We start from the raw sequence: 144,179 nt of genomic DNA, 5'->3' as shown, positions 1-144,179 counted from the left end.
CTTGACCTTGGACTACAGGCCATGGGGTTTCTTTTGACTTCTGAGAGTGGAAAACAGCAACAATGTTTATGTTAATGTTTTATTTCTGGATAAAAAATAGACCATGCAGATGTTCCTGAGGTTTCCATATAGTGAAGACAAAAGAGCCAATTAGGCTTTTCCATTTAGAAGTTAATATGTTAAAAATGCAGGAACAGATAAGAACCATCACAAATCACCCCACACATCAGTAATCTCTAGGATCAAAGTGACTCTTGTGTTTTTATTCTGTGGCTTACCTCACTGGCCCCAGCCAGATTATGCTTCAATAACTCAAGAGAGTCTTGTCAGAGAATAATTTTTAGTTTTATGTCATGTAAGCCAAGGGAATTTTTAAGAATGAAAGCAATTTACTTCCAGAAATACTGTTTGAAATAGATTTTAAAAAAGCAAAATTTGATCATGGTATTGAAAGTTTATTATTTTTGCTAATATTTAGGAATAAGTGGAGAATTTGTATCTGGTTCAAATATGTTTGATTTGAAAAACATAATTTAATGTTTATTATTGAGTGTATTTTCCAAAGTGGCTACTGAATAATTAAATGCCAAGAAAATTAAGTCTTAAAAACATTGTGCAAGTAGTGATTTATAAAGAGCCTCACTGAAGATGGTGACTTCCTTTCCTTCTTTCTATACTTTCCTCTCATTTTTCTCTTCTCCTTTTCCCATTAAGCCATGTCTTCCTGAAAAAGTCCCCAAACTGTATAAAACTTGGCTTCTCTGTGATGAGCAGGCTATGGGAAGATGGTGGCCATTTAAGGGAGAAGGTCTAGCAGCTCAGTCATATATAGGGAGTGATAAGGGCTGACACCAGGTGATGCAATTGCATTTCTTTATCTTTCTTGCTTTCTTTTCTTCTCCTTTTTAAAAAAAAAAAAACTTTATTTGATTATCACTCCTTTCACTTGGGCTTAATCATTTAAATCACCGTTTCTTGTTCCTCTTTTAAATTTTCAAGACACCAGCCAAAAAGAATGAAAGCAAGGGAAGAAGAGTAATTGTTTGATAGTTGGGGAAAAGAGAATCCTTAGTCCTGACAAAATGTGTTTAAAAAAATTAGTATGTAACATATGCTATAGAAAATGCATATATGATATGCATATAGCTTGATGAATTTTCATAAATTGAATATAGCTGTTTAACCAAAACACAGGTCTAAGAACAGAACATTAGCAGCATTCCAGAAACCCTAAGTCCCAAGGCCCCTTCTAGTCCTCACCTTCCTCTTCAAAGTTAAGTGCTATCCCATTTTCTAAAAGTAGAGATGTATCTGTTTCCATATCATCTGGGGAGAATGCAATGGCACCCCACTCCAGTACTCTTGCCTGGAAAATCCCATGGATAGAGGAGCCTGGTAGGCTGTAGACCATGGGGTCGCTACTAGTCAGACATGACTGAGTGACTTCCCTTGCACTTTTCACTTTCATGCATTGGAGAAGGACATGGCAACCCACTCCAGTGTTCTTGCCTGGAGAATCCCAGGGACAGGGGAGCCTGGTGGGCTGCTGTCTATGGGGTCGCAGAGTGTCAGACACAACTGAAGCAACTTAGCAGCAGCAGCAGCATATCATTTGAATCGTATCATAAACAATCTTTGGGACTGTTTTTCTTTTGCTCAATATTGCATTTGTGAAGTCTTTTATTTTGTTGTGTACAGGTTCAGATCTCAAGTCTCCCGTGGCAGGATAGTATTTCATTATGTGAATATACCACAATTTATTTTTCCTTTCTATTTTTGTTGGACATTTGGGTAGTTGCCAGTTTGAGGTTATTATAAATAGTGTTTCTATACACACACAAGTGCATGTTTTGGTTTTTTTTTTTTTTGGTGACTATGTGTGTGCCTTTCTATTGGGCATATCCAGGGAGTGGAATTGCTGAGTCATATGCACACTTTTGGCTTCAGTTCTACCAAGCACTTTGGAGTTATAATGGTTTCACACTTCAGGGAAAGAATCTTGTTTTTGCTGTGCACACAAAGAATGACTTTCCTCTTCCTTTCCTCTTATAGTTCAACCTACCTGTATTCATATATGTGTTATTCTTTTACATGAAGCTTATTTGCTTTTCCTTGATTTAATAAAGTTGGATAGTCTAAGCTTACCAGAGCCTTCTTCTGAGAAGAGAGACTGAGAATGTTCTATAAAACTCTTCATTTTACTACTGGTTTGCCCTATTCACAATCATGACAGAAGATTATTTTACTTTTCTTCAGTGCTGTTTTTAGGGAGCTCTAACCATATATTAATGGCACCCCACTCCAGTGTTCTTGCCTGGAGAATCCCATGGACAGAGGAGCCTGGTAGGCTGCAGTCCATGGGGTCACTAAGAGTCAGACATGACTGAGCGACTTTACTTTCACTTTTCACTTTCCTGCATTGGAGAAGGAAATGGCAACCCACTCCAGTGTTCTTGCCTGGAGAATCCCAGGGACAGGGGAGCCTGGTGGGCTGCCGTCTATGGGGTAGCACAGAGTAGGACACGACTGAAGCAACTTAGCAGCAGCAGCAACCATATATTTAACTTCTCTAAAATCATGCATAGTTCCATTCCCTAATCATACCAAGGTTGCACTTCTTTCTACTCACCTCTTGATTTACCTAGAGACCTCACATCTGTTTTTTTAACTAAACTGAAAGAAAAATAAAAATCAATAATTTTGATAGGTGATAATTTTTCTAGTCATATACAGGAACTACAGCAAATAACTTAAGGACAGAGAGAAAAAAGACAGTCTTTCAAGGGACAGAATGAGAGACTAGGAATGCTTTACATCAGCTTTACAAACCATTTGAATCAGGAGGCCCCATTAATCCTGTTTGTTAATCTAATAATTGATCATGTTTGATAGTCTCAGGAGGGATTTCAACAAAAACAAGGTCACGGGGCAAACTGTGCTAAATTGCTGATTAGCCTTGAAACCTATCTGGGGTTTCAGAACTCCCATGACTTTTTAGGCTTCCCATTCCGTCTATTTAAATTCAAAATTTTAGACCTCTATCATCACTGAGAAGACTTCAAACACTTTTGGTTGAGTTAATGCTGGAATATTTGCCTCTTACTAAAGTTATATCCAATTCAGGTATTCATTCTCTGAGTAGTTACTGAACATCTATAACATAGCATGCTGCTTTATTTATTTAAATAAGCATGCTATTTTATTTAATCAACAATATTAAATCTGCTGATTTAATATTGCACCAACCAGATACAGTTCCTGTGTTCTTGTAGAATTTATAGCCTAGTGAATAGATAAAAATGTAGAGATGAATAAATATATAAGCATAACTTATAATCAGGGTAGGGAGAAAATAAAAGGAATAAAGTATCCAAACATAATGAAACAAGAGCGACTTCAGGGTCTATGAAAGCTAATGTGTAAACCAAGATATAAATGATAAGAAGGAACTAGCCACTTGAAGAGCTATGGGGGCAAGTGTTAGAAGGCAACAGCATAGGCTAAGGGGCCACTGCAATTGAAGAACACCATGTCAACCTTAAAGGAACATGTATTAACTCTGAATTTATTTTGAATTTATGACACAAAATTTGGATTTTCCAACTCTTTTTCAAAGGTAGCAAGGACAGTCAATTTGCTAATGGTAAATCTTAAGTAAATGTGAGAGATAACCCTAATTGCTCTATGCTAAATACTAGTTGTTTGGCAGCAGGTGTGTGGATTAGAACTGGAAAATGGAGACAGAAACAAGAAGTCCAAATGATAAGTGGCAGAAAATCATCAGATCAATGGTACACCTGGGCAACTGACAAAGGCATAGCACCAACACAGCTGAGATCCAAAGTGTCTGTCAGGAGCCAGAGGGCAGTCAAGGGGAACAAAGTCAAGTAATACTGACGTCACCATTCTAAAACATCTGTAGGACTGCTGTCAAACCAATAGGGTTTCCTGGTCCCTTGCCTCCCTGGAGGAAGCAAAATGGTAAGTTGGACTGGTTGGAGGAGGCAAGGGACCAGAAGTAGGAAGTCAGAATCTAAATATATAAGAAATGAGAGGTTCAAGAGAAGGGGGCTCAGATATTGGAGCAAGTAAGAAGGGAGGTCACATAACCAGAGAACCAGGGAGAAACCAAAAGATAACACATATGAAGCACTTGGAGGAAAGTAGGACTTTGACAACAGAAGGAAGGGATTTTTCAGTTCAGTTCAGTAGCTCAGTCATGTCCGACTCTTTGCAATCCCATGAATCGCAGCATGCCAGGCCTCCCTGTCCATCACCAACTCCCAGAGTTCACTCAGACTCACATCCATTGAGTCAGTGATGCCATCCAGCCATCTCATCCTCTGTTGTCCCCTTCTCCTCCTGCCCCCAATCCCTCCCAGCATTAGAGTCTTTTCCAATGAGTCAACTCTTCGCATGAGGTGGCCAAGGTACTGGAGCTTCAGCTTTAGCATCATTCCTTCCAAAGAAATCCCAGGGCTGATCTCCTTCAGAATGGACTGGTTGGCATCCATTTTTACCAAGGCAGAGGAAGATAGTTGCAAAACAAGGACCGGATTTTAAGAGCTCTCATCTCGGTAATTTCCTTATGTTTATACATTTTACTATAAATGTAGTTTTAAAAAAATATGTTTTGCCCAAACAATTAGAAGGAACAGCTTTAAAGCCAACACAGCCTGTGAGCCTCAAGAGGCTGTGAGACTGGGGCGCTAAGAAGTCTGTATCCCTCTTGTAGTCAAGTTAGGAGGAAATAGATCTCCAGCTATAGAAATAGCTACAGAAAGAAAAATGGGAGACAACACAGAGAGCTGCTTTGCAAACCTGGGACTGAGTGGTAGAAGGGCCTATATGAGGTTCACTGACATTTGATGATCAGACATGAGGTTGATTCCACTTGGACTCATGCTGAATCCCATGAAGCCCAGCTGGAAGTTTAGATACCCAGGAAACCAGGTTAAAGAAAGCATAATTGGGCCAGACAGATGCAATGATGGCCAACATTTCATCTTCAGATGAGGTGGCTTACTTAGACCTGAGCTACGGTAGACTCCCAAGAAGAAAATCTTCCGAACCTTGCTACTTAAGAATATGATGCATGGACTAGCAGCATCAATTTTACCTGGGATACTGTTGGAAATTCAAAATCTCAAGCTCCAGCCCAGACCTATTAAATTAGAGTCTACATTTGAAATCACATGTGATTTCTATATCATTTAAAGCTTGAAGAGCACTGGTCTAGAACATCCCTGGAGAATCCAAGAGAGCATTATAGATTACATAAAGAGAGGACAGGAGGAAGAAAGCACATCTGTGGGACTGGAGGCAGATGATTAATTACAGTTTGACCCAAAGCTGGACTGGAGAAAATTCAAGGGTGAAGAGCCAGTCAGCTCTACTGACGGGGGAATGGTGGCACCTCTTGGTGAGAGAACAGATTCCTTTTCTTGGCCAGCTAAGCAGGTAAGAGGTTTTTGGTTTTTTTAATCAGGCAGCTCTAAAGATCTTCTTAGGAGAAAGTTCCAAATGATTAGAAGATACCTAGCCATGAAGAGGCAGGGATTAAATTTGTGAGAGGCTCTAAGACAAAAAAGAAAAACACAGAGATACAGCATCCTAAGGAGGCAAATGGCAGCATTCTATCAGAGGAAGCCAGCCCAACTCACATCAAAAGTATTCCAAAGACGCAGAACAAAGAGATCTATTTGCTTTTCTTTGTTCCTCTGAACAAACAGCAGTCCTGTGGAATATTTTTATGAAGAGCAGGTACTATTTCATAGCAGCAAACTATGACAAAATCATACAGAAGTCAGAGAGCTCCAGTATGGATATCTGACTATCTCTGCTTGTCCAGCCTTATATCTTGCTATGCTTCACTTCATACTTTATACTCTTGCAAAGCTGAGGTTTGATCCCCGGGTGGGGAAGATCTGGAGGAGGGCATGGCAACCCACTCCAGTATTCTTGTCTGGAGAACCCCATGGACAGAGGAGCCTGGTGGGCTACAGTCCGTAGGGCAACTGAAGTGACTGAGCACACAATGATGAGGTGGGTTTAGATCCAGAACTTTCCATGTACCCTCCTGTGTGAAAGATGCCACATGATAGGTAAGGGCAAATGTGTGATACTTCTAAGGAATCCTAAACTATTTTAAAGGCTTTTGAAAAGGCCGGATTTTCTGCTGAGCATAGGGATAAAGTGAAGGACATAGTTTTATGACAAATTTTGTATCCTCAATTTTACCCTCAAGCAAGGATGAGTTAAGCATTTTTATAATTATTTGTTTGGATGACTATGTCTAAGAGATCATCTTTTCATCTTTGTGTCTACAGCTCTCAGCTTTGTTCCTAACACAGAGAAGATACTCAGCTCATACCACTTGTTAAAATGAATACATGAAAGAATCTCCTTGGCTCAGAGGTTCATACAAACTTCCTGTAAAGGCAGACATCAGTCTCCAATTTGGTCCAAAGCCAGCAAATAAAACATACAAAAACAAACAAACAGAACAGAGAAACAATCAGGCCAAGAGGAAGGAAGATGCAAACATTAGCCCTGTCTTCTTTTTAGTCCTAAATCTTCACCTACTTCCAGAGGTACCTATTTTAAAGATGGTAAGACTTAACAGGTCAGAAATTATCACCTCCAAAACGCTGTACCTTCCTAAATTCTCCATCATCATTGATGACACTTCATCTTCAGTTTTCCCTTACAATCTCAAATTTACTTTCTTTTCTTTGTCCCGTGTCCATCCTGGTACAAAGTTCTGTGGTTTGTTTTACTGGATGTCTTAATAAGTCTCTTTCCTATCTTATCCCATAGTTGTCATTGCTGGACAAACACTAAATCATTTCACCTTCCCTGACAGGACTTTATTCCTCTGATCTCTAGTTCTTCCTGGCACAGCTCTCAAAACAGCCTTTTTCTTTTGCTTAAGAACAACCAATTTCTTCTACTTGTCTATTGACTCAAATATAAATAGATAGATGATGTGTATGTATTAATATTTCTTAGTATCTCTGCACGGTGTGAGTCAAATTGATATTCTTACCATTCCTCCCCCACCTACTGGCTCAACTCTTAGTCATTTCCATTTTCGTTCATTTTTTAACGATCTTTCTCTTTGCCTGGGTGGCTCTCAAAATCTCTCCATCAATTCATGACCAGCATTCAATTAAAATGAGATTTAAGATTCATTGGACATCTTCTGTGGTTAAGCCTAGGACTCACTGATAATCACCTTGATTTTCATTTCCATGTACTTTCATTCATATGTATAATGTATATATGATTTTATATAATATTGCTTATTTTATCATTCAAATTACTGTATATAAAATTAAAGGACTTTATTACTTTAATCTTTCATCAGCATAAAATTGAATTATACATCAGTTCAGTTCAGTTGCTCAGTCGTGTCCGACTCTTTGCGACCCCATGAATCGCAGCACGCCAGGCCTCCCTGTCCATCACCATCTCCCGGAGTTCACTCAGACTCACGTCCATCGAGTCCGTGATGCCATCCAGCCATCTCATCCCGGGTCATCCCCTTCTCCTCCTGCCCCCAATCTCTCCCATAGATTATTACTAATGATTTTAGAGGAAATGAATTAGTTTGAAATACTGATATTGCCATTTATTTTTCTTCATGAATAAACAGATTACTTGATCCATACATCTATAGGTTCATTCATTCACTGATTAACTACTTGTTTATTGAAAATCTATTGTCCTGAACTTGAATGTGATCTGGAGATCTCAAGATGAATAAGACACTGTCACTACCCTCAATGAGCTTACAGACCAGTGAGGAGATAGAGAAGAAACTAGATAACTGCAATTATATTAGACACCTAGAATTGTCAGCTACTTTTCTAGAAATTCTTCTTGGCCCATATAGACACAAAAGTCAGTACTGCCTACCTCTCTTATCCAAAATGACAGACCCATCAGTAAGCAATTGTCTCATGTATTTTCAGTTCAGTTCAGTCACTCAGTTGTGTCCGACTCTTTGAGACCCCATGAACTGCAGCATGCCAGGCCTCCCTGTCCATCACCAACTCCCGGAGTCCACCCAAATCCATGTCCATTGAGTCGGTGATGCCATCCAGCCATCTCATCCTCTGTTGTCCCCTTCTTCTCCTGCCCCCAATCCCTCCCAGCATCAGGGTCTTTCCAATGAGTCAACTCTTCACATCAGGTGGCCAAAGTATTGGAGTTTCATCTTCAACATCAGTCCTTCCAAAGAACACCCAGGACGGATCTCCTTTAGAATGGACTGGTTGGATCTCCTTGCAGTCCAAGGGACTCTCAAGAGTCTTCTCCAACACCACAGTTCAAAAGAATCAATTCTTCGGTGCTCAGCTTTCTTCACAGTCCAACTTTCACATCTATACATGACCACTGGAAAAACCATAGCCTTGACTAGACGGACCTTTGTTGACCAAGTAATGTCTCTGCTTTTGAATATGCTATCTAAGTTGGTCATAACTTTCCTTCCAAGGAGTAAGCATCTTTTAATTTCATGGCTACAATCACCATCTGCAGTGATTTTGGAGCCCCAAAAAATAAAGTCTGACACTGTTTTCACTGTTTCCCCATCTATTTCCCATGAAGTGATGGGACCGGATGCCATGATCTTAGTTTTCTGAATGTTGAGCTTTAAGCCAACTTTTTCACTCTCCTCTTTCACTTTCATCAAGAGGTTTTTTAGTTCCTCTTCACTTTCTGCCATAGGGTGGTGTCATCTGCATATTTCTCCTGGCAATCTTGATTCCAGCTTGTGCTTCATCCAGCCCAGAGTTTCTCATGACGTACTCTGCATATAAGTTAAATAAGCAGGGTGACAATAGACAGCCTTGACGTACTCCTTTTCCTATTTGGAACCAGTCTGTTGTTCCATGTCCAATTCTAACTGATGCTTCCTGGCCTGCATATAGGTTTCTCAAGAGGCAGGTCAGGTGGTCTGGTATTCCCATCTCTTTCAGAATTTTCCACAGTTTATTGTGATCCACACAGTCAAAGGCTTTGGCATAGTCAATCAAGCAGAAAGAGATGTTTTTCTGGAACTCTCTTGCTTTTTCCGTGATCCAGCAGATGTTGGCAATGTGATCTCTGGTTCCTCTGCCTTTTCTAAAACCAGCTTGAACATCTGGAGGTTCACAATTCACATATTGCTGAAGCCTGGCTTGGAGAATTTTGAGCATTACTTTACTAGCGTGTGAGATGAGTGCAATTGTGCAGTAGTTTGAGCATTCTTTGGCATTGTCTTTCTTTGGGATTGGAATGAAAACTGACCTTTTCCAGTCCTGTGGCCACTGCTGAGTTTTCCAAATTTGCTGGCATATTGAGTGCAGCACTTTCACAGCATCATCTTTCAGGATTTGAAATAGCTCAACTGGAATTCCATCACCTCCACTAGCTTTGTTCATAGTGATGCTTTCTAAGGCCCACTTGACTTCACATTCCAGGATGTCTGGCTCTGGGTGAGTGATCACACCATCGTGATTATCTTGGTCGTGAAGATCTGTTTTGTGCAGTTCTTCTGTGTATTCTTGCCACCTCTTCTTAATATCTTCTGCTTCTGTTAGGTCCATACCATTTCTGTCCTTTATCGAGCCCATCTTTGCAGGAAATGTTCCCTTGCTATCTCTAATTTTCTTGAAGAGATCTCTAGTCTTTCCCATTCTGTTGTTTTCCTCTATTTTTGCATTGATCACTGAGGAATGATTTCTTATCTCTCCTTGCTATTCTTTGGAACTCTGCATTCAGATGCTTATATCTTTCCTTTTCTCCTTTGCTTTTCCCTTCTCTTCTTTTCACAGCTATTTGTAAGGCCTCCCCAGACAGCCATTTTGCTTTTTTGCATTTTACATTTTATTAAAGCAATGATTCTTCAGAACAGTGGTAAAAAGTTATATGCCTTTCAGTCAGAGTTTTATTTGGTGCCAGCAAGCCAACACGGATTGAACAACTTACCCACGGCGATACTGGTATAAAAAAAAGATCATTAGAACCTTTGGGATCTGAACAAGACTTACTTTCCATTGTTTTCAAGGAGAATTGCTCTGAATCAAACAGCCCAAACTGAATTGTTCTAAACTGGATGGACAGGGAATTTCTAAACAGCTTATTTCTTGAGACGGTTCAGATTATATAATGTAACTTGAGATACCTAAGAATCATTTTACTTTCATCAAGTTCTGTCTTTTCCTCTTCCCTAGTGTTCTGTGGCAATTGGCTCCTACTTGATTTTCAGCTACTGACTTCCTCATGATCTCACATTCTTTCTTCTTTCTCTTCTATGATCTTCAGTGGAACCTGGTTTCTCTTGATTCCCTGTTGGAACATATATTTTAGGAATGTCATGGTTCATGGCATTCTGATACTACAGGTTCAGAAATACATCCATTTGGTAAGATGAGGTGAAAGGAAAAAAACATTGATAGTGACCTTGATAAATGAGAAAATAGAACAGTAAAATGAAATTCAATAAAGAAAAGTCAAGGTAGTTGATTTATAGACCGAGACACAAATATATAATAAAAACGAGGCAGAAAATACTGTGCAACTGTGTAGAGCTTTGGAGCTAACACAACAGTTTGCAAAGGGAAGAAGGGAGACGTAAACTGCATCCAGAAGTTTTACATACTTGAAAAATTTTAAGAGACTAGTGCTCATCAGTAGTTCACCAGGGACAGGGAAAAAAGGAAAAGAAAGAAATTGGCTTAGAATAAAGAATATTATTTTTGGTTGTATACAGCAAAGCTTTCTTTACTATCAGATGGATGAAATACAGAAACAGGCTCCTAAAGCAGACTAAAGTAAAATTTTATTCCTAAAGTAAAATCTCTAATCATTCAATAAATATTTATTGGTATCCTTGGGGAATTATCATAAAGAGGACAGAAAACTTCCTAAGGTGGAAGATTCAGGTCTTTGCCTGCTTAAAGGAAAGTAGCTGAACGATTCTCCCTGACTTTAGAATACATCCAAAAACATGATTCAGGGGAACTCAGGATTCTAGAAAGTGAATTGTTTAGAGTTGTATGCTGAATTGGTCCCAGGCTATACCTGACTTTCCAAAATAAACAAGTGAAGAGGTACCTGTATTTTATATAAGTCCTTCTCCTAATTTTAAATTTGACTTTCCAAAATTGATCTCCATGATTAGTTGTGGTTTGAAGAAATGCTATTTCATATCAGCATTACCCTCATTCACTACTTGTGACCGCTAACATTTTCTGTCACCAAGTTCATAATGAATATTAAAGATAGAAATAATTCAGCCTAATTAGCATAACAACTAAATAAAAGTAGTCTGTCTTATAGTTTCTAAAACATGCCCTTGTGAACCAATGTTCTATTCCTTTTCCTTCCCTGCCCCTACTACATCTTAATTACAGCTTTAAAGTATCCTGAATTTTAGAAATGCGAACCCTGTGGTTGCATTCCTTGACACAGAGGCCTTGGTGGTGGCGGAGGGTGGTGGTGCAGGGGGGTTACTTTTGAGGAATGCAAGAGGGAAGACATCCAACAAAATGACACATGACTTAGCTAGTAAGGCAAGAATCATATTTACTATAACAGCAACCCCCACCCCCAATTCAAATTCTAGATATGAGATACCCAAAAGAAATATAATGTGAAATATTACATTGGATAATATATCACATGGATAAACTACATGGATAAACTTTAAATTTTCTAAAAAATAAAAAAAGTAAAACATGTTTTTATTTAACCCAGTATACACACAGCTGTATGGAAAGGAAAGAGCAAAGAAAAGGTAAGCCTTCTCTGTGGTATTTGCCCTAGCACTTTGCTAATTTTTTGCCCTTTTATCAAACAGGAAAATAGAAAACTTTGAAAGGGCATTAAACAGGACATTGCCACATCTTTGCTTATATGGCACTTTCTCATTCACACCGGATCACTCTAAATAAAATTGCAATATTTCACCAAACCACACTCTATTTTCATTGTGCTCCTTTTTCCATTACACTACAGCCTAGAGAAGGAAATGGCAACCCACTCTGATCTTCTTGCCTGGAAAATCCCATGGACAGAGGAGCCTAGTGGGCTATAGTTCATGGGGTCACAAAAGAGTCAGACACAACTTAACAACTAAACAACAAATAACCTTCTAATATGCCATATTATATATTTATTCATTGTCTCTCTTCCTCTCCTATAGACTATAACAGAAGAGGAGAGCAGGATTATGTCTGTTTAGGTCACTAAGGTAACCCAAGTAACTGAACCAGTGTCTGGCATATAGTAAGTCCTCAGCATTGAACCTTCTTCCCAGCCCCATCACTGCAAACAAAGTGCTATACATTGTAGTTACTGAATTAATAATTGAATTAGTGGCCAATGGGTATCTGGTTTGTAATGTAATGTGTGGTTTTCTTTTATTGGGAAAGCAGTGGAAAAAGTTGCTATGTTCACCACAGATGATTATCAGCATTTCATCATGGCTTGGAGAGCTCAGATGAGGTTGACATAGCTTCTGCTACTATCAGCAAATAGCCTGTGCAGCTGAACGATCAAAATCTAAGGGAAAAAAAAGAGGATGACTCCAAAGGCAGATTTTGACAACTGTCTAGTTTCTAATTCTCCCTAAGGATCTGAGATTTACGTGTTGATGGTCTGAGATCAAACTGCCAACATTCGCTGGATCATGGAAAAAGCAAGAGAGTTCCAGAAAAACATCTATTTCTGCTTTATTGACTATGCCAAAGCCTTTGACTGTGTGGATCACAATAAACTGTGGAAAATTCTGAAAGAGATGGGAATACCAGACCACCTGACCTGCCTCTTGAGAAATCTGTATGCAGGTCAGGAAGCAACAGTTAGAACTGGACATGGAACAACAGACTGGTTCCAATAGGAAAAGGAGTACATCAAGGCTGTACATTGTCACCCTGCTTATTTAACTTATATGCAGAGCACATCATGAGAAATGCTGGACTAGAAGAAGCACAAGCTGGAATCAAGATTGCCGGGAGAAATATCAATAACCTCAGATATGCAGATGACACCACCCTTATGGCAGAAAGTGAAGAGGAACTAAAAATCCTCTTGATGAAAGTGAAAGAGGAGAGTGAAAAGGTTGGCTTAAAGCTCAACATTCAGAAAACAAAGATCATGGCATCTGGTCCCATCACTTCATGGCAAATAGATGGGGAAACAGTGGAAAAAGTGTCAGATTTTACTTGGGGGGGCTCCAAAATCATTGTGGTCATGTATGGATGTGAGAGTTGGGCTGTGAAGAAGGCTGAGCGCTGAAGAATTGATGCTTTTGAGCTGTGGTGTTGGAGAAGACTCTTGAGAGTCCCTTGGACTGCAAGGAGATCCAACCAGTCCATTCTAAAGGAGATCAGTGCTGGGTGTTCTTTGGAAGGAATGATGCTAAAGCTGAAACTCCAGTACTTTGGCCACCTCATGCAAAGAGTTGACTCATTGGAAAAGACTCTGATGCTGGGAGGGATTGGGGGCAGGAGGAAAAGGGGATGATAGAGGATGAGATGGCTGGATGGCATCACCGACTCAATGGACGTGAGTTTGAGTGAACTCCGGGAGTTGGTGATGGACAGGGAGGCCTGGCGTGCTGCGATTCATGGGGTCGCAAAGAGTCGGACACAACTGATCAACTGAACTGAACTGAGTCTGAATCAAATTTGATGTTTATGCTCCTTAGATTATGGCTTTTTTAACTGAAATCAATGTGGTTATGGCAAGTAATGAGGCTGAATAAATAAGCAGCAAAACTGCCCTCTGTATGTACCTGTAATAAAACCTCAGTTCAGTTCAGTTACCTCAGTCATGTCCAACTCTTTGCAACCCCATGGACTGCAGTACGACAGGTTTCCCTATCCATCACCAACTCCCGGAGCTTTCTCAAACTCATGTCCATTGAGTCAGTGATGGCATCCAACCATCTCAATCTCTGTCATCCCCTTCTCCTCCTGTCATCAATCACTCCCAGCATCAAGGTCTTTTCTGATGAGTCAGTTCTTCACATCAGGTGGCGAAAGTATTGGAGTTTCAGCTTCATCATCAGTCCTTCCAATGAATATTCAGGACTGATTTCCTTTAGGATAGACTGGTTGGATCTCCTTGCAGTCCAAGGGACTCTCAAGAGTCTTCTCCAACACCACAGTTCAAAAGCATTAATTCTTCAGAACTCAGCTTTCTTTATAGTCCAGCTCTCACATTCATACATGACTACTGGAAAAACCAAAGCTTTGACTAGATGGACCTCTGTGGGCAAGGTAATGTCTCTGCTTTTAAATATGCTGTCTAGGTTGGTCAAAACTTTTCTTCCAAGGAGCAAGTGTCTTTTAATTTCATGCTGCAGTCACCATCTGCAGTGATTTTGGAGCCCCCAAAAAAAGTCTGTCACTGTTTCCATTGTTTCCCCATCTATTTGCCATGAAGGAATGGGACCGGATGCCATGATCTTAGTTTTCTGACTGTTGAGTTTTAAGCCAACTTTTTCACTTTCCTCTTTCACTTTCATCAAGAGGCTCTTTAGTTCTTTGATTTCTGCCATAAGGGTGCTGTCATCTGCATATCTGAGGTTATTGATATTTCTCCCAGCAATCTTAATTCTGGCTTGTGATTCATCCAGTCCAGTTTCTCATGATGTACTCTGCATGTAAGTTAAATAACCAGGGTGACAATATATAGCCTTGACATACTCCTTTTCCTATTTGGAACGAGTCTGTTGTTCCATGTTCAGTTCCAACTGCTGCTTCTTGACCTGCATACAGATTTCTCATGAGGCAGGTCAGGTGGTCTGGTATTCCCATCTATTGCCGAATTTTCCAGTTTGTTGTGATCCACACAGCCAAAGCCCTGGCACTTTAATAATAAAGCAGAAGTAGATGTTTTTCTGGAACTCTGTTGCTTTTTTGGTCATCCAGCAGATGGCAATTTAATCTCTGGTTACTCTGCCTTTTCTAAAACCAGCTTGAACATCTGGAAGTTCACAGTTCACGTATTGCTGAAGCCTGGCTTGGAGAATTTTGAGCATTACTTTACTAGCATGTGAGATGAGTGCAATTGTGCGGTAGTTTGAGCATTCTTTGGCATTGCCTTTCTTTGGGATTGGAATGAAAGCTGACCTTTTCCAGTCTTGTGGCCACTGCTGTTTTCCAAATTTGCTGGCATATTGAGTGCAGCACTTTAACAGCATCATCTCTAGGATTTGAAAGAGCTCAACTAGAATTCCATCACCTCCACTAGCTTTGTTTGTAGTGATGCTTCCTAAGGCCCACCTGACCTCGCATTCTAGGATGGCTCTAGGTGAGTGATCATACCATCATGGTTATCTGGGTCATGAAGATCTTTTTTGTATAGTTCTGTGTATTCTTGCCACCTCCTCTTAATATCTTCTGCGTCTGTTAGATCCATACCATTTCTGTCCTTTATTGTGCCCATCTTTGCATGACATGTTCCCTTGGTATCTCTAATTTTCTTGAGGAGATCTCTAGTCTTTCCCATTCTGTTGTTTTCCTCTATTTCTTTGCAGTGATCACTGAGGAAGGCTGTTTTAAATCTCTCCTTGCTCTTCTTTGGAACTCTGCATCCAAATGGGTATATCTTTCCTTTTCTCCTTGCCTTTTGCTTCTCTTCTTTTCACAGCTATTTGTAAGGCCTCCCCAGACAACCATTTTGCCTTTTTGCATTTTTCTTGGGGATGGTCTTGATCTCTGCTTCCTGTACATTGTCACGAACCTCCGTCCATAGTTCTTCAGGCACTCTATCTATCAGATCTAGTCCCTTGAATCTATTTGTCACTTCCACTGTATAATCCTAAGGAATTTGATTTAGGTCATACCTGAATGGTCTAGCAGTTTTCCCTACTTTCTTCAATTTCAGTCTGAATTTGGCAATAAGGAGTTCATGATCTGAGTCACAGTCAGCTCCTAGTCTTGTTTTTGCTCACTGTATAGAGCTTCTCCATCTTTGACTGCAATGAATATAATCAATCTGATTTCAGTATTGACCATCTGGTGATGTCCATGTGTAGAGTCTTCTCTTGTGTTAAGTAATAAAACTTAACTATTGCCAAAGATGATGATGCTATGTTTATGCAATAAACTATAACCTCTCTTTAAAGAATGTTCACAACATCCTTAATCCTTGATACCCCTGGGAGAATGTAAAGAGACAGCTGTTATCTTTCTTCACTAAAGAAGAAAACAGAGATGAAGAAAGATATCTTTTGGTTATTCAGTAAGTTAGCAGCCAGATAACAAATCCAAATCTCTGTTCTTCTAAGGACACCTAAGAAAGACTTTGACTAACATTTTAGTAATCTTTGATATCTGTTTGAAATAAAGGTCATGTCCTCATTTAAAAGCAATACTAGCCAGGACCCTGAGAAGTCCCATTTGCATAGGAAATCCACAATTAAAAGTTAACAGAAACATACTATTGGCATCCTAGTAGCTTGCTCAGCTTGAACATATGCTATCTGATCCCTTTTTAGAATCCTAAAAAAACCAATGCTGGAACTTTGGGTGCAGCTTAAAGTACAAACCTAGGACAACTAGGAGCAATGCCCCTATAACTGAATTTGAATGAAGAATTTTTGTAACTTTAAAACAAATTGTGGGCATCCCACTATCATTTTACTGAATTTTATATTACTTTAAGGATCACAGATTGAAAAGCCATAAAAATTACTTCATATTTTGCAGATTAATTTGGCCAGGTATGTTAAAATGTCTTCATTTGCCATGGCTAAGGGTCAGTATAAGGGACAGAGTCTTCGGAGACTAATGTTTTCCTGCATTTTATTGTCAGGCAGGTGCTACACAAATGCAATTTCAGTTTCCATTTATGGTTCCATCCTATATTAATCTGATTCTGAAACAAGCAGTGTGGCTGAAAGAAAGTACTGTCTTAAGAATCAGAAGAACAGATTTAAATCCAGCTCAATCACTTGCAGTACAATGTCAGGAAAATAATTCAACTTCTTTGAGCAATGGATTTTTTTTATCCACAAAGGGGAAGGGAGAAAATTCTAGATGAAGGGAACCTTATACCCAGAGACCTGGAGGTGAAGGTTATAGAAGACCTTGGGCTTGACTAAGGCAGAAACTACATATTGGAAAAAGGAAGAAGGTGGCATGGATATAATTAGATAAATAGGGTCAGAATACAGATGTAAATATAACTCAGTAGGTCACTGGCAACCAGAGTAACATGCACGCGTGTGTAAAGATTGGCCAAAGGAGTTAGTAATATGCATCAAAGAGCAAAGTGCCTGCAATTGGAAAAGTCCTCAAAAGTGAGTTGCAATAATTCAGATGTGAGGTCAGGAGATGTGAAGTAGCATCATGTTAGAGAGACTAGAAGGCTGAAAATCTGTATAACTTGGTGAGTCTTTCATATACACATATACATACATTAATATACACATGAAAGGAGGAGAAGAATGAGTCAAGGATGACTGCAAGTTTTAAGTCTGGGTGATAGCAAAGATGATGATGTCATACACAGAGAAAGATGATGGGAGAGAAAAAGAGAAAGGGTTTCCAAAATATTGAATTAGAATGGTGATGGCAAGTCATCCACTGGGAACCATTGTTTGAGCTTTTGGTGTATGGACCTGGTGATGTGGACATATCCAGATTAAGTATGATGATGACAGTTGAAGCCATTGGAATAGACAAGCTCCCTTGGTGAATAGTGAAAAGAGAGCATAACTCAGGATTTAGGATAGAATGTTAAAAAATTAAATATGATTCTGTATGTAAAGTGTTGGGCACCTAGTAAGAAATTAACAAATAGCAGCTTTTACTACAGTTAAGAACATGCAGATTTAAAACACAAGGTAGACAAGGAGCTTTCAAAGGAGAGGGGCATGCATGGCGAACCACAGCAGCACTCCTATCTGATCAGAGAGTGCATTCCATGGTAAGGTGGTCAGGCCTCAGTGCGAGGACGCCCCAGGGCTCCTGAGAATCATCTTCCGCAAAACTCCTTACCAACTACAAAAAGAGGGCTGAATATTAAGTTTTGTTGGTAGGTTGAATTCCTAAGAGATATATTAATTGATCATTCAGCCATTACCTGAAAGTGATATAAAATATGACTCACTGATATTTTTTTAAGCCAGAGTTTGTAGGAGCCTACCAGTATTCTTGCCTGGAGAATCCCATGGACAGAAGAGCCTGGCAGACCACAGTGCATGGGATTGCAAGAGTCGGACATGACTTGGCACCTAAACCACCAACCACCACCACCATTATTAGTATTCTAGCCAGTTAAGATCAACCTTGAGATCATGAAGTATTCTTGCTTGAGTTCAAGGGCAGTTAGCATCACCTGGAACAGGGACTTCCACTTTGTAATATGCCTGCAACATCATGGCCACTTGGCTTCAGTGCTCTGTACCTGGACAGCTCTCTAATCAAGCAGCCCTAACATGAGGTCTCTTAAATCCCATAGTACCCACAGTATCCATATAGGGAGATAGAATATCAGTCATCCATTTGTTAACATATATTAAGTACCAACTCTGATTCAGGCACAATGTCACCCACACTCAAAAAAAAATAAGGTCCTAAAAAAAGGGTAAGCCCAATGAATACACATGGGAGTGGAGAGAAAATAATTAGTAAGAGCTAAAGAGATACAGGCTACTAATAAGATGCCACAAAGCATTTAACTCTTCATCTGTCTTCATAAGCTCCCTCCACTTTGTAGCAGAGAGGACAATCAGATGTGTAGGCTACTCAATCCTAATTTCTGAATTTAAGAAGAAATTAATGGTTCCAAAAAAAGAAGAGTTTTTCCTCTTTTCCTACATCAATCCAGCATGAGCACAAATGTATCTCTGTTAAGGCTAGCAGGAGAAAAGGGGAGGGAGAATATGATTACTGCCAGAACAAGCTCAACAGACAGGAACAGAAAAGAATTTTACTGGCAGAAATTAGAAATTGTTCTTTCTCACTCCACCAACACATAAGTAATAAACGCAGAACTACCTTCTGCTGCCTTTAAAGCTGTGTTACAAAAATGATGCCTCAAGGGATACAAGAAGAATCTGCCATGCAATAAAACTCTACCACCTCACCTAACACACCTGAAACTATTTTAAAAATATTTAATTTTTGCTCATGACTTTTTTAATATTGACTCAACAGTCTAAGTTAGTTCCTAAATGAGGTAAAACTTTTTGGCCAGAGACCTTTGCAAATCCTCCAGAACAGATTGAAAAGCATATGGTGCAATCTTTAGAATTAACAAAACTATCACTCACACACAGACATACACACACACACACACACACACACACACACACACACAAAATGATACACAGACATACAGGTTAAGTAAATGCTTCATGCATGAAACATGTAATTTTTCAGAAGGTACCAGACATGTGTAACAGGATAGTAGGACTCTGCTTTTGGCCAAAGCCCCTGGGATAACGAATGCCAACCATTCCCACATTCCAATGTGAGGTGCTAGATCCCCTAAGCAGGGCTTGCTGTTTTGTAACTGTTAGTTGATCAACCCTTCTCTTCCTAGGAAAATAAGGCTGGGGATGCTGAGTTCTTGGAAACTGAGAAAAAATTTCTTCTAGAGTGAGTTGTGGAAGTGTGGTAGCATTCTCCTTCCCCATCATGCCTACCTCGCAGCAACATGGAGCCCTGAACCCCACTTCAAGCCCATCGAGAGGAGAGTCAGGAGAACACCAAAGTTCAGAATGCATCTCCAGATCAACCTTGAGATATCTAAAGGATCAGACGCTGCCAGAAGCATCCTGAGGCAGTAGAATAGAGTACTGCAGCTGGTAGGTAGCTACATCCCCACTGACATCAGAGCCAAAGTGCTTGCTTGCTATAAGTCAGTTGTGGACAACACAGGAAAGAAAGCACTGGCCTGGAACTGGTTAGAATAGTGTCCAGGAGGATTTGCTATGAGCGACAAGACAACCTTCAGTCAAAGGGGCTCACAAGTATCAACAGCTATAGAAGTTGCAGAGAGGTACCCAAAGAGGTTATCAGCAGCCAGGAGAAGGGGTTACAGTTGAGTATCCACCAAGAGAATCACTGAGGAGGCCACAAAAGCACCACTGCAGTTTGCCTGGGCTTCCCAGCTGGCACTAGGGGTAAAGAACCCACCTGCCAATACAGGAGACTTAAGAGAAGCAGGTGCAATCCCTGGGTTGGGAAGATCCCCTGTAGGAGGAAATGGCAACCCACTCCGTATTCTTGCCTGGAGAATCCCACGGAGAGAGAAGTCTAGTGAGCTACAGTCCATGGGGTCACAGAAAGTCAGACACGATGAAAGCAACTTAGCACACACACACAGTTTGTTTGCATCTCTGCCCCAGCCAGAGGAAGTTAAGATCACTACAGTGGTGCTGGTCAGACTTCTGCCATCCCACTGTCCTCCTGTCTCCCCACATTTCACTATTAAAGGAGCCAGAGCAAGCCTAGTGAGTGGAGCAGAAGTAAAGGAAATAACTCACACCCACCTGAACAGCAAGCTTCCAACTGAAGTAGGTCCAAGTTAGGGGGGAAAAGATGATGTAACTTTAAATGAAGTTCAGAGTTTTTACTATTACACTGGATGAGGCATATTCATTACTCAGCTAAGACTGTTTTAGGAAGTCAAATGACCCGAGGAGACAAGACTTTATGATCTGATTGTGGGCATGTAAGCTATTCAGGCTGCCCAAGATTTCATCTAGGAGTAAAGGAAATGTAACTGCACAAAACACAGGCAGTGAAGAAAAAATACAAAGCTGTTTTCTGATGGCATCCTACTTTTTCCTCTATGTCCACAGGTCCTGCTGAAAGGACAAACCCTAGAGAACCAAGTTTTACCCCTTGTAACTCCACTTCACTCCCAGTTCCTGCCCAAAGTTGATTAGGGAAGAGTATCTGTCCTAAGCCAGCCAAACAACAGCTCAGCCAGAGACTATGAGATGCTCTTGAGCAACACGTTAAGTAGGGCAATCAGTTTCCTTGGCAAGTGAATATAAGAAAGAGAAAACAATGACTATCCTCAATCATGGCAGCTGAAGCTAAAATATTATTCATTCATTCAACAAATATTTTGTGAGGGTACTACCATGCTATAATAAGGAATGAAGTCCCTACTCTTGAGGAGCTAATGTTCTAGTGGGGAATCAGACAAAAAGCAGTTAAAATGAATAAATAAATTAGATAACGACAGTAGTAGTATTGCCATGAAGGAAGTAAATAGAACATTTCGATAAGGAACAGAAGAAGAAGGGACCCTAATCTAGGGTATGGGAAGGGCTTGCTAAGGTGTGATTTTTTTTTATAACTGAGATGTGAAAAATGATACAGATCCAGATTTGTGAAGATTCAGGGAAACGGAGAAAAGCAAATGCAAAGCCCCCTGAGGAAGGAAATTGCTCGGCACACTCCCAGAACTGACAGACAGCCAGGGCAACTAGATCAGTGAGGAAAGGGAAAGGTGAGCTCAGAGAGGGAGACAGGAGCCAGACCATGCTGAGACTGGGAGGCCACGGTGAGCACAATGTGCCCTAGCGAAACAGAGTTGAGACCTGTGTGGACTATGTGAAATAACCTTAAAAAAAAAAAAGAGCAAAGAAGTGACTATGGGCCATCTAATAAAAAACTATAGCTAACAATTACTGAGTTCTTTTGTGTCTTTTAATGTACTAAAGTTCGGCAAACCTTTCCCCAAAATAGCTAGATACTAAGTATTTGAAACTCCGTTGGTCATACACTCTTGGTGACAACTACTTAACCCTACTGTTTTAGTGCCAAAGCTGCCATAGACAATATGCAAAAAAAAAAAAAAATCGCATGGCTGGGTATCAGTAAAACTTTATTTATGGACACTGAAATTTGAATTTCATATGTTCATGTGTCAGGAAATATTCTTTTGATTTTAAAACCATTTAAAACTTTTTAAAAATTATTCTTAGTTTCAGTTCAGTCGCTCAGCTGTGTCGGACTCTTTGCGACCCCATGAACCTCAGCACACCAGGCCTTCCTGTCCATCACCAACTCCCGGAGTCCACCCAAACCCATGTCCATTGAGTCGGTGATGCCATCCAACCTTCTCTTCCTCTGTCATCCCCCTCTCCTCCTGCCCTCAATCTTTCCCAGCATCAGGGTCTTTTCAAATGAATCAGCTCTTCGCATTAAGTGGCCAAAGTATTGGAGTTTCAGCTTCAACATCAGTCCCTCCAATAAACACCCAGGACTGATCTCCTTTAGAATGGACTGGTTGATCTCTTTGTAGTCCAAAGGACTCTCAAGAGTCTTCTCCAACACCACAGTTCAAAAGCATCAATTCTTTGGCACTCAGCTTTCTTTATAGTCCAATTCTCACATCCATACGTGACTACTGGAAAAACCATAGTCTTGACTAGATGGACCTTTGTTGATAATGTTTCTGCTTTTGAATATACTGTCTAGGTTGGTTATAACTTTCCTTCCAAGGAGGAAGTGTCTTTTAATTTCATGGCTGCAATCACCATCTGCAGTGATTTTGGAGCCCCCAAAAATAAAGTCTGACACTGTTTCCACTATTTCTCCATCTATTTCCCATGAAGTGATGGAACCACATGCCATGATCTTAGTTTTCTGAATGTTGAGCTTTAAGCCAACTTTTTCACTCTCCTCTTTACTTTCATCAAGAGGCTTTTTAGTTCCTCTTCACTTTCTGCCATAAGGGTGGTATCATCTGCATATCTGAGGTTATTCATATTTCTCCCGGCAATCTTGATTCCAGCTTGTGCTTCTTCCAGACCAGCATTTCTCATGATGTACTCTGCATATAAGTTAAATAAGCAGGGTGACAATATACAGCCTTGACGTACTCCTTTTCCTATTTGGAACCAGTCTGTTGTTCCGTGCCCTGTTCTAACTGTTGCTTCCTGACCTGCATAGAGGTTTCTCAAGAGGCAGGTCAGGTGGTCTGGTATTTCCATCTCTCTCAGAATTTTCCACAGTTTATTGTGATCCACACAGTCAAAGGCTTTGGCATAGTCAATAATGCAGAAATCGATGTTTTTCTGGAATTCTCTTGCTTTTCCATGATCCAGTGGATGTTGGCAATTTGATCTCTGGTTCCTCTGCCTTTTCTAAAACCAGCTTGAACATCTGGAAGTTCACGGTTCACGTATTGCTGAATCCTGGCTTGGAGAATTTTAAGCATCACTTTACTAGCATGTGAGATGAGTGTAATTGTGCAGTAGTCTGAGCATTCTTTGGCATTGCCTTTCTTTAGTCCTGTGGCCGCTGCTGAGTTTTCCAAATTTGCTGGCATACTGAGTGCAGCACTTTCACAGCATCATCTTTCAGGATTTGAAATAGCTCAACTGGAATTCCATCACCTCCACTAGCTTTGCTCGTAGTGATGCTTGCTAAGGCCCACTTGACTTCACACTCCCAGATGACTGGCTCTAGGTGAGTGATCACACCATCGTGATTATCTGGGTCATGAAGATCTTTTTTGTACAGTTCTCCTGTGTATTCTTGCCACCTCTTCTTAATATCTTTTGCTTCTGTTAGGTCCCTACCATCTCTGTCCTTTATTGAGCCCATCTTTGCATGAAATGTTCCCTTGCTATCTCTAATTTTCTTGAAGAGATTTCTAGTCTTTCCCATTCTGTTGTTTTCCTCTATTTCTTTGCACTGATCATTGAGGAAGGCTTTCTTATCTCTCCTTGCTGTTCTTTGGAACTCTGCATTCAAATGGGTATATCTTTCCTTTTCTCCTTTGCTTTTCACTTCCCTTCTTTTTACAGCTATTTGTAAGGCCTCCTCAGACAGCCATTTTGCCTTTTTCCATTTCTTTTTCTTGGAGATGGTCTTGATCCCTGTCTCCTGTACAATGTCACAAACCTCTGTCCATAGTTCATTAGGCACTCTATCAGATCTAGTCTGTTAAATCTATTTCTCACTTCCACTGTATAGTCATAAGGGATCTGATTTAGGTGATACCTGAATGGTCTAGTGGTTTTCCCCACTTTCTTCAGTTTCAATCTGAATTTGGCAATAAGGAGTTCATGATCTGAGCCACAGTCAGCTCCCAGTATTGTTTCTGCTGACTGTATAGAGCTTCTCCATCTTTGGCTGCAAAGAATATAATCAATCTGATTTCATAATCATCTGGTTATGTCCTTGTGTAGAGTCTTCTCTTGTGTTGTTGGAAGAGGGTGTTTGCTATGACCAGTGCGTTCTCTTGGCAGAACTCTATTAGCCTTTGCCCCACTTCATTCTGTACTCCAAGGCCAAATTTGCCTGTTACTCCAGGTGTTTCTTGACTTCCTACTTTTTCATCCAGTCCCCTATAATGAAAAGGACATCTTCTTGGAATGTTAGTTCTAGAAGGTCTTGTAGGTCTCCATAGAACCGCTCAACTTCAGCTTCTTCAGCGTTACTGGTCAGGACACAGACTTGGATTACCGTGATATCGAATGGTTTGCCTTGGAAACAAACAGAGATCATTCTGCCATTTTTCAGATTGCATCCAAGTACTGCATTTCAGACTCTTTTGTTGACTACGATGGCTACTCCATTTCTTCTAAGGGAACCCTGCCCACAGTAGTAGATATAATGGGGGCCTTGAAAAACAAAATTGTGTGCAAGATTGGTCTATAAGCCATAGTCAGCCAATCTCTATTCCACATGCTTTACTTGCAATTAACTCTTGTAATATCTCAACAACTCTATAAGATAGTTACTAATAATATACTCCCTCCTGGGCTCTCCAGGCAGCACTAATGGTAAAGAACCCACCTGCCGATGCAGGAGACGTAAGAGACATGGGTTTAATCCCTGGATTGGGAACATCCCCTGGAAAACGGCATGGCAACCCACTACAGTATTCTTGCCTAGAGAATTCCATGGACCAAAGAGCCTGGTAGGCTACAATCCCTAAAATTGCACAGATTGGACATGACTGAAGAGACTTAGCACACACACACATGTTCCCTTCATAGAAGAGGAAAGTAAGGCAAAAGTTATCACAGCTAGAAATTAGCAGAACCAAACAAATCTGATTCTAGATTACATGCTGTTAGTTTTGCAATCTTGTCGTATGCTAATAAATAATTCAAATTTAACATATTCAAGAGAAGCACTTTTGGAACGGTGGAATAAGAAATGATAGAGTAAAATTCCATTCCTCCATAAAAGCAAACAGAACACTAGCAAAGAGAATATTTGAAGTCAACTTTTCAGAACTCTGTAAATTAACCATACTTACTACAATCTGAGAAGCATTTATTTAAGAAAAGTGGACAAATCTTGGTAAGGATGATGAGTTTTAAGTTGCCCTATTCCCAACTCCCTCTTCCCAGTTCCTCAGTAGACTTCAATATTAACAGCCTTGTGAACACAATAGCTGTGAAAATCAGCCTAATGGCCAATGGTAAAAAAATTCAAAATTGATTTGGAATACTCCTATATGAGAGAATTATCATTGTAGTACTTGTTTGATATCTCCTTGGAACCCCCAACTCACAGGTCTTTATTTGATCTGGCCCAGAGCCCATTCAGTACATATAGCCTTTTCCCTGGGGCATCTGTCAAAAGTAATTCATGGTGATTGTTTAATGAAACAACTTTCTGGAGGGAAGATAATTACTGAGACAAATAAGAGGTTGTCAAAAAACCTAAGAAGAAAAGCTGGGGAATAAAATATCCTTAGGGGGCTTTGAAAAGCTGCAACATATTCTTAAAAATCTAGAAAGCTACACACATGTGCAAGGCTCTGTACATGCTCAGAAAAGGCCTGAGAAGGTTCTAGTATATTGATTTCGGCTGACATTGAGGTTCTACATAAATAGGAAGTGAGGGATAAAGCAGAGTTGTGAACTGCCAGGGAGTTGAAGGTATGCCCCAATACACACACATAGCTCACTTGCAAAGGTTGCTGCTGCTGCTAAGTCGCTTCAGTGGTGTCCGACTCTGTGCGACCCCAGAGACGGCAGCCCACCAGGCTCCCCCGTCCCTGGGATTCTCCAGGCAAGAACACTGGAGTGGGTTGCCATTTCCTTCTCCAACGCGTGAAAGTGAAAAGTGAAAGTGAAGTCACCCAGTCATGTCCGACTCTTAGACCCCGTGGACTGCAGCCTAGCAGGCTTCTCCGTCCATTGGATTTTCCAGGCAAAAGTACTGGAGTGGGTTGCCATTGCCTTCTCCATTGCAAAGGCTAGGAGATACATTAATTCAAAGCATTTAAGAAAATCACTGTGCAATCATTAGTTGACCACTAAGATAACAAAGCAGAGACTTTAATGATGAAGCATAGTAAATAATGTAGAATTGACAGAATTAGTTTAGAAAAGTGTCAACCTGAAAAAATGCACAACATGAGATTGTGAGTTACATATTATTTGGGGCATTATGAGGACTAAAGCTCAGGAGACAGCACTTGAGATAGCTCTGAGAAACTGTTTCAAGGAGGTAATGGGAAAAGACAGTATGTATGTGATTCTGGCAAAGCAGGAATACATGCAACCAAGCACATATGTTTTGTAGAAAGCTTCTGCTGGTCTCATGAAGTTTCTGCTAGTGAAGAGAAACAATCATCACCCCGAAGGATTTTAGTGCTTTTCTAGAAATGAGGAGATATAAGAATTGGCCTCATAAAATCAGCTCCTGAGAATATCTAACAATCTAAAGACTTCTGCCAGTTTCCCAAAGCACAGAGTGCCTCATTTCTGTTTTCCACACTGAACTCCTTCAGGGGGTGTTGAGGATCAGCAAATACAGCAGCACATGATTTAATCCTTGTAGAGGTAGATGGCAAGCATCCATGGCAAGTGCCAGTTTGTGACTGCCAAAAGTTACTAAACAAACAAGAAGCAATAACAATAATACGGGGGAAAACAACAAACCCTGAGAAAGAGGGGCAATCAATGGCCAAAATTAACACATTATATTATTTTAAATGCCTAGTTAATAAACAATTAAGATACATGCAAAGAAACAAGAAAAAGCAATCTATAGAAACTGTCCCAAACATTGGACTTTCTAAGCAAAGACTTTATATAAGCTATTATAAGTATGTTCAAAGAACTAAAGGAAAATAAGAATGTCTTACAAAATAGGAAACATCAAGAGATAGAAATTATAATTTTTTTCAAAAGCAAATATAAATTCTAGAGGTGAAAAGTACAACACTGAAATTAAAAATTTAGTACTATGGCTCAACAGCTAACTTGAGATGGCAGAAGAAAAAAAAAAATCAATGAACTTGAAGATAGGTCAAGATTATCCAGTTTGCAGAGAAAATAGAATGTATATATGCTTCTAGAAATAAAGTGTCAGAAGGCTGTAAAAAATATCAACATCAAAAATATCAACAGAGGAACATAAATATCAACATAGGCGTAACAGGAGTTTCAAGGAGGAGGGAGGGATATAGAGGGGGAGGGGGGATATGGAGGGGGAGGAGCAAAGAAGGAGTGAGAGAGAAGGAGAAGGTGAGAAACAATATTTGAAGAAATAGTTGTCAGAAACTTCCCAAATTTGATGAAAAACATTAATCTGCACATCCATAATCAATACTCAAAAATTTCCAAAACGGATAAACTTAAAGAGATTCATACTGAAATACACTGTAATAAAAATGTTGGAAGCCAAAGACAATGAATCTTAAAATCAGTAAGACAAGCAATTTATTATGTACAAGGGAGCTGTAATAAAATTAACAGCTAATTCCTTATCAGAAACTATGGAGGCCAGAAGACACTGAGCTGATATAATCAAAGTAGCAAAAGAAAGTCACAGTCAACCAAGAATGCTACACCTAGCAAAATTTTCTTTCAAAACCAGTGAAATTAAGACAGTCCCAGATAAACAAAAACAGAGAAAATGTATCATTAACAGATCTGCCTTAAAAGAAATACTAAAAGAAGTCCTTCTGGCTAAAATCAAGGATATGAGACAATAATTCAAATCCACATAAAAAAAAAAGAGAGAGAACCAATAAAGTTAATTACCTAGGTAATTATAAAAGACATTATAAATGTATTTTACAATTATAACTCTTTTCTTCTTCTATCTGATTACCAGCTGCTACCTGAGGGTCCAGCTTCTAATAAGCCTACATCTATGTATTGACGGATCCTGCCCAGAGCCCAAAAGAAGCAGTGGGCACCTTCCCTACCTTCTCTCTCTGGCTCACTCCAACTGTAAAACCAAGTCACCAGGATCTTCCTGGAAGAAATTTGCCCAAAGTTTCTTCATCTAGCACCCCAACTTTTATAGTTGCCACCTAAGGGTGTCCTCTGTCACCAACTAGCAACTACTTTCAAGGTGCATGCCAAGTTGCCTCAGGTGTGTCTGACTCTTTCTGACTCCATGGACTGTAGCATGCCAGGCTCCTCTGTCCATGGGATTTCTCAGGCAAGAATACTAGAGTGGGTTGCCATTTCCTCCTCCATGGGATCTTCCAGACCCAGGACCTAGGGCTCAAACCCTTCTCTCTTATGTCTCCTGTAGCAGTAGGCAGGTTCTAGCAGCACCTGGGGACAGGTGCCCAAATCACCTAGCTCTGATAACCAATCTGGCTTGCATTCATCCATGAGTCCTACAGACTTTAGCAAACAAAGAAGCTGGGATTTTTATTTTGTTTGGGGCTATGCCGCATGGTTTGCAGGACTGTAATTCCCCCACCAGGGACTGAACCTGGATCCTTGGCAGTAAACCGACAGAGTCGCAACCACTGGACCACCAGGAAATTCCAAAAGAAGCAGCTTTTCATCATGCATATGAGCTCTCCCTGCATCCATATGTATAGAAGGGGCAGGCAAAATTTCCCATCTCCCGGTTTGCTCCCCAGAAAGGGTTTAATGTGAACCTTACTAACTGGTGCCTGAGAGGCTAACTTTTAATCAGTACATGTATGTCTAGGCGATTACTGGAATCCTCCCAGGCACCCAAAAGAACTGGTGGGCTAGTAAACACTTACCCACATTTTCCCTCTTGCATATTCCAACACAACCAAGTTTCCAGCTTCTACCTGGAAAAAGCATGTCCATATCTAGCACCTCAAATTTTGAGTACTATCTGAGAAATGGGCCTTTAAGTCACCTAGCTCTGATTGCCAACAATGCTTGGTATTCACAAGTCCCATGGAGTTATATTAGTGCTTTTAAAAGGAGTTTTCAAACAGGCACACAAGCAAAAGGCCTATCTCCCATTTTTTTCTTGGAAGGGGTCTGACTGCATGTTTCACCAGATGCTGCTTGAAGTCCTGGCTTCTAACCAGCCTGCCTATGGAAGCTGACTAGAATCCTTCCAGGAGCCTGAATAGGCATGCTCCTGCTGTAACCCTCTGGCTCACTCCAGTAGTAAAACCAAACCTCCAGCTTCTCCCTGAGAGAATCTGGTCCACACATCTAGGACCCTAACTTTTACAGTGGCCACCCAAGGGAATGGTTCTCAAACCACTTAGCTCTGAGAGCTATCAGGGCTTAGCATTCACAAGTTCCCCAGAACCACACAAAACAAAGAGGTGACTCTATTTGGTTCATAAGCACTCCCAGAAACTATTCCCTCTGGTTCAGCAGAATTAGTAGCAAAGAAAACAATGTTCCCAGTTTATCTGATACAGCCTAATGCATGTCTAATGTCCTGACTTCCCTAGACACTGCCTGAAGGTCAGGCTTCTTGGACTCTAAAATGCCTATTGAATCGCAAAAAGCTCCAAATAGCCAATTCCTGATTTCAAACTACATTACAAAGCCATAGTAACCAAAATAGTATGGTATCGGCATAGAAATAGAAACATAGACTAACAGAATAGAATGGGGAGCCCATAAATAAACCCTTGCATATACGGTATCAATTTTCAACAAAGATGTCAGGAACATACAATGGTGAGAGAATAATCTCTTCAATAAATGGTGTTAGAAAACCTGGAAATTCAGTATGGTGGTTCTTCACAAACTTAAAAATAGAACTACCATATGATTCACCAACCCCACTGCTGGGTATATATTCAAAGGAAATGAAAATAGGATACAGAAGAAATATCTGCACTCTGTTCACTGCAGCATTATCCTCCAGAGTCAAGGTATGGAAACAACCCAAGTGCCCATCAATGGATGAATGGATTAAAACAAAAATGTGGTGAATATATATATACACACACACAATGGAATTTTATTCAGACCCAAAAAAGAAAATACTGCCATTTGCAATAACATGAATTAACCTGGAGGGCATTATAATAAATGAGTTCAACAGATAAAGACAAATACTGCATGCTATCATAATATGCAGAGTCTTTAAAAAAAAAAAGTTTAACTCATAGAAACAGACAGTAGAGTGAATGTTGCCAGGGGCTTGGGGTCAAAGAAATGGGGAAAGATGGTAAATGGGTACAAATTTTAATCTATAAGATGAATAAGTTCTGAGAATCTAATACACAACAGAGTGATTACAATTAATACTGCATTATATAATTGAAATTTGCTAAGAGTAGAACTCAAGTGTTCTCACCAAAAAAATTAAGCATGTGAGGTGATGAATGTGTTAATTAACATTATAGGGTGAATTATTTCACATTGATACACACTTGTATCAATCATCACATTGTACACTTTAAGTATAATACAATTATTTGTCAGTTATACCTTAATAAAGCGGGGGGGGGAAGATAAATGATCATAAATCAACAACCTAAACTTCTATCTTAAGAATCTAAAAAACCTAAAGCAAGTAGAAGGAAGAAATAATATCAGAGAAGAAATAAGTGAAATGTATAATAGGAAAATACATAAAATCAGAAGTTCTTTGAAAAATTCAACAAATTGGCAAGTTTTGATAAAATTTACCAAGAAAAAAGAGAAAGTATCTACATTTCTAAAATAGGGAATAAAAGAGGGAGCATTCCTACTGACTTTATAGAAATAAAAAGGATTATAAGGGAACACTATGAACAATTGTACGCCAGTAAAATACACATTACAGATGCAAATGGACAAATTCCTACAAAGACATGAGCTACCAAAATTGATTTAAGAAGTAGAAGATCTGAAAGAAAGACCTTCTGAGCCACCAGGGAAGCACCAAGAAAATCTGAACAGACCTTTAACAAGTGAAGAAACTAAATTAATTGACAAATTTCCCAAAAGAAAGGCCCAGCTTTCCAACACTTCATAAATTCTCCCAAATAATAGAACAGGGGGAAATATCTCCCAACTGATTCTATGAGGCCAGTAATATCAAAAGGAGACAAAAAAAAAAAAAAAAAAACTCAAGAAAGAAAAATAGAGACTAATATCCGTTACAAATACAGAAGCAAAATTCTTCAACAAAATACCAGAAAGCAGAATCATACATCACAACTAAATGGGATCTATCCCAGGAATGTATAGGTAGTTTGACATATGAAAATCAGTGTATAATGCACCATATCAATAGATTAAAGGACAAAACCGCATGAGGTAGTAGAGCAACATGGCCAAGAGCACTGTCTCTGGAACCAGCTACATAGGCTTCTACACCAGCTCCACACCAGCTCCGTCGCGTGATCCAGGGCAAGTCAGAAATCTCTCTATGCCTATTTCCTCGTGGGTTATTTTGAGGATTGCGTTAGTAGACTATAAAGCACTTAGAACAGTGCCTGACACAAAGTGAGTGCGAGTCAAGTACTTTCCTTTTATTTTATTCTTTTTTAAATTACTAAACTTGTTAAAGATCATGAAAATTATAACTTCTCTAACTCCAGATTATATTTGCCACTGTGCCCCAAGTATCTCAACTGACATACTCAAATTTACTATCTTTGTATGCTGTAGAAATGACATTGAAAATTGACAGATGCTTTCAGAGATTAAAATAAACTTACCAGTGTAAGAAAAAAAAGTTTACCATAATCAAAATCTTGGTATTCCCTACTCAAACCTATTCTTCTTTCATTGTTTTCCTTCTCAGAAAATAACATCACCCAGTTTCTAAGGCCAAAAAATAACATTTAAGTCAATTTTGCTTTCATTTTCCCCCTCATAGGCAATATCCAATGGACAAGCAAATTCTTCAAAATTTATTCCTACCTTCTCAGCAGTAGCAGGTTTGAGCTGTCATCATCTCTCTTTGGATTACTATATTCACCTCCTGACTGGCTTCTCTGCTTTCACTCCTGCTCCCCTACAGTCTAGTCTCCATATAACACTTGTAAATTGTAAATCAGATCACGACTGTTTATACCATGCCCTACAGGGCCCGACTGGAGAAGGCAATGGCAACCCACTCCAGTATTCTTGCCTGGAGAATCCAGGGACGGGAGCCTGGTGGGCTGCCATCTATGGGGTCGCACAGAGTCGGACACGACTGAAGCGACTTAGCAGCAGCAGCAGCAGCATGGGGCCCGACATAATCTGGCTCCAGGATACCTCTTTCCAACCCTGTTATCTGTGAATTTTCCCCCTGCTCCCAGCAACCTAGCCACAGCTAATATCCATGCTGATCCTTTCGCTGGCCAAGCACATTCTTGCCTTAGGATCTTCATACCTGCCCTTTCCTCTGCAGGAACACCCTCCCCCACTTGGCTCCTTCTCTCAATTCATTTGGATCTGTGCTCAAATTTTACCTCTGAGAAAGGCTTTGTCTAACTATCCTATCTATTATAACATAGCATCCTGCTACTCTCTATCTTCTTATCCGGATTTATTTTTCTTCATAGTATGTATTGCTACTTGACATTACTCATTTACCTGTGTTTTTTTCCTGTCTTTTTCCATTCAAGTCTGAACTCCACAATTCTGTCTGTTTTGTTCACTGCTGTATTCTTGGTGCCTAGAGCAGTACCCAGCATATGGTAAAAGTATTTGGTGAATGAATGAAGACAAAGCCAATCCAGAGAGCAAAAAGAAAGTCACGTAGGGAAGCCAGATGTCTCTGAGAGAACCGGAGAAAGCAGCCTGTCTCCAGATCTGCTTTGACTCCAACCAGATTTCTAGCCTCACTAACAGCCCAAGTATATCCTTAGAATGGCCAGTCCCCTCGTTTATCTCTGGTTCCTCACAAGTGAAAGAACTAAACCTGAAATTGTTACCAGCACTGGGGTGTCAAATACTAGTCCCGAGGAAAGTGTAGCACTGACTGTGGCCTACAATCAGGGTGAGGAACAGTAGCACCTCCCCATCTTTGTATGAAAAGGAGGAACTGTAGGGTTTGAGGAGGAAAGGCTGGATTTATAAGCCATGGACTGGGATACCTTGAGCCCCTAAAAGATAAATCTTTCAGGAACCTGATGGTCTCTGCATTAGAGCATTTATGAGGAATAAAAATAAAGAAGAGGGGTTTATTACTTTTCATTTTCTCAAGTAAAGCACAACAGAAAAGAGGCAATCTTTTTTTCCAGATTGCCCAGCTAGTGGCAGACAAAGAAAAACAGGGCCTGTGTATAACCTTGTAGAGCCATTGTAACCTTCTTGCCTCTGTCCTGTGTCTTACAAATCAACATGTCAGGGAACATCCATACTGAGTGCAAAGAAGGAAAAGACAAATTACACTGCCCAGCATTGGAGAATTGCAGAAAAGGACTGCTCTGTGGGGCTTCTGTGCGTAGCGAATTCCAACAGCAGAATCAAAACTCAGGCAGTCTGCTTGGTGAGCAAAATATAAGCTTTTCTCCAAACAGTTGAGAGAATCAGCTGACAGCTATGGGGTTTCCTGGTCCTATTTTATATACTTCTATCTCACAAGAAGCTGTGTTGGTTCTCAAAGTGGCACCTGATCGGGAAGAGCAAAGAGAGACCAAAGAAACAGGTAGATCATTTTGTGAAATGAAGTATTTCCTGCCTTATCAGTAAACAAGGATGTCAAAGCCATCAGCGATTTGGGGCCTCCAAATGTGAATTTCTGAGCCTGAAGTGCACCCAAAAGGGAGACAATACCTGTGATCCAACAGTTGTAGGCTGGGCTGCTATCACTCCATACAAGGAACCAAGAATGTAAAAAAAAAAAAAAAAAATCAAGAAGCACGGTGCTGGCCCCCAGAGAGCTGAGGTGCATATAAAAGAAATAATTTTAGTGAGCCTAGAGGCCTGTATCTTCCCATACATAGAAGGGTGCTAAGTTCCTTGAGATATCTGGTTTTCCTTAATTAACAATAATCTTTTTATATTCTTGCTGCAAACTTCTATATAACCTGACTCCTCCCCACAGCCCAAAGCCTCCTCTGAAAAGTTCTCTCAGGATCACTTGAGATGCTGTCTCCTGGGCTTGAAGTCCTAAGAATTTCCACCACATAAAACATAATTCTCAATTTCTAGGTTGTGACTATTGTTTTAGTCGACACATTCCAGATCGATAAATGGCAGTTTCAATAAGCAAGGGCACTTACTCATGAGACTTACCTTGAATAGCCACAAAACAAGTAGATTTCCATGCTCTCCTACCTCTCTGGCCAGGATCTGAAAGTTCATATAGAGGTTTTAACCTGGTTAGTCATGTATCCAATCCAGATGGCTCAACAAGACATTACTCTTTCAAGGCTGTGTCCTTGGAAAAGCTCCCACTGTGGGAATGGTGGGCAGAACCAACATTCCAAGGACAGGGGACGGAGTGAGGAGCTTCTGATGCACAGGTCCAGCTCTCAGGTGGGCACAATCTCTTGATTACCTCCTCCAACAAAATTGGCCTTAGAGTGCAAGCTTAGGGTGGGAGGGCAGACCTTGCTGCAGGCTGCAAGCCTGGAGTGCAAGTAGGAACAAGGAACTGTAGAAGATGTACACCCTTAGCTCTTCTAAGAGGTACTGCTCAGTTCAGCACTCTGATGGTGTCCATTTAACCTGGTTATACATCAGTAGCATAGGAGAAGGGGATGGCACCCCACTCCAGTACTCTTGCCTGGAAAATCCCATGGATGGAAGAGACTGGTAGGCTCTCCATGGGGTCTCTAAGAGTCGGACACGACTAAGCGACTTCACTTTCACTTTTCACTTTTATGCACTGGAGAAGGAAATGGCAACCCACTCCAGTATTCTTGCCTGGAGAATCCCAGGGACAGGGGAGCCTGATGGGCTGCCATCTATGGGGTCGGACAGGACTGAAGCGACTTAGCAGCAGCAGCAGCAGCAGCATAACCTTTGCCCCGTTGCTTTAACAGTGTTGTTGAGAGAACAAACAGGCTCCAGATTCCAGGATATTAGTAAATGTTTCTCCATTGCCTCTCTTTGTTATTTGAATTCATAAGAAGCAAAACATTTACAAGCTATCATATAAACTTCCAATAAATTCAAAGAGATACCTGTGCTCTCTTCTGCATTTGACAATCATAAATATTCAATGATTTAAGACTAAAAACTTTATTGCTTTTAAAAAATAGTCATTTTAAGACCTACAGTGAAACTCATCTCAATCTTCATTTCAAAAATTCCTTATTTAAAAATTTAAAGCAAGGTATTAATCACAGTTAGGTATGGCTGCAAGTGACTTAAATAAGGCAAGTTTATTTCTGGATCAGGTCAAAGTAAGGTGGCCTGGGGCTGCTATGAGAATCTACAGTCTTCAAGTATTAACACCTTTTCCACATCACTGCTTTGACATTCTGTGATAAAGTCTCTGCCCTCATGGACAAAGAGAAGAGCTAGAGTTTGGTCATCATGTCAATTTTCCAGGTGGAATAATGGAGAAAGGATGAAGACAGGCAGAAGACACCCATCAACTGCTTTTTAAAATGGTTTCCTGAAAGGTGCTGCACAAAATTTCTTTTCACCTTACATTAGCAAGATCCTAATCACCTTGTCATGGTCAGCTACAAGGAAACTGGAAAGTGTCTGCATTCTGGGTGGCTATATGCCTAAGTAATATTGAGGGTTATATGACTAGGGAAAGAAAAATAAACATTGAGGCTAACAACTGGCAATCTATGCCACAGTGCAGGATAGAGCTCTGGAAATTCTGTTTCCAGAGCAGCTTAGCCACAGCTGTTGCTAGGCATGAGAAGATTAATCCATGTAGCTATTAAGACATGACTGGCTAGAGGTAGAAAAAATGGAGGTGGAAATTTCAGTTAGAAGGTAGAATAGAATGCTTTGATTTTAAAATACAAAAGGAAATTATTCTTCAGAAAATACTGATGAGGGGCTGGAAAGGAGGGCTATGCTCTTAATTGATATCTGCTCTGCCTTTCATGCTATAGAAGTGGGAGAGTCTGAGGAGAATCGATTAAACTGATGGTTAAACGCTGCTGCTGCTGCTAAGTCATGTCAGTCGTGTCCGACTCTGTGCAACCCCATAGACAGCAGCCCACCAGGCTCCCCCGTCCCTGGGATTCTTCAGGCAAGAATACTAGAGTAGGCTGCCATGTCCTTCTCCAATGCATGAGAGTAAAAAGTGAAAGTGAAGTCGCTCAGTTGTGTCTGACTCTTAGCAACCCCGTGGACTGTAGCTTACCAGGCTCCTCCGTCCATGGGATTCTCCAGGCAAGAGTACTGGAGTGGGGTGCCATTGCCTTCTCCGGATGGTTAAAAGCAGAGGTCAATAAACTATGGCCAATGGCACCCCACTCCAGTACTCTTGCCTGGAGAATCCCAGGGACAGAGGAGCCTAGTGGGCTGCTGTCTATGGGGTCGCACAGAGTTGGACAGGACTGAAGCGACTTAGCAGCACCAGCAGGACTAAATCCAGCTCACTGTTTTTGTAAATAAAGTTTTATTAGAAAGCAGTCATGCTCATTCATTTATATAGCACCTATGGTTATTTTCATGCTTGTAAAGGTAGAAACTGGTAGTTGCAACAGAGACCACGTGGCCTGCAAAGCTGAAAATATTTGCTATTTGGATCTTTAAAGAAAAAGTTTGCAGACCCTTGCTAAAACATCTGAGTGAAGCAGTCCAATCTCTAACTTTAAATACTTGCTATGTTCTTAAAGTAATTTCACATGTAAAAATAATAGATTATAAATATGATCTGAGGTATAATAATAAGAATGCAATAGTTGCATATTATTGAGGGAGGGGCAAAATTGCTTTTCTTAAATAATGAGTTGCCCTTTACCCTGGAGAAGTTTCTACTCATTGTAGCTAGTTGGGTTCTCTAGACTCTGAATTCTCTTGTTTCCATAAGATCCTTTGCATGGCTATTGGAGCAACTGTGTCTGGACCTCACCTCTGATAGGTAATGAGAAATGGAATATTTCTTGCCATATCAGTAAACAAAGGATGTCACAATCAACAACAATTGCAGCCACCATCAGAAGGTGAGCTGGTGAGAACTGAGGGTACTCAGAAAGGAATGAATATGTGATATTTAGCAGCCATCAAACTGCAGCCACTCCCTATGATGAACCCTGAGGAAGCTCAGGATGTGAAAAACACAGGATACTGGCCCTACATAGCTGAGGTGTATTATCGAAGGAATGACTTATGTGGGAGGTCTCTTGCATCCTGCCATATATAGAAAAGCTCTAAATTTCTTAACTTGGGGTATCTGGTTTTCCTTAATTTACAAAAAAAAAAAAAACTTTTGACATTCAACCTTCCTGCTCTTTGTTGCAAAATTTGTATGTAACCTGGCTCTCCCCCCTGTCCCCCATCCTCAAAGAAGATCTCTCGGGTTACTTGAGATGCTGCCTCTCAGGCTTAAGTCCTAAAAATTTTCATGGAATAAAACATAACTCTCAACTTTTAGGTAGCACGTACTTTTTCAGTTAACAATAACATATCCAACGAGTCATCTCACATGCTGTCCCTGAAGTTGTTAGAATGCAAAATGGAGAGATTTAATTTTCTTAAGCTAATTAATTTACCTTTCCATATAAGGAAAACATCAAAGCACAGTGAAAAGGGGAAAAAAAACCTCACCTTTCACATTCTAGATCAAATGTTACTTCCTCTGTGACAGTTTCTGTGCTCTGCTAGATGGAATTCATGTCAGACTCATCTGTCTTCTGTAGCATGTAGCTTGTACCTTGACTGAATCTGTCACATTATGCCTTGTTTTGAGATTGTCTGTGAACAGATCTCTCTTCTCTCCCAGAATCTGAGTTCCTTAGTGGTATAACTCTTATCATGGAGGCTTCTGAATACCCAGTATCCAGCACAATGCCTGGCACCTAATTTAGGTGCTCAGTATATGTTGAATTGAAATGTGAAAATTCACTCCAAACACATCTTTTCTCTTTCTTGTCTATCACAGCAGCTAGCAGACCTGCCTCCAGCAGACCTTGTTCTGGCCATTGCAATGTTTTCCCCTTTCCCTTCTCAATTTATTTGCTCATTTACAGATCTACGTAAATTGTATCTGTGTGAAAAATGTGTCTTTCCTGCTAAAAATTTCAAACTATGGATTTTATTCTTTCTTTAAAAATTCTTTCTCTGATACTTTTTCTTCCTCTGGACACTATTTTCCCTTGTCTCCTTCTCAACTGCTAAACATTCACCTTTATGTACCCATCAAGCAGTGAAGCAGAAGAGAGAAAAGGAGCTCTATTTTTCTATATTCCCCCCACCTCCTTCCTCTTGCTCCATTGATCCAAAACATTTGAACCTGTCTTGGCAAGAACTGATTCTGGTAAGAAGGGCAGCAGCTTTCCTGTCCTGAATTTTAAAACTCACGGTAGAAGAAGAGCCTCTTCCCACCCCCACTCTCATCAAAACATGGTCTTAGCTACAAGGACATATGATTCCTTTATTTTAAAAACAAACACATGGAAAACCGATTGTGATGAAAATGAGAGCCCACAAGAATAGATACTCCCACAATGCCCTTCATGGGCCATGGAGTGGCTCTGCCTTTATTAGCAAGGGATCCATGACAAGAGTCAAAGGATGGCTCCTGTCTGGCCCCGGCCCTGTGTCTGTGGGCCCTTTCACCTTTTTCTCATGCAGCTGCCAGGGCTGTCTCTTAGTGTTCTAGCTTCCTAGGCACCCACCAGATTCAGCTGCCAGGCTGAAAGGAAAGGAGAATTGATTTCAGTTTCCAACTTGAGAATGTCCTCACTGCTCTGACCTTGAACGAACGGGGCTATTTCACTTTCTTGCCAATCCTTAGTCTATAGCCAGAGTTGTGTTCTCAGCATTGTTTTGATGCATTTCCCCAGGACTTTTTTCCTCACTTCTTCTCTGTGGCCTCTCATCCTGGCTGGCCCTGTGCCCTGACCCTCTCCAAACCCAGCAGGGCCTCCTTGCCAACCAGGATAATGATGGGCACTAAGAGAGTTGCGGCACCGGCTCTGGCAGGCTGACAGGCACCAGAGAGGACCAGCAGCTGGAAGAGAACCAGGGCTACCTGGTCCATCCCTCCTAGGCTGAGCATCCCTTTGTAAATGAAGAGAGACTGGTCCTAACATTGAGGTGGTGTGACCTTTGGCAGGATCTATTTTTGCCTCCTTTTTAATTTAAAAGATGAAAACAACACCAGAAAGGCACAAATCTTCACAAAGAGACACTCAATGTCAGCACAGTGGCAAGAGCTCCTTGAAAGAAAGCAGTGATTGCTCTAGGCCAGAACAATTAAAGATGTGAGGAAGCAGTGCAGGAGAACTCAGATTCGCTCAGACTTTGCAATGATAAGATCCAAACTACATTAGGTAATCTACAGTCAAGCAATTACACTTCTCTTGCCAGTGAGTATATCTTATTTTCACAAGTCAGGCTTGTCTAGGAAATACCGATTCTTGCACAGTACTGCTATTCTAGAACCCCATTTTCATTCCATCCCTCTCTCCCTGGGCCACATCCCAGCAATAGGGGGTTGCATGACTCTCTCTGAAGCAAAGTTTATCCGGGTCTCGATTTCTTCCCCCTGTGAAATAAATTGGCTAAATTTTTCTCAAAGGTTCCTCCCAGGCTCTGCCGTAATCATTTATTCTTAGCTGCGTTAAGTACATCATGACTCTGAAGGCAAGAGAGAATTGATTGGTTCTCAGGTGCACTATTTTCTCTTTGCAGCTTTAATGGAAACTTTGCAGGGGACACTGCCTGGGGGGACAAGAATGGTGGTCAAAGAAGATTGTGCTCCAGAGTCCTGGACATTGATTCCTCCTGAGAATCCATGGAGTTGACACACTCCTCTACTGGTGTCTACAGAGGTGGCAAGAATCATCTTTAAGCATCATCCCTGCCCTCCACTGCCCATCCAGTTTGCTGCACATGGAGTGAGTACTTCTCAGTGTCAATCACTGTTAGAAATACAAAGATTAATTTGGCAAGATAGATTTCAAATCAAGCTTACAATATTTGATGGATCAAGGACCCCGCAAGGTAAAAACCCAAGGGCCCTAGTTGAATAATTATTTTGATCCTCACTTTCACCTGAGCAAAAAGGAATTAAGCAGCAGTTCAGAAGATGTTTGACATCAGACACACCTGGATCCAAATTTGGGCTAATCTCTCATTTAGTTTCCTCATCTTCAAAATGTCACAAAAATAGAACCACTCTCAAAGGATTAGTGAGATAATAATGCATGTAAAAATGCTTTACTTTCTTGTCATAAATAGCTTTTAAATGCCTTTTTGTACTCTGGAAGATAACTAAGCATACAATTTTGAGTGCAAAACTGGACCTTCCCCTCACGAATTTTTCAGTGTGGTGCAAACATGAGATATCATACAAATAAATATCAGTTTAAAAAGCTCTAAGTGCTATGTGTCATTTGGGTCCTCCAAGGAACAGCTGCAAAGAGAATTATAAGCATAAGAGATTTGGTAGGGGGTGGGGGGTTAATGTTTGAGAAATGTTAAGGGCAGAGGAAGCAGAATTGGGCAGAAGAGTCTCAGACTGCAATGCAGATCTCTCAAAGGCTCAGCCACGTCGAGAGGGACCTAGGAACAAAGGTTGCCCATTAGAGGAATTCCATGTTGGACAAGAATGACCAGGCACTAGGACTACGCACTATGTCTAGTCATTAGATTGGGGCTACCTGGAAAAATGTGGCCTGGCTAGAAAGCTGGGGCAGGTCCTGGATGCAATGAAAGATGACAATCAGTCAGCTATACTCTTTACAACTGCACAGCAAATTCTTAACAGGAGATCCATTTGGTGTAACTCCACGGCTGTCCATGCTATGAAGGAAAATTCCAAGAGAGATTAACGCAGAACCTAGCTTAGACTTCCCTGGCAATGTGTCCTTTACATGGAGATGTAGAGGATAAAGCCGCATTAACCAGACCAAGAGGTACTGGCAGGAGCTGTCTAGGATAAGCAAGAGCATCTGTGAAAGCACTCTGCCAGGAGAGGGCAGGACTTGGGTTATGGAACCAAAAGAGAACAAGATTTGAAGCTGAAAAGGCTGGAGCCAGGTTGGGCAGGACCTAGTCATCCGTGGAAAGGATTTTGGTCTTTCTCAGAATGAAGAGAAACTAGTAAGAATTTTAAGAAGGATGAGGGAGGAGTCAACAATATGATCAGATCTGCAGTTTTTAAAAATTACGGTGGCTGCTCTGTTGACATGAGAATTAGCAGAACAAGAAGAAATTCAGGGAGACCATTTAGGAGGTTCTTGCACAATAACTCAGACATAGTAAGCCCTCCGAAAACAAGACCAATTATCATTATTAATAATTATAAGCCTGAATTACATACTCTTGCTCTGTGCATTAAATCTAGACAATTTTGCATTTGCCTTAAGCTCTTGACCAATTACCTCCAGGCTAGTCATCATTCATCACTGATTATAGTATTCCATACCCCCCTATTTCATTGCTCTGTTTCATACATTTCGCTTCGTTGTAACAACCTTACTATTCCCTGAACACAATTTATACATTTCTGCTCCAAACCACAGTCCATGTCCATATGCATGCCTTTCCCCACCTTCTGCCAAAATTTTCTTCCTCTCTTCTCAAACTCCACTCAAGCCCACTCCTCTTGGCCTGATAGTACCAGAGGGTGATGGGAGGGAGGAACTACCACCTCTATAAGGCAGGTACAAGTATGACAAACACTTCTGTAAGGCAGGTGCCTGTATATAAGGCATGTGGCCTGGCTAGAAAGCTGGGGCAGATCCTGGAGGTACTGAAAGAAGACAGTCAGCTATACTCTTTAAAACTGCAGAGCAAACTCTTGATGGGAGGTCCACTTGGTGTACCTCCATGACTGTCCATGCTATGAAGGAAAGTTCTTTTCATGGTATTTTTCCTCTTATGACCTTCTAGAAATCAAGGACTTGAGGAGTAATAGGCACTTTGAAAGTGAAAGTGGATAATTTATATTTCAAAAAACTTATCATTTTTAAAAAAGTCAGAAATGGTCAGTATAGATAGTTTAGGATGGAGAACAGGAGCAAATGGGGAATTGCTAGAAAAGGAAAAAAAATAAATGTAATGTGCCAGGAAAATACAGCTAGTAATAACAGGAACTAAAATGTGTTCAGAATTTACAACATAGTTACTATTCTAAGAACTTAGTGAGATATATTATCTCACTTAATTTTTGCAAGAACTGTATGAGGGTATGATTCTTATCTCTATTCTGTAATGTTGAATGATGAGCTCTAAAGAGAAAGAACATTTTCTTGGACAGCTAATTTTTGAGCCTTAATTGTGCCATGTGATCAGGAGGGGAGAAGGAAAAGCTGACGGAAGCCAAATGACTTAGAAGATGAAGCTGACTTCCAGAGGGGAAGATTGGGTAAGTAAACAGAGAGGCAGGTAAGAAGGAAGTGGCATTCAGAAAGGTGAGAAGTTTACAAAATATTTTAAGGAAGTTTTGCATATCCCTTCTCCACGTCTTTGAGAATTTTTAATGAAGACCTACACTGCCCTTTAGACTTTTCTGCCTCAGGCTTTTGTAGTCTTCAATAATGTACCAAGTCTGGGCTTAACGAGAGCTGGATGGCCCAGCTCCTTCAGATCTACCCAAAGGTATGGTCTCTGGGAACTCTGCAGGAGTATACATTACAGACATTAACATTTTTAAGAATTTTTTTTTTTTGATGTGGGCCATTTTTAAAGTCCACTCAAATTTTTTAAATTTGTTACAATATTGTTGTTTTATGTTTTGGTGTTTTGGCTCCAAGGACTGTGGGATCTTAGTTCCCCCATGAGGGACTGAACCTGCACTCCCTGCATTGGAAGGCACAGTCTTAACCACTGGACCACCAGGGAAGGCCCCAGACATTAAATGGAGAGGCACCTCTTTCTCTGGATCTGGAGGGTAGGATTAGGGAACACGGTTGGAAAGGGTTTTCTCTGTCACAGTGAAGGGCGATTTTAAAAGAGGAGTTTCATAGAATATCAGTGCCAAGGAAATGAAAGCAGGGACTTAGTACAGAGGCTTTAGAATTCCCATGTTGATCCAAGTAATCATGAAGGCTCACAGGGACCAAGGAGCGGAGGCTGCACTGAGGCCACAGTGAAGGTGAAGAGCCTTAATTTCCACTAAATTGCAGCTGAATATGTACTGTTCTGATTTCTCTCCCTTAACATTTGGCTCATTGACTTTCCCACCCACCCAAGAACCAGTCTTTTATGTCCTGATCCCCAAGTTACTGGTGGAAAGAAGAAGGAGCAAAACTTTGCTCAAAGAAGAGCTGTGTTAACAAAATAAGTATAATTAGTGTGGTAGTGCAGGGAGAGAAGCTCTATTTCTTCTGCTGAATTCCGGGCCTCATTTGCATTAGAAAAACAATCTCATTAGAGCAGTATATTAGATTATAAGATATTTTCCAGGACAATCTTTCAGAAGAGCCATAGCAATCCCTTGCATATACGTACACAAACAGACACAGATGCATACCCTAAAATTTCCAATTAAAAGTACATACTTTTTTTTAATTAAAAATCATCCACAAAGTAATATAAACTGACCCCTGGATGCTTCTAAATTTAAGACAGGAAGACCTGTGGAGCTTTCAAGAGAAAAGGACTGGGAGTTTGAAAGAAGAGATATTAAAGAAAACTGTATGGCAAGGTTAAGAGAATTGTGGAATTAATGCTGTTTAAAAAAAAATAATTGTGTTAAAATTTTTCTCAAGGAATTAGTCCATTTTATTGGCTTAGATTACAAAAGTAATTCCTTTTTTTCAGGAATTTTAATTGGATGGCTACAACAAGGTACACCTGGGGAACCCCTCCTAGTGCTGGAATTGCAGTCTGCATGCTAAACTTGTTCCCATGTGAAGACTACTTGCTTACTTTCATTCCTCCTTACCCTTACCTTGCAAAATAGTTCTGTTTTCTCTCTCGGTTGCACAATAACATAAAATAAAACTATTTAGGAGAAAAAAAAAATTTTAATGATCATCTTGTCCTATTCTCTCATTTTCTAGGTAAGAAAACCAGGACAAGATGGGTTAATTTTTCTAACATGTATACTATCATGTAAGAATTGAATCGCCAGTCTATGTCTGATGCAGGATACAGCATGCTTGGAGCTGGTGCATGGGGATGACCCAGAGAGATGTTATGGGGAGGGAGGTGGGAGGGGGGTTCATGTTTGGGAACGCATGTAAGAATTAAAGATTTTAAAATTAAAAAAAAAAAAGATAGGTTAATTTTCCTAGGATCCTGCCACCAGTTAAAGGCAGGGTTGAGGAAAGACCTAGAACCCAGGTCCCCCTTCCAACAGGCCTCTGGCTGTTGCCTGCTCTTCAGTTACTCTCCTAGGGAAGCTCTCTCATTTTCTAATTTTCCTTCCTGGGGGCTTTTGCCAGCTCTTTACAGATGACATGGAGTCAATATAACACACACACACAATATGTTTATGCAAGGGCACACACACACAAAATGTTTATGCAAAGGCAATCTCAAATGCCCTGGTCTGGTTTCTGAAACACATTTTTGTGGCCTTTTGGCTTAGTTTGCACGTTGGACATATGTTTTACTTTAAGCAGGCTGGCCCAAACGCCTTCCCTCTAAAAGAAGTATCAAAACAGTAAAAAAAGAACTCAACAGAAAATCCTCTATTTTTCTTTTTAAAAAAGTGGAAAATACAACAAATGCATAACAGAAAACTGGGAAAGTAATAATCCCATCACTTTACCCACCACTGTAATCACTATGATGTTTTAATACTTCCTCCAGGCCTTCTCACAGGCATCTCTTTTAAATAGCATTGTTATCTGTCCTTAAACTGACTTAGTTCTGACTTGTTTTTGGAAACAGCTGTCTGCAAACTATCTTGTTCTTCCTCAGAATCAGTGAAAGCACATCTAGAGAACACCTCAGAGCTTCACTCAACACATAACTGGGAATTCGAAATAATTTTTCTGTCACATGGTTGGGGTTTGTGGTAGAGCCTGATTATTGCATTTAATATCCATAATTTCCTTTTATCTTGCTAAGAAAACCCAATTTTATTTAAAAAACAACTGAATACCAAGCTTAAAAAACTCCTATTTCTACAGCCTCTCTTTTAGTTAGGACTGGTCAAGTAAAACAGTCTGGGTTAAAAGATATAAGTAGGGATCACAGTGGGGATTCTTACAGAGAATAGCCTTTAAAGCGGACTGACTGACTCTTGATAAGCGTTTATTTGGTTCTTCCCCGCTTCCTCCCTCTTCCTACCTGTGTGAAGGCTGGAGTTGCAGAAACCCCGCCGGTGAGGCAGTCCTGAAGAGGAAAACTGCAGGCCAAGGAATAAGCGTCATCCTTGACGTTGTGGTGCTGCAGATCGGCTCTGGACTACCAAGTTTCCAACTTTAGGTTGTTTGAGAGAAAAGTACATATCCATCTTGTTTAATCTACACTTTTGTCAGATTTTTTAAAACTTGAAGCCCAAAATTACTGACGCAGGAGCCAAACAACCCTGAAACGCATTCAGAGAGAGTTTCCTTTGAACGCCTCGTCTGAATGCCCTAAAGGTTCCTCTAAGTCTGGATTCCTCGGTTACTTGCAGTTCTTTAGTCCTCTCTTCGCACCACCATCTCCCACACTGGTGCCCTGGCAAGGCCACAACCTCAGTCTCTGGACTCTTTAAACCTGACTCTGGACACCCAAGGCTGTGTTCTTTCCTTCTTAACCTTTGCCTGTGTTGCCGTTGCATCCGGGCTTTGCCTGGGAAGCCGCTTCTCCTTCTAAACCCAGCCCCTCCTCACTCCTACCCGCTCAATTAGTGTCTGCACCTGCTGGGGGGCGTCCTGAACAACTTTCTACTAAATGCCTATAAAAGATTTATATGAGATGTTTCTTTTTAGAACATCACCTAAGATGTGCTCAAATGTTATCTGCAATTTCCAGATTCTTTTTTCCCCCTTTCCTAACAGTCTCTATCAAATTAAGGACTAGTTCCCATAGTGAGAGCAAGAGGTAATCATGGCTAACTAGACCCAGCTGAAAAATCTATGCATAGGTGGGAGGAAGAAGAAGCTTTGGGGAGAAATTTTCCCCCAAAGGTTAACCGCAGAACTAGAGAGGCTGTTGATCTATTATATTATTTTTACCCCTTAATCTTTCTCATTAAGTTATGATTCTAGCAACACAAAAGATCTGAAGTCTTTAAGATATGAATTTACTTAAAGGATAAGTAGTAACTTTTAAGCCAATCTAAGATATCCAACTTGTGCAAAAAAAATTAGCAAACAAAGTGAATTATTAAATAGTAGCCTCAGTGTCTGGATTTTAGTGCTAAGTACAATTCTCCCCTAAACTATCCCTCAGAAACATTAGCTGTGACTATAACGTAGTCTGGTCAGGTATTAATATTTTCTCATGGTTGTCCTTAACGCAAACCCTCAGGGAAGCAATCTATCTGGTCCAGATTCGCTGCTAATAAAGCATTCACAGGACTATTGCCTAAAGTAATTTAACGTGGTTTGTGTGTGCTCCCACTTGTCTAAGAGCCTGACTTGAGACAGAGAAAGACAGAAGAGGCCCCCTTGGCTGGCCCCGGGAGGAACTGTGCAGAGAAGAATGACTTGGAGAAGATGAAAGGCTACATAAGTGTCTCTTGGCATGAGTATCTAAGGCTTGGCTTTTGGAGACTTATTATTACTTTCAACAAATTGAGAACTGCTATAAAAACATATTCCAGGGAAGATATTTCAAATCCTAAAAGATGATGCTGTGAAAGTGCTGCACTCAATATGCCAGTAAATTTGGAAAACTCAGCAGTGGTTACAGAACTGAAAAAGGTGTTTTCATTCCAATCCCAAAGAAAGGCAATGCCAAAGAATGTTCAAACTACTGCATAGTTGCACTCATCTCACACACTAGCAAAGTAATGCTCAAAATTCTCCAAGCTAGGCTTCAACAGCTGTATGTCAAGGTTGTACATTGTCACCCTGTTTATTTAACTTATATGCCGAATATATCATGCGAAATGCCAGGCTGAATGAAACACAAGCCGGAATCAAGATTGCAGGGAGAAATATCAATAACCTCAGATATGCAGATGACACCACCTTATGGCAGAAAGCGAAGAGGAACTAAACAGCCTCTTGATGAAAGTGAAAGATGAAAGTGAAAAAGCTGGCTTAAAACTCAACATTCAAAAGACCAAGATCATGGCATCCGGTCCCATCACTTCATGGCAAATAGATGGGGAAACAATGGAAACAGTGAGACTTTATTTTCTAGCGCTCTAAAAATCACTGCAGATAGTGACTGTAACCATGAAATTAAAAGATACTTCCTCCTTGGAAGAAAACCTATGACCAACCTAGACAGCATATTAAAAAGAAGAAACATTACTTTGCCAACAAAGGTCCATCTAGTCAAAATTATGGGTTTTCCAGTAGTCATGTATGGATGTGAGAGTTGGACCATAAAGAAGACTGAGCACCAAAGAGTTGATGCTTTTGAACTGTAGTGCTGGAGAAGATTCTTGAGAGTTCCTTGGACTGCAAGGAGATCAAACCAGTCAATCCCAAAGGAAATCAATCCTGAATACTCATTGGAAGGACTGATGCTCAAGCTGAAGCTCCAATACTTTGGCCACCTGATGTGAAGAGCTGACTCATTAGAAAGGACCCTGATGCTGGGAAAGATTGAAGGCTGGAGGAGAAGGGGACAATAGAGTATGAGATGGTTAGATGGCATCATTGACTTGATGGACATGAGTCTGAGCAAGCTCCGAGAGTTGTTTATGGATAGGGAAGCTTGGCATGCTGCAGTCCACGGGGTTGCAAAGAGAAGGACACACAAAGAGCGACTGAACTGGACTGAACTGATAAAGACATTACAAAGGTGGTCCATTCTGACAGGGGTAGTTCTAAATCTTGAGGCCCTCTATGGCTCCTTCTCTGTCTTTATCAGGAACTGCTCAGAAGATCTAATTCAGAGATTAAGTTATTTGTCCCCTAGGAAGTCTCATTTTGGAGAAGGCAATGGCACCCCACTTCAATATTCTTGCCTGGAAAATCCCATGGATGGAGGAGCCTGGTGGGCTGCAGTCCATGCAGTTGCGAAGAGTCAGACACAACTGAGTGACTTCACTTTCACTTTTCACTTTCATGCATTGGAGAAGAACATGGTAACCCACTCCAGTGTTCTTGCCTGGAGAATCCCAGGGACGGGGGAGCCTGGTGGGCTGCCGTCTATGTGGTCGCACAGAGTCGAACACGACTGAGGCGGCTTAGCAGCAGCAGCAACAGCAGGGAGTCTCATTTACCTCCTGTGTTATGCCAGTAATTCTGCATACACATACACCCTAACATCTACCTCCAAATTTCCTCTCCACCACCCATCGTGACTTGGCAAACAACTACCACGACCTCTGCTCAGAAATATAAACAACAAAAAATTAAATTCTCTTACACACAGATAAAAGACAAAACGAAAATAGCTCAAGGGGTGGAATTCTGGGTGGTTTAATTTTTTTCTTCTTTCTACTTTCAGCCTTGCCATACTCTCTTTGATTATAATACATATTAATAAATGCTAACATTTCCTGAGTACTGACTCTAGGCCAGGTACTCTGCTAAGCACATTACATATTTTATCTCACTTAATCCTCTTTAAAAATCTATGGATATACATATAAGGAAACTAAAGAAATTAAGTAACTTATCAGTGAGTAGCCTGCGTCTAAGTTCAGGTCTAGCTGGCATTAAAGTCAGGACTCTTAGCTACAACAATATTATTTTTATAACAGAGAAAGTACACATTAAATAAAGATTATAAGATGTTGAAACTAGAAATTTAGTCATGACTTTATCTTAAGAAATTGTACTGTTCTAAAAATGAAAGGGTACATGGCATAATAGTATATTTAGTATGGTGGTTAAGAGCCTGGATTTTGGAGCCAGAACTCATGAGCTCAACTTTCAGTTACATAGTCTTGCTATCTCCACGACCCTAGGCAAGTTACATAACTTCCCCATAACATATTTTCTCCATTGACAAAATGGAGATAATAGCACCTACTATGGGGTTATTGTGAAAACTATTGTATTACATAAAATGCTTAAATAGCACCTGGCACATAGGGAGTACTATGAAAGTATTATTGCTGTTGTCAGTATTGTTCTTATTATTATTTTTATTCCAAGGTTTTTGAAGCCAAGCTATTATTCTCCTGAAAAGAAATCTGGGCTAAAACTCTCCTAAGCTCCTGCACTGAGGATTTTAAGAATGATTGCCTTCCTTTTCTAGTGGAATAGCAGTGAGGAAAGGAATGAAGGTATTATGGTGGTCAATCTCTTTGGGGATGACTTTACAGTGAAAAGGATGACTTTACAGTGAAAAGTCTCCTGGTGTCATCTTAGCTACACAGTCAAGCCTCAGAGTAGAAACTTCCTGATCATCTTTTTTTTCTTTCATGTAACAAATTAAAATTAATCTATTATCAAATGTCTGTTCATCATTTTTAAAAGCAGGGGGAAAGTGTGTAAGAATCACCAAATGAAACTCAAAGAAATGAAAGTATAATATATGAAATAATAAAAATATTTCTCCAGCAGAAACAATTATTGCCTAACTTATGTTCAAAAAGCAAAGTGAGGATTTCTGTTATTAAGGTAATGGATGAGTACAAGAGCTTAAGTTTCACTATGGGGAGAATTCCTAAAAGACTCAGGTTCTCCAAAGTGGTGGTCCCTGCTCAGAAAGTCACAAGACTTGAACCCTCAAGCCTGGACTTGCAGCAGATGTCAGTGGCTCCCAAATTAAGGCTGAAGAAAAAAAATATGAAATATCATGTGAAATCAGAGAAGTGAATCCAGTTGGGGGAAAACAGAGAAAATGGTGGTCTCTTTGATGTAGGGAATATAAATCAAATGAATAATGTTTCCTCCCTTCTCACCTCCCACTGCCTAATGGAAAGCTCTCCTCAAAGGTAGCCTTAGCAACATGGTACTTCTAGAATTTGGGAGCCCCCCGTCTCTAGGACAGTGGCTCAACTATTAAATAGCTCTGAATTCTGACTTTTTAGCTTCTATTCCTTAGCCTTGCTCCACATCTTGACAGGGAAGGACAAATTCCTTCTGCCAGTCACATAAGAGCCTTTGAAATATTTGCAATGATCGGGCTGTTCCTTTGGTTGACTTTTTTTTTCTTCTCTAGGCTAAATATGACCATTTCTATCAACTCTGATTTTCTGACTCTCACCATTCCATTTGCCATTGCTCTAGTTGGTCAGTATCCCCCAAGAATTGTGGTACCTACCACGGAACCCAGCACTTCAGTGCGGTCTGACCACAGCTCACTGCAGTAGGACCAGGGCTGCCTGTCATATCTACCTCATTTCCCCTCTTGCAGTCAAAGATTGGGTTGGTTTTCTTTAGCAGACACATCACAGTGGTGGCAAATATTCAACTTGTGGTTAATTTAAGTTCCCAGTTCTTTTATATGAATGAACACAGTCCAGGTAATCTCCTCCATCCTGCAGAGCTGGTTTTCTTTTTTTAGCCGAAATGTAGAATTCTGCAATTATTTCTGATACACTTTAACTTACTGAGTTAGACAAAACACTCTAGACTGTCTAGACAATTTTACATTCTGATTTGGTTCTGTGGTTCTACTTTTCAGCTTTGTGTCACTCTTATGTTTAGTAAAAAATGCCATAACCTATTGATATAAAAGTAAAGCAAACTTTTCTGACATTACTGAAAGTGTAGACTTGAGTACATGTTGCAGAATGACTTCTAAATTTGTTTGAGCAATTTATAGACTGCCTTTTTCAATTCTCACCAACCCACCTGTGTGACATGTAATTCAAGGCACACAAGAGAAAGAGAACCCTTTCCTGTGGGTAGTAAGCAAGACAATGGAAGGAAGTAGGGATGCTACCTCTATCTTCCTCCCTGTTCTCTTATCTCTGGTCCCAGGACTGGACACTCTTGTGGTTTGATTCAGGCATCATCCCTAATGAAGATGAAGCTGATAGGGTGGGTTAGGGTTAGGGTTAGACTGGTGTGTTTATGGCTCTTTCTAGACCATTGCTCAGACTAGCCACCTGACTTCCTGTCCAGGAAGATCAGAGGCAACAGGTAGGTATTGAGGCATCATTTGAAGAGGATGGAAGTCAGATGCATCCACCCCAGTCAGTCTAAGACCCAAACCTTTGATAGTTCTCTATTTTCCTGCCAGTAACCATCTCTTCCTCTCTCTTCTTTTCATCTCTACAGGATCAGTAACAGACAGAAAAGGAGTTTTTCCTTCATTGATTTCTTCCTCCTATTCAGACCCAGTCAAAGGAACTGGGGCTAACTTTTATGAGCTTAATATTAGGAAAACAAAGCATACTAATTAAGCTAACAAATAGAACCAATTTTATAGCCAGGGTCTGCTGACCAGTATAATGTTTTCTCTCATACAGTTGAAATGAAAACATACTCTCTAAACCCATAGTCAGTCTGACTTTTATAGCCCCCCTCCCAGGGAGAGAGAATTGTACAGTAACAAAAGTCTCCAGGAAAATTCCATTACAATGGTGTGGGCTGCTTTTTCCTCGTATTTCAAGGTCGGGTAATGTCAAATGGAACTTTAAGAAATGTTCTATATAGTCATCATACCATTTATGGGAGCCATAAAACAAGAGAATAGAGGGTAGGACCACATTTGAGAGAGAGCTGTAGAAGCAGTTCTAGATTTCAGTCCTGGCTTCTCTACCCATTGGCCACGCTGCCCTGGGCAAAGTACTTCTCTCTCTGTTCCTGAGAGATGAATAATAAAAATAGTTGATGTGATAAGAATTAATCAAAAGTCTGTAAATTAGTGATTATAGTCCCTGGCATCTATATAGGTCTTAATAAATGTGTTATTTTAAGATAGTTTTCTAATATACATGTTTCATTGGAAAAAACCTTGATGCTGGGAAAGATTGAGGGCAGGAGGAGAAGGGATGACAGAGGATGAGATGGTTGGATGGCATCACCGACTAATGGACATGAGTGTGAGCAAGCTCTGGGAGATAGTGAAGAACAGGGAAGCCTGGCGTGCTGGAGTCCATGTGGTTGCAAAGAGTCGGACACGACTGAGTGACTCAACAACAATGATATATATGTTCAACTTTCTTTTTTTCTAGAATTCAATTGCTATGCTTTGATATAAAAATAATTAAGAAAGATGGTGACTGTTGTCACCAGATTCTTAGAATCCTAGCATGTTAGAGCTCTAGTTCAACCCTAGATCTAGTCTCACCTTCCTCTGACTAGATGAAAAAATTGAGGCCCAGCTGGGAAAAAGGAGCTTCTCAAGGCACACAGTGAGTACATGACTGAGCCAGGACTATAATCAGGTATCCTGACTCCCAATCCTGTCCCCAGCTATAGCAGAAAGGAATCAGACTTAGTGCATCACCAAATGCCAACTTGGATGCTACTATATATATCAATATTTAAATTGGTATGGTGCTTTGTTGTTGTGCTCAGTCGTGTCCGACTCTTTGTGACCCCACAAACCATAGCCCACCAGTCTCCTCTGTTTATGGGATTTTCCCAGCAAGAATACTGGAGTTACCATTTCTTCCTCCAGGGATCTTCCCGACCCAGGGATCTAACCTGCATCTCCTGTGTCTCCTGCATTGGCTGGCGGATTCTTTACCACTGAACCACCTGGGAATCCCATAAATTGTTATACATATATACATTATTATGTAGAGAGAAATTTTAAGTATTAGCTATAGCACAGTGAATCTTATGCTCAAAACTTCTTAAAAAACAACAACACACAGACACACACACACACACACACACACACACACACCCCTCTTTACTAAGCACCATGGGGTCATGGGGAAGGGGCATAGAACTTGGAGACTGAGTGGGCCTGGATTCTAATCCCAATTCTACCACTTACTGCTTGTATGACCTTTAGCAACTCATTTAACGTCTTTGAAGTTAAATTTCTTCACCTGGAAAATGGGAATACTAACCCTTAACAGTAGCTTTTGTGATGTATAAGGCTTATCAACTATGGACACAAAATGGCTGGTATATTGAGATACCCATCACTTGTTGGCACCCCTCCTTAGATGATGCTCATTTGATTCCCCTGATGTTGGTACTCTTATGGAAGCTAGCCACTGCCAGGTGCTGGTAAGATGAGAACCATGTTTGAGAGGAAAGACGATGACGTGTTTTCTTGGCTGTAAGTGGGATGGATACATGGTCCTTAGAGTTTCCATCAGGGCCATTTGTGGGCACAAGGTTGTTTCCTAGAGGACATCAGCTCAGGAAGTATACCAAGACCCAGCATTACTTACCACAGGGAAATTGTCTCTGGATTGTTTCATGTCAGGCCTTGATTTCATTGGCTGGCCTCAGAGTGGTCTATGCACTGGGATTATATATCCTAATCCTCAAAGTCTATTATCACCTAAAAACAGCTTTTGCTTTTGGCGCTTGAAGTGTTGATTGCCACAATCTTCTCTTGGTAAGCTTCCTTATGCATTGGGTATTTATAAATATTTATGGAAGAAAAGAAAGAAAGAAGACAGGAAGGAAGGAAAGACGGAAGGTTGGTTCAAGGATGCAACACTGATTGGCCCTTGAGACCTAGGAAATAACATTCTGTTCTCAGAGTTAACCTATACAATCAGTTCAGAACAGATCAGATCAGAATATGCAAAGTCATCTTAAAGGGACAGTATAGATTCTTAGCCAAATAAGTGGTTCCCCAACCTGGCTAATGATCAGAGTCACTCGGGATCCTGTAAACATTCAGATTCCTACGCCCTTCCAGATCCAATAAACTAGAATTTCTAGTTGAGGGGAAAAAAAACTTTCTTTGTAAATCCTCTAGGTGCTGTTGTGGCAATAAACCCCAGCCTGGCTAGCAGACTGGCTCTGGGAACCATTGCAGGAGGTCTGAAAAGGATCATCATATATAAATAACAATGTGTAGGTCAGAAGAGGGCTGGTCGAGCAAAGGGAATGCTTGGCACGTTCTGACTCATGTAAGCAAAATTCTAGAATTGGGTGCCTGCCAGGGTGTCAGAAACATCAGGCTTTCTGGAGAGTGGATTCCTTTTAAGATAACAAAGCCAAATGAGCAGAGCCTGATGTTATTCCCCTTATCAAAGTTCCTTGCTCACTGAGCAACCTTCTGATACTTCCTCTTCCCTTGCAACTGGTCTATAGGGAGCAAAGGTACAGAGCAGGCTAAATGCTCCCCACTGTAAATTAATAAATGGGCATTCTGGTTATTTATCAGTCTCCTGTGAGTGGGCATGAGTCAGCATCTTGAGGCTGATCAATTCAGAGTTTCTGCCAAAACTGAATTCTGATGCTGCAAAGCTGAGGGCCTGACTCTAGGCCCCATTGAATTCATCAGAGTAAAAGCATCCCATGTGGGTCCAGGAAGCCAGCCAGTTAGCCTCTCCTGAGGAGTAAAGTGAGAAGGGGCCCACTTCCCAGGGGGACACACTATGGAAGACTTTTTTTTTTTTTTTCATGTATCTGTTCCCCAACCAGGAGTCAAGCCTGGACCGCCTGAAGTGGAAGTACAGAATCTCAACCACAGGGCCTCTCCTATACTTTTTTGATACTGTATGTGTTTTATTGGGTACATGAACTCAGAGTGGTTAGGTTTTTACAGTAAGAGTCATTTAAAGTACTTTGTCTCTTTCTCAGACTTTCATATATATTAGCTCATTTGACACTTGAACCAACCCGGGAGGTGACTGAGTCATATATTATTATTATTACTATATCTGAGGTGAGGAATCTGAGTACATATTCACTTACCTTAGATCCAAAGAAAATGGTCCATTTAGGACCAGAATCCAGAACGTCTGACTTATACATTATTCTTTTAACTTCTCCTCTAATGAAAAAAAAAATACTCTGAAAAAACTCCTAAATAAGCAGTAGAATAACCCAAATGGGATAGAGTGGGACCGTGTTTCCATGTGTATGTGCGCAGCTGGGTTAAGGACATGGGTATGGAGGGGCAAAGTTGACAGTAGAACAGAAGAGAAACCAGATCAGTGGTGATAATAAGAAAGCACATCACATTTTTTTCTTCTTAGCGCAGGAAACTGAGAAATGATTCATGTTAATTGAACAAACTATTTATTGAGCATCTATTGTGCACAAGGCCTCATGTCTTAAGTGTTATCAAAGGAATGGAGCTTCAGAAAGAATATTTTTTAACACGTATTTTGGTGTGGTGAAGAGTGACCCCCAAAAAACTTTTTCTTTTTTTAATGCAGAACCAAAGAGTATGATCCACATCCAGGGTATATCAGGGGAGGTGGGAAAAGGGAGACAGTGGGGTTGAGAAGCTGATTGTAATTAGGACTCTGGCAGCCAAGGCCATTTGGAAATGAGGGCTTGATGACACCTCATCAGGGATGGATGTCTGTGCAAAATCCTTCTTGGGGAATAAAAAGGCAGCTTCCTCAACACTTTTCCATCATTGTATTTTATCTTAGGTCTTTAAGTCCTTGCTGACTTTACCAGTGACAGTTCCCAAAATAAAGCTGTTGTTTACAATTGCATGAAAACAAAATCTAGATTCCAGAGGTGCAAGAATTATGGAAGGGGCAAGTCCCTGGGCTCCTCTTTCTCCTGCTCTGACATGCCCTTCAGCATGATCTGCAGCTGGGACGAAGGGCTCCAGCCAGATCTCTGTTGATTAGCCCACAGACACTGCCCTGTGGCATGCTTCAGCCCTCATATTTTGCTAACTGATTTCTGTTTATAAATCTGTACATTCTGGCATAAGCACTCTGGGGTGGCAAAGGGAGACAGAGCTGTCTGTTCCCCACCCGATTGGTTCATGTGTGGCTGGATCAGCCTCCCACCTCTCTGGCTGATTCATCAGGCTCAATCTATTCAAACAGATGGGACTTCTATTTAAGTATTTTAATAGCATGCATTTAAGATACCCTATTGAGGATCTGATCTGACAGGGGTTTGATGAAGTGTTGATGTACTGAAAAGCCAGGCTCACTAGGTAAAGAAGTTCTTCCCAAGCCAGATAATTTGAATCAATTCAATCAAGTATTTAACTAAGGTCCGACAGTGCCACAGTATGTGCCCAGCATTGAGTTAAGAGAGCCAGAAGACATGTAGAATGCTTAGCAGACAAGCCCTCAGAAACTTCTTTCTCTAAGGAGAAATAGTGCATTAATGGATGTCTGAAATTTTACAAACATCTGTGACTGCTTACTATGTGCAAAGGGTTTGAGCAGGTAAGGAGATAAGTAGAGTAGTGGCCATAACATCTCTTTTTTATCAAGCCCGCATCAAATATTTCAAGGGAAAAAGGCTCTCTATTGTCTCATGATGAGAAAAAATATCTAACATTTATTGAGCACCTAAATTGAACGTACTGAATGTTCTTCAGTACACCACATTCCTTCTTGACACAATACTCTTGCTTGTTGTTACCCTAACTTTAATATCCACCCTCCCACTCTGCTATGCTTATCCGTATCTGCTTTTGTTTTTTCAAAGAACAAATCTGATTTTCTTCAAAAGCTTTTCACTCCCAACCTTCACCCAATAATGCTATCTTTTCTTCACAGCCTTTAACATGCCTTTTTGGAACTTCGGTTTAGTACCTAACAGAATTTATGATGTCTTGTGTTGGTCTCAGTCTTTCAGGTTTGTGAGACCTGGATGGTCAAAAATACTACAAACTCTGTAAGACTAAAACTCAATTTATATTTGTTCAATTATTCAATATTTGGTTAGCATCTGTTTGTACCAAATCAGCACTGTGGGAGAAATAGATATAAATAAGAAAAGAGTTCTCAAGGAGCTCACACATATATTCTCTATTCTGAAATGGAATCAGAATCTGTCTAGAAAGCACTTAGAATAGTGCCAGACACATAATAAGTCTTCTATAAATGAACTATCATTAGCTATTATTTCTCTGATACTACATAAATGAGTGAGAAGTAAAGATAAGAACTAAGAAAGGAAGTTACAACTGTTAGGTTACTTTTGTGGAGATATATAAGAAATCCAACTCAAATAGCTTAAATAGTAAAAGGGACTTACTGGCTTATCTAACTGAAAAAAATTCCAGACAAAGAGTAATGATCAGTTATGATTCCATCAGGGTTTTAGCACCATTTCTTTGAGACTCTTTTGATACCACTCTCCCTTGTTTTGGCTTTATCCCTGTAGCAAGGTAATTATAGTAACTACAGGCTTCACATTTATACATAATATCAAGAGGAAGAGAGAATTTACCTCTTCTGGTAGCTTTCTTGTAAATCAAGAAACTTCTTTGCTAAAGGCCCCAGCAAATCCCCTTCTCATTTCAGTGTACCAAGTGAGTCACAGCATTTTTCTCAACCAATTTCTTGACCAAGAAATGCCATGACTACTTTGCTTAGATGGGGTTTCCCTAGTGGCTCAGCTGGTAAAGAATCTGTCTGCAATGAGGGAGTCCTGGGCTCGATCCCCGGGTTGGGAAGATCCCCTGAAGAAGGGAAAGGCTACCCACTCCAGTATTCTGGCCTCAAGAATTCCATGGACTGTATAGCCCATGGGATCACAAAGAGTTGGAAAAAACTGAGTAGCTTTCACTTGGCTTGGCTTAGACTAGGTTTTTGACCCAGGCACTGTTATAAAGATGAGATTACTGTATCAGTCAGAATGTCCTGCTTATACTGCAAATCTCAGTGACTTAACAGCAAACATTTACTTCTTGTTCTAACTATATGCTGGTGTATGTCGGCAGGGGGATCTCTACCATAATAGTCACCCTGGGACCCAGGCTGATGGAGGCTTCATCTCGACACATGCTTTAGCAATCACTGTATCTGGGAGTGGAGAAGGCAATGGCACCCCGCTCCAGTACTCTTGCCTGGAAAATCCCATGGACAGAGGAGCCTGGAAGGCTGCAGTCCATGCAGTCGCTGAGGGTCGGACATGACTGAGCGACTTCACTTTCATTTTTCACTTTCATGCATTGGAGAAGGAAATGGCAACCCACTCCAGTGTTCTTGCCTGGAGAATCCCAGGGACGGGGGAGCCTAGTGGGCTGCCGTCTCTGGGGTCGCACAGAGTCGGACATGACTGAAGCGACTTAGCAGTATCTGGGAGGGGCACCTGGTGAATCATACACTAGCCCTTAAAGGCTTCTGCCTGGAAAAGACATATATCACTTCTATTCACATTTCATAGACCAAAGCAAGTCACATGGCCACACCTACCTAAAACAATCTAGGAAATGCAATTCTATTATGTATATAGTAAACTGGAATATTTGTGAAGAGCTACAATCACTATAAAGAAAGCTGAGCACCGAAGAACTGATGCTTTTGAACTGTGGTGTGGGAGAAGACTCTTGAGTCCCTGGGACTGCAAGGAGATCCAACTAGTCCATTCTAAGGGAGATCAGTCCTGGGTGTTCATTGGAAGGACTGATGCTGAAGCTGAAACTCCAATACTTTGTCCACCTGATGTGAAGAGCTGACTCATTTGAAAAGACCCTGATGCTGGGAAAGATTGAGGGCAGGATGAGAAGGGGATGACAGAGGATGAGATGGTTGGATGGCATCACCAACTCAATGGACATGGGTTTGGGTAGACTCCGGAAGTTGGTGATGGACAGGGAAGCCTGGCGTGCTGTGGTTCATGGGGTCGCAGAGAGTCAGACACGACTGAGCAACTGAACTGAACTGAACAATCACTACTGGGTTTCCCAGGTGGCTCACTGGTAAACAATCCGCCTGCCAATGCAGGAGACATAGGAGATACAGGTTCAATCCCTGCATCAGGAAGATGCTCTGGAGGAGGAAATGGCAATCCACTCCAGCATTCTTGCCTATAAAATCCCATGGGCAGAGGAGTCTGGTGGGCTAGAGTCCATGGGGTTGGACATGATCAAGCATGCACGCATGCACAATCACTACTACGATTACTCTTGGCCCAAGCAGGACCTGTACAGATGACTATACAGGAACTATATAGGAACTGTACAGATGACTATAGAATTAGCTTCTCCTGAAGCACATGTACCTCCTTGGGAAAGAAATTTCTTAGGAAAAATTAGGTACTACTAGGAAGGAAGCAATGAATGCTAAGCATGGAACTGATAATGTTTACTATAAAAGTTATATGAAGGCAAAATGATCTCAGACATCAAACAAGTGGAGAAAAGAAGATCATCAACAGATTGGCAAAGGCTGAGGGAGAGAGAAGCAACCACTGTAGGTCTGTAGCCATCTAGAGATCTGCACAGCAGGAAGGGCCTAGATGGAAATAGGCAGCAGGGCCAGGGCATGAATTAGCATCTTTGTGGCTACGCTCCCCAGCCCCATGGGGGCATAAAATGCATTATCAGGAAGATACATAGGGATGGTGGATGATTTGAGGAGCTTTGTGTGAGGTCTTGGATTGTCAAAGATGTTGAAGAGCTGAAACAGTTAAAGAGGTTCTCAAATGTGCATGGGGGGCCAAAGTCATAATAGAACCCAGAACCAGTCATACTGGAGTTTCAGCTTCAATATCAGTCCTTCCAAAGAACACCCAGGACTGATCTCCTTTAGGATGGACTGGTTGGATCTCCTTGCAGTCCAAGGGACTCTCAAGAGTCTTCTCCAACACCACAGTTCAAAAGCATCAATTCTTCGGCACTCAGCTTTCTTCACAGTCCAACTCTCACATCCATACATGACTACTGGAAAAACCATAGCCTTGACTAGACAGACCTTTATTGACAAAGTAATGTCTCTGCTTTTTAATATGCTATCTAGGATGGTCAAAACTTCCCTTCCAAGGAGTAAGCATCTTTTAATTTCATGGCTGCAGTCATCATCTGCAGTGATTTTGGAGCCCAAAAAAATAAAGTCTGACACTGTTTCCCCATCTATTTGCCATGAACTGATGGGACCAGATGCCATGATCTTCGTTTTCTGAATGTTGAGCTTTAAGCCAACTTTTCACTCTCCTCTTTACTTTCATCAAGAGGCTTTTTAGTTCCTCTTCACTTTCTGCCATAAGGGTGGTGTCATCTGCGTATCTGAGGTTGTTGATATTTCTCCCAGCAATCTTGATTCCAGCTTGTGCTTCTTCCAGACCAGCATTTCTCATGATGTACTCTGCATATAAGTTAAATAAGCAGGGTGACCATATACAGGCTTGACGCACTCCTTTTCCTATTTGGAACCAGTCTGTTGTTCCATGTCCAGTCTTAACTGTTGCTTCCTGACCTGCATAGAGGTTTCTCAAGAGGCAGGTCAGGTGGTCTGGTATTCCCATCTTTTTCAGAATTTTTCAGTTTATTGTGATCCACACAGTCAAAGGCTTTGGCACAGTCAATAAAGCAGAAAGAGATGTTTTCCTGAAATTCTCTTGCTTTTTCAATGATCCAGTGGATGTTGGTAATTTGATCTCTGGTTCCTCTGCCTTTTCTAAAACCAGCTTGAACATCTGGAAGTTCATGGTTCATGTATTGCTGAAGCCTGGCTTGGAGAATTTTGAGCATTACTTTACCAGCATGTGAGATGAGTGCAATTGTGGGGTAGTTTGAGCATACGTTGGCATTGCCTTTGCTTGGGAGCCCCATGGTAGACTACAAAGCCCTACATAAATGTATGTATGGGATTGTAACAGAGATGGGAAGAGTTGAGAGTGATTAGAATACAGGTGAGACTATCTCCAACTGAATGACAGTGGGAATAACAAAGTGAAGATGAAGTACAGATATCAGTGGGCTGATGGGCACTGTCTAATAAGTCAAGACTTTTTCAATTACAAGAGATAGAAACCCAAGCCCAATTGTGTGCTCAGATGTTCAAGTCATGTCTGCCTCTTTGCAACCCCATGGGGTGCAGCCTGCCAGGCTCCTCTGTCCATGGAACTTTCCAGGCAAGAATACTGGAGTTGGTTGCCATTTCCTTCTCCAGGGCGTCTTCCCAACCCAGGGATCAAGCCCACATCTCCTAAGTCTCCTGCATTGGTGGGAGGATTTTTTACCACTCCATCACCTGGGAAACCTCAACCCAAACTGGCCAAAGAATAAAACTAAACATACTGACCCACATAATAGAAATAATTACAAAGGTAAAAATGGATTCAAGTATGGCAAGATTAGGTGCTCAAGCACTGTGATGGGAAATCACTCTTTCTCCATCTCTATAGTGTCTACCTTCCTCTGTGTTGGTTTTATTTTCAGGCAGATTGTCCTCAAATGGTAACAAAGATTGTCCCCAGCTGCTACCAGCTATACTCTACCAGTTTAGTAACCCTAGTAGAAAAAGGCAGTGCCTTTTTCTTGTTTCAACCGAAGTCCTGAAGTAACTCTCATTACCTGGTCTGGATCGTATGCTCCTCTCTGAATCAGTCACTATGACTGGCATCCATCCCAGCTGAATCACGTGGAGGGAGAGCGGGGGAGAAATGCACACTGTGGGAGAACAAATGAAAACCTCCCACACCCACCACAGGAAGCAGGCTTAGGAAGCCTGTTCCTGAAGTGATGGTTGTGGAGAAGAGGACACAGGACAGAGGACGGAAGAACATCAAGAGAGGATTTGAGGCAGAGGGAGAGTAGCATTTATTGCAGCATAGCAAGTTTTAAAAAAGGGATTTACCAAGTGCACTTTGGGAGATGGGGAAGTAGTGTAATGAGACAGATGGTGATCACAGATATCTGTTGGTCAAAACACTGAGAATATATTTAAGAATTCCCAAAGTGGCCCAATACACTCTTTGAGAAACAGTAGTTTAGGAGACAAAAGTAGACACTGTCACAGACTTTCAAATGATTCTTTGCTTGTTTGGTGTTTTTGTGGCTAACTGCTGAGGTGGGGGAGGGAGGGAAAAGGACTGTGTCAGTCTTGAAGGAACTAGACTAATGCAGGAGACACGGGCAGAGGTCTCCCTATCACTGCCATAATTTGATAGCTTAATGAATCTCAGTGGAAAAAGCAATAAAGAAATTATCCATAAAGTTGCTAGAGTTACAGCCTGTCAGAGAGATGTGAAATGTCAGTGACATACACAGCACGCCAAGTCCTCTCCACCCACCCACTAAACAGAAAGGCCCACCCTGTCTTGCCTTTCTTCTACCCTCCTACATACACATTATACCTGCACACAGGCACATAACAGCAGGGAAGGATTCTCTTGGAACATTGTCAGAATCATTCTTTAGACCTCCCAGGCAGGTCACTACCCTGAAATGAAAAGCTGCCAGCCTCCCATTTTTGAAGCTGGTGGAACAGGGCTGATTAAAGCTGACTTCATACTGAGCAAATACTTGTGAGAGGCAATTTAGTTCTGGATTCATCCTCTGGATCTTAACAATTACCGTCACCACCACCCTCGATACTGGCACACTTCCAAGCATGTTCAAACAAAAAGGGCTTCACCTCGTGCCTGACCAAAAGAAGACATTAGCCCGCTATGACCCTGAACTTAAAGGATTGGCTCTGTGACAGAGAACTGGATGGAGCACAGAGACCACAGCCCCAGGTGAGTACTCAGATGGCCAGAATAAGTCTATGTTATGACTTAAAAGTCTGAAACCCAGGAAAGGATATAAAGGTCAATGCAGAGAAGCTAATTCCTTCACAAAAGAAAATCCAGGATGCTTCAATTCTTACTTCATACGCACACCTACTATTACTTGGCCCTCTGTAGCTGTTGCTCTGGTCACAGACCCTAGAGCTCTGAATATTCTCTGTTGACTCTCACTTCCAAAACAGACATCTTGGTTACAAGGCCCTGTCTACTCCCCAGTGAGTGCCAGTAATTACTGCACACAGTGCTGGGAAGGTGGTATGCTAAAAAGAAGCAGCACAAAGACATTATCACAAACTCAGCAATTTCACTCTTAGCTATAGGCCCCTCAAATTGAAAACTGGTACTCAAATACATGTATATGAATATTCACAGCAGCATTATTCACAATAGCCAAAATGCTGAAACAATCCAAATGCCCATCAACAACTGAATAAACAAACAAATTGTAGCATACACACACAACAGAATACTACTCAGTCGTAAAAAGGAATGAAGAACTGACACATGCTACCCCATGGATGAACCTCTAAAACATTATACTAAGTGAAAGAGGCCAGATACAAAGGTCACATACTGAATGATTCCATTTATAAAAAATAACCAGAATACATAAATCCATAGACAGAAAAAAGAATGGTAGTTGCCAAGGGCTGCGGTTTCCCCAGGAGAAAGGAAAACAACTGCTTAATGGGGATGGATTTTGTTTTGCAGTGATGAAAATGTTTTGGAACTGGATAGTGAATAAACTAAATGTCACTGAACTGTTCAGTTTAAAATGATTAATTTTATGTCATATGAATTTCACCGTAATTGTTTTAAAAAGGGAGTGGGATACTGACTCAGCTGTTATATAACTTTATCGCCTTACTCCCTCACTTCTACCTGAAGATGTATGTAGAAAGACGAAGTATTGGCCATTACGGAACCACAAAGCAACAAACACTTGCCTCAAAAAAGAAAGACTCATTATAAAGACAGAAGGAAGCTGGGTCTTTGATATCATGAAGGAAACCATGGAATCATCAATTTTAATTTATTAAGAGATAAGTAAAATCTCCAGTTGAAGAAATAGCACGACCTTGGCTCCTCACAATTTCTTCTGTAAACAGTGACCTTAACACAGACTAAGTGAACAAATTCTCTTTAGTTAGACGCATTTGTTAGATGTATTTTGGTTAGGTGGTTTCACCAGTTGCTGGGAAAAATGCACTTTGCTGCGTAGATCAGCACTCACCATCTGTAAGCATTCCAAACAGGAAGATAATTAATACAAAATAGCATCACAGACATTAGGTATACGATTAGATATACAAACGGAAAATAGTCTTTTGAATAAGCCATGGCTTACTCCTGGCCTGGATAAACATAACTGTTTATTCATTCAGTATTTATTGATGAGTACTTACTATGTGCTGGGCAAACTGAGTCAGGGATATGAGCCAGAACACTGCAGTAAGCAAGAAAGATAAAGCCTCTGCCCTCAGGGAGCTTACATTCTAGCAAGGGGAGAGACAGAAACAAACACATGAGCAATCTCATGTACACTGCTGTTAAGATCACGCATACAGAGCACCATTTTGGGCTTCCAACTCCTCTGATTTCAGACTGGCTCTGAGCTCCTCTGTCTCTGGCGTGGCTTCACAGGATGCTCAGGTTTCTCACTTACCGAGAAGTCAGCAGCACTTTCAACATCACAAAATTGGTCTAGGTAGTCAACAATTCTCAGTTCCTTATCTCTACTGCTAATGTCATCCCTAATATTTCATCCTACTTCAGGAAACACACAAGACAACAAAAAAAAACTCCTCATCCCAATCATTTTCACCCATGAAAGTGGAAAAATTAAACCAGAAGCAAAATTCATTATTGTTCCCAAGAGAAAGAGTCTACCAACAAAACAAAGCCTACCTTTCTAGTAGAGGATAGGGAGGAGGGCAGCATGAGCACAGCATTCAGGTCAAAAAGTTGTACACAAGGAAAAATGTATATCGTCACTAAGTACAATACATAATTCTAGCACCTGAAGAGAATGTCCTAGACTAGTGCTGTTCAACAGAAATACAATGCAAGCTACAAATGTTAGCAATATAGGCAATTTAAAATTTTCTAATAGCCATATAAAAGAAATAAAAAGAAACAGGTTAAATTAGCTTTAATAGCATATTTCCTCTAACCTAGCATATCTACAGTACTATCTTTTCAACAAATAATCAATATAAAAGTTATTAATAAGGTATTTTACATTCTTTAATCCCACACTGAGTCTTCAAAATTTGGTATGTGTTTCATATTTACAGCACATTTCAATTTGGACTAGATACAGTTCAAGTACTCAATTGTCACAAGTGGCTAGTTGGCTACCTTATTTGACAGGGTGGTCCTAGACAAAATACTGACTAAGTTCTCTTTTCCATGAACACTGAAGCAAACGGCTCCTCAGAACTAAAGTTTCTAGGCGTCTCATTGGTTGCACTGAAGAAGCTATATTCTGCTACCCTGGGGACACAGTCCTAGGTACCATGAACCACAAGTAAACATAACTAATTGATTAAGAAATACATATACAAATAAAATTCAGGCAGGAACAAAATGATATGCCTTGGTGGAGAAAAAGAGTATGTTCTCCTAGTGCCAATTCATCTGTCCATTCATCTATTCAACATTTGTTGAGAGCCTGTCACGTGCCAGAATTAACTGCACATGCTAGTATTCTGTCCTTAGTCTTTTGGGGTTGTGGCGGGGGGGGGGGGGGGAGTTAAGAGACATAAAAAAATAAACAGGTTCATTGTATACAGCAATATTGTTATGAAGAAAATACAGTAGGAAAATATCACCATGAATGGGAGAAGAGATTACTTTAAGAGAAGAGAAGGCTTTTCTGAGAAAGTGCTATTTAAGCTGAGAATGAAATAAAAGTGACAGGCATGGAGAAGAAAGTTCTACACAGAGAATATAGTTAGGGCAAAGACCTAAGGCAGGAAAAACCTTGGCATATTTGCAAAGCAGAGAATGTCAATGTTGTTAGACAGTAGTTAACAGGAAAATAGATGTGCTCATAAAACTAGTCAGGGGCCAGATCTCTTAGGACCTATAGAAAAGGGTCAGGAGTTTAGTCTAGATGTTATTCTAAGAAACAGTCAATGAAGTGTTTTAAGTGCGGGTAGGGGGAGGTATTAATATGGCCTGGGGTAGGCTGGTAGTGTTGGAAGTATAAGAGGTGAGATTTAGAATATATTTTCAATTTATTAGCAAGTCCTATCAGCTCTACCTTCAAACTTAGGTTATATAAATTAGATTATATTTTGAGTCCGACAGGATTTGCTGATGAACAGGATGTGATCACCAACTACTAGACTTTTGGTGTGAGGATGTAGGTGAAATGATGGTGCCATTTATGTGAGCTGAAACAAGAATAAACTCTGCTCTCCCTCCTGTATTTCCAATCTTGATAAATGGAACAACCATTCAGTCAGAAGACAGCTTCATTCAGGGTAGTGCCATATTCAAACAGTCGCCAAGTCCATTAATGCCACCTCTCCAAAGTTTCTTAAACCTGTCCCCTCTTTCCATCCCCACAGACTTATGTGTGTGTGTGTGTTTTAGTCGCTTAGTCATGACTCTTTGTGACCCCAAGGACTGTAGCCCTCCAGGCTCCTATGTCCATAGAATTCTCCAGGCAAGAATACTAGAGTGGGTTGCCATTCCTTTCTCCAGGGGATCTTCCCAACTCAGGGATTGAACCTGGGTCTCTTGCATTGCAGGAAGATTCTTTACTATCTGAGCTATGAGGGAAGCCCTCTATTACTAAGACTATTGAAATCACCTTAATAATCTCCAGGTTTCAATTCCAACCCAACAGCAATGCTACAAATTGTTTCCCTGCTTAAAATTCTCCGACAGTTTTTTTGAAAAGTGATTTGGATGACATCATCCTTATGGCAGAAAGTGAAGAGAAACTAAAAAGCCTCTTGATGAAAGTGAGAGAGGAGAGTGAAAAAGTTGGCTTAAAGCTCAACATTCAGAAAACAAAGATCATGGCATCTGGTCCCATCACTTCATGGGAAATAGATGGGGAAACAGTGGAAACAGTGTCAGACTCTATTTTTGGGGGTTCCAAAATCACTGCAGATGGTGACTGCAGCCATGAAATTAAGACACTTACTCCTTGGAAGGAAAGTTATGACCAACCTAGATAGCATATTCAAAAGCAGAGACATTACTTTGCCAAGAAAGGTCCATCAGTCAAGGCTGTGGTTTTTCCCGTGGTCATGTATGGATGTGAGAGTTGGACTGTGAAGAAAGCTGAGCGTCAAAGAATTGATGCTTTTGAACCGTGGTGTTGGAGAAGACTCTTGAGAGTCCCTTGGACTGCAAGGAGACCCAACCAGTCCATTCTAAAGGAGATCAGTCCTGGGTGTTCATTGGAAGGAATGATGCTGAAGCTGAAACTCCAATACTTTGGCCACCTCATGAGAAGAGTTGACTCACTGGAAAAGACTCTGATGCTGGGAGGGATTGGGGGCAGGAGGAGAAGGGGACGACAGAGGATGAGATGGGTGGATGGCATCACCAACTTGATGGACATGAGTTTGGGTAAACTCCGAGAGTTGGTGATGGACAGGGAGGCCTGGCGTGCTATGATTCATGGGGTCACAAAGAGTCGGACACGATTGAGTGACTGAACTGAACTGAACAGTTTAAGATGGACATGTCCTTTGACTTGCTACTTCTCTTTTATGGTTCTATCCTATAGAAATATAGAATAAGGATATATAAGGCTAATTCATTATAGCACTTTAATAGTGAAAAACTGGACACTACCTAAATGCCATTCGAGAAGGGAACTGTTATACAAACCACCACATAATTATACAATTCAGCCTAGTCCTTATTTTTAAAAATGAATCAGATTTAAATATACAGATATAGAAAGATCTTCAAGATATTTCAAAAACAAATAGCAATGTATGTATGGGCAGTGTATATATGATTGTATTCACTTAAAAAGCATTGCAGTGTATTTGTGGGTATGAGTGTATGTTGTTTCGAAAGGTCTAGAAAAGGTCTGGGATGATACACACTGTCAACAAAGGATATGGAGATATATATATCTTATTGGATGAATTTTCCAATAATATATTTATATAACAACAACAAATTGTACAGCTATTCTACATGCCTTAATGTGATTAAAGTCACTTTAGCACCTGGCACTAGCCTTTGTTTCCACACAAATTTCTCAGACTTATTTACATCAGGTAAATGATAATGTACTTTCGTGTGATGGGAAATGTGGGTTGATTGCTGAAACTGGGTCATGTTAGAGACCTATTTGCTTTGCAACTGGAATAGGAATGGCAGCCTCCAGTACTCAGAAGGACAGCAAGATCTTTCTGAAGAGAGGTTAAGGTGCTTGTTCCTTTCCTTAAGGACCCACTAGAATTAGTTCATTCCTTTTAGCTCTTCAAAGGAAGAAGCAAAGTTTCAAGGCATTTCCCGTTTCAACCCATTCGGCTTTATATGTTTTAAGAATACCTGTACTTTTCTTATTTACAGTTTATTTTGCTTTTATAATATAAAAAGCCAATAGAAAGGACAGTAAGTTTAGTGTCATAGTTCTAGTTTCTTTCTGAAAATTTTCCTCATTTCCCCAGGAGATTTAAAAAAGAAAAATTTTTAAGTGATAGTAGCATAGCTCTCGGAGAAGGCAATGGCACCCCACTCCAGTACTCTTGCCTGGAAAATCCCAGGGACAAAGGAGCCTGGTGGGCTGCCGTCTATGGGATCACACAGAGTTGAACACGACTGAAGCGACTTAGCAGCAGCAGCAGCAGCAGCAGCAGCAGCAGCATAGTTCTGCTAGATAACAATGTGAAACAGCTTTCATGGAATCAAAATGCTGAACAAATAGCAGATGGAATTATACCAATTCCTAAATTCTAAAGATTTTCGTATTTGTTTTTTGATTGTCATCTCCTAGTAACTTTTTTTTTTTTAACCCAGGAGTAAGGAGAACAAGAAACTATACATAAAAGTTTTTCTATTGTAGTAATGGCTGGGAATCCAGCCAAACAGCCAACTGGTAGAAAGAAGAGGAACTGCTCTTCCCAATCTCATTCCCATTCACTGTCTAATCATCTCAAAATGACACCAAAAAGAGTTATGAAATATTCAATTATTTCCTCCTCAGTTATTGAGGTCAGAAATGAAGTACCTTGGCAGGACTGGAAGACAAAAACCTAGTTAGTAATTGCTTATGCTCTGGTCTTCTACATTCTATATCCTAAAGCTGCTATCTACACCAGCCCTTCCATTAAAATATCCTTCAACTGGCTTGAAGTGCTGTAGCACATCAGAAGACTTCTTCTCGTTGTTTTGTATTATTATTATTCAGCCTCACTTCAAAATGCGTTAGCTACCACTTACCTTCATAAAATATCAGAGCAGAAAGGAATATTGGTGATCCTACCGTAATCCTCTCATTAGTGACACTGAGAAACTAGCCCAGGAAGATGACATCAGGTTATTAGTGTCACACTGCAAGTGTCTAGTTAACTGGGACTCGAACCTAGTCTCCTGACTTCCAGGCTATGCCAAATTGGATATTTTCTTTTAATCATTTAAAGTTAATGCTCCTTAAGGTGTTCTGGAAAAAAAGTTGCATCTAAATGAGAAAAAGCCTTCAACTACAAGGGCAGATAGATTGGAAGCAATCTTCCGGCAGATATAAAGCTATGGATCGATTACCTACGGCCAAAGTTGTTTACTCATCACCTGACTTTGGTCAAGTGTATGAGGAATATTTATTTAGTGCAGTGAGAGGAGAAAAAAGTGGCAAAGTGGGGGGAAGGGGGAAAAGTGGGTGGAAAAATGGTTTCTTAGTTAGGGAAACATTCTGATAGACCACTTTGGATATGATAGGATCTTTCAAGGTCATACCTGGAACAGGAATAAAATATAGAACTAAGTTATTTTTTCTAATACATTTATAACTTTCCAAGGCCTTTGGGAAGAAAAAGGTGATGATGAGAAGGAAAAAGGAAGCTGAAATATTACAGCACTCTACTTGGGATGAAACATGTGAGAATGGAAAAGATACTCTTTAAGAACAAGAATGTGTATCATATTCCTTGACTATTCAATGCTGACTCCCTCCCATTGACCATGCCTTGCCCTCTACTATAATACAAGACTTCAATGAAAATCTGCCACACAGACTTGTGTCCATGGTTACTGTGAGTCAGTACAGATGGTGCAGAGGCAAGGTAAAAAGGCCAGGGAAGCATGGAGGTTTCCTAAAGTAAGGAGAAACCTGGCCAGTGTAATAGCTAGGATACCAAACAAAAAATGTTTCAAGGAAAAGATGGGTTGAACAGCCAAAGAGCAGCCAAAGAAATTGAGAAATAATGAAAATAAGAAATAAGACATTAAAAAAAACCAACTGAACAATTTCAGCACAGTCATAGGTTATAACACAGACTCCAAGAGGGAGATGAAAGAATAGATAACAGATAAGAAAAATAGAACAGTAGCTTTAGGAAAAGGAACATGCAAGTGAGATTAAGAAAAAAACCACAAGAAATGAGTATTCACTGAAATGAAGAGCTGACAGTTCACCTAGAACTACATTTCAAAACTTAACATCTGATTACTACTGAACTTCTTTCTAAACTATCAATGTTTAGAAAACAACGTTTCAAAGTTGAATAGCCCTATTTGCACAAGGTACATACTTAAAAGTCATTCTTAAGGCAACTTACGGCCAGAAAAAAGTTTAGATCACATACAACTGCATCTACTATTTGAAACAATGCCAATAAGAGAAAAATCTCTGAAACACTTTTCTTCATTGGGAAAAGTATTCATTTTAATTATGCTCCAAGATGTTACAGAGCTAGAAATTAACAAATTTCAGTCAGTATAAAATAGATTTATTGTCAATATTCAGTCATTCATACAACCCAGGTTAACGAAACATTACTTCACACAAGGCTCAGATGCTCTAAAATCTATCTTAACTTTACACATGTACTAGAAAATGATAAACACCTAAAAATGACAATGCAAGGGAAAATATTATAAAAAATACAACTGTAGACCCTTGTATGAAAGTTCTTTAAAGTTCTGCCTTTGGGAATAATTCCATGCTACATATCAGAACGAAAAATAAACTATTTTCCTTGAGGTTACAATGCTCAACAATATACTGGATGCACTCTAAAATACCATGCTTGACAAGAATCAAAAGAGACAAAGAAGGCCTTCAAAAAGGTTGAGAGAAAAAAATAAAGGAGCAATCAATTGTTATATGCTGATTTCTGCTACGATGACCTCTTTAAACAATTTACAGCACTGTGGAAGAACTGAAAAAAGAAGGGTACCAGTCTCAGCACAAATTCATACAATTTTAAAGGGTACTGTTTCCAATGCTCTCAACTCTTCAATACTTTACGTGGACTCCTTATCCTAAGCCCACGTTTTTTTTTCTCTAATTTATTCCTAAGGACTTTCCAAACACACTTTCTGTTTTCTATTATCCAATATACAAACCACAAGGCAGTAAGCAAAACATCTGTCAGTCAAGTCAGTTCTAAACACACCAATTTTGGTTTACATATTAATCATGAGATATAGGCATAACCATCCTCCTTCCACACATACTCTCATCTCCCCTTATACAATGACTCCATCTTCAACCATGAGGCAATGTGAAGCTTTAAGATTTTCTTTCCTACATCAGTGACTTGCCTGTTGTGAAGGTGCTTGGTTGGCAGCAATATCAGGGGCTGTTAGGAATGCTTGGTCAGAACAGATAAAAAGGATGTGATCAGTGAAACTGTAACCTATCATAATGGGCTTCTTACAGGCAGACAGGAAGAATTACCTTATAGATTTGTCGCACTCATTTCAGAAGGGAGAAAAATGTGTCTTAAAAAGGAAAGGAAAAAGATTAGATAAGGGAATACAGCAAAATATTAATACTGTAGTAATAGGAAAGGGAATGCTTATAGCTAACCTACCTTGTGGGGGAAGTTTCTGGCATAGGATAATCAAACTTTCTCTCCCATTATTGTTTGCACAAGATTAACAGTTGCTTTACATCAAGAGGGGCAGAAAGCCATTAAACACATTTCTTCAAAGGTAAGAAATCTCTTTTTGAAACGAGCATTAGAGAAAGGAGGAAAAGGTAGGGAAAGCTCACTCAAAGAGGTCCTCAAACATGCGTTGTCCCATTGCTATGTATGCTTCCTTTTCCTCTGGTGTCATTTGGGCCACCAGCTCTGGCTTCTGGCTCACTTCACTATAGGAGAACGGACGGCCAGCCACCATGACAATGGGGTCATCTGCTACTTCCTCAAATTCATCATCTTCCTCATCCTCTTCCCCATGATGTGCAGCCACAGTGGCCACACGGGGTGGAGAGTCATCATCTGACTCGCTGGTCTCACTCTCAGAGTCACTGCCGTTGGCAGCAGTCATGGGAGCAGCCGCCCCCACTGAACCTGCAGGGGCAGACGGGGTCTTCTTCTCATGAATAAGCAACGCTCGCATGACCTCCTCATTATCATCTGGCCCTGCGTGGCCTTCTTCATGCTCCTGAAATGAGTCTATATCTATGCCGCCTGGAAAGAGAAAATCAGAGAGTCAATATCCTTAAATAAAAAAGGCACTTCTTTACAGCTAATAAAATATAAAAGCTTAATATATTTAAATATAGGATAATATAAGATAACACAGATTTCGCTGGTTTCATTTTTTTGAGCTACTGTCCAAAAGACATTCAAAATGTTTCTCACAAACTAGAGCTTAAGTAACATAAACCATAAGTATAGCTTGACCCTTGAACAATGTAGGTTTGAACTGTGCAGGCCCACTTATACATGGATTTACTTATTTTTTCTAACAGTAAATACTACAGTAATATATGATCCATGGTTGGTTGAATCCATGGATGTGAAGGAATTATGAATGTAAGTTATACCTAGGTTAATCCCTGTGTTCAAAGGTCAACTGTACCTGGGTCTGTTTTGATTTGTTTTGTTTTTTAATATCTACTTATTGATTGGGCTGCATCGGGTCTTAATTGGGGCACAATGGGATCTTCACTGGGCACACAGGGTTAGTTGCCCTGTGGCATGCGGGATCTTAGTTTCCCAACCAGGGGTCGAATGCATATTCCCTACACTGCAAGGTGGACTCTTAACCACTGGACCATCAGGGAAGTCCCTGCACATGGGTTTTAAGAGACATAGCTTGGATCTGAACCCTAGTTCATCCAACATGCAAGCTGTAACACTTTGGGCAAGTTATTTAGTCTCTAAGCTTCGGTACCTTTTTCTATAAGATGGGATGATAGAAGTGTTTGGTTTCTAGGGCTCTGGTTAAGAACATGAAATAATGTCTGTGAAGGACCAAGTTTGTAGCTGGCATAACAGGACATCAAAATAAAGCTCCTCATCCTGCTTGGGGCAAAAGCCAAAGGCCTTACAATAACCTATAAAGTCCCACATCATCTGAACCCCTCCTGCCCCACTACTTACCCCTTCTCTTACCCCTTGCTCGTTCTGCTCCAGTCACAGTGGCCTCCATCGGATTCCCCGTGTACACCATACACACACTCCTACCTCAGGCCCTCACCACTGCCCATTTCCTTTGCCTGGCATATCTTTCCTCTAGCTACCTATACTCTCTTGCATCTTTTATGTCTTTACTCAAATTTTACATTCTTTCAATTCACCCCTACCTCTATATTCTTAATGCTCTATTTTTTCCATATAGCATTTATTTTCTAACATAGTACTTCATGTCTAGTCTCTGTCATCTACTTTCCACAAATGTCAGTTCTCCATAATAGATACTTACCTTTTTTACTCAGTGATATATCCCATGCACCCAGAATAGTGCCTACTGCTTGTTAGGTACTGAATAAATATTTGATGAATGAGTAAATAAATGGCAGCTTATTCTCCTGAAGCAAATTAAGTGTACTTTGAACTTTATCTAGGAATCTAGTATCAGAAAGGATACTTCTCCCATCACACACTTCCTATCATTTTGTGTACACATTACAAATGAAGAATTTAAGAAAAATACCTGCATCCTGTATTCTGAAAATAATACCAAATATAAATGTTGATTGAAACCTGACTCCTTTATTCAAATCCTAACATTAGATGTGTTATTTTGGCCAAGCTACTTCATCTTTTTCTGCTTCAGTTTTCTGAAGTACAAAAAGGGTGGAAAATAGTATTTATCTCACTGGATTACCAGGGCGATTAAGTGAATATCTGCAAAGGTCTGGCACTTAGATTAGTGTTATCCATTATCATTATCAAGAGAAGACCCGTGTGGGCTAAGTTGCTTCACTCCTTGTGGCCGACTCTGTGAAACCCTATGGAGTATAGCCCACCAGGCTTCTCTATCTGTGGGATTCTCCAGGCAAGCATACTGGGGTGGGTTGGTTGCTATGCCCAATTCTGGCCATGGATAAAGTGAAAGCATCTTCTCACTAACATATGAGAATGAATTAGTTGTAATCTTGGACATTTTTACAACGTATAGATAGAACTCCTAAGATGAGACATATAAGAAGAGAAAAGGAAATAAGAATTGAGAAGTTAAAAAGTTTAGATCAGAGAAAACAAGTTTTTTATAACACGGATATAGACGTGAGAACTAAAATCACACTTCACCATTTATTTAAAAATAGTGCCGGTGGCTGACCCTCCTCCTTAGCGTCCTTATTGCCAATGCAGTGTTTCAAGGGGAAAAAAAGACAAGTAACTAAATGAAGTCATGCCTAAAAGATTTCTGACAAGGTTCCTGAGAGACTTAGGCAAAAAAGGAATTGTCTGTTATAGACAGAAGACAAAAAATAAGGATATATGAAATCTCTAAATGGTGAAGCAGAAAAACCAGTTCTAGGCTGTCTTATTTAACAGAGTTATAGATTACGAAGAAGATGTGTACTGGGAAACTGTCAAGTTCGCTGATGAGGCTAAGCGATTCTGGGTACTTAAAGCCCAAACTAACACCAAAAAAATATAGGAAGAGCTGAAGGTTGAATAAGTGGGCATAAGAGTGTCAGATCTAGTTTGTTTTTCAAACCTGCTGAGTTTGGGGGATTTTTTTTTTAGTTAAAAAAATTTTTTTTTGGCTCTGCTGTGCAGCAAGAGAGATCTTGGTTCCCTAATCAGGGATCAAACCCATGCCCCCTGCACCGGGATTGCATAGTCTTAACCCTGGCCACTAGGTAAGTCCCTAGATCTATTTTAGTACTGGCATAGTATAAGGGAAGGAGAGGATCTGAAAAAAAATTCCTGCAAATAATTCTAAAGTTGTCTTAATATACTTCCAGAACCAAAGCAATAAGGGTCATGTAAAATCTGAAGGATATTTGAAATAAAACTCAAGTAATTAATGACAAATCATTCATAAATAATATGTATTGTTCTGGTCATTAGGTCTCAAGTAAAGTATGTTACAATTGGAGATAGTCCAGAAAAAGACAATTAAAATAAGACCAAAAAAAAAAAAAAAAGGACAAAAAATGTAGGTGGAGATGACTTGGGGGAAGAGAATGATTTATAAGGAGAGTAGAAAAGAATTAGAATTATCACTAAAGTAATGAGGACATGATTGAAGTCTCTGAAATTCTTAAAGATATTAAAGTAAATTGAACTCTGCGGAAAATAAAGTGTAGGACAAATAAGACTCGCTTTACAGTTCACTGGATAGAGTCTATTCAACTATCACAAAACCTAATGAGAGCAAATTTAGACCTAACGCATATACTATTTTATACACAGAAGGAAATATTCACAAAAGGGAACCAAGGCTAGATGACTTATTTAAAGTCCTTATGATTTAAATTCCACCATTCTAGGAATTATAAACATTGAATGTTAAACTTATGAGCCTAATTGTATATAACACTGGCTAATAATAGCTTTATTTCCTTCGATTTTGTTACTAAGTTCACAGAAAAAAAGGCTTGTTGCTTCAAGAATAGGCAAGAAGCCAAGCCGGGGAAAACAAACCATTAAATAGTTGACAGACTAACTACGATGTAATCTAAAATAACTTGCATCAAAATAACTAAACATCACAGCCAAGGTAATCAATGGGAAGAAGGGAGACTGAAGTATGACTACCCAGGGAAATTTTTTTCCAGTTGGAATTAAAAAACGAAAGAGAATCACACTAGAGGCGTTACCTGCTTTTACCATCACTACCCAACTCCGCATTACTCTTACAATTCTTAGCACACATTCTTAGTAAAAGAAATGCTAATTATGAAGGAGAAAATGGTTAGGAAAAAAGTAAACAAGTGGTTTTTAGTTACTGATGATTCTTCAGCATTAAAGAACCAGACTCAGTGATACATTGGCAATGATACATAACCTAGGAGTAGGGGCAGGTAGGTTATAATACTAATGAAATCTAATTAGAGGTACAGACTCCCTATTTCACCCCTGTTTCCCAGTTTCTGAGTAATGTTTATCCAGTTTTAGCCTCCCATTTCCTACCTACTCCTAAACCATCATCATCCAAAGTCTCTAAATCCAGTAATTTGAGACTAAAATTTATAAAGTAAAATGGTACAGCTCTCAAACTTCTGATTATTATGCAATTGTTAACACTTCAGGGCTCACAGAGATTTCTAAAACCTTCTGGTATAAAGTTCTGTCAATCTTCTTGGATGGTGAGATACTTGTTTTTTATTCATGTGGTATCTTTTATGTATTTCAAGCAGCACAACTCCTTTTTACTTATGAGGAGGCAACATAAAAAGTTTGGGCTAGTATATAGTTAAGGCTCCCAATTCAAAGAAATAAAAATGCATGTAAAAAGGCAACAGAAGATTAAAGAAGAGATGAATTTGGCCACTTTGCATACAAGAGTACTTTTGCAAGAAATTAAGACAAAACAATGATAATTTCTCAAATCTAAAAACAGGGATTTAAAAACTCTCTGTTATTTCAATTAAGTTAAAGGATAATACAAGAATACTGGTTGGTTTTACTGCTTATTGCTCAATTTACTTTCTGCTATAAGGCAATTGTTTTATAAACAGATGGGGAATGGTTTTCAATAAAACTAAGAATTGCCCAGGCAAAATTTCTTACCAAGTCAAGTTTATTTTCTACTGAACTCAAGACATATTCATCTTACTAACTTCTACTCTTACCTTCTTTCATCTCTTCAGAACTATATGCTCCTTGGACAGTGCTCTCTCTTAACCAAATAGGTCTCTCTTTGGCAGATTTCCCCTCTAGTGAGGCTCGATGAAGATCTTCTTGGTCATCCATGTTAATGACAACATTCTGAGTGTATAAGTCCTCATAGGAGGGACCCTTGGTGGTCCACGCTTCCCGGTGGTGCCCACCTGCCAGGCCAGCAGCTCCAGCAGCAGATGCTGCACGGTCCTTGCTACATAAAAAGATCAGAGGAGGAAAGAAAGAAGAAAACTTGAAGGCTTAGTGCAGGAAAAGAAGGGCAGCTGGGGAAGTGGTTACTGAAGCATTACATATAAATGTGATCATGTACACATGCTTTAATAATTCTGAGAATTTGTTCTTATACCTCTGGGTGAAGCTTACATTGGTTAGAAGAACACATCATATTTATATTTAAGTTCCTTAAACTCTGAATCCTCTGGTGTGTACAAACGCTTGAGGTTGGATAGATTAAGATGTTTCAATAAATATACTTAGTGAGAGGAGAGAAAGATATAGTAACATAGACCACTTAAAGACACTAGTCTGGCAAAACTCTCTGCCAGTAAAATCTTTGATGAGAACTTTGTTTTAAAACAAAACACATGTTATATTTTTAAAAGCATCTTTTCAGCTGAATGCAGAAAAATTCAAAGTAGTTCTATAGGCTTTTCCCTGTCTTTCTTGTGCTGAGAAACTAAAAAAATATTCTACAAAGCCAGACTTCAACTCAGAATCAATGTTCTTCTGCAACTCACCAAATAAGGCAAATCTTCATGCAGAGATTGGCCTCTTTTATGTCAAGTTGTATCTCTCCATTTGTGCACCTACACTGACTCTCCATATCCAGCTCCAACCATTATTTCTACTCCATGGCAACCATAATCTATTTCTGAGTCTATTTTGTTTAGCTTTTTACCTCTACTAGCCATGATTTAAAAAAAAAAAAAAATAATGTATTTATTTTTGGCTGTGGTGGGTCTTCACTGCTGCATGGGCTTTTCTCTGGTAGCAGTGAGCAAGGACTACTCTTCATTGCAGTGCAAGGGCTTCTCATTGCAGTGGCTTATTTTGTCGCGGAGCACAGGCTTCAGGGCCTGAGGGCTTCAGTAGTTGCAGCACGTGGGCTCAGTAGCTGGGGCGCGCAGGCTCAACAGTTGTGGCCCACAGGCTTAGCTGCTCCGTGGCATGTGGGATCTTTCCGGACCAGGGATCGAACCTGTGTCTCCTGCATTGGCAGGCAGATTCTTTACCACTGAGCCACCAGGGAAGACCCATGCTTCAGGCCAGATCACTCCTTATTTTTCTCTAGTCACTTAATGTTTCCTCATCTCTGTTAAGTTTTAGTCTTTCTGCTGCTCCTTCTGCTTGTTTTACTTTCAATCTGCTCCAAACTCTTTTGAATATACCTGATTTTCTGTGTCTAAGCTCACACCTTATCTTTCTTTGCCTGCTACTGATGCTTTCTGCATCAACATCTATGCATGACTCTCCCTCCCTTTCTGTTTAGACAACTCTGTTTTAGTCCATAAATTATCTCCATGTTTCATGAATTACCTGCTCACTTAGTACCTGCCCTATACCTTTCTCCATACCTTCTGCTGTGTTCTTTTCCATGTCTACTGATTCCCTTGCTCCACATTTCTCTAACTTCTCTGCTATTTTTTCCCTAAAATTTTCCCATGGATCCTGAACTGTCTCCTGGGCAGTACCCTTTCTCGTTCTGAGCCTAAGCAATACTTCATTTGTCTTTAAGTTCTGTACCACTTCTCTCAGACGCCACTCACTATTTTTCCTTCTCTTTGATCCTCCTTCCTGTCTGCTTACTCCATTGCTCCTCATTTCTTCCTGGGCCCACTTATATCTGCTTAACTTTTTTGTCTCACGTTTAATTAAGACTTGTCTGATATATATGGGGGTTGCAAAGAGTTGGACATGACTGAGCAACTGATATATACTGTGGTCCGTGTATCTGATTGGCTCATTACACCTCTTCCTGAGAACACTATGTTTCTCTGGAGGTAATCTTGGTTTCATCTCATACCTCCTTGCCTCTGGATATCTACAGACCCACTGCCACTTTTTCCCTCAAAAGAAAAAAAAAAAAAAAAAAAAAAGTACCCTCTCTAGCTGTACAAACCATGCTGATCTGGTCATTTAATCCATGCCTTCTAACTACTGCCCTTAGCTGTACCAGGGCTGCTTTGTACATCATTCTTTCCCACAAACTTATTAGTTATCTTCTCACTCACTCTGAGTTTAGGCCTACGAGCATGTCTCTGTACCCAATCCATCTACCTGTCTTGCTATAGTTTAAAGTCTTATGTTACAGTTGCAAATAACTGGTTTCCTTCTAGCTTTTATTCCTTTCTGCATTCATTCTAATGTTACTTTTTACATTATTTACAATGTCGATCTCAATTTAATCCATATCTGTTCTTCATTCCTTTCTCTCTTCCATGTTGTCTTCTAAAAGGTTGTGTTGTTGCTTTCACTATAATATGACTCTACTTAGTCTGATGTAAGTCATCTTTTTAAAAGCTGGTCTCTCTCAAGCATTCAGTCTTCCCTTCTCTCTTAGCCTGATCTGTGTTTTCATGTTTCTATGCTTACGCTACATTCGGAGTCTCTCCTCTCTCACCCAGTTGTCTCCTTAACTCCTTTTAATGTCTCTTCTATCTTCAGCTAATAGTCTTACCTTGTTGTGCTGAGCCTGTCTGCGCCCACATGCATCTCCCTGAGTTAGCCAGATGCCTTTTCTGTCTCTTTCCACCCACTCAATGTTTCTCTAGTTCTGACTTGGCCAACTCCATCCTGTCCTGTTGCTCCTTCACCCAGAATCTTAAATGATCCACTCAGTCTTTCTGAAGCTACTGTTTCTCCATATCATCTTGAACACATAGTTGTCATCTACGCTGTATCTTTAGCATTAACTCTGAAGACTATCTTCTGAAGGTTAGTAAGTGTTCAGTACTTTCGGTAGGACAATTCAAATAAATGTGAATATAAGACTACTTTTAAAAGGTCTTTTGTTTTCATTACTCCATTACAGAAACTCAAGATTGGTTTTATTTTGGTTTGAGGCAGAAAAGATTTGGCCACAAGTTAAATTATTAAATTTGGAAGAATTTTTTAAAAGATATTTTTAAGCATGGAGAATTGACTACACAGATTTTATTTATATCTTCACCAAATATACAGTCAAATCATCAGCAAATGTGACACTAAAGAAAATCCAGGTGAGAGAAAACAGACTTTACTTCTTCTGCATGCTTAAATTTCTCCTATGGAGAGAATGTACACATTTCACTTAAAGATGACCAAAGTGACAATTTAGTTTTGAATCCTTTTACATTACTTAAACAATTGTAGAATTTTTAAAAGATATAACTCTTACTCAGGGATGAGGGAAGAATATTATTTCAAAACTAAATTTTTAAAGATTTTTAAGGTGAGTGTTAAGTAAGATATGATGGAAAAGGAGAGGTTACTGGCAAGGAATTCCATTTAGGAAGGACAGAAAAACTAAATATCACCAGTGGGTCGACTTGCTGAAAGGCTGGAACTGTTCATCAGTAGTCCTTGGGTTAAATCTACTGGCAGTTTTGCAGAGGCAGCCTCTGGTTCCTGTTCTAGGGATTAACTAGAATTAATTGGTTACAGGAGCCAAACAAACAATCATGCCACCAATTTTTTAAACAAAATAATGCATTACTATTGTCTGTGTACTCCCACACCACTCTATTGATGTTTTCCTTTTCTTGTGCTGGGGCAGGGTGGCTACTACAAAACTGTTGTGCTCTGAAATAAAGCCTACAGTACAGAAAACTTAAATAAGCACCACTTCCAGGATGTTGGATACAAGCAGTGGAGCTTGTCAAATGCTGGTGAGGCCACCTTAGCCAGAGTAACACCTTCTAACCTAGCTCTTAACAGTCTTGTTCCTAACTATGTAGAAGCAATTGTATTTTGTTCTGGCTGGAAGTCCAAGTACCCCATTCTATCTTTCTTGCCTGCCTTCATTTCCCCCTTTCTTCTTATTAACCAAGCTGTTGAGTGGCCTCTTTTTTGATTAGTATTTCCATCACTCCTAACAAGGAGCAGGTGATCTGATATACTGAGCTGCTGTTAGGCCTCTCTCGTTGCTCAGACTTATCGCCAGCATGGACAGAGGGATACCTAAGTAAAGGTCCTGGAATGGGAGGTGGACTGTGGTAAGTGTGGAACAATAGAGGTAGGATGCCAATGGTGGTGGTGAATGAACATTACTACAGTGGGGAAGGATCTTAATAAACAAGATAAACTATATTTAGAGGAGGAAACACAAGCATAATTCACAAACAGTATTAATATTATACACTGTACAGAAAGCAATCAGAGAAAATGTCTAAAACACTTCAATATAAAATAACCCATACGCTTAAAATGTATATATTTTTGTAAAACAAATTTCCCTCACGGGCTATTCTGACAGGGTTGCAGTATTATTTAAATGCACAGAAAAAGATATAACAAATAAATTCTTGATAAGAGACCAACAGCCAGTAAGAAAAGGCTATCTGTAATGTGGATGATGCTGGCTGCCTATCAATTATGGCTCCTCTCCTTTGTTTATCGATTTTATTCAAGTACTGATGGCTATTTGCTTCAAAGGACTCTGGGACCTTACTTAGTCCTAGGAGGTAAACCTTAACCAGTCTAAGCATCAATCATGTGATCTCATTTTCTTTGTGAGATGCTGGTTTAGAAATAAGCAAATAAGCAATTCTGGCCAGTGTGACATTGGTGGATACAGCAGGATGAAGGTGGCCCTCTGAGAAAGCTTTCTTCCATCTTAAAACAGGACACAAGGAACGGATGGTCCCATTTTCTGCACTTGAACATTTTCATCTATATGTGATACCCAGAAAGACATGGCCATCTTAGCTAGCTCCCCTGGTGGTCCCAAGAGGACAACCAACAGGCTGAGTTCAGCAGAGTAAATATGGAACAAATCTAGATCCTTGAAGATGTAATTGAGCTGTGAAATTAATTCTGAGCTGCACTACCTAAGGACTTTTGGTCATGCTAGAATGTTTTTCTTACTGTTCAAGCTACTTCTAATTGGTGTTCTATTATTACAGATAGAGGCATTCTAACTGATACATATGCTAGGAAAGAAAATTCACATTGATTTGTATAGATACAAAACCTTCTATATAATTAGATTGTTTTTAGCCACCAAAATGAAATTCAATTTGCTCAGAACTGCCCATAACTGGCTTTTCAGCAACATCTGTACCACAGAACATAAAATACTAAGAGTGCTCCCAAAATCCATACAATTTGGACTATTGGGTTCTATGGAATGGAGTAGATGTGTATAAACTCTAAGCCATCAGCTTGAAACTGGAAAGAAGAAAGAAAAAGAGTATAATAGGAGAGCACTCCCTGATCTCAATTCTTGTTTATGCTTTTCAAAGAAGAAGATAAACTGCTTTTTACGGCATGACAAAATGAAGGCTGCCTCTACAATTCAAACATTAGGATACACTGATAAAAACAGAGAGCCATAGAAAGAAGTATTAACCCATAGGTAACACCCACTTACACTTCACTCTCAAGAAAGTTGCACTGAAAGCTAAGGAAGGCAAGAAAAGTGTGGTTAGAATGCTTCAAATACAAATTTAAAAAGTGATTGCTGTATTTCTTAAAGAACTTCAGGCTTCAGAACTTGACTAGGCAAAAATTCAGTTTTCCCAAAAGGCAGAACCAGTTTAGGACTAACCAACAATTAGAAGAGTTGCAGCAGGCCCAAGCTGATTGAGTACTTAAAATCAAACCTATTTAAAGATTTTTTCCTAAGGCCCCCACTGTTCCGCATTCAGTACAAACAAATTTCATCAAAGGCACAAGTTAATACAACAAGTGTGACAGAGCTTAGAATCCACTTAATCTTATAGTTTTTAGTCTCCTAGTAAATTACTTACCTGTCCTCCAAAGTACAGGCGGTTAAAAAAATGGCGAGCTTAAAGGTATTCTTGGTAAGAGTACAGAGCCTATACTCACCTCTGTTTCAGAGCTGGAATTTCTGTAGGTTCTGGTTCAAGTATTTCATAGGCCAAGTTTACATCCTCTGTCTCTCGAAGCAAGGCATAAATAGGCTCAATTTGTTCATTAAACCTTGCCAAAAGTGTGCGTGCATCTTTTTTAGGCATTGCTGATTCATCTTCTTCTACCTCTGTCTGGCAAAAGGTACAGCGGAAAGTTCCTACAGAGAAAATAAAAGTCTTAAGTTAGGGCACACAAAGACTAGCCTTTAGCAAACAGTATATATCTCCACTCTTCTTCCAACATTTTATTATTAAAGCTTTCAAAAATATTCAAAAGATTAAAGAATTTTACAGTGAACATCTCTGTGCCCACGGAGATTTTAAAATTAACATTTTTCTATTGTTGATTTATCATATATCTATTCATCTATCATTTTTTGAAGCATTTCAAGTAATTTCACCCCTAATTACAGATTTTAATCATAACATTTCTAACACATTTATACTTATTTTAACTTAAAATCAAATTCTTTTCAGCTCCACTGAGACCTGTAGCCTAAAATCAACACTTTTCTTTTTGCACTGTATACACTTGAGTCTACATTATGGGGAAAGCCAAATAAATACCTAAAACCGAAAGTCTCCAGTAATTCTGTACATTGCCGTTAAGGCTATTTCTTCAAACTTACTACTTACATCTAAATCAGTTCAGTTCAGTCGGACTCTTTGCAACCCCATGGACTGCAGCAGGCCAGGCCTCCCTGCCCATTACCAAGTCCTGGAGTTTGCCCAAACCCATGTCCATTGAGTAGGTGATGCCATCCAACCATCTCATGCGCTGTTGTCCCCTTTTCCTCCAGCCTTCAATCTTTCCCAGCATCAGGGTCTTTCAAATGACTCAGCTCTTCACATCACGTGGACAAAGTATTGGAGCTTCAGCTTCAACATCAGTCCTTCCAATGAACACCCAGGACTGATCTCCCTTAGGATGGACTAGTTGGATCTCCTTGCAGTCCAAGGGACTCTCAAGAGTCTTCAACACCACAGTTCAAAAGCATCAATTCTTCGGCGCTCAGCTTTCTTTATAATCCAACTCTCACATCCATACATGACTACTGGAATAGCCTTGACTAGACAGACCTTTGTTGGCAAAGTAATGTCTCTGCTTTTTAATAAGCTGTCTAGGTTGGTCATAACTTTCCTTCCAAGGAGTAAGCATCTTTTAATTTCATGGCTGCAGTGATTTTGGAGCCCAAAAAAATAGTCTGACTCTGTTTCCACTGTTTCCCCATCTATTTCCCATGAAGTGATGGGACCAGATGCCATGATCTTCGTTTTCTGAATGTTGAGCTTTAAGCCAACTTTTCCACTCTCCTCTTTCACTTTCATCAAGAGGCTTTTTAGCTCCTCTTCACTTTCTGCCATAAGGGTGGTGTCATCTGCATATCTGAGGTTATTGATATTTCTCCCAGCAATCTTGATTCCAGCTTGTGCTTCTTCCAGTCCAGCGTTTCTCATGCTGTACTCTGCATGTAAGTTAAATAAGCAGGGTGACAATAGACAGCCTTGACATACTCGGATTTTCCTATTTGGAACCAGTCTGTTGTTCCATGTCCAGTTCTAACTGTTGCTTCCTGACCTGCATGCAGATTTCTCAAGAGGCAGGTCAGGTGGTCTGGTATTCCCATCTCTTTCAGAATTGTCCACAGTTTATTGTGATCCACACAGTCAAAGGCTTTGGCATAGTCAATAAAGCAGAAATAGATGTTTTTCTGGAACTCTCTTGTTTTTTTGATGATCCAACGGATTTTGGTAATTTGATCTCTGGTTCCTCTGCCTTTTCTAAATCCAGCTTGAAAATCTGGAAGTTCATGGTTCACATATTGCTGAAGCCTGGCTTGGAGAATTTTGAGCATTACTTAACTAGCGTGTGAGAAGAGTGCAATTGTGCGGTAGTTTGAGCATTCTTTGGCATTGCCTTTCTTTGGGATTGGAATGAAAACTGACCTCTTCCAGTCCCGTGGCCACTGCTGAGTTTTCCAAATTTGCTGGCATATTGAGTGCAGCACTTTCACAGCATCATCTTTTAGGATTTAAAATAGCTCAACTGGAATAGATGAGACCAATCCATTTTCAAATTTAAAGTTCAAGAAGCCTGTGTTGTTTTTATATCTATAGCTTCAACTTCAGCTTAATTATAATTTCAACTTGTAATTAAATTGTAATTCTTTAGTAATACCTCAGATTTTTCACTTCTACTATCATTTCACCCATCTGGGGCACCATTATCTACTTAGCTTGAAATTTAGCTTCCTAGATCTGGTCTTTGAACCTTTAGGCTCTGTCTTTCCAATTCCAAGTTCCTAGGCCACTGTTTTCTTAATCTCATCCTCCTGCTCTGAAATCTGTCTGATAGTTGAACCTCTAAAGTCCACAGCATCAAACTGAAATTTCTCATCCTAACATTCAAGATCCAAATAACTTGATCCAGAAACATCAAAACCCAGCCACAGTCCTTTACTTTTCAAGTAAATTCAAACACTTGAGAGACAATATACATTAACATCTATTTTATTGTATATAAGTGCTTTCTTTCTAAAGTACTTCCATGTACACTTTTTGATCCCTATACCAACCCTGTAAATGATGTCAGAACTGAGGATATGAGTTTTATGATTTGTCCAAAGGCACACAGCCAACAAGAGAAACGCAGTAACAGCAGCTATTGTATACCCAGTGTTTACTAAGTGCCAACTATAGCCAATCATCTGAAGATGGTATTATTATTAGTGCTCACTTAAATCTGTACAATACAGAGATTCTAAGAGGTTAGGAAACTTTCGAAAAATCTTATCACTACTAATTGGGAGGTGATGGCAGGATTCAAATCCAACCTATGATGATGAAACTCATACTCTTAAGCATTACTTAATACCACTGGCCCAACTCAGACCTCCAGTTTGGTTCTGACTCTCAAATGCCAGGGATAGGCATCCTTCCTTTCTAACCCAATCAACCCAAGAGATTAAGAGAGATCACTTAAGTGTGATCACCTAAGCACTTGAGTGTCTGGCACATAGTAAATATGTAAAACATTTCCTTTTAAAAAGCCTAATATATGATTGATATAACCCCACCCTCAACCCCACTTCCCCTAATAAAGAATAAACCATCTAGACATCTCTGCTTCAACATTAACAGTAGGCTCTACTGATATATTTCCAACAGAATAAGTTTCTCTACTGCCTCTCACACATAAAATATCCAATCACATGTAAATTCTTTGCTCATAAACCCTGTCTAAATACTCTTAATCCACCTTCCTGCTATCCATATGCTATCTCATCATCTACATCTATTCCAAACAAATAAAAAAGAGAAAACAGCCTCTCAAAGCTAAGAAGTAGCCCAGCACTCATATGTTAGATTGTGGCGCTTTTCTGACAAATGGAATCCACAGATCACCAATATCAGATAAAAGGTTCTCTGAAACCACGATGGAAGTGAGGCAAAACCAAGTCAATTTGTGTCTGTCTGAATACAGATAAAGGCAAGGTCTGCACAACCACCAAAAAAGAAAATTCTAGGTAACACAAGTGACTGCTGCTTCTTTACCAATTATAGTTTTAGCCTCAGCCTGGTCATCTCACTTCTGGGAAAAGATTTATTAAGATATCCAATCAAAGAAGTAGACTCACTTCTTATCTTTTTTTAAACTCTTTATTGAATTTGTTAAATACTGCTTCTATTTTATGCCTTGGTTTTTTAGCCACAAGGCATGTGGGATCCCAGATCCCCAGCCAGGGCTTGAACCCGCACCCCTGCATTGGAAGGAAAAGTCCCAACCACTGAACCACCAGGGAAGTCCCTTAGCCTCACTTCTTGACAGTACCTAATCCACAGCAAATCTTCTCCAATTACCTGAATCCTCCCCAAAATTATCTAACAAAAGCCCATATTCTCCAAGTTTGTTTAGCAAAGTCATGCTGAGTCACCACATGGCTCCCTATGGCGTGTGGCTTTCTTGCTGCAGAAAGCATCAACAAACTTGATTTTGTTTACTGTGAGCATATATCTGATGGTCTTTGACTAATGGACATCAACACAAAGATCTGACTTAACTGAACAAGGATACTATTTACCAAAACAAAGAGGAAGAACAAGTTTGTTTTTCTTTGTGGGAGAAAGATATCAAGTTGCTTTAGATATCTGAATCCACTGCCCTTCAAAATGGATTTATTAGAAGTAAACTTATTATAACTTCTCGGAGAAGGCAATGGCACCCCACTCCAGTACTCTTGCCTGGAAAATCCCATGGATGGAGGAGCCTAGTAGGCTGCAGTTCATGGGGTCACTAAGAGTCAGACACGACTGAGCAGGACTTCACTTTCACTTTTCACTTTCATCCATTGGAGAAGGAAATGGTGACCCACTCCAGTGTTCTTGCCTGGAGAATCCCAGGAACGGGGGAGCCTGGTGGGCTTCCATCTATGGGGTTGCAGAGAGTTGGCCACAACTGAAGTGATTTAGCAGCAGCAGCATTATAACTTCTGAGAGCTCAAAAGTGCAATTTAAGATTAGAAATTTTGATATGACAATCGACAACATATAGATGATAATTGAAGCCATAAAGTAAATCAGAGTATCCAGAGATTAAGGAGAGTAAGAAGCACAAACAGTTAAGGTATAAACCCAAGGCAAGAGAAATCCTTGAGAGACAGAATTTGGTACAATCAGAGTATATGGTGCTAATTTTCAAGGTCAACAAGAATTGAAAGCCAGCTTTTATATTTCGTAAAGTCAAAGTAAAAGTGAAAAGTGAAGTTGCTCAGTCATGTCCGACTCTCTGCGACTTCATGGACTGTAGCCTACCAGGTTACTCCATCCATGGGATTTTCCAGGCAAGGGTATTGGAGTAGTTTGCTATTTCCTTCTCCAGGGGACCTTCCCGATCGAACCTGGTTCTCCCACATTGCAGGCAGATACTTTACTGTCTGAGCCACCAGGGATGCTTTATATTTCATAACAAAAGCTAAATAGAGAGCTTGGTTAGAGAGGTTTTCATTTATATGCTATCTTAGGGTGTGTGCATGCGAAGACGCTTCGGTTGTGTCCAACTCTGCAACCCCATGGACTGTAGCCCACTAGGCTCTTCTGTTCATGGGATTCTCCAGGGAAGAATACTGGAGTGGGTTGCCATGCCCTCCCCAGGGGATCTTTCCAATCCAGGGATCAAACATGCATCTTTTACATCTCCTTCACTGGGAGGCAGGTTCCTTACCACTAGTACCACCTGGGAAGACCCTATCTTAGGGTATCCTCTAACTACTCCAGGCTGCCTCAGTTTCTTTACAATCTTTCACTCACCTCAAACAGGACCAAAAAGGCACATAAGGGAGAACATGCAATCTAGATCAAAGAATGTGCCAGCAGAGAGAAAACGAAGGTTACAAAGATTCTTTAGGCCAAGTTTGACAAATGATGAGATAAGGAGGAAAAGATGAGTTCAGAAACACATATATTTGATCATACACACCCATAAACTACACATACACACACATCTAAGAAAGCTACTTTACAAATAATCCCATGTATTCATCACAGTCAATCTGCAACAGTATTATTCAAATCTAACATATGCGGGAATAAAGACTCAGAGGAGTTAACCTCTATCGGGTCAGAGCTTAAAAATGAAATCACAAAGCCTAGATTCAAATATAAATCTTTCTGACTCAAAAGACTAAATTCACTGTACCACCCTGAATTACACATCCCTTTCCTAATCTATCATCCCTGCCAGCCACAATTTAGCAAACTTTTCCCATGTGTAGGAAAGGCTCCAATTTTAAAAAATGTGGAGCAGGGGAGAAGATTTGTAACAAAAAAATGTATTAAACAAACATTAAATGTGTATCACATGCCTGGCATTTACTCTGCTGAGTTTTAATATATTGGGATTGGCAGCATGACTAAAATATATCCAGATATAGGTATTGAAAATAGGGAGAAAAAGATTTTTAAAAAAACAGATATTTCAAAACTATAATTTAGGGTTGTCCATTCAGTAGTATGTGAAAGTCCCAATTCTATGACTCAGGACTTTTCTTGTGAAGGTAAGTTATTACTCCAAAACAAGAAAATAAATGGAGACCTACTTGTTCGGATGAGGAGAAAAGAAGAGGGAGAGTGAAAGAGTTTTATACAATTTTAACTTTCTCCCAAAATAATAAATGTAACAACCAAAATGAATCTGGGGCATGGGAGGAGGGGAGAAAAAGGACTGGGAACAAAAGGAGAAAAAAAAAAAAGTCATGTTCGACAAAATTCAAACTTAACACTTTCCTTTGTTAAATACAGAAAAAGAAAATTTAGATGATGTCTATTATGCTGGCCAAGGTCTTTGACTTAACTGTTTACTCATTAACACACATGGGACTCATTTTAATTATGCAAGTATTTAGTCAAGGGAACAATGAATAAGTACAAGTAAAACCAAAGTGAAAAAACCTGTATATCCTCCTTAGTTTAACAAGAAGAAAATGCTTTGAAAATTTCTCACAATTGAGGAAAAGGGATAAGGACGTTATGAGTCAAATCCCCAAGGAATTAGACATTATTTGGATTGCGTTTTTCCCTTCTTCACACAAACACACAATGAGTAAGTCATTGGCTAATGCCTAGAGTTCACTGTCAAAGATCTACCAAACATATTAATTGCAACTGGACTATTACTCAGCCATTTTTCTACCCCCCTCAAAAAAATCAATCCATCAATCAATAAAATAAGCTGAACTGTTTTGATATGCTACAGGTGTTGCAGTGCTGAAGCAGAAGTTATGCTGCAGCCCAAGTTCTCAAGGTTGGCCAAAGAAAGAGGCAGGTTTGCTGCTGCAGAGCCCTTACTCCAACAGTGAAACTAATGTCCCAAGGATTTGCCACATTCTGCCTCCCTAAATCTTGCCAGTCATCTTCTGAGCTGCTTTTCTAGAGCTCATATTCTACTGGGGAGTGGTGGTGGTTTACTCACTAAGTCCTAACCAACTCTTGTGACCCCATGGACTGTAGCCCACAAGGCTCCTCTGTCCATAGGATTTTCCAGGCAAGAACACTGGAGTGGGTTGCCATTTCCTCCTCCAGGGGATCTTCCTGACCCAGGGCTTGAATCCATACCTCCTGCATTGACAGGTGGATTCTTTACCACTAAGTCAAAGTCAACCCACTCTAGTATTCATGGGCTTCCTTGGTGACTCAGACAGTAAAGAATCCGCCTGCAATGCAGGAGACCTGGGATTAATTTTACCATTCTTTAAAAATCCAACCACTATATATTATATATTTTAGAAATCAAATTTGGACATCAGTTTCCCTCCCAATAACTATTTTATGGATTATGTATATATGAAGAAAGAAAATAAACTGAGGAGCTTGGGAAAATAAGATAACCCAAAATTCTAAATATTACTTTCCATTATGCCACAATGTGTTTCTGAAGACAGCCTAATTAAACAGAGCATATTTTCTATATGAATGCTACTATGGGAATTTCAGTTCCTAACCAAGGCTTTCAAATTAACCAAAAGTGACTAACACTACCCTCTAAAAGCAGTGATAAAACATCCCCAAGCTTCTCTATACTTTTAAAATGTCAATTATTCTCCAAATAAAAGGGTGCTTTGAAATTAAGAGTTGAGAGAAATCATATACGGTACAGAATAGACTGACTTTATCATTTTACATATCCTTAAAAAAAGACCTGCAATGATTATAGGATTTTCCCAAGGAATAGTTGCTAATATAGTACAAGACTGGAAGCCAGCATGGCTCTGGAACCCAAATACAAGGTCACTTTGCTGTCTCATAGGCACTGCTTAAAAAACAAAATGAAACAAAAACAACCTCTGAAAATGACATAGCCACTGAACACACTGATAATGCAAAAAAAAAAAAGACTCAATGCATTAATAATAAGTGCTCTGAAATACCCTTACAATATGAACCTAAGTTGGTCAAGCATTAATAACCACAGCTGTTATAATAACAAAAATATTTCATTAACTATCACTTTCCCCATGGAGGTCTGATGTGCAGTGGCTGCAAACAGCACCCTCCCTGGTAGTGTATATAGTGTGCTGCATATATGGGTTACCCTAAGGGACCCTAGAGACAGCGTTTTCCAGTGGACATTCATGTCTGGCATGCTGTCCCAGACAAGTATGTACTGCCTTTGGAAATCCCCAGGGCACAGTGACTATGGTCCACACTGACCAAGTCATACTGTCTATCTGCACCAAGCTGCAGAAGAAGGGGCATGTGATTGAGGCCCTATTCAGGGCCAAGTTCAAGATCCCTGGCTGCCAGAAGATCCACATCTCCAAAGACTAGAGATTTACTAAGTTTAATGCAGATGAATTTGAAAACATGATGGCAGAAAAGTGGCTCATTCCAGATGGCTATGGGTCAAATACAACCCTAATCGTGGTTCCCTGGAAAAATGGGGGGCCTTGCACTCACAGGAGCCTTGGCGCTTTCCCTTCCTTATTCATGCCCACAAATAAATCCTATTTTCCTGTCAAAAAAGAAAAATTCACTTGCTTTCTCAGATTTAGCTTATGGAGGAGGGAGGGTGGGGTGGACTTGCGTATATAAAGTAAAACTTTATATAATCATAAAACTTACCAATTGTCAACACAGAGAAAGGTGGAAAGAGCAGGGACTGGGTTGAGTAGGAGAGGAAGAAAAACTAGGTTTGCCATTTTAGTCTATATATTTTGAGTGTTTAACAAGTTTACATTCATATATTAATTATTTACTTTTAGAAGAAAGAAAACAAACATTATTTTGAATCTCCAAACACACTCAACTAATTACCTCTTAATACATGAAAGTTGTACAATCATCCTTGGGATATTCTTTGAAAGCACTATCAAGTCCTTTGCTAAAACCTTTATAACTCAAAATGCTAATGGGTATATCTATTAAAATGTTACACCAAATACTGAAGTCTCAAAAAGTTACCATTTATTCTAATTTCCAAACTTCTTTCATAAAGCAAATTTTTTCAGTATAACTGGACAAGGGTATGCGCATGAAAAAAGGAATTGCTATTATAAAATAGTAACAGACATGAGAGGAGCATAGTTATATGTTTTATACAATTATTTTACCTATAATAAAATTGAATTTGAAAAACCAGACTTCAGCAATCTACTGCAGAACATATAAGTTACACTGTAAAATATTCATTCATTTGCATGAAAAAGGAAAAAAAACTAAAGCAGATTTCATATGTTTTTAAATTCAGAAGATCTCAAATATATTAATGATGTACACAATACAATTCCACCCCCAAAACTTCAATTCAATCAATCAAATTGGCTTCTGTCTTTCCTTAAATCAACACATCTAGATTTGGTCTAATCATGCATCATTCCTAGATTCTGGAACTCATTATAAAAGGGGAAAAATATACTATGCCTGGGAAAGAAAACAATAAATTGAAGTGTAGTACTTGAGTGAATACTAAAGGAAGTTTATAATATATTCTCTGAATTAGGCCTAAATCGAATTTATCTTAACATACAGTGAGCAGGCAAAAAAGTATCTTGTTTTGATATGACTATTTGAAAGACCAGCATCAAAACTAAAAAGCAACTCTTCACAAATGAGTTTGCTCCTATGTAAAATACAAAAAAAGCATCAAAATACAAAAAAGATAAATCACAGATAATTTTTTTTTAAGTTTTCAAACCCTTAAACAGATTTTTTAAAATATCAGCCCTAAAGGTTTTGGTGGAAAGTTAAGGGTAAAAGAAGACATTTATTCCTTACTTACTCTAATAACACCTTCGTTCGGACCCATCACCAGTCTCCCCCAGTTCACACCTCTGAGCTTCCCAGTATAATTTTCTAATGAACCCATCCCGAGCAAAGATTCCAAATCAGCAACTGAGCAAAGCAATCCTAGAAAGATTCCTCTTTATGTTTGTTTGTGTTTTTAGCACTTCAGGAATTGAACACACTGCTTATCAGACATCTTGTCTTAAGCAGAAAGAGATGAAGAGAGGAAACAGCAGCCTGCTCTATGAAGTTAGTAAACATGAAGGCAACAAGTCTTGGGGCTTCCTGGTGGCTCAGTGGTAAAGAATCTGCCTGTCAATGCAGGAGACTAGGGTTTGATCCCTGGGTTGGGAAGATCCCCTGCAGAAGGAAACGGCAACCCTCTCCTGTACTCTTGCCTGGAAAATACAATGGACAGAGTAACCTGATGGACTACAGTCCAAGGAGATGCAGAGTCAGACATGAACCAAGCAGGACACAAGCGAACAAGTCTTGAACAGGCTCACTAAAACAGGACTCTAACAGCTTTAAAATGTTAAAGGAGCTGCAGAGGAAGTTCAATGATGTAGGAATCAGGAAACTGATCTATCTAAGTCAAAAAGCATACCTACAGTCACAAAGGAAGGAGGGACTCATGATTTAACCCCAAACTTAGAAATTAATATCCCAAGAAGAAAAGGAGTTTACTTGAATATTCTGAATGACTAAAACCTAACCACTGGAAGAGGTCCGTTTCCACTGTTGGCTATTTTTAAGAGTTATTCATTAAACACTTTAGTTTAATTAAAGACTTCTTTTCTGTTCAGTTCAGTCGCTCAGTTGTGTCTGACTCTTTGCGACCCCATGAATTGCAGCACACCAGGCCTCCCTGTCCATCAACTCCTGGAGTTCACTCAAACTCATGTCCATCTCTTTTACACTAATCCTAAACTCTGACACTTAAGTCTTTTCCAAGGAGCCACAGAAAAGGTGAATCCCCGTGAAAGCTACTGTATCTCCAATACACTCAATCTAAAACATTCCAGAAATAGCCCTACATTTATTCATCACTTCGAAATATCCTCTAGAATACAACAAAGACATGAGTATATGTACCCACACACACATTTGATGAGTTGAACTAGATAATCTCTAAGCTCCTATTTATAAGACTGTATTAAACACTCATTTATAAGATTCTTCTTTAAAAACTTAACTTATTTCAAAGTTTATTTAATATGGGACCCCACCCCATCTCTAGTTGAATTCAGTAATAGGGGCTTCACTAACTATTTCTAACCCAAACACCTAGCAATTTTAGCCAACCCACAATAAAACTACTCGTATATGCCTTTACATAAGTTATAAAACTATATTTTTTAACTTAACTTTTAATTTTCTTAATTTGAATTATTTAACAATAATTTTTACTTATTTTTTCAACTTTTTTTAATAGTATTCCCATTGCTAAGAATTCCTCTTAAGGAAAAACTTAAAAACAAGAATAAAAGGCTATATGCACAAAAATACTTGAAGTGTCAATCTATATCAGCCAAAAACAAGAACAATAAAAGTTCCCCAAAGGGCTGGAAAGGAAAATATGGGAGAAAAATCACACCTAAAAACACTTTTAGAACACTAGAGAGAAACAGGAGAGTTGCTGCATTAAGAAACCAAGAGATGAGATAATACACAAAAGGCTGGTGGTGTTGAGGTAACCTTTTTCTCTTCAGAACTTTTTCTGGCACTATGGCTATGTAATTTTTAAATTAGAAATGAAAAATATTTCCATATCATCTAACTTTTAACATCTAAAAAGAAAACATAGTCTCCCCCTCCCTTCTAGGAAACATGTTGCTAAATTTAACTTACAAGCATCATTAACAATATCATGGTGGTTGAGACTGCAAAGTAGAAATGCTAAGTCTATCCTCATGGTCAGAGGCTTGCTAAATCTAAAATATGCATTTATGAACCGCAAGACGCTATTTTGCTGATTGATGGGGTTTAATGCCATGCTACATTTGTTTTCATTACAGAAGACTCTCATATTTCAGGAAAGAAAACAACTGGTTTTGTCTGATTAAGTTTCTGAAACCAGGGACTACTGGGCAAAAGTTAGACTATTCCATTTTAATAAAATTAGCTATTGGAGAAGGAAATGGCAACCCACTCCAGTACTCTTGCCTGGAAAATTCTATGGATGGAGAGGTCTGGTAGGCTACAGTCCATGGGGTCATAAAGAGTCAGACACAACTGAGTGACTTCACTTTCACTTTAAACATATCAAGCATCAAAAATTTGGAGTTCAACCCCAGAACACCAAAGGCAGAATCTAAGCGGAAAGTATGGAAAGAGTCTACACTCTTTAGGAAAAAGAAACGGGGGAGGGAGAGGATGCTGTGAAAGTGCTGCACTCAATATGCCAGCAAATTTGGAAAACTCAGCAGTGGCCACAGGACTGGAAAAGGTCAGTTTTCATTCCAATTCCAAAGAAAGGCAATGCCAAAGAATGCTCAAACTACCGCACAATTGCACTCATCTCACATGATAGTCAAGTAATGCTCAAAATTCTCCAAGCCAGGATTCAGCAATACGTGAACCGTGAACTTCCAGATGTCCAAGCTGGTTTTAGAAAAGGCAGAGGAACCAGAGATCAAATTGTCAACATCCACTGGATCATCGAAAAAACAAGAGTTCCAGAAAAACATCTATTTCTGCTTGATTGACTGTGCCAAAGCCTGTGACTGTGTGGATCACAATAAACTGTGGAAAATTCTGAAAAAAATGGGAATACCAGACCACCTGACCTGCCTCTTGAGAAACCTCTATGAAGGTCAGGAAGCAACAGTTAGAACTGGACATGGAACAACAGACTGGTTCCAAATAGGAAAAGGAGTACATCAAGGCTGTATATTGTAACCCTGCTTATTTAACTTATATGCAGAGTACAGCATGAGAAATGCTGGCTGGAAGAAGCACAAGCTGGAATCAAGATTGCTGGGAGAAATATCAATAACCTCAGATATGCAGATGACACCACCCTTATGGCAGAAAGTGAAGAGGAGTTAAAAAGCCTCTTGATGAAAGTGAAAGAGGAGAGTGAAAAAGTTGGCTTAAAGCTCAACATTCAGAAAACGAAGATCATGGCATCTGGTCCCATCACTTCATGGGAAATAGATAGGGAAACAGTGGAAACAGAGTCAGACTATTTTTTTGGGCTCCAAAATCACTGCAGATGGTGACTGCAGCCATGAAATTAAAAGACGGTTTCTCCTTGGAAGAAAAGTTATGACCAACCTAGATAGCATATTGAAAAGCAGAGACATTACTTTGCCAACAAAGGTCTGTCTAGTCAAGGCTATGGTTTTTCTGTGGTCATGTATGGATGCGAGAGTTGGACTGTGAAAAAAGTTGAGCGCCGAAGAATTGATGTTTTTGAACTGTGGTGTTGGAGAAGACTCTTGAGAGTCCCTTGGACTGCAAGGAGATCCATCCAGTCCATTCTACAGGAGATCAGCCCTGGGTGTTCTTTGGAAGGAACGATGCTAAAGCTGAAGCTCCAGTACTTTGGCCACCTCATGCAAAGAGTTGACTCACTGGAAAAGACTCTGATGCTGGGAGGGATTGGGGGCAGGAGGAGAAGGGGACGACAGAGGATGAGATGGCTGGATGGCATCACCAACTCGATGGACGTGAGCTTGAGTGAACTCTGGGAGATGGTGATGGACAGGGAGGCCTGGCATGCTGAGATTCATGGGGTTACAAAGAGTCGGACACGACCGAGTGACCGAACTGAACTGAAAGTGAGAAATCACTGGCTTACATGTGAATTAACCCTGGTAAAACCATTTTTGCTGAACCCAATTTCCTGAGCCCAGAATTTCTGGATACTCATCTAGGAGTCACTACTCTCCGTCCAGTGGCAGAGTTGCCCATACACAGTTAAGAACTTTTCATCAGGGAAGAAGTAAAACCTAGAGGGCTTCATCTAATTCCTGAGTACCACCTATTTACTAACATAAATCACAGTGTATAAACCTAAGAACTGTTGAAATGGGAAGGGAAATAGAAGCCCATTAGATAGCACTGTCAGAAATACCATCAATCTCTAACAGCAACCAAGAAATAAAAAAGCATTGTACAGCTCTAGCTTAGAATGAAAACTGTACCAATTCAAATAGAGTATATTAACAGCAGAAAAACTTCCCTCCTTCTCCTCTGATACACATACCAAAAATTTATTTCTTGTCTTCTTCAAAATGACAGGGAGAGAAATGAATACTGAGCAAAACAGGAAGGAAACAGATGGGAAAAGACCAAGATTTCTAAAGGGAATATACAGCAGAACAAGGGAGGGTGTCCAGGTATTAATAGTGGAAAAACAAAACAAAACCAAACTGACAAGCAGGTTGAGAAGTCTAATATCACCAATCAGCGTATTCTTTCCATAAAGGAAAAGGTCAAATGAAAAACCAAATCATAATCAAAAGGCAAGTACTTTCTCAGAATGGGGATCTCCAATGATTAACAATTTTCAATCATGGTGTTACATACAGGCTTCACTAAAGGGACATAACTGCCAATTAAGTTGACTATTAGTGTTGGCTGATCGGGGCACCTTCCCATGAGTGACACCAACGTAAAGGGACTTACTCTTGCTCTGCTGAACCCCTTCTCTCCAGCTCCACATTGACCATAACCCCTGTATTAAGAATACAGTGAACAGAACAGGCCTCTGTTCACACTGACCACAAACAACTGTTTCAGTTTTAGCTCTCTTTTATAAAACGTTTTCATGCTCCCTACTCTATCTCAACTCCCTCACCCAAATAATCTTGACTGTATTTGGTTAGGTCACTTCTTCTACAAACCACCTGTTAATTACAACTAATTTCTTTCAGATACAAACCCTAGGTAAAATTTGAAGATATCATGAATCAAACTCCTGAATACTGATATATAAGCAGTGGGATAACTTCCTTTTAGAAACTTTCATGAAATTAAATAAGAATCAAATTGAGTAAATGTAATAGAAGCATATTACTTTAAATTACCCCCTCTGAGGGACTGGATAACACCTTCCACTGCAGTCAAGAGTGACGAAGACGACCACTGTAACACCAACATCTGCAGAAAATCACAAAACCAAAACCCAGAGCTCCTTTAAGAAATCTGTTACAGTCAACAGCAAAAAAATCATGAGACTTTCTAGTCTATTTTAAAGAGCTCCAGATATAATCTACAATCTTCCTCTATAGTACACTCATCAATACTCAGGATGGTTAAGATTTTCTTATAACTAAGACCTCTCCTAGTCAAGCCCTTTCAAAGTAAATAGTTAGGTTTAAAAAAATTATATATTTAGCACAAATGTGAATTCTTTAAATGACTTTTCATCCAAAATCATTGCTTCTCGATAGATAAGGGAAAAAGTCATAGGCCATCATGCTCTTTTTGTTAATAATCTTAATTGATATTGGTATTATTTCCCATTAAAAATCTTTAAAAATTCTTTACAATGTACAATATATAATATATACACAACTAAACATGTACACAAACCTGTAATATTTTTTACAATAAAGCATTTCATATGTGAAAAATTTAGATTATATTTTTAGAAAGTTATTTTAAAGTCAGATCTATGAATGAAAAAGTCACCTGTATTTCTGAATTCAGTCATAACAAAGGAACGATCTAACATAGCAGCAGTGATTCTTTCTATAGGTTTTTACAGATTTTTAATACAAGATTGATCTACTGAGTAATTAGTAAAACTATAGTCTATTTTCCAATTTACAAATAGCAACACAACTATACAAGTCAGCAATTTAACGTTTCTCATGTTAATGTTAGACGTTGTATTTTCAGAAAACACGTTTTGTAAATTCTGTGTTGATCAGAAAAATCCTTAAAACTAAGTATTTAATGAAATGAAGCAATTTATAACTCTTGTTGACAATTCTCTTCCATCAATGACTGGCTAAGAAACTAAATATATATTGTTAACTTAAGCGGAAAGGGTGCTCCCTCTTATTTCATCTGGTTAACTTTAACTTATCTTTTAGGCCCCTGCTATTTAATTTCTTTCAGAGGCCTTCCCAAAACCAGATTAGCTGCCCTAGTTATGTCCTCCTAAGAGCACTTTGCATTTCTACTAACCAAGTATTTAAGTACTAATAATAAGCATTTATTATAACTGTCTGGCAGTGATTGGCACAAGAAAAGTGCTCAAATATTTGTTGAATGAAGAGGTCAAAAGTAAACTCAGTAAAGTCAGAATAGCCTCAAAGTGGTAGGGAAAGTAAACCCTTTAGTTAGGCTGCAGTTGTAAACAAGGGATGGGAGTGGAAGGAGAGGTGGAAGGGCCATGGGTGAAAGAATAGTCCATGGATGAGTAAATTCCCTTGTAAAGGAGAAATGCTTTGCAATAGCTCCTAAAAGTAGTATGACAAATCAGACAGTAAGGCTAAGAATGACTATATGCTTACTTACACCAATATATTCCCTTTTATAATGAAATAGCTTCCCTGGTGGCTCAGAGGTTAAAGCGTCTGCCTCCAATGCTGGTAACCCGGGTTCGATCCCTGGGTCGGGAAGATCCCCTGGAGAAGGAAATGGTAACCCACTCCAGTAATTTTGCCTGGAGAATCCCATGGACAGAGAAGCCTGGTAGGCTACAGTTCACGGGGTCGCAAAGAGTTGGACACGACTAAGCAACTTCACTTTACTATACTATACTATACTATACCATACCATACCATACCATACCATACCATACTATACTATACTATACTATACTATACTATACTATACTATAGAGCTTCCCAGGTGGCGCTAGTAGTAAAGAATTCACCTGTCAGTGCAGGAGATGCAAAAGATGAGAGTTTGATCTCCGGGTCAGGAAGATCCTCTGAAATAGGGAATGGCAACCCACTCCAGTATGCTTGCCTGGGAAATCCCATGGACAGAGGAGCCAGACAGGCTACAGTCCATGGGGCCACAAAGAGCTGGACACAACTGAGCACACAATGATATATATAATCAGTTTAAAAACTATGTAAATCAATTTAAGATAAAGGATATACACTTTATTCTAAAAAGTTACTTAAAAGAAAGATTCATTAACTGGAAAAATCTCACCTGTCATGGGATCAAAGAGCTGATTAGCTTCTAAGTCTGTAAAAGTACTACTACAGACAGGACATTTGAAGGAAGCCCGGTTGGTGGAATCTCTCTCATCAGTTTCAATCCTCCTTCTCATGTGGTCCAATTTATATTTTACCACATTAACAAGAGTACGATAATTGATGAAGTAGTAGTTGTGGCGAGTGGTTTTCCCATCTGCAGCAGTCTCTACCCTCATTCTGCACTTGATGAACTTGTCTCCCTTTAAATTATTCAAGACTGATCGAAGTTGCTTCCGATCAAATTTGAGAAGCTCCAGCATGTCCTCCTCTTTCACACAGGGGTTTCGGATCAAGATGTCCAAGGCCAAAGCATGCTCAATGCCATAAAATCCCCGGATCACGTACTTGGCTAGCCGCTTCAATGCTGCAGGAACCTCAGTGAGGACATCTGGATCTGCCATCTTTAGCAGCAAACTTCAATTTCAAATGTACTGTCAGAAAAAAAAAAAAAAGAGAGAGAAAATTATCTAGAATATGGACAATCATTTTAAATCTAAAATAATCAACCCATTAAGTAGCTGATAACCAGTATTCTTGGAGTACCACAATAGTACTCAAAATGTTGTTTTTAAAAGACTTATAATGCCCAAGCATGTAACAGAGAACAAGATATTCCTTTAGAGTACACAAAAGATTACACATAAAAAGCTTGACGTATTTCTTAAATGGTTATTTTCATGACCTACAGAGTGTTTAATTCCAAAAAGCAACATGATACAATGATATATTGTATCAAACCCACTTTATTTCAGAAAGAGAAACACAAAAAGGCTAAACAAAGTCTCATTCATTATTCTTAAAGCTACACATCTTCGGGAATGCTGGGGGGGGAAAAACCCTGAGAAACTTAGTTAGCAGTTAGCATACTCTTTTCAGTGTCTTTATTTCTTGAGTAAAATTTTTCTACCAGGATAGACTGTAGGATGTTCTACACAGTCATGTTCTCATAATAAACTCGTAAGAAACCAATAAAACACCTAAATAATGACCAGTTGGGGGGTTTGGCAAAATTACTGTTAAAAATCTGAAAGAAATGAACAACTACATACCACTTTACCAACCTTGAAAAGATAAATGACCAAATAAGCAAATGCTATACAGTTCTTAAAAACAACAACAAAGACCAAGATATCCTTAAATACTGGATCCCCTACAGGACAAGCACAAGCTAACTGTACCCAGAGTACGGTCTTCTAGAAGCCCAAACCGGCATAAACTAGACTTCCATGTGATTGTTAAAGAGCCTGGGATTTGAATTTGTGGCTGTGTGACTCAAAGCAAATTCCTTAACAACTTCAAGGCACACTTTACTCCCTGAGAAATAAGGATAATATCAACTGCCTCAATGAGGTTGTGGTGAATTAATGAGAATGTAATGTGCTTAGAGTGAAAAAAGTGAAGTCACTCAGTCGTGTCCAACTCTTTGCAACCCCATGGACTGTAGCCTACCACGCTCCTCCGTCCATGGGATTTTCCAGGCAAGATTACTGGAGTGGGTTGCCATTTCCTTCTCCAGGGGATCTTCCCGACCCAGGGATCAAACCTGGGTCTCCCGCATTGTAGGCAGATGCTTTACCATCTGAGCCACCAGGAAAGTCCAACGTGCTTAGAAAGCACTTGTTAATAAAGTGCTTGAATATCAATTTAATATGTCCCTACACTACAAGAAAATTTCTAACAGACATCCTATTGAACTGTTTCAATAGGGAATCATACTGTTATTAATACTAGTTTCTCCTGACCCTTTTATTTAAAATCAGTAGTTATTAACCTTATTAGATTTAATACCTTTTTATAAGAAATATATTTATATCCACAGTACCATAAAGGTATTTCTAAATAGCCAATAACATACACATACAGCGGAAGGGATATAATACCTGACCTGTAATAAAGGAAAAATAAAAGGAAATAGTTATAATAAAATATTTATTTTGGATTATAAATACTCAGGCATGAATAAATATAAGAGATAACAAAGTAGCATCTAGATTCAAACTTGTGGTCCTTGAGGCTTTCTGTCATTCCAAGGCTTAAGGATGCCAAGCAAGTGTCTGGGCCCACACCGAAGCAGTATCATAATATACTAAGAGACGTATTTTGTTCTCCTTTCCAATTTGGTCTATATGTTGTACTTGAGCCTACTTTTGGGGGTTATGTTTTACATGCTCAACAACTGGCAGAACATAGTATGTGGTTTCAGAAACAGACCAAAGGACGGCAGACAAATATGAAGAAAACCTATTTTTCTAGTATTATTTCCTACTATTGTATTCCCCTCCCTGACCTTCTACCCCATATACTCCATTTCCAGGCCAACAACGCTCAACCCTGGCTGTAAAGCCAAATCACCCAGGGAGCATTTAAAAATACCCACTCTGGACCCATTCCCAGAGATTCTGTTTTAGCTGGTCTGGGAGGGCCAGATTAAGCATCATACTGATTTTTTTTAAAGCTCCTTAGGTGACAAATATACGGAATAAGTCCGTGACTACTGCTACCAACAAACTAGGTACCTGGCTATTACACACCGCCACCAAAGCACATCGCATATAGGAAGAACCCTGTACTACTTATCATTCAGTCTGTTACTTTTGCCTGAAACATCACAGGGTGCACTAAAGATTTGAAAAAGGGAGTGACATGAGGACTCCAATAGATTTAGGCTTTGAATCCCAGTTCCACCATTTCTTAGCCTATGACCCTGGAAAATTCTCAGCCTCCATTTCATCAGATTAACAGTGCCTTCCTCATAGCATTGATGTGTGAGATTAAATGAGACAATTCATATGGAAGTACTGATATCAAAAGCTATAGTCATCAGACTTATACTACAGAAGAGAAGAAATTACCAGAGGACAGGATGAATGAAACTTATTAGAGAAACAAAATCAAAAGGCCCCAATAATATATTCCAATAATATACTGGAAATCAAGTATTTTTAAAATTTTAAATAGCTATTTGGGGTTCCCCCCCCCCAGTTTTTTAATAGCGATAAAATATACATAACGAAAGTTACCAGTTAAGCATTTTTAAGTAATAGTTCAGTAATGTTAAATACATTCTTGATGTTATCCACCTATCATCACCAACCACTTCCAAACTCTTTTCATCCTGTAAAACTGAAACATTATACCTATTAAACAATAAAATACAGCTATTCATTTTAAGCCACTGTAACTGGAAGAAAAAAGTACTACTATGAGAAGTACACTACCACCTGAAGAGAAACAGATTTGGAAGAAATGAAGCAATTAGTGTTAGTTGCCTGTCTTTGAGGAAATACCACAGGATATTACTGTGAAGATACCCAGGAGGTAACTGGACAAATGAAACTGGAGCTCAGCAAAGAATCACCTTGTTCAAAATCTCTACATTCTAAAATCCTCCTTCCTGACCATGTGTTCTCCCCTAACTGCCTCTGCTCCTGCTAAGTTGCCTCTACTCACCTAATTATGCTGAATCTCCTCAATCTCTGGATTTCCTAATACTGAGGTCAGAGGTCTCAAACTGGCAACATCTACCACATCACTTGATTCAAAGAACGTTTTGAAAATTTTCTGAATTACTGGTCAACAATTAAAAATCATGAGATTTCACATTTCAATTTTCAGTCTTGAAAATTGGAAACATCTGAGGGGAAAATGTGACCATGTTCCCACATAGAAACAAAGAGCAGTTGACACTTCTCAACAGGGAAGGAGCTGGATTGGCCTCTGTTGACTTCTGAGTGTGTGACCTCTGGGGACCAGCCCATGCTTCTCTTTTTTAGCCTCAGAGTTCATCAGTTACCTCTCAGCCTCACCTATGACCCTACCCAGCCCAGAGCCCCAAAGGTTAAGTCGGTTCTGTTTTTGAACCATATGTATTACAATCATACAAACACTGGGCACAGAGGTGGAGAAACAAAGATGAAATGAATGCACTCTTCACACTTGGTCTATCCTCCTCAGTCTCATTTCCAGGCATTCTCCAATTCCACCAGCCATACATGCGTTCCCCACTTCCAGGCCTTTGCACATGCTGTTCTCTATGCCCCCACAGCTAAGCCCAAAGTCCCTTCTCCTAACAATCCTTCACATGTCGAATGACATTTCCTCAGAGACACCGTCTCAGGTTCCCCTTAGTAGATTAAATGAGCCCCCTTTCCCAAGTTCCCACAGTTCTCTCCCCTCATTTTTTTACAGTGAACAGAATATAGTGAACATACTTTCTCCATATCTACCTCGGAGACCAGGGGCTTGATCTTGTCCACCACTGACTTTCCAGCATGTGCCACAGCTGGTCAAGTGCCCCACAAAACTTTCAATAGATCGGCTAAGCACCTGTTCTTCAAATATGCCCACCCAGCTTCCCCTCAATTCACTTCCTTTACTGCGGCTTCCAGAGTAGAAAAAGACAGGGTATTGGAAATCCTCTTCTTAAACTTCAAATGGTTTTAAGCAGGAGGCGACAGCATCAAATTCGTGTTTTTAAGGGCTTATGCTGACTGCAGCGTGTAAAAGAAAAAATGGAAGGAGTGGATGTAGGGAGTCCTGTCAGATTATTTCAGTTTACTTCTATTCCAGTTCCAGAAAAACTTGGATTTACACACCCAACTGGCTTTCTCGGTTGCCACATTTCACGGTACTCTCCATGCCTTCGTACATAAAGTGGCACAATACCGCGAAACCTCCGGATCAGTTGGCCTCCACGCGCCAGGTAACGTTCTCCTCCTCCCCACTGTGACACCCCGACACCCTAAATTCCCTAGGACTCTATCAGCTGAGGACACACTCGGCGCAGTCAAGCCCGTCCTACCGGAGGTCGCACATGGGCCGCTCCGCGGTCAATGATTCTTTGGAAGACCATGAAGAGAATCGAATCAAGAGAGTAGCTAAGGGGGAGGAGGATAGCCAAGAAAGGAGCGAAAAAGAGAAGGCACCCTAAGAGGCGGCGCCTGGCCAGGAAACCGAGAAACAGGGAACAAGGTTTACCAAAGCGAATCCTCGAACACTCCCACTACAGCTTCCCTCAGCGCCTCAACTACCGGCTTATCCGAGCCACGCCACTTGTGCGTCAAAGAAAACGCTTTATTCCTGCGACCAGCTTTAGAAACCACCCGCTACTTTCAACTAGGAGGGCCAATCGGCACAGTGAGGCCTTCAATCAAGAGTCACGCTCCTATTGGCCAATAACATTGAAGGCGCTGCCTTTCAAACCCAGCTCTGATTGGCCTATAATCCCGGAATAGGCGTTAACCTCAGGAAGGCGATGACAAGATGGCGTCCCTGGATCGAGTGAAGGTACTGGTTTTGGGAGACTCAGGTGAGCGTCTTAACACAACCCTGGGGCTCCCGACACTTTTGAGTTATCCGAAAATCCTCCCCTTTCACTCTCCCTCCATCCAGCCATCGACTAACTGATTTCGGCTCGTGGCTGAATTCCTTCTTAAGTCTTAAAGACTACACTTCCCAGAGGACTTTGCTCAATTTAACGGAGCCGCCGCGTCGTCCGGTGGGGGCCGCGGACCCGGGGCCTTTTCTCTGCTTTCGCAGGTGTCTACGTCGGTTTCCAGGGTGACAGCAGCCCAGTGATTCTTTGTTTTAAAAGATGCGCAGATACTGAGTGTTGAATTGAGCGCCGGGCTGAGACAAGCGCAGATGCCTTTGGGAGATTTTAATTAAGGAAATCAAACATGCATTAGGAAGAATGACACTGTTCCAAGTATTACTGACACTGTTCCAAACTTTGCAGGTATTAACTCATTTAATCCCGAGATCAGTCCTATTATACCATTTTACAAATGATAAAAGCGAGGTGGAGAGATGTATGATTTATGGTTTTTACTTTGTAAATGACAGAACTGGTTTGAGCTGCAAGTCCACGTATCTAAAACACCAACCCATACTATTTCATAAAATAACAGGTGGTAGTCTTGTTTTACTTTCAGCTGTACTTCTCTTTTTTTCGTTCTCTTTAATCTTAACTGAAAACCTATTATGTGCTAGTTCTACTTCTAGTTCAGTCGCTCAGTCGTGTCCGACTCTTTGCGACCCCATGAATCGCAGCAGGCCAGGCCTCCCTGTCCATCACCAACTCCCGGAGTTCACTCAAACTCATGTCCATCGAGTCGGTGATGCCATCCAGCCATCTCATCCTCTGCCGTCCCGTTTTCCTTTTGCCCCCAATCCCTCCCAGCATCAGAGTCTTTTCCAATGAGTCAACTCTTCGCATGAGGTGGCCAAAGTACTGGAGTTTCAGCTTTAGCATCATTCCTTCCAAAGAACACCCAGTACTGATCTTTAGAATGGACTGGTTGGATCTAGGCTGTAAGAAATAGAAAATTTAAGATAGAGGCCATATTTTGAAGCAGCTAGAACAATGCTGAGCCCAGCTTAATCCTAGTGTTAAAATTCTTACCTTGGACACTTGAGAACTGAAATTGAAGTCTGTGTTTCTCTCTCCCCTTCACTATCTTTCTGTTTCTCCTAGCCTCCATTCCTAATCTTCCTAAAAACTTGGAATAGATGACAACCTTGCTTTTCAGGTGGTGGTGGAGGTGGTGGTGGTGGTTTAGTCGATAAGTCGTGTCCGACCCTTACTACCCCCGTGGACTATATGTGGCCCACCAGGCTTCTCTGTCCGTGGGATTTCCCAGGCAAACATGCTGGAATGGTTTGCCATTCCCTACCCCAGGGGATCTTCCCGACCCAGGGATCAAACACGCATCTCTTGCATCTCCTGCATTGCAGACAGATTGTTTACCTCTGAGCCACCAGGGCAGCCTGGTGCATATCATAGATGTACTTTTCTAAGTTGACCTTTGGATATTTGCTATGAGCAAAAACATTGTGTCAGATGCTTGGAGGTGGAGAGGACATACTCCAAAGAGCTTGAAAATGAGCCTTACCAAATGGAGTAAAATTGCCATGGGGAGGAGTTTGAGTACCTTTTCAGATTACCTGAAGATTATTTTGTATTACAAAATATTTTACAGAGAGCATTATTTAATATTCCCTTCAGAAAGTTGCATAATGAAACCCTGTGAACATAATCCAGTTTATGTCAACTTTAGTTTTTTAGCTTGACACGTAAAAGTGGGTGCTCTCTCTCATTTTAAAATTCCCTTTCTACTGCATGTAGCAACCCCTTCATGCTGACGTCTTGTGCAAACTGTCCATTCCCCTACCCCAATTTTTAAACACCTATTACACAAAGCAGTGAGTTAAGTGGTAGGGATATATCTGTGGAATCAAGGCATTATGCAACAGGGTTGAATTGGCTGCTCTATTAAATGTGGAAATGTGATCAGGCAATTATCAATAGAAAGCTTTTTAAAATTATTCTTATAGTTTGGTTGTAAAACAGAAGACATAGCCATACCCACCAGAAAAGTGATTGATCCTGTCACACATTCAGTGAAGTTAGGCTTTATTTGCAAAGTCAGTTCTTGTCTTTTTATAGTTCCCTTTTAACAGTGATATGCTATCTGACAGATTAGTATATACTTTTTACACTTCATCTGCCTTTGTATTTAAACTTCAAAGTTTATTTTTGAATAAAGGCGTATTTTTCCTGTGAAATTTTGAGGGTTTCACAAATATATAAAGGAATGACTGGATTTAGAAATCTGTGTGTATCCTGTAGAGTTACTTGATAATTGAGTAAGGAATCCTGAAAATCTAACATGCACATACTCTTTTGTCTTTGTTCCTTTGGTATAAGGAATGATCTTAACACATTACCAACTCTGTCTGGCCCTGGCATTTATTTGGTTATACTGAACTTTTTTACCCAGCAAATCAAGTGCATTCTTTTGATCTAAGTTAGTTCTATTGATGAAAACATAGAATTAGAACCTCCTTAAATTCTTAAAGTTAGCCACTATTCTTGCCTCTTAAGTTGTTCTTACTGTGTAAAGTTCATCCCATGTTAGCTAACTCTTGTCACCGAAAATACCCAAAAGTTAATTCATGGAGAGCTACACAATATTATTGCATAGAAATGTCTACTCTGACAGAGTTAAACTTAACTTGAAATTCAAGCCTTGTATCAAGCTGATAACTAAATGCCTAGCTATGTGCCTCCAACGTAAACAAGCCTACTTGCAAACACAAAAATCAACAATATGCCCTAAAGGCATATGCAAACGCAATGCGATGAATAAAAGACAAAGCTCAGTTGAGTATTCAAAAGTCTTCCTTGCTTCTATATAAAAATAATAAATGAAAGGGAAATCTGAGAATATGTTTGGTTCTTACATGAGCATCTACTATATGAAGAGGTCACTAAAACCCAGTAGATAAATGGGTAGAGCATGTCAATAGATAATTAATAAGAGAGGAAAAGCAACTGGCTTGCAAAGATGATCATAATGTGTATCTTTACCAGAAGGTAAACAAACGCAGACTAAAACAAAAATGTCACTTTTTTTCCTCTTATAAACTAACAAAGATGAAAAAGCAACTGCACACTGTTGAGGTGCAGTAAGACCTGCAGGCTTGTGTATATGGCTGGTGGCAGAGTAACCAGATACAAGTTGTCAGTGTATATCAAGAACTTTAAATGTTGGTTTCCTTTTACATGTTAATTTCATTTCTTGGAAGGTATACTAACAAAATACTTTAAATTTTAAACAACAGTTTAAACAAACCTTTTCTTAGTATAGTGAAAAGTTCAAAGCACCCTAATATCTAATAATGAGAAAATGTTTAAATAAATCATTATGTCTACTCTCTGAGCTTGGAGACATTGAAAATGTTTCTGAAGATTCTGTAAGAACATGGAAATTTTTAGCCAATAAAGAAGTACTAATTGAGACCCTGTTCTTTGTACTAGAAATAAAAAATGAGTAAAACCAGTCCCAGGCCTCAAAGAACTTAAAATTAAGCAGCAAGAATAAAATCTAAACAAGCAAATATAATAGTGCATTTTAAGTGCTGTATGGGAGTATGAAAAGTGGAGTTGCAGAGGATGATGAATGAGTGCTTAGTTCTGCCTGTATGGAATATGAAAAGACTTTTTTGTATAGAATGATGCTGAGTCTTGAAAGATTAATTCATCAGGCCAACGGGAGAGGGGAACTAGAAGGAGAGGCTGGGTAGAATATTTCAGACCAAACCAGCTGTGTAAGCAAAGGCTTATGTTTCTTTTTTTTTTTTTAAGTACCTGCATTGCGTCACTCAGTCTGACTCTTTGCGAGCCCATGGACTGTAGCCCGCCAGGCTCCTCTGTCTGTGGGATTCTCCAGGCAAGAATACTGGAGTAGGTATCCATTCCCTTCTCCCGGGGATCTTCCCTACCCAGGGATCTGTCCTGGGTCTCCTACATTGCAGGCGGGTGCTTTACCGTCTAAGCTACCAGGGCACTTCCCAGGTGGCGCTAGTGGTAAAAGAATCTGCCTGACAGTGCAGGAGATGCAGGAGACTTGGGTTCCATCCCTGGGTTGGGAAGATCCCCTGAAGAAGGGAATGGCAGCCCACTCCAGTATTCTTGCCTGGAAGATCCTATGGACGGAGAAGCCTGGCGGGCTACAGTCCACGGGGTCACAAAGAGTCGGACACGACTGAGGGACTGAGCACACACGCACATGTATATGTTCACAATAACAACCTCCTTATAGAAAAACTCTACTTATGATATTAAATCTGCATGCTGACAATAGTGCTCTTCAGGTGATTTTTTTCTTCTTTTTTCTATACTTGCTACATAGTCTGAAAATAAAACTTATAAAAAGTGATAGGTCCATACGCAATAAAGCACACAAAGAGGTATTTTATCTTTTATAACAACTAGTGACGCACGAGGCCTCACCAGATGTGCTTGTTATAATAGCATCCTGAAATGTGTTAGTTGAATGAGTAACCCTGCACACAAACGTACATGGGATAGTTCATTCCCTTTCCTCGTCCTACAGATCTCTAAATACTAGCCCTAACAGTAACTATATTATCCTAAACCCAGGAAATCTATAATAAAAGAAAATACTGTCCTTTGAATGGGAGAAGATATTTGCAAATGACATATCCCATAAGGTGATATCCAAAATATGTAAAGAACTTATACAACTCAATATAAAAAAAATCTAATTTTAAAAAATATGCAGAGTGTCTTAAAAGACATTTTTCCAAAGAAAACATACACATGAAAATATGCTCAGCATCTCTCATCATCAGGAAAACACAAATCAAAACCACAAAATATTGTCTCACACCTGCCAGAATGACTCATCAAAAAGGCAACAAATGACAAGTGTTGTCCAGGATGTGGATAGAAGAGAACCTCATGTACTCATGGTGTAATTGTAAATTGGTGTAGCCACTGTGGAAAACTATGGAAGCTCCTCATGAAATTAAAAATAGTTGCCATATGATCCAGCAACTACTTTTGGGTATTTACCTGAAGAAAACAAAAACACTAATTTGAAAAGAGGTATCCACCCCTATGTTCATTGCAGCGTTATTGACAGTAGCCAAGATCTTGCCATTTATGACAACATAAATGGATCTAGAAGGTATACTCAGTGAAATAAGTCAAACAGAAAGACAAACTGTACGATCTCACTTATATGTATAATAGAATCTAAAAAACAAAACAAAATGAAAACAGGCTCAAATACTGAGAACAAACTGGTGTTTGCTAGAAAGGAGCTGTGGGGAAAGGGGTGAAATAGGTACAGGGAATTGAGTTATAAACTTCTGGTTATAAATAAGTCACAGGGATGTATTCTACAGCATAGGAAATATCACAAATCGTACTGTAATAGCTTTGTATAGGGACAGATGGTTACCAGACTTACTGTGGTGATCATTTTATAATGTATTTAAATGTTGTATACCTGAAACCAACATAATATTTTACATCAACTATACTTCAATAAAAAGGAAACTGCTGCCTGTAAAGAAAAAGGGCCATAATATAGATGGAGAAAGTTGTTCTCCTTTTCCAAAAGATAAGTCTAGGCCAAGTGGTTGACTGCTTTCCAAAGATCACTGTAGGGGAGAACTGAAGTATCTAAATATGAATTTGTGAAATGGTGAATCCCTGTTACTGACAGTGTTCAAGCCCAATCCAAAAGAGCAACTAACAGGATCTGTGAAAGGGACCTCTGCATTGGTGGTCAGTATAGAGAGATTACCTCTAAAGTGTAAGAGTCTACAATTCTAAAATAAGCTGAATAGATGAAATCATTCCAAAGGAAAAGGATTAGTTGATTTGAAATTGCCCTGGATGAATAGTTCTCAAAGTGAGTTCCCTGAATCAGTAGCTTCAACATTACCTGGGAATTTGTTAGAAGTGCAAATCTTTGGCTTCCATGACACACCTGCTGAATTGCAAGCTCTGAGGACGGGACCCAGCATTCTATGTTGTTTAGAAAGTCCTTCAGAGGCTCCTGATACTAAATTTGAGAGAACCAGTGTCGTTAACCACCTTCTCTATCAGCGAAGCCTATTACATCATCGGTATGGTATGAACACCCTTTAAACAACCATGCTGTGCATAACGTTATTACTGCTTATTCTTAGTCTTTTCAGCATGTCTTTTATATGACTAGAGTGCTTGTATCTTTTACAGGTGTTGGGAAATCTTCCTTAGTTCATCTCCTGTGCCAGAATCAAGTGCTGGGAAATCCATCGTGGACTGTGGGCTGCTCAGTAGATGTCAGAGTATGTGTTTCTTATATTTTAGTTTTTCAGTGTCATATTAAAGATAACTTCTTCAAACTTGTGATCAGATTACAGCCCTGTAGTCAAGACTAAATAATAAGAATAACTAGCCTTTATTAAATACCTAGTGTGTGCTGGATACTATGCCCAATGTTTTACATTTCTTTGCTTATTTTGTCGTTTTTAAACTGTGAAATAGAGCTACCAAAATCAAGGCACAGAGAAGTAAAGTAACTTGATGAAATTCATTCAGTTCATAAGAAGCAGAGTCAAGATTTGATTCTCATTAGCTTGATTCCAGAGACTTCACTTTTAATTACTGTGCCATATATCTAGAGCTCACTTAATGTGCTCCATAAATAATTCTGCCTAAGCCTTTACCACTAAGATAGCCAACTTTGGCTAGAAATACAGTGTAAAGACAAAAGCTTCTGGAGTCTTATGTCTAGGTCATCTGTTCCACCTCACATTTAGGAAACACAAGTGCTGTTGCCCCTGAATTAACTGCCTTCCAGATATTTTGGTCTTGCTAATTCCAGCTAGTCCTGTCCAAGCCCCTCTTACACTGGCATACCTTTCTCCATTGAGTTAAGAAATAAATGAGGAGGAAATAGTAGTTAGCTCGATTGACAGCTATTATATTTTCCTTCAGTTCATTGCACCTGTTGTTCCATAGTCTGTGATGTATGTTGCTGAAGATTAGAAATCTTTCAGCCTAAGTATTCCTTTTAAAGATAATTTCTTCTCTCTAGTTGCTTTAGAAAAAAAAATTTTTTTTAATCTTTGATGTTCTGTAGTTTTGCTGACCTATATTTGGGAGTAGGTTAGTTTTTAGTCATCTTGATCAAAAATTGTACACCTCATGTCTCTCTTCATTTTTCAAAATTTTTAGCTGTTATCTGTTTGCCTCGCCTTGTTCCCTGTAACTTCTCCTTTTGAACTTCTGCTGGATGTTTGTCCTCACATATTTTAATTGCACTTTCGTGTTTTCTATTGTTTATTTCTCTGTGGTGCATTCTGGATAATGTATTCATATTCACTTTCTGGTTAACTAAGAATCTCTTCAACTATGTCTAATCCATTTTTTAGTAAATCCACTCAATTTTTTTAATTTCAGTAACTGTAATTTTTAATTTCTAGTTGTTCCTCTGGTTCTTTTTCAAATGTCAAAATTTTTCAAAATATTGTGATCTTTCATTATGTTTCTTATTTTAATCATTTTCAACATAATATTTCATGGTTTCTTTGGAACATTCTATTCTTTTTTCTGGGTGGATGGCAGATCTGCTTGCTGTATATGCTGACTTGGCCTCGTGGAAATGTACCTCCTATATGGTTTGTAACTCTTGGAAGATGACCACATCTTCAAACAGAAGTTTTTTTCCTGCTTCCCTTTTGAAGTCTTATGTTTTATGTTTTGAGAGTACAGTGCCTTTTTGTTCCTGTTCTGCAGAGCTCCAGAGATTTCCAGTGGTCCCTGTAATTTCTTGGGTTGGAATGTCCATGCCATCTTGATAATATAAGTATCCAGTTGTGGTGTTTATTTTTTGTAGATCTTTCATCTGCTCTCTACAAGATCCCTGACAGAAAGTTTTTCCCGCTTTCCTGATCCAGTGAACTGTTTTTCCTACTCTTTTTCACTGACTGGGCTGCTCATGAAGAGTCCACATTTTAAGAAGCGAATCTGTCCTTTGTCACTCATCCACATATACTCTCGCTTTGAAAGCTGGAAAATGGATCCCTATTCTTGTCTGGGCACTCTAACTCTGGGGACCAACCCTTGAAACTATATCTGAATCTGGGTCAGCTCCCACTTTACATTCTAAAGTTTTTTTCTTCATTTCTAGCATCTGGGAAGTTTCCTTTTCTCTCTCTCTCTCACTCGTTCTCACTTGAGCTTCTCTTTTTTATTAAATATATATATATATATGTATATATATAGTGTGGCCTTTCTATGAGTTGAAGTCAAAAGGGACTTTTCTGTGTCATTTCAGCCTACCATGTTCCCAGATTCTTAGCTATGGAAAGAAAAAGAAATTCTAGATAATGAGTTCAGTGGCAACTTTAAGTTTGGTACACCCAGTAGTAAGTTCTGGGCATGATTTCTCTCTGGATTTTTCTAGCTCCTTTTCCTTGAGAAAGCATGACATACTGAAAAGAAACTTAAATTTGAACTCCCACTCCCTTGGTCAGTCCCCATATTGCCTTTGCTTCTTAAAGAGAGACACACTAATCAGTTTACTTCTCTGAGCCTTGTGTGTCATTTCCAAACTAAAGGTTAATAATACCTGCTTTATCTAGCCTACAGGTTTGTAGGGAAGATCAGAGAAGCTTAAAACGTGTGAAGTTATGGTCTAGTGCTTTACAATTTGAAGTTGAAATTGAACTTAAAATTCAATTTTCTACCCTGCTTCCACTTGCCCCTCTTATCCATCTAGAGCCCAGTCTGCTCATGTAATTTATGTTTTGTCTTATTTGGGGTTTTTTCCCCTTTTCTTATTGAATCAGCTAAATTTCCATCCAGTACACTGTTAGGTAGAAGCAGGGCTAACAGGCATCTTTGTCTCATTCCCAGTCTCAGGAAATTTTTAATGTAATACCGTTAAATATGGTATTTGCTATAGGACTTTTTGTAGATAAACTTTATCAGATTAAAGTTACCTTCTCTTTCTATTTTGATGAGAGTTTGTATCACAAACTGGTGTTGGATTTTATCAGGTACTTTTGCATGGTAATCATAATTTCCCTTCTTTATTTTGTAACTTTTGGTAAGTTAGGTTGATTGATCTTTAAATATGAAATGAACTTGCATTCTTGGAGTAAATCCAACTTGGTCTTGATGCATTCTTTTCATAATATTACTGGGTTCAGTTTGCTAATACTCTTTCAAATGTAGTGTGTTTAGTGTGTTAGTCACTCAGTTGTGTCTAACTTTTGGTGACTCCATGGACTGTAACCCGCCAGGCTCCTCTGTCTCTGGGATTTCCCAGGCAAGAATACTGGGGTGGATTGCCATTTCCTTCTCCTGGGGATCTTCCCGACCCAGGGATCAAACCTGGATCTCCTGCATTGCAGGCCAATTCTTTACTGTCTGAGCCACCAGGGAAGCCCTCTTTTTTTTTTCCCCCTAATATTCACATCTAAACTCATGAGAAACATTGGCCTATCACCGTTCTTTCTTATAATCTCCTTGTGGGATTTTAGTATCAGGATTATGCTAGTCTTATAAAATGAGTTGGCAAGTTTTATTTCTGTGTCTGTTCTCTGGAAGACTTTATGTAAGTTTGGTTTTGTTTCTTCCCTAGGTATTTGGAAGAATTCACAATTAAAAACCGCCAGGCGTAAAGTTTTCTTTGTGGGAAGTTTTTAAATAACATTAAAGAAAATATGAAAATGACTATATTTCTTCCAAATCAATTTTGGTAACATGTTTTTTAAATAATTTATCTATTTTGTGTAAATTGTCAAAAAAATTTATTTTCATATCCTCTGTCATCTATCATTATCTGTAGGATCTGTAATAATATTTCTTTTTTTTATTTCTGATAGGGGTAATTTGTGGCTTTTCTCTTATTTTCTTGGTCAGTCTTTCCAGAGTCTATGAAGGACCACTTTTTGGCTTTGTTGATTTTATCTACTACATGTTTATTTTCTATTTTATTAATTTCTGCTCTTTTCTCTATGATGTCCATACTTTCTTTGGGTTTAATTAGCTGTGTTTTTTTCTAACTTCTTGCACTAGGTAGTTGTTTCGTTGGGTTTGTTTCAGGCTTCCTTTTAGAGCTCTAAGGCTCTAAATTTCTTTCTATCTAGGCACAGCTTTAGTTGCCTCTCTGAACTTTTGTTCATTATCATTCAGTTTAGAATACTGTCTAAATTCCATTATGATTTCTTCTTTGACTCATAGGTTGTTTAGAAATGTACCACTTAATTTCCCAACTTTGAGAATTTTTTTACCTTTGAATTATTGATTTCTAACTTAACTTTCATTGTGCTTAGAACATATGATATATGATTTCATTTTCTGAAATTTGATGACATTTGCTTCATGCCAGTTTTGGTAAATATTTAATTTGCACTTGAAAAGAATGCAATTTTGTAACTGTTGGCACACATTGTTCTAACTATATAAATTAGGTCAAGTTTGTTAATCTTTTTGTTCAAATCTTATCTATCCCAACTGATTTTCTTTGCTTGTTTCATCAATTGCTAAGGAATGAGAATTATAATCTCCAACTTTAAGTGTGAATTTGTCTATTCTTCATTTTAGTTCTGCCAATTTTTTATTTATATATTTTGAGGTTGTTTTACTAGATGTGTACTAATTTAAGACTGTTTAAACTTCCTGAAGGATTTAACATTTTATCGTCATGATATATCCTCTCTGTATCCAGTAATACATTGTACCTTGAAGTCTGTTTTGTCTGGTAATAAAACAGCTGAATCCACTTTTTCCCCTGATTTTATTGATATATAATTGACATGTGACTTTGCATTAGTTTAAGGTGTAGAACATAATGACTTGATACATGTATATATTGAGAAATTATTACCACAATGTCTTTTTTAACATGTATCACCTCACATAGTAACAGGTTTTTTTCTTGTTTTCATGAGAATTTTTAAGAAGTGTCATTAATGAATGAATGGATAAAATGTATATGCAATGAAATATTATTCAGCCATAAAAAAGAAGCAAATTCTGCCATTTGAAATAACAAGAATGGACCTTGAGGGCTTTATGCTAAGTGAAGTTATGCTAAGTTAGAGAAAGACAGTCACTGTATTAGCACACTTAGTTGTAGAATCTGGAAAAAAACAAACTCATGGGAACAGAAAGTAGATTGGTGGTTGCCAGAGTCGGGGTGGAAAAAGGGGAGGGTTATTGTGGGTAAAGGTAGTCAAAAGGTACAAACTTCCCATAATAAGATAAATAAGCTCTGGGGATATAACATACAACATGGTGACTATAGCTAATAGTACTATATTATATAAACCAACTTATTTTTAGTTAATGTTCTGTGGTATATCTTACTTCTATCTCTTATGTTTCCTATACCCTTTTATTTATAGTGTATTTCTTGTTAATAGGATACAGTTAGGTTTCCTTCAGAAACCTCTGCTTTTGAAGAAAGTGAAATTAAAGTTTCCTTGAGTTAGCTAATGAAAGACTGCTGAGTTTTGAACTCCCTCCATAGTTCCAGAAAACACTGGAGAAGATGTAAAACTACCCAAAGGGAGTCTGGAATAAAGGCTATAGTAGATGAAGATGGTGTCATGTAATAATGTGACAGATTTTACTGGAATGAGTGTGTTGCTGATGCTGCTAAGTCACTTCAGTCGTGTCTGACTCTCTGCGACCCCATAGACGGCAGCCCACCAGGCTCCTCTGTCCCTGGGATTCTCCAGGCAAGAACACTGGAGTGGGTTGCCATTTCCTTCTCCAGGAATGAGTGTGTTACTGACTCCTTTAAAGCCAGGCTGGCCTGAATTGTATTACTATGGAAGAGTGGAGCATGTGGGGTTGAAAATGACCTTGCTTTTATTACTCTTCATTGAATTGGGCTGGTTGATCTGTCTTCTTTGAGAAAAATGCATTTCTTGAGTGACAGCGTAAGTAAAAGGCATTCTTAAACAATAATTTTAAGGAAAGTTCTGATAGATGTATAAATTATTTTGACTGTTGTTATAACAAAGGGAACAGTTCTTCCCTCCAGCAAAAATGATTAAATCTAATAAGACTTACCCAGATAACTTGGAAGAACACATTCTTCTCTAGCAGCTTTTATATTGCAATTATAGCCTCTGTATTATTCAAACCTGTGATGAGGATGTCCAGAATCAGTAAAGATCCATAAATATACACTCTTCAGAACTCTTAAAAACAGTTGCCCCATTTAACTCATTTCACATCTGTTAAGAGCCAGCTAAAAATAGAGATGGTAAAGGTGATAAGATAATTGTTTAATTTCAAGTGCTGGGTGAAGCTAATGATGTTGAAGTATGTGAGTGAAAGTGAAAGTCGCTCAGTCATATCTGACTCTTTGTGACCCCATGGACTATACAGTCCATGGAATTCTCCAGGCCGGAATACTGGAGTGGGTAGCTGTTCCCTTCTCCAGGGGATCTTCCCAACCCAGGGATCGAAAGTATGTACTCAGTAATTATTAACATTTTGGATTTAGTATGCACTGCAGAGGTGTTCATAACTGAATTGAAGGAAAAAGGAGAAAAGTTTTATTTTGTGGTATCCTTCATTCATTACTGTGTTCTTATTTTGTTGCCCAAAGTCTAATGGGACCAATATAATGCATGGCTGTGCTTAATTATGAAAATAAGACTTACAGAATTTAATATTTTCACAAACTATAAATAAGGAAATTGATTTGTCATTTCTAGTTTACTTTAATGGGATTTTTAACTCTAATTTACACATTGCATACAATCAGTATTTATTGAATTCCTCTTGGGCAGCATAACAATATGCAAGCAGTAGGGAAAAAAAATTTTTTTAGAGGCAGTCTTCTTAACACTAAGAATATGAGGTGGGAACTAGTAGGTAGGCCAAGGGTTTATATAAATGATCTTTAAAATAATAGTATTATTGAGATGATGGCTAACATTTTTTTTTTAGTGCTTACTTTGACTAGGCACCTATTTAATATATTAATCCATGACCCTTAATGCTCACCTGTCAAGGTAGATACTGTGAGCTTCCCTATCTGACGCATAAGGTAGCTGCGGCCCGGAAGTCTTAACTGCTTTGCTCATGGTTACACTGCCAGAAAGTAATGGAAATGAAATTCCAACGCAGACAGTCTGGTTCAAGAGCCTGTGTACTCTGTACTACCTTTTATTCCAGAATGGTATTAAGAAAAAGGTATTCTGGTGTTGTTAAATGCAGTAATGACTAGATTCATGTGAAGATTTAAATTTAAATCAACTAAAATAAAAAATTTAGTTGTCTAGGTGAACTCACCACATTTCAAGTGCTCAGAATTCACATATTGCTGGTAATTATGATATTTGACATTTCCATCATCACAGAAAGTTCTGTGGAATAGCTCTTAAATAGAATATAAGTGTTACAGCAGTTGATGAGAAAAAGTGAAGTGCTTGTGAGGAACAGAAAATTATACTGAGTGTTAATGATTGAATGGGTAGCCTGGGCAACAGACAGCTGGACTGTTCCTTAAGAAGGGGGATATATATTACAGGTGAAAGAGAAGGAAATGGAAATTCTACTCTGGACATGATGAATGGAGGGATCTATGAGCTATCCACCTGAAGCTGCCGAGAAAGCATTTGATGTGCTGAAGCTTAAGAGAGAATTCTGAGACGGAATCATCTCTGTGGGGATAATCTTGAACCATGAGAGCTGATGAGGTTTTCAGAAAGGAAAATTTAGAAAGAGAAGAGCTGAGGGAGAGCCTTGAGGTATATTTAGGGAGTTGATGGTGAAAAGCAGGGTCAGAGAAAGGAAGAGAGAGGAGGGATAACCAAGGTGATGAAAAACCACAAGAGCAAAAAAGAGACGAGACTCTCATGAAGAAGGTATTGATTTTTAGTGTGAAATAGTATAGAGAGATAATGACTGAGAGGAAAAACTGCATTTGGTAATGACACAGTTAGTGCTAACCTTTTAAAATGCAGTGGAAGGTTAATAGAAACCAAATGATGTGAGTAGGCAGAGAGAAAATATAGACAGAGGTTTAAATCAATCTTTCACAAAGTTTAGAAGTTAAATAAAGGAGCAAGTGAGTACAGAATAGAAGGGGAAAGTGAAGGTTTTGGGTTTTTTTAATAGAGGAAATGAACTTGGCTGAAGGCAAAACAGTTAGCAGAAACCTCCATAATATTATTCATGCATTCATTTGTTCAGTAGATATATTGCATACCTCCTGGGTATTGGACACTGTGAAGCATGAAGCAAATTCAATTCCTGTTCCCCTGATACACTCACATTGTTGACTTTTTTCTATCCTTCTGTCTTTTCTCCCGACTGTCTCCTAAGACTCCTACCTTCCTGCCTGTCTTTAATAATAGTTTACAGGCACACATATCAAACCAAACTTATTAAAGAACATTTAAAACATACACTGCTCTTTCCTGGTATGTATCATTTTCTTTACTAAATTTGTTCTTTTTAAAAAATTACAAACAATGAATAAACTCTTCAAATGAGACAAAATCTATTATACTTGATCTTGATTTGGTTTCCAATAAAAAGTAAGTGAAGTCGCTCAGTCGTGTCTGACTCTTTGCGACCCCATGGACTGTAGCCTACCAGGCTCCTCTGTCCATGGGATTTTCCAGGCAATAGTACTGGAGTGGATTACCATTTCCTTCTCCAGGGGATCTTCCCGACCCAGGGATCGAACCCGGGTCTCCGGCATTGTAGACAGATGCTTTACCATCTGAGCCACCAGGGAAGGCCAATAAAAAGTAAAGAGGTGAATAAATGAGAAGGACCAAAGTTACAGAATGGTTCCTTTTCCCGTTTAATGGTCAGCACATACTGTTGCTGCCTGTTGAGAAAAACCATTCCTTCTGTAGCTATAAAGTCTATCATGACTAAATATTGGATCCCTGATGACCTGATTTAAATATAAAACACATTTCTTAGAGTTTGGCATTACTCTCCATCATGTTGAACTCTTAGTATAGCAGCAAGGTACCACTTACTGTGTCAAGAGCAATACTTGTTATAATGTCACGCTTTCCCTTGGAGATCACTCACCCACATAAAATATTCAATGTCATAGCTGCAAGCTGTGGTTTAAAGTTCTTAGGACTCATTACATTTGAAGTAAATTAAACTTAGTTTAATTCAGCAGTTTGGAAAGAAAGAAGGGCATCTTCTCTTCTAACTCTGGAAGGAAACATGAAAAGATTTGATTAAGGAAAGTATTTTGTGGTGAAGAGTATAGATGAGTAGGTCAGTCCAGTTTGGGAGTATATACTGCCAGAAGGGAACTGTCTAACAGACTTGGTACATTGCAAGGCTAGGAGGGCATGCTACCTGGAAATTGTGTTACATGGTGGCTGTTATGGAAGGAGTTACAGTCATTTAGGGGAGGCAACATTAGACATTTGAAATACCATTAGAGACAAAAGTGATGTACTTAAATGGTTGTCCAACTTAATTATGTATCAGAATCACCTAGGGAGCTATCTTTTTTTTGAGCCCCACCCCGGAGGCATCAGGAGTTGTCCAAGAATATATTTTTTTTAATAAGCCTTCCTATTGTTTCTAATTTAGTTTATTCTCAGAACTGTACTTAAGAATCACTGAAATTCAGTAAAATAATAAACAGAATATAATAAAACCTTAGAGAATGAGACACCCTGAATCTTTTCCTTGATTTAACCAAGCGTATCCAAATATCTAATATGTGCTAGGTATTATGCTATGTTCTGGGCTTACAAAGTTGAATAATATAGTTCCTGCTCTTAAGTTCAGGAATCTAATAGAAGAGATACTGGCAGATAAGTGACAGTGTGGTTAGTGAAATGATAGAACTGTGCAGCATATTATGGGAGCAAATAGGAGGAGTACCTAACCAGCCCTGGTTGGTTTTGGAGCCAGGGAAGGTGGCAGGATCAAGAGAGCTTCATCAAAGTGGTTGAGCTTTTTGATACCAGATAACTAATGCCTTATAATATCTCATATTGTTCATTTCAGTGCTTGTGCTTAGAAATCTTGATCAAATGTATTAAACATTTTCTTGCTTTAAAAACAGAATTCATGTAGTTTAATCTTTTTATTGATGATTTAACATGATCATTTGTTATCTGTTATTTATGCCATATAATTGCAAAATAGTGATAACTTTTATCACACTCTACAGAATTACTTTCTGTTATCCACTGTGGTCCACAACTACTGTGATTTTGCTATTGTCATTTGTGTTTCCTATCCTCTTTGTTGCCATTCTAATCATTGTCTTCTCTTAATGTCATTGTGGCTATCTGTAGAATATCTTGTTTATTTAAAATTTTCCTTGGACAAAATGATTTGGATCTAAAAAAAGAATGTGAATAAGTAAAAAGTATGAATCATTCTGTTAAATATAGTACATGTATTTTATGATATATATTTTAACTGCTCAGCTGTCTTTTTAAAATTAATTTTTATTGGCGTATAGCTGCCTTACAATGTTGTTAGTTTCTACTCTGTGCTATGCTCTGCTTAGTTGCTCAGCTGTCTTTGACTCTTTGCGACCCCATGGACTGCATTACGCCAGGTTACTCTATCTGTGGGATTCTCCAGGCAAGAATACTGAATTGAGTTGCCATGCTCTCCTCCAAGTGATCTTCCTACCCAGGGATCGAACTCAGGTCTTCCATCTGAGCCTCCAGGGAAGCCCAAAAATACTGGAGTGTGTAGCCTATCCCTTTTCCAGTGAATCTTCCCAACCCAGAAATTGAACTGGAGTCACCTGCATTGCAGGTGAATTCTTTACCAGCGGAGCTACCAGGGAAGCCCAGTTTCTACTCTACAGCAGGGTTAATCAGCTATTATGTATACATGCATCTCTTTTTGGCTTTCCTTCCCATTTGGGTCACCACAGAACATAGAGTTCCCTGTGCTCTGCAGTAGATTCTCATCATCTATTTTAAACATAGTATCAGTAGTGTATATATGTCAGTCCCAGTCTCCCAGTTCATTCTACTCAACTGTCTTACTTTTTATTTCAGAGACATTTGATACACATAGTATAACTTCTTCATTTTCATTTTATAAGCAAGTAAACAGACTCAAAGATACCAGGGATTATCAGTAACAGTCAAGGAGTATGGTCGGGCCTCCTGATACCAAAATAGTTTCAACTTTCTATAAAATCAGTGATTCTTAATTCCTAGGGGTTATAGCAAAGTCATTTGGAGAATTTTCAAATTATGCATGCCAAAGACTGGACCCAAAAGTAACTGATTCAGTAAGTCTGGCATGTATATTTCTTCTTTCTTTTTTTTTTTAAGGACTTTTTTTCAGCTTTGTTTAGATATAATTAACAAAATTATAAGGTAAAGTGTATATTGTGATAATATACTATATTCTTATACATTGTGAAAGGATTCCTCCCATCCAGTTAATTAGCACATCCATCACCTCACGTGTTTATTTGGTGAGAGCATTTACATTCTACTCTCTTAGCATATTTCAGTTGTACAGTAGAGTGTTCCGAACTACACTCACCACATTGTATATCCTCAGACCTTATTATTTTAAAGCTGAAAATTTGCACCTTTTTACCAAATTCTCCCTATTTCCCCCACCTCTGCAACCCCTGGCAAACACTTTTCTGTTTTCTGTTTCTATGAGTTTAGCCTTTTACTCAGATTCCACATATAAGTGATAGCACGCAGTATTTTATTTTTTCTCTCAGTCTGGCTTATTTCACTTAGCACAATTCCCTCAAGATCCAACCATGTTGTTGCAAATAGCAGAATTTCCTTTTTTCTCATGGCTGAATAATGGAAGACTATTCCCTTCCCACAGTTTTATATCCTATCTTCTCTGTTCATTCATCATCCATTAACAGACACTTGAATTGTTGTCATGTCTTGGCTGTTGTGCAGTAGAATGTGAGAGTGCAGATAATCTCTTCAGCATCCTGTTTTCATTTCCTTTGGCTATATACCCAGAAGTGGAATTGCTGGGTTATGGATGTGAGAGCTGGACTGTGAAGGAGGCTGAGCGCTGAAGAATTGATGCTTTTGAACTGTGGTGTTGGAGAAGACTCTTGAGAGTCCCTTGGACTGCAAGGAGATCCAACCAGTCCATTCTGAAGGAGATCAGCCCTGGGATTTCTTTGGAAGGAATGATGCTAAAGCTGAACTCCAGTACTTTGGCCGCCTCATGCAAAGAGTTGACTCATTGGAAAAGACTCTGATGTTGGGAGGGATTGGAGGCAGGAGGAGAAGGGGACGACAGAGGATGAGATGGCTGGGTGGCATCACTGACTCGATGGACGTGAATCTGAGTGAACTCCGGGAGTTGGTGATGGACAGGGAGGCCTGGCGTCCTGCGATTCATGGGGTTGCAAAGAGTAGGACACGACTGAGCGACTGAACTGAACTGAGCTGATGGTAGTTCTGTTTTTAACTTTTTGAGGAACGTTTATTCTGTTTCCATAGTGGCTGAACCAGTTTACATTGCCATCAACAGTGCACAAGGGTTCCCTTTTCTCTACATCCTCACCTACACTCGTTATCTCTTGTCTTTTTGGTAACAGCCATATTAAGAGGTAGGAGGTGTTGTCTCAATCCTTTAATTTGCACTTCCCTTCTGAATAGTGATATTGAGCAACTTTTCAGGTATTTGTTGATCATTTGTCTTCTTTGAAAAACTCTGCCCATTTTTAAAATTGGGTTGTTGGGGGTGTTTTTGCTATTGAATTGTATGATTTCTTTATATATTTTGGATATTAACCCTTTATCAGATATATGATTTGCAAATATTTTATCCCATTCCATAGGATGCTTTTTCACTTTGTTGCTTGTTTCCTTTGCTGTATAGAAGCTCTTTTATTTGATGCAGTCCCACTTGTTTATTTTTTTGCCTTTGTTGGCATGTCTAAAACAGACAAATTCTTGAAAGACTCCGATGTACATCCCTGAACCATCATGCTATAATCTGGTTCTTGTTTATATTCTAATAGATAAGGTTGCTGTATATCAGATTTCATTTCTGAGTAATAATATGGTACAAGCAATAAATGCTTATAAAGTCTAGACCATGAGAGAGAGATTTTAGAGTTTACTCTGAGTAAAAGACATTGGAGAGTTTTGAATTGAAGGGGGATATGACCTAAGTTGAATTTTGAAATGATCACACTAGAACAAACGGAGAGTCACTGAGGCTCTAGTGGGGAAGGCAGTTAAGAGATGATTACATTAATTCAGGCAAAGAGATGGTTAGAGGCTTTGAGGGTGTTAGTAGTAGAGATGGTGAGAAATGAATGGGTCTTGGGTATATTTTTAAGACAAAAGCAACAGGATTTGCTGACAAATCAGATATGTAGTGTGACAGGAGTTAAGTTTTAAGTTAAGAATTCAATCTTAACTAGAAGGCTAGAATTGCCTCTTACTGAATCAGAGAAAATGGGAGAAGAATGGGTGGGGGAGGAAGATTGAGATATTATTTTTAAATATGTAAAATTTGAGGTGCCTTTTAGACATCCCAATTGTAGTCTGGTGATATGGACTGATAAGTCTGAGGTGGAATGGACTGATCCAGCATGGATGTAAATTGCAGACGGATTCCTTACCATTTGAGCCACCAGGGAAGCTCGTCGACATATTTATGACATTTTAAATCATAAGGTTAGATGATCTTGTCAAAAAAGCAGATGTTGATAGAGACTCAAGAACTAAACCTTGGAACACTCTAACAGTTAGAGGGTAGGCAGACGAGGACAACCCAAATGGAGACAGAAACAGATTAGACGGTGAGGTGGGAAGAAAAGCAGAACAGTATGATATCCTATAAGTTAAGTGAAAAAAGTACTGAAAGAGGAGTGACTAGTTTTATCAGATAGTAGAGTAAGATGAAAACTGTTCATTGATCGTTGGATTTAGCAATATGGAGACTATTAGTGACCTTGATAAGGAATATTTCAGTAGGGTGATTGGGACAAACGGTATGACAGGACTAGGTTCAAAAGAGAATGTAAAGAAAAGAACCAGAGACAGTTGAGAAGAGACAACTCTTTGGAGGGCTGTTGTTATAAAAAGGAATAGAGAAGTGGTATGGTAGCTAAGGGAAGACATGAGGTCAAGTTTTAAGATGGGAAAAATTATGGCATGTTTGATGATGGGAATTATCCAACAGAGAGGAAAAATTTGATGATGAAAAAGAGAATTGATAGAGCTACCTCTTCGATAAGAAAGAAGAAATGGGATTTCATGCTTAAGAAGGGGATTTGGCCTTAGGGACACAAACAGTTATCTATAAGAGCTGCAAGGAAAGCAGATTATATGGGTACAGATGCAGAGAGTAGATAGATAAGGGAAGAGCAGGTTGTAGACATTCTTTTCTGATTGCTTCTGTCTTGGGAAGCAAGCTTATTAGCTGTGCTTGAGGATAGGAGAGAGTTATTGGAAATTTGAAAAAGACGAGTAAGTGTGAAATAGTTATCTAGGAGAGGAAAAGTAGAAATCAACTATGGAACTGACTAAAGGACAGCTTCAAAGGTAGACTGGAATTTAAAATGAATCCAGTTAGCTTGAATTTATATTTTTCTGAACATTATATCCAGTTGCAGACATGGAATACAGGAAAAGGTGGATATAATCAAGGTTGAAATGTTTGGTGAATACTGTGTTGTGGGGTGGGGAAGGAGTGATGAAAACGACAAATAGTGGAACTTTGCTTTGTTAGGAAGGAAGTGAAGATTTGGAAGTGGAAGGGAGAAATTTGGAAGATGTTAGGAACAATGAACTGTAGGAACCTTTGGGGTCAGAAATTATTATTAGAGTTGGAGTAGTAGAGAGAAGCTGAAAAGACGGGAGGTGGTAATCAAAGTCAGAGGGTAAGCTGCTGATATGGAAAGGTCCAGTGCTTTAAGCTGGAATGAGGAGGCTTACCAATTTTCTTAGTGGCTATAATAATTATTCTGATGGATTGATTTGTTAGGTTCATGACTACAAAGAAGGAACTCCAGAAGAGAAGACCTACTATATAGAATTATGGGATGTTGGAGGCTCTGTGGGCAGTGCCAGCAGTGTGAAAAGCACAAGAGCAGTATTCTACAACTCTGTAAATGGTAAAGTTTTCTTTTATTTTTACCATATTTTAGTGGTCTCAGATCATCTGATGTAGAATGCTGGACTCAGTTTAAGAAAGATACAGTATAGTCACAGCTCTTAAATCTGCATGACACATTCCAGTTTGTATTTTCTAGATTCTGACTATGTATTTCAGAACGTCAGATATTTGCTTTGTCTACGTGCCTCTGTTTACATTATTGTCATAAACTAAATATTGAGACATAAAATTGTATTTTAGGTACTCAACATAAAACATGGAACTTTCAAAACACTGTTCCCTGGGAGTGCTTGCTGTTGCTTTAGTCAACTGAGCATATACCATTAGGAGTCTCATGGTCTAAGCCAGATGTCACAGAGATCCTGAGAATTCTTTCATCTGCTCCTTAGAGAGAGGCCTATGTAATTATAAAAGCTACCTAAGGATGTTTTCAGGGGTGCAGAAATTTCATCCAGTTATGTATGAATACCTGGAGCAGACTTCCAGATAGAAGTGTATAATAAGACATGATTGCAGTTCATAGAGTGCCTACTCTGTGTCAAGGAACTAAACTGTTGGCACCTGTGATTTACCCGTAGGTGTTTTTTTTTAATCTTTTTTAAATTCAATTTTTATCTCTTTTTATTTTACTGTGAAATATAATTTCAGCTTCTCTTTGATTGATATACCAACAGATTTAGCATCTTACCCTTCCTTTCTGATAGATGCTTATTTATTAATTGGGCTTCATTTATACTATACTTAGATCTTATTCAATAATAGGTAAGCATTGTAATTATTCAGTACCATCTTCATTACTTATATTCCTCTTTCAATGTGTTATCTCCCATATCATAAGGTTTTGTAGATACTACAAAAAGTAGAAAAGGCTCTTGTCACTGGATACATACTATAGAATACAGGATGAGTTGTGTTAGTTGTATCAGACCTGTGTCGCATTTAACTCAGAATTCTATCTGAAAGTGTCACAATATAACTGAAGAAACAAAATATTCATAAATGAAACAAAATAGTTAAAGATAGCACCCCATGGACTGCAGCCCACCAGGCTCCTCCTTCCATGGGATTTTCCAGGCAAGAGTGCTGGAGTGGGTTGCCATTGCCTTCTCCAAATTAAAGATGGTGACATTAATATATGATATCATAATACATGATAAAGTACATGATAATAGCATGTATTAATAGAATGTATATAAGTGAAAAAAACAAATAAGACAGGTATAGTGTTAGGTGACTAATGTTAAAGAGCAGGAGAGAAAGAAATGAGGCCTGGTTTATTATATTGGTCAAATGACTTGTCAACATTGGTATCAATCTGATTTGGCAAAGAGAAGTTTGGATAAATGACACTTTGGCTGTTTGATCTTTTTTAGAAAGAATTAGGATAAAAATTATAAATAAATAATAAAGTTAAGGACTGTTCAAATCCTAGAAACTTCATGGAATTTTGAGTTGTAAACTTAGTAAGTACTGAAGAAATCCATCTAAATCCATATTTATTTGGTTATCTTTTTTATACCTACTATCCATTAGTGATTTGTATCTTCCTTGAATATTACTGAAGTAATTTCATATACCCTGTGTTAGTTTTACAGGTAAGACTGAGATACATTCCTGCTTCTTAAAAAATAATCCCTGTTAAGAACAATCTTAATAGGGATTCACAGACACAGAAAACAAAATTATGATTACCAAAGAGAAAGGTAGGGAGGGATAAATTAGGAGTTTGGGATTAGCAGATACAAATACTATGTATAAAATAGATAATAAGGTCCTAGTGTATAGCACAGAAAACTATATTCAATATCTTGTAATGACCCCAGAATGGAAAAGAATCTCATATATATATGTATATGTGTATAAATATATCTGAATCACTTTGCTGTACATTTGAAACTAACACAGTATTGTAAATCAGTGATACTTTAATTTTTTTAAAAAAGAGAAAAATTGGTTTCTGAGTTCTTTGAGCCTACCTCTGGAACATTTCTCTTGTTAGAAGCATTCAAGGTTCTTTACTCAATCTACCATCCTTAGTTTTCTAAGAAACAGAGCATAAGGATCATTCCATTCAAATACACAGTCTGTTCTTAGCAATAACTTTCTTCCCTCAATATCCTACCTCTTCCCACTGTGACGATTGAGGCTGATAATCCCTAAAGGAGACCTGTAAGTGTCTCTCGCTTTCAGTTTTAGCACATATTCTGATCAGCTGTTACCCTGACTTCTGTGGGCCTCACTGTGTCCCTTCTAGCTCATAATCTACAAAACATGGACTCTCAGCCCAAATGAAAGAAGGGACTTAAGGAAGAGGGTGCTCAGTGCTCTTAAAAACTCAAAAGCCATAAATAGAGATCCTCAAAACATCTAATAACTCATTTAGGGCTTTGTAATTTTTTCACTCTCCCAGCCAAACCCACTCATATGTTTGTATTTATACCTAGGAAATAAGGAGAGGAGAACGTATCTGCCATTCCTTTGCCCTGAAGTAACTTTATTCTGCTTTCCTCCAGTTTTTACTGTCAGATTACTTGATTTCAAATCCCGGCTGCCCCACTTACCAGCGTCTCTGAGCCTGTTTCCACATGTGTAAAATAAAGATAATAATTCTTATTTCATTGAACTGTTCTGAAAATCAAATTAGATGACACACGGAAAGCACAATATGTAGTACATAAATACTGAATAAATATTAGCTATAATTTTAAATAGTAGCTCTTTATTCCTTTTTCAGTCTGCCCTCGTTGCCTTAATGTATATTAGAGCCCCTCATTGAGGAAGGTAGAGTGAATGCAGTTGGACCAGGGGGCCAGTGTCAGATCTCTATTTGTTCCAGATGCCAGGAGAAACGCAGATTTAACTTAAGCGACCTGGAACTAGTCAGCTATAACTTGCGCAAGCACCTTAGTTGTACAGTGTCTGTAAAACCTAGAGGAGCCAAATAATTCTAACTCTCATGTCCTTCTCTTTTCATATTTACATATCTTACATCTTGAAGATGGGAGAATCATCAGTTTCACATTCTTTCTTCACAGTAGAATCTGGGTAATATAGGAAAGAGTTCAGTTCAGTTGAGTTCAGTCGCTCAGTCACGTCCGACTCTTTGTGACCCCATGAATTGCAGCACGCCAGGCCTCCCTGTCCATCACCAACTCTCGGAGTTCACTCAGACTCACGTCCATCAAGTCCATGATGCCATCCAGCCATCTCATCCTCTGTTGTCCCCTTCTCCTCCTGCCCCCAATCCTCCCAGCATCAGAGTCTTTTCCAATGAGTCAACTCTTTGCATGAGGTGACCAAAGTACTGGAGTTTCAGCTTTAGCATCATTCCTTCCAAAGAAATTTCAGGGCTGATCTCCTTCAGAATGGATTGGTTGGATCTCCTTGCAGTCCAAGGGACTCTCAAGAGTCTTCTCCAACACCACAGTTCAAAAGCATCAATTCTTTGGCACTCAGCTTTCTTCACAGTCCAACTCTCACATCCATACATGACCACTGGAAAAACCATAGCCTTGACTAGACAGACCTTAGTCGGCAAAGTAATGTCTCTGCTTTTGAAAGAGTTGGGGTTTGTTTAAAAACATATAGTCTCGACCACAAGATGATACTCTAAATTTCACTAGGCATTGAAACATTTCCTCTATTGTATATATTGTATCATAATTACCTGCTTTGCCTTTCTGTCTAGGATCTTAGCTGATTCTATTTAATTGTACTTCTCAACTTCATTATATTTTACAGTTTTTCTCAATCTCTAGAAAGTCCATCTATTTTCTACTATTCATACTTCTTAACTATCTTTTCCTATCTCCTTGTGGCATATTTCTTTTGCTGTGTTTTAACTAAATCTCTTATAGATTGAGCAAGCTTACATAGCTAGGCATTAATTCAGAGAACTAAATGATTAGACTTTTAAGTTTAGGTCCAGGTAACCTACAAGAAAACATCTTGTCAGCTAAAGAATAGGAATTTGTATCAAATTAAATCACTACCATTTAAATAAATTTTTATTATTAAATATTTTAATGACTGTAAATAATAGGTGTATGTATGATGTCTATGACAGATGCATAGTGTAGAAAAATAATCTTTTTGAATGAATATAATTTCCTATATACTTAAAGTAGTTTTGATTCTTTTTATTGATGAAGTAGTTCTGTAATTAGGACCAGGCAGAGTAGGCACTCATTAAGTGTTTAATGAAGGAGGAAACGACATTCTAAAAGCTTAGTGAAATTTTTGTCAGCCCTTGTAAAATTTTTTTTTAGTTATAGAACTGACAAAGAAAAAAATTTAATTATTTGCAAGAATGTACAGAGGAAATTTTTAAATAATCATGTCTGTGTTTGTTAGTCATACCAGAATGCATTCATTAAGGAATCTAATGCTTTGTCACTTGTGAAATGAAGAGGAAATGTTAAAATATTGACATTATTTTCTCTGATTATTTTAGGTATTATTTTAGTGCATGACTTAACAAATAAGAAGTCATCCCAAAACTTGTACCGTTGGTCATTGGAAGCTCTAAATAGGGATTTGGTGCCAACTGGAGTCTTGGTAACAAATGGGTAAGCCCAAGTTACTTCACAATTGGTTTGAAATGCTATAGCAGTCACAAGAATGTACCTTCCAAAATACCCATTTTGGAAGATGTTTGATTTGCAAATATTTTCTCCCAGTCTGTAGTTTGTCTTTTCATTCTCTTAGCAGTATCTCTCATAAAACAATAGTTTTTCATTTTGATGAAGTCTAGTTTCTCTGTTTTTTTCCTTTATATATTGTGTTTTGAGAATCACGTATAACAATTGTTTGCCTAATCTGTGTTTCTTTTAGAAGTTTTCTAGTTTTTGGTTTCCTTCTAGATCTGTGATTCACTTTGAATTAGTTACAATGTTGTGAGGGTTTAGTTGAGGATGACTTGTATCTGAGTGTCTCATTTCCAAATTGTTTGTTTTTCTGAATTCTTATCTTCTCCAAAATAGTAGATAAATACAGTAGTCTGAAAGATGCAAGGTTTTTTGTTTTTGCCAAAGTGGTATTGTACGTGTAATACAAAAACCTGGTTATCTGTCTCTTTTGATGTTAAGGTGTTATCAGCCTTATCCATTCATGATAAAATTCCTAATTTGTTTTTTACCTAATGATTTAAAAAGAAAAAAAGGATTTCATTACCAAGTTTCAAATTGGATATAAGATTTAATGAAAGAAAGTGAGCGAAAAGGAAAGCTAAAAAAGAAATGAGAGAACAGATTGTGTGTGTATATATTTATATATATATATTTCATGTAACATATATGTTATGTTACATATATACAATAAACATATGTATGTTAACTTGCAAGGGATTATGAAAGACTGCAAGTGACCGAAATGTGTGTGACAAAGATGATGTTTGTTAAAATACATATAAAAATTTGTATGTAAGCCAAAGTTAGAGTAAGGGGCAGAAAAGTCCTAAAGGAGGACCCTTTCAAAGCTTTATTCTCGGGACTTCCTTGTCAGTCTAGTGGTTAAGACACCACACTCCCAATGCAGGGAACCCAAGGTTCAATCCCTGGTCAGGGAACTAGATCCCACATGCCTCAGATAAGAATTCGCACACTGCAACTAAGACTTGGTACAACCCAATAAATAAACATATACTGTTTTTTTTAAGAACTTTATTCTCTAATAAAGCAATTTTCAGTTTTGGACCATGTCTCCTAAGTCAGCATTGATGTTGGTAAGAAGAAACAAAAGCCTTGAACTCAAACTGTTATTGGTTTTGATGCAGTAATTAGAATGATAATATTTTTATGAAATGGGAGGTAAAATATTTCAAATAATTGTGCTCCAAGGCTGAACAGTAATTGAGGCTCTGTAAGGTTGAAGGGCAAAAAGATTTGGTAATTTTGCACACACATACACACAAGATTTAGATTATTTAAAGAGAAAGAAAAGTAATACCAAAAGAAGGAAAAGGCTATGCTCACCTGGTTTGTATTGGTTGGGTTATGCAATATTGATTTACTAACATACGGTGTTGCAACCAGATTTTGCTGACTGTTATAAACTGAGCTTATAATATGTCAGAAATCCAAATCTGTTTTATTTCTCATACGTGAGTAGAATTTATATTAACTGAATAATATTGGGCTCTATTTTCCTTTCAGTGATAGAGTGACCCAAGGCCACCAACCCCAAGCGATTCTTACTGCCTGTCCTGTGACTCCATGGCTCTCATGTCAGGACAGACAACTATTTGTTGCTTAATTCTTTCCTTTTACTATTCATTTTACATTTAAGCTATTTTCTGTTTCTTTCCCTTTCCATTTGTTGAATCCGTCTTTCCCCAGGGTAGCATCAGCTATGGGTGATTTATTCTGGCCTCAGCATTCCTATTTCTTATTTTCCTGAAATGATCTATTTTTCTTTGCTGTTCACAGACAGAAATAAATATGGTGGATGTAAAGCTTATGTGTACTCCAGAAGGTACCCAGAAGCTTGGCGTTCCCCTCTGCCAAAAGGCTTGACTGCGTGCTAGGTTTCTGGGTTTTCTATCCACTGAGGTTTGAATCCACTCTCTATATCTCCTCAGAAAAATTCCTTAGCTGTTAGCCTTAGAAGACAGAGTTTTAGAAGTCAGTCAACCTACTTTCATATACCTGATGGGCTCTCAGTTTATTCAAGTAGTCCATAAAGACCCAGGGACAAATTTTGAGTAGTTGAATTAATAGTTGGAACTTGAAAGATGCTGAAGACTGATTGAAAAATGAACAGGCATGTGTAAGAAATTGGGAGAAGAGTAGGTTTACAGGTGATGGGTGAGCAAGAGTTAGTGATGTATATGTAAAATAGTATAAGCTAGTTACATTTAAATATTACACATCTGCATCAGAAAAGGTAAATTCTGTTCACCTCTTCATTATTATTTATCACAGGGATTATGACCGGGAACAGTTTGCTGATAACCAAATCCCACTGTTGGTAATAGGGACTAAACTGGATCAGATTCATGAAAACAAGCGTCATGAAGTTTTAACTAGGACTGCTTTCCTGGCTGAGGATTTCAATGCAGAAGAGATCAATTTGGTGTGTATTTTCACTAATGCATACTTGTTTTATTATCGGGAAAAGGCAAAACCAAAGACTTCACAAATTACATACTCAGAGAAGAAGCTTTATATTTGAATCAGGCATTTGGGTTTTAATCCAAACAGTAGTGAAGACTAGAGCCATACAAATTATGAGATGGGCACAGCCTCCTTGTGTGCTGATCTGTTGCAATGTTCAGGCTTTGTTCTAATGTAAGTCACAGGCTTTTTCTTGAAAAGATCTTTAAAAATCACACCAAAATCAAAATAACTAAGAAGACAAAGAGTGGTCACTGATACTGTGCGTTGTTTATTCTTGCTTTAGAAAAGCCTCTTAGCTTCTTAAACTTGAGAGTTTACCTTAAAGGGAAACAGACATATAAATGAGAAAATTACAAACTGTAAACTAGGAGTGCTTCATAAGCATTAGTTTATATATATTTATATATATATATATATACACCATGAATTGCGTCCCTTCTTGAGATATTTAGCTCAATTAAAACTATACTTTAAAAAGGCTAGGAAAGTTCTCATATAAGCCAGTTAGTGTTGCTGAGGGAGTGATCCTGGCCAGCAGTTTCAGTCATGGTTTATATGTCACTGTTCACAAGTAAGATTTCTACAATATGTCAGTGTACTGGTATTTCAGCCATGCTGGTGGTGGCTCACATTTATTAAGCACTTATTAGTGCCAGGCACACTATTTTAGTACTTTATGTACATTGTCTCACATGCATCATCGTCACATCAATCCTAGAAGATAGGTACTATAAATATCTCCATTTTAAAAATGAAGACTAGAAGCAGAGAGGAGTAACTAAACCAAGGTTACACAAGTGGAACCAGGTGCTCTAACTCCAGAGCCTGTGCTCTACAACTAAACCTATTTTCCACTTAATTATCCTTCAACTAACGTTTAGATTCTTGGATCTGAAAGAGTTGTTAGAAATCATCTAGATCACCAAGTACCCAAACCTGACTGCATATTCATATTACCAACAGTATTTGAAAAAATTTTTGAATAAGTGCCCTACAATGGGAGCTTTTTATTCATAACGTGTGACAGAAGGACCTGGATTCTGTAATGTTAACAAATGACTCAGGTTATTCTGAGCCCTTCTGTGATTCAACATTGGTGAACGCTGCTAGGTTCAATCCCACCTCTGCCCCCATAACTGAGTTAGCTTCTGCCCGACATTCCACGGTTTTTGGGTTTTTTTTTTAACAATCTGCTTTGCAGTGGAGGTGCCTTTTTTCCTCAGCTGCCAGCATTATGTCCCAGGTAGTGAGGACTGGACCATCACAGTCCAGAGAATTCCGATTACATAGAATACATAATGTCCTTCTTGAAGAAGCGCTGAGGTTACTTTTTTTGAACATGGTTTCCAAAGGGAAATTTACCATTGAATATGCCTAATTTGTTCCAGCAATTACTTTTAATGTATTTTAGAATGTATCTGTTTCTGTGCCTGTGAGTTTCTATGACAATCACCTAGCTATATGCTTTTCGTATTATACTTGCAAAGGCAGGGCCATCTTTAATTGTTAACAAGATGTAAAGGTACTCAAATAGTGATACTTTGGCACACGTGGTCTCCACAGTGTTCACATACAACATACTTAAAGCCTTCTATCAGCGTACGCTTTCAAGAGCACAGAAGAAACAACAAGAGGGTCTTGAGGATGCAGAGAAGAAAAAAATGAGGAGAAAAATTAGATAAGCTTTTCAAAAAGAGACAGTAGTCAAAAAGACTCAGCAAGTATATATAAATAAAACTGATTTAACAGTATTAATGCTAACATCTTTGGTTCCTATATGAATTTACTTAACATTATTAAACAGTAAGAATTAACATAATTGTATACCCCAAAGATAGAATCAAAGCTATCTTGTGTTGGGGAGAAAAGGCAAATTGTTTAAATTATAAACAGGGAGGCGATTACTTATTGTTTTAAATCCTGCCAGGCTTGTTGTGGGCTTTCCTCATAGTTCAGTCGGAAAAGAATCTGCCTGCAATGCAGGAGACCGAGGTTTGATTCCTGGGTTGATAAGATCCCCTGGAGAAGGAAATGGCAACCCACTCCAGTACTCTTGCCTGGAGAATCCCATGGACAGAGGATCCTGGCAGGATACAGTCCATGGTCGCAAGAGTTGGACACGACTTAGCAACTAAATCACCACCAGGCTTATCGTGTCCAGCACAAATTTTACTCTGCTACGTGTTTACTTCAAAGTGATCATTCTGAAGCATCTTCCCTAGTTAAGATTTCTTTCTCAAGCTCAGGCAAGCATTTAGAGCTTTAGTTTTCAGGCTTTGACCTCCATGATCAATAGCAGATAGTTTATAGTTCTTTGAGATCTAAAATTCTCATCCTAAAACTATAGGATTTCTCTAGCCTGATCACCTTGAAATTGTTGGATTAAGTTTTGGAGAAGTTTTGTTTTTTGTTTGATGTTTGATTTAGTTTTTGTATTTAGTACTTTTGCTCTACGTGGAATCACCTCTGAAGTTTTTAACAGTCTGATGATTATGTAATCAATATCTGTTTTGTAAAACATATCTGCTTAAGGTTTGTCTTTTATATGCCCCAGCTACTATATCAATGTTCAAACATTATTTCAAATACAACGGATTACACAATATTTCAGTCTATTTAATCCGTATATAGAATTATCTTTTATTATGTTAAGTGCATTTGCGTCTAAAAATTCAATCTGATGGCATTTTCTTGGGATGAAGAAAGAAGGAAACTAATATTTCAGTACCTGCTATGTTAGTGAAAGAAAGTGAAGTCGCTCAGTAGTATCCGACTCTTTGCAACCCCATGGACTGTAGCCTACCACGCTCCTCCATCCATGGGATTTTCCAGGCAAGAGTACTGGAGCGGGTTGCCATTTCCTTCTCCAGAGGATCTTCCCAACCCAGGGATCAAACCTGGGTCTCCTGCATTGTAGGCAAACGCTTTACCATCTGAGCCACCAGGGAAGTCCTGGGTATGCATTATCTCCTTTAATTTTCACAAAAATCCTATGAGATGAATATTGCTATCCCCATTTCACAAATCAGTAAGCTTAACTTTAAAGGTTTTGTAACCTAACCAGTGTCACACAATCTAGAGATATGAGATAGATACTCAGGTTCAGAGCCTGCTGGCTTCTGAGACCTCTGATTTTTCTTTTACTCTACAATCTTTGAAAAGTTATTGTTGTCTCTTTTTTCTTTTGTGGTTTTGGAAAATGTATTTTAGCTTCTAGCCAAAATTTAAAACGTGAGCTTTGAAATGTTGTATATTGGTAAAATAGATGATTGTTATAAAATATATTGGAAAGGAATCATGTGGGTATTTATCAGAATAAATTACAAATAAATTATAGTCAGAATAAATCCAAAAATAATTAGGTCTCAAGGAACACAGATGATTTGTAACTGAAAAATTAAATATCGTCCTTGCACAGAAGCCTGTATCATATCCCCATGGTTGGGTCTTAAGTGGCATTTGAGGTAAAAATCGAAGTGGTCAGTCTATTGAGGTGGCAAGTCAGTATTGACAAGTGAAGGCAATTCAACATTGGATTTCCAGGAAGAGGATAGTAAACCATTTAAGGTCTTTACTAACCGTTGCAATGTACTATCATTATACTATTTCAGATTATTTTGTCTTTTCAGAGCCCTATTTTCTCCTCTTTTTATTCTAGTAATATCTGTTGTTTCTTATTTAATTATTATTAAAAATAATAATGATATTTTAAAATAAACTTATTATCTGTTGTTTACTATTATCACAAGTATATCTATTGTGGCCCACCAAGGATGTAGTGCCTTGCATTCAGTGAGTGAGAAACCCCTGGCAGCTGTTACTCCTTTACTCCTATTTTCATGCTTCCTACTTTTCCTAAGAACTTCATACTACTTAGTTGAGTTATGGTAAATAACTTGTATTATAGTGAAGTGTTATTTATTTTTGATAGCTCTGTTTCTGCTTTTCAAGGTAAATATAGGTAAGTCATGTAAGTAGTATCTTGGTTTTGTTGTTAGTAAGACATTACCAATCCTGTCTTCCTTTATGAAATTGTTTGATGATGAATACATTGGTTCAGTGTCCTCTAAAATTGCCTAAATAACAAAGAGTAAGTGGCCTTATCTTCCTTTAGCACTTTCCTTTTTGCTCTGTGTATCATAATTTGAAAAATTACTTGAGAGTATGATGGCTAATATTTTATTATAGAAATGTGCAAGAGGAATAGTAATGACTAACGAAAAGCTTATGTTTCCTAACGTTTAATTGTGGATCTTACGTTTTATCTCCTAGGATTGCACAAATCCACGGTACTTAGCTGCAGGTTCTTCCAATGCTGTCAAGCTCAGTAGGTTTTTTGATAAGGTAATGGCTTCAATTAAGTTATTTTTAAACTTAATTTATGTACCATGAGAGTTTAAATTCTTTGCAGAATGCTTTGTCTTTTTATTCCTTCATCCTGAACTTCACAGCTTGAATAATACTTGTTTTGATCTCTCTTATCTGTTTGTATAATTGCTCAACACCTGGTGACGTGTTTATTCTATCACCAGTGTTCTTTAAGTGAAGGATGAAACCTACTAGATTCAAATAGTTTTTTTTTTAAGGTACTGAATTCCCTCCTTAAAACAATTTATGTTTCCATATTTTCTAGCTCTCTTTGTACTCATTGACTACTCTCAAGCCCCCATAAAACGCACTAAACTGAGGAGATTCTGCTTAAAGTCCTGAATGATTTTGTTCACCCAGCTACTAATATTCTCCCACATAAATGTTACTATTACTTTTAAGGCTCTGTCATCTTCTTGATTCCCTAATGCTCCCTATCAGAAACCTTTGCATTCCAGTGATTGACTCTTACCAGCATCATCTTATTGTCCTGAACTGGAATGAAAATGTAGAATGATTCAGCATACTGGTAAATTAGAGCACTGTTTGTCTTTCCTTCACAAGGCCATATGTCTGCATTGTATATAATATTGAACAAGTTAAACTGTTCACCCAATGTTGACATTGTGCAGTAAAGTGAAATAGGATGTATTTCTATATTATTATTGAAAAAAGATTGATTTCTGTATTATATTAAGTAAATCTCCCAAGAAAAAAATTTCCCTCCTCAAAGTTCTGTTTTATGAGTCTTGTCTTTTAGCTATTTAGAGATCTAAATATTTGGCTCTTTTGTCCAATAGGTCAACATAAGATAGGCCCCACAGCCCATCCCTGTTTAAAATTAGACCACTGGGAAATTTTTGCTTCATTGCATAAACTCCCAACTGGTGTGTGGCAGAAAAGGTACGGGTATACTGAAATGATGATCCCCTCAGTTCTCAGAGCAGCCAAGGCCCCTGGGCTGGCTCTACCATTTACCCCAAGTCACACACACATATTAGTATTCTCTAAATGTGCCATGACTGAAAAAACATGGTGGGAAGCACTGCAAGGAACCAAATTTTCTTTCCACGTTGTTTTCACAGTTAAAACACATGAGCTCCTATGAGCTCCTACTTGGTTTAGATCCATGACCACCGTGGTGACTCAGATAGTAAAGAATCCACCTGCCAGTGCAGGAGACCCAGGCCCAATCCCTGGGTTGGGAAGATCCCCTGGAAAAGGGAATGGCTACCCACTCCGGTATTCTTGCCTAGAGAATTCTGTGGGCAAAGGAGCCTGGTGGGCTAGAGTCCATGGAATCAAGAGTCAGACACAACTGCGTGACCGACATATACCATCTGTGTCCCCTAGGAACAACATCTTATATGAATAGATCTGTATCTGACATGGAAAGATCCCACAGGATGTTGTCTTAAATTTAAATAATTTATTAATTCTATTTTCTACTTAAAAAAATTTTTTTCCTACTTTCTGGCCATACCTCATGGTATGTGGGATCTTAGTTCCCCCACCAGGGATTGAACCCATGCCCCCTGCAGTGGAAGCACAGAGTCTTAACCTCTGAGCCTCCAGGGAAGTCGCTTAAATCATGTATTAATTTTAAAATTAAAAAAATAAAATGTGACAAGTTATATCCCAGAGAAACAATGGATTATAGGCCAGTGTGATTCAAGTTGTCAGGCAAAGTTTTACTTAAAAGAAAGAGATTAGAGGGAATTTGGTTGGTTTTAAGAGGAGAGCAAGATTTAATAGGAGAATAATAACACAAGTTGAGGGCAGGGAATTATGAGCAAAAGGGAAAAGTAACTCCTCTTTTGGTTTCCTAAATCACAACAAAAGATAGGTGGATTAAGAGGTTGGCCAGACCTCCAGATTGCAGTGGTTGGCTGAAAGCAAGGGCCCTGGCAGCTAAATTTCACCCAGTTTTCTCTGCATCTTATCTTCCAGAATTTACAGGATTTCTTTTCCAAGAGGGTATCTAATCCTCTTCCACACTCCCTTCACTAATAGTAATTCCTCTCCACTCTAGAGTAATAGAATTTTCCTGTCCTACCCTGGAGAGAAGAAAGAGAATCAGTTCTGTCATAGTTTTTGTGGGGTCAAGTATTTTAGATGTATGCTAGTCACGAACCAGCTTTTCTGCCTTTGAGGCCAGTGAATGCCACCTTACCCTGAATCTCTTGTGGCTAACAGTAACTGAGCCCTAGTCTTGAAGATAAAAAGAATCCAGGTGAGATGACTGTCAGGCCAGTGGGAGCAAGCTGGTACAGGCCTGGAAGAAGATACTCTGCTTTATTCAGGAGAGATTCCTAGCTTCATAGTTCTAGACTCTAATCTCTTAATCTCCAAATAATCTGTATTCTAATCTGCTGAACTTTTCTTAATCACAACAGCTCTGTGTAAAGAAAATAATACTGCCTCTGTTGACATTGCAGTTTCTCAAGCGTTCATCATATAGACATGTGGTACTCTTAAATTCATTATATTAAGGTGTATGTTGTGAAGGCTTCTTTTCAGTAATAGTGATGGATTTTGCCTTATTTCTCCCACTGACCAAATATAGTTCTGAAACTGCTGAATTAAGGGTGCGAATTAAGTCTATAAGAAATTAATTGACCGATTTTGATATTGTGTCATCTGTCTCCATTAAGGACCTACAGAATTTACAACTGTGGTTACTGGAGGGATATGGCAGTTGACTACAGTATACAGACAGAGACCTCTTTAAAGAATAGTTGTGCTATTGTAGTAGCAAAAGTGCTTTGCTTTTTTTTTTTTTAATTTATTTTTTAATTGGAGGATATTGCTTTAGACTGTTGTGTTGGTTTCTGCAATACAGCAGAGTGAATTATCTTATGGATTCTGTCTGGTATCTTTTGGGGCTGACTGCTAGAGAGTTTTGAACCAAATTTGCAGCCAAATTTCCATATTTACACTGGGAATTGCATGGGATCTCATGTCATTTTCTCTCGTTACTTAGTTGTTTTTGTTTGTTCATTTATCTTTTGACCTATCGTTAACGCTTTTTGGAACTAGAGACAGGTTTTTATAAAAATACTTCCACAATCCTGATCCCATTTAGCACCAGGCTTAACTCAGTGTAGTAGATGTCTGTTGCTATTGAAACGACTTTTAACTTGAGTGTACACCTTTTAGTGCCATCAGTGGTCAGTGCACTTACTGCTTTTTCAAGGTATACATGCTAAGCCCTTAATATCTTTGTTTCTAACAGGTTATAGAGAAGAGATACTTCTTAAGAGATGGTAATCAGGTCTGTATCTATCTTTTTTGATAAAATGATTTCTTTAATTTGTGGAAAGGTTTGATTGATCTGAAATTAACTTCTAAATTCATTTTTGAGGTTTTTTTTAAGAAGTTGGGGTGACGGGGCAGTACTTTGCAGGCCCAACCAACTGACTTTCTTCTGTCTTCTTAAATACAGAAGAAAAACTCAGATCAAGGGAAAATAAGGGTCTTAGAAACAAGAAGAATCCAGAGATAAGTTACATTATGAAATAATAGGAAATAATTTGCTTGAGACGGCAAAGGTACTTATCCATAGTCTATCACAATGCAGATAATTCATATGAAAGTCCAGCAGGTGAATATTGTGAGTTTCACCTTCATCCTATCTGATTTAGATGACACTCACCAATTGCTCAGCAAATGTTTTTCATTTTAGTAGAATTTATTTTTATTATTTAATCTGTTGTGGTTTTCTGAGTAAAATCTTAAAAAGATAGCTCTTTAAAGAACAATAGCCTAATATACAGAAACAAAAAATAAGGAAAACATTTTAAAGGCTATTAGCATTTGAACTCTGTTTTGAGTCCTAACATGATTATCTTTCTTGCCTACAGATTCCAGGCTTTCCTGATCGAAAAAGGTTTGGGGGAGGAACGTTAAAGAGCTTACATTATGACTGAATGACACTCATCCTTTGGAAGAGTGAGCAAGCGGTGGCAGTTTTTCACAGCTTTCTTCTTCCTGTGTCGATTATTAATGTCTCAGCCTTTTAATGAAATCATCTTAAAAATGCCACCCTTCAGCCTCACCCTTTAGTGGAAAACTGAAAGGAAGTAACAGCGTGGGAGGTCCAGACTTGGTCCTCATTCTATTTTTCACCTTTTTCCCTGTTTATAGATTATATAAAAACCTTATGGAAACATGAGATGTCAAAATGATGCAGTAAATGAGCAGTGACAGAATGCTGCAGAGAACATTTACCCTTGCCTAGAACTGGAGGATTGTTATGGATCTGTAATTTTCCCACACTCATTGCTGAAGGCTTAATTAAGTACTTCAGAAATGTATCTCCATTGTTTTACCTTCTGAGGGGAAAGGTTATGTTAACCAGCCCTGAGTTGTCCACCCCAAACAATCTCTGTCATTTTCAAAGAAGCAAAATGGTGTTATTTAATTGTCTCCACCTCCATCACACACACAAGGATGCCTAATAATAGCAATTGTCTCTCTCTCTTCTCCTTTGCAAATGGCTCAGTGGCTGGAAGAGGCAGACTAATAGCTGGAGTTAAATATAAATAGATTAATAATACACAGAGAACAGCAGTACCAGTAAAGAAGAATTCTGCAAGAAATTGACAGCTCACTAAATCCTTCACTCTTTAGGTTACAGCTGTCTGCACCCTCTTACTTTTTTCTGTTTGAAAACAGGCAGGGTGAAATCTAAGACCTGCACACGAGCAGCAAGAGGGATCTACAACCTCTTTAGTTTTTATTTTTATTTTTGAAGGAAAAGTCAACTCCTAAAATGTCCCTTAACTATAGTCCATAAACTATGAATATTATTCTTCGTGTTAACAATGCAGTTATGGAGAGAAGTAAAAATAAGTTCCACAGCAACACATTTACATGAATTATGGACTAGGATTCTTGGATTTCATAATCTAAAGGTTTTCAGGGTGGTGTGTGTGTATATATGCATAACTGTTCATTGTTACTTTTTTTACCCATCTTTTTTGCTTGTATAATTCCCTTTGCCCCAGTTCTTTATTAATATATAAACCTGTTTTACAGAAACTAATTTGCTGCCTTATTCAACAACACCTTTTCACACATATTCTCTCTCTGGCTTTGCTGTAAGACTCCACACTCCTGATTTTGTTTCATATTAAAGTATAACAATAGTAAATACACAGTTTCAGCTTCTCATTTTAAAACTAGGGAAAAAACACTAAATTCTCTTTCTGTTCCATACTTTGGAAGTCAAGGTATGCTGAAAATGGATATCAAAATCACAGTGTTAGAGAGTGCTTTTAGTAAGGCAGTTTTGGGGACTTGAGAAAAAGGATTTTAAAGCACTTTTCATCAGCTAGAATATTCTCCAGTCTTTCTTCACATCCTCCCCCACAAGAGTTAGCCCTGATTTCTTTTTTGACATGGAGGAGAGCTATGTAAATCAGGATCTGTATGTGGAATCTGGCACAAGTATGTTGTGACACAGGCTGTGCAGTTAGGAAGCAGAAACCAAATGCATACACAAAGACCTAAACCAACTGAAGTTCTCTTGTGTTCCTTTTTTAAAAAATAAATCAATAGTCCTTTCTTCCTCTTTCTTTCCCTTAATTAAGAAAAAGATCTATTCCAATTTCTGTATTTTCTCCCTTATTGAAAAATAACCCGTCCCTGATGGCTTCAGGATCAACTTTGAAAAATTAACAGTACTCCACTCCATTTCTTCTTGCTCTCAGGCTTGACTCCTAAATTATAGTTTCCTAAGGAAAAATAATTTTTAATACTCTACACTAAGTTTGTTGCAGTATTAGTAGCAGCAAAATAAGGTTGTTTGCCAAAATGAATGTTATTAGCCAGAGTTCTTCAAAAAGAATCTTTTGAAGCATAATTTTTGCCAAGACTTCCTGAGACCTGGTCATAAAAATTGCTTTTAGGTAATAAACAAGTATAAATACCAAATACTTCCTTAGAAGTGTTAATTAAATCTTCGATTTTCTTGCTTTCTTGATGGAACAAATTGCTAGCAATAGAGAAAGTGTTTTGTTTTCCCCTGTTGTGATTCAGATGTCTAGCCAGTGTTCTTACTCACTGTGGAGGCAACCAAATATGAAAATATTTGTCCACTTATCTGTCCCTCAGGTTACTTGGTTTGCAACCCAGCTAAGGATATGGGTTGGTCTTTCTACTTTAGTGCTCTAAGGAAAGAGCCGCTCCCAAAGGGGTTGATCAATATCAGCTTTATTCAGGTTCTCAGAAGTCCCTGCACTTGAGGCATC

General features: G+C 39.0%; 2 protein-coding genes across 5 annotated transcripts; one reads left to right on the top strand and one right to left on the bottom strand.

Moving 5' to 3' along the window:
- Window positions 70,606-105,139, bottom strand: GTF2E1 (general transcription factor IIE subunit 1). Of its 4 annotated transcripts, none has more exons than XM_005674994.3 (5): window positions 104,998-105,139; window positions 99,974-100,451; window positions 83,028-83,229; window positions 76,952-77,193; window positions 70,606-72,383 (listed from the first exon to the last, which is right to left on the bottom strand). In XM_005674994.3, exons 2-5 carry the CDS (start codon window positions 100,419-100,421, stop codon window positions 71,959-71,961), a joined length of 1,317 nt encoding a protein of 438 aa, XP_005675051.1. In that variant the 5' UTR covers window positions 100,422-100,451; window positions 104,998-105,139; the 3' UTR covers window positions 70,606-71,958. The 4 variants fall into 4 exon arrangements, with proteins under 4 accessions (XP_005675051.1, XP_017899214.1, XP_017899312.1 ...); XM_018043725.1 differs by lacking the exon at window positions 104,998-105,139 and adding an exon at window positions 104,822-104,990; XM_018043823.1 differs by lacking the exon at window positions 104,998-105,139 and adding an exon at window positions 104,232-104,793.
- Window positions 105,224-143,084, top strand: RABL3 (RAB, member of RAS oncogene family like 3). The gene is made up of 8 exons (XM_005674990.2): window positions 105,224-105,328; window positions 111,578-111,669; window positions 126,311-126,440; window positions 130,896-131,010; window positions 133,363-133,513; window positions 137,830-137,901; window positions 141,161-141,199; window positions 141,789-143,084. Exons 1-8 carry the CDS (start codon window positions 105,283-105,285, stop codon window positions 141,852-141,854), a joined length of 711 nt encoding a protein of 236 aa, XP_005675047.1. The 5' UTR covers window positions 105,224-105,282; the 3' UTR covers window positions 141,855-143,084.

Source organism: Capra hircus, chromosome 1 (genome assembly GCF_001704415.2).
Source record: "Capra hircus breed San Clemente chromosome 1, ASM170441v1, whole genome shotgun sequence".
Taxonomy (NCBI): Eukaryota; Metazoa; Chordata; class Mammalia; order Artiodactyla; family Bovidae; genus Capra; species Capra hircus.
The sequence above is the reverse complement of the archived record's forward strand: the minus strand, read 5'-3'. Positions and strand labels throughout refer to the sequence as shown.

Coding starts and splice junctions, on each gene's coding strand:
- RABL3 (XM_005674990.2), top strand. CDS start 105,283: ATGGCGTCCCTGGATCGAGTGAAGGTACTGGTTTTGGGAGACTCAG. Junction 131,011..133,362: donor GGAGTCTTGGTAACAAATGG/GTAAGCCCAAGT, acceptor TATTTATCACAG/GGATTATGACCGGGAACAGT. Junction 137,902..141,160: donor TCAGTAGGTTTTTTGATAAG/GTAATGGCTTCA, acceptor TGTTTCTAACAG/GTTATAGAGAAGAGATACTT.
- GTF2E1 (XM_005674994.3), bottom strand. CDS start 100,421: ATGGCAGATCCAGATGTCCTCACTGAGGTTCCTGCAGCATTGAAGCGG. Junction 83,230..99,973: donor GCTCTTTGATCCCATGACAG/GTGAGATTTTTC, acceptor TTTTCTCTGTAG/GAACTTTCCGCTGTACCTTT. Junction 77,194..83,027: donor ATTCCAGCTCTGAAACAGAG/GTGAGTATAGGC, acceptor CTTTTTATGTAG/CAAGGACCGTGCAGCATCTG.